This window comes from Marmota monax, unplaced genomic scaffold, assembly GCF_021218885.2.
Source record: "Marmota monax isolate L192 unplaced genomic scaffold, Marmota_monax_Labrador192_F-V1.1 WCK01_AAM20220418_F8-fsc00089, whole genome shotgun sequence".
NCBI lineage: Eukaryota > Metazoa > Chordata > Mammalia > Rodentia > Sciuridae > Marmota > Marmota monax.
In genome coordinates, this window is record NW_026694744.1 from 4,544,780 (window position 1) to 4,688,958 (window position 144,179).

The 144,179-nt window shown below is 37.5% G+C and overlaps 1 long non-coding RNA gene across 1 annotated transcript; it reads left to right on the top strand.

Moving 5' to 3' along the window:
• Positions 1 to 18,777: 18,777 nt before the first annotated feature.
• Positions 18,778 to 98,159, top strand: LOC131423399 (uncharacterized). Its single transcript, XR_009224888.1, has 2 exons — positions 18,778 to 18,911; positions 93,594 to 98,159. It is a non-coding gene; the product is annotated as an uncharacterized LOC131423399 (long non-coding RNA).
• The last annotated feature ends 46,020 nt before the right edge of the window (positions 98,160 to 144,179 follow it).

A 144,179-nucleotide genomic window follows, 5' to 3' on the forward strand; every position in this document is an offset into this window, starting at 1 on the left:
GAAGGGCATCTAGGTTGGTTCCACACTTTAGCTGTTGTGAATTGTGCTGCTATAAACATTGATGCGGCTGTGAGGGACTGGGGTTTTTGTTCCTTGAGGATGCAGTGGAGTGAAATGAAAATTAGCTGAGTTAAGACTGGCTTTGTAAGTCATTCTACAAACATTTATTAAGAATCTTCAGGTTCTCACGTGACATTTTGGGGTGACAAGGACAAATAAATGAAGAAATGGTCTCTACACACTCTCTCACACACAATTGTACACATTACATGTACACACATATAAGCACATATACCACAAATATTTGTAGCATAGGTTAGTGTTTAAAGTTAAATATGTTTAAAGTTTTTTTTTAAAACATGAAGGAGAGAGGTTTGGTCCTTCAGTGCAATAGGTAGAAGTATTAGTGTTTTCATATACATGGTGACATTTGGTTGTGAAATTGTACCCTTCATGAGCCAGTGTCAGCGCTGGGAAGTCCCCTACTCTTCTAACTTTTTTCATAAAGCTGAAGTAAAACTTCCCACATAATTTTGAAATCCCAGTGACCCTCCTTTTAAATGTGTCTGGCTCTGCTGAATCCTGACCTCTCTTTGCTATTCACCCTTGTTCTTGGCTACTCTTTTCAGAATCGGGTGGTCTTGCTACCTTCTCCATCCCAGTGTTTCCAAGTCAAGTCCCTGCTTCTAATAGACTTTGCTAAATGCTATAGGCCACGGAAGTGTGTGAGTCTCATATGTATATGTGTGTGTGTGTGTGTTGGTTACATTGCATACCAGTGGAGCTGATAACTTAAAATAGAATATTAGACCACCTTACGCTTAAAGGTCTTTCCCTCTATTCTGCACCAAGGAGCCACATGGGCCAGCCCCTTATCCCACTTCTAGCCTCTTGCTGCAGTTCTGGGCTCCTTCTCAAGGCTTTAGAGGGCTTTCTTTGTCCTCTCAAGTCTGTGGGTCCCCCAACTTTCAAATATCCTGAGTAATTTATTTTTTTTTGTCTCATCCCAAATTATCCAGGTGTTTACTCCCAGATACCTTTGCTTAGTAGCCAATAATGCCTCTTTAGTGGTGAGCCTGAGTAAAGATTGCACTATCTCTGGGTAAAATTCTAGGGTCAGACTTTAAGGTAATACTTATTTTTTTTAACTTACATTTAGAGTTGATTACTGAGTGCTATATAATACCAAGTATAATTTTCAAAAATGTTCAAAACATAGTTTCTTACATATATTTTGTAAGCACATGTTAAAGATGTGTTTAATTCCCTAGTGAGGGATACAGTAGGTTCAAGTGTTCAAGGATAAAAGAAACAGGTAAATGAGTGATTGGATATTTATGTTCATTTAAGAAGAAGAATACTGGACAAGATTGCAAATTAAGATACAAATTGGTTAATGTCCTACAAAGGAATAAGACTGTTACCTTTAGGGTTATTTCTATCCAAGAGAAATCATTTGCAACTTGTCTGCAAATTAGCATCTAACTTTGCAAAATCTTTGAGCCTGTTAAAGGATAAAATTTTTAAAGGTAAAATGATAATTTCTGAACAAATATAAAATGAACTCATTAATTATTGAGAAAATAAGTATGTGTTCCAAGAAGTCCAAAGGAGAATTCAAAGAACACAAACAGACAACCAGTAATACTGAGATGAATTTGTAAATAGATGCAAAACAGGTCAATATTCATAAAGCAATGATCAATTGTATTGCCTGGACAAATGCATTTGAACTTCCATGAATAAGCATAATATAGATTATCATCAGGTTTCTACAATGTACAGAGTTGTGGAATCATTCAAAGTCAATGAGAGGTATGGGGAGCTTGGAAGATGATGCTAGACAGTAGATCTCGAAATCTTTCTTTGCCCATTTCAGTCTTTCACTATTTTTCCTTACGGACTCTAATCAATAGTAAGGAGTGATAACCAAAGTTACTTTCCCCTAGAGCATCCATTGATCCTTAGGGAGAGCATATAAAATAATCTAGCATGACTTTGAAAGCAAATGAAATAGCCATTTTGTTTTTCCCTCAAGTTTTGGATAATTCTCCTTAGCAACAGTTGGTGCCATAAATCTTTTCCTTTTAACACAGTTGGTCACTATATTTTGCAAAGTTGGCAGAGGATATTCACTGTGTAAGAGAAAGGCTGCTGCCAGGTATGGTGGTGCACACGTGTAATCCCAGCGACTTGGGATACTGAGTCAGGAGGATCCCAAGTTTGAGGCGAGCCTCAGCAACTTAGCAAGACCCTGCCTCAAAATAAAAATAAAAAGGGCTGGGGATGTGACTCAGTAGTTAAGCTCATTTGGTTTCAATCCCCAGTACCAACATTTAAAAAATAGAAGAAGATTGTTGATGAGAACTAATGGGTGTAGCCACTCTCTCAATACCACAGCCAGAAGGGGGCACCATGTTTCCCATGGGCCCTGGCCGAAGAAGGGACCAGTCAAGGGGGTAGATTGCCTTCAACTGATTTCTATTGGTTTAATATGTGAACCGGAGGAGACTTAACCAAGGTTTGGAGTTAGCGCCATCTGGTAAACATTTTGCTTAGTTCATTGAAGTGTGGGAAGGGAGAGAATGAGTTAAAAGAAAATGACCCCTCCCCAGCACTCATTTAGAATAGTTTGTCTTAGAACAGCTCTTTTCAAATGACTGCCAGTGGCAAACTTTAGTTAGCAAGCACAATCTGAAATGCATATGTCATTATCTAATCTGGCTCTCTTGTTGGGAAATAATGAAGTAATTGAGAAAAAAGCTGGGCTTGATTTGATCGGAGACAACTGCAGATGATTGAAGTGATTTCGTTTTAGATATATATAGATTTTTGCATCTAGTATCCCCTTTCCTTTCTGGTTTCGAAGATTTTCCCCTCACCAGTGAATTTAGCACTTAATTGTTTTTCCATCAAAGAAAATGAAGCATATTATTCCACTTTTCTGTGGATGAAGTCTTTGAACTGGTTTTATTTGGTTTTTTGAATTTCTAGCTTTCTGCCATAGTAACCTCTGTAGTAAAAATGGCATGTATTTTTGTATGTATAATAAACACAGAGAGAGAGAGAGAGAGAGAGAGAGAGAGAGAGAGAGAGAGAGAGAGAGAGAGAGAGAGAGAGAGAGAGAGAGAAAAGGATAAACAGAAAGAGGGAGAGAAAGGGAGAGAAGACAGATAGCAGAAAGATAGATGCATACAACTGTGCTGGAGCCAGAAGAGTAATTTCCATCTTTTCTGAAGGACCTCTGGCTACTGGCTTAGAATTAAATGATTTTGGCCTTGCCTTATCAGGTTAAAGTAGCAGCTCATTTTCTTACAATGAGCAAACTGAAGGTAGCATGGGTATTTCATTTTCAAAAAGAACCTTATTGCTATAGAACTCAGTTCTCAAACTCAGAAAACTTGTGTTTTGGCTCAGGTTTTTATAAAACATCTTTTAATCATGAAGTTTTCTCATTTTCTAGTGGTATACTATTAAATGTTTAATAATTAGCTTTCCAGAAAACAACAACATTGAAACATAGAAACCTGATCTCTAACCATTGCCAGTTTCCCTGGTATAAATACACCATGGCTGGTTTCAAGCTACCAACATGATGCAGCTGCTGAGCTGTGAAGAGATTTGCACAACCGGCTCTCGCGAGTGGGCAGGATCTGGCTCCACCACACTGGGTGTAGTCAAGACACACTAAAGAGGATTAAGCAGACCTGGGACAGCTTCTCAACTATAAAACATTCACCAAACAATCACTCAAATCACCTCATGGGGATATCTAGTCACTTTCAAATGGAAATAACTAAAAAAAAAACCTTTGAAAATATAACAATTTCTACAAATATAAAGTACTATCATCATTACCATCTTCAGAGAGTCAAAAATTACTCAATACTTAGAAGTTTTAAAAATGACTTGGAGGGCTTTAGTTATTGCTTTTAAAAATGTGTTTTGTATCTTCTGGTCATAAAAGATTCAAACTATATGAAAAGAGCCAGCAGCCCATTTGGCTTTAAGTTCAGAACAATGAACTCATCAGAGTTATTTTTATATGCACTGTAGCTTGGCCTGGAGCCACTGGTCAAAAGAAAGCCTGAGTGTTCTGGACAGCATTTCTGCTTCAACAGCTCCAAGGCAATGCCTCCAAGACAACAGAGGTTGCCTTTGCAAGCCTCCTCTGAGGTTTTTGCATGGTTCACATTGCTTTAACTAATTACTATTTAACTTGGTTTTGTAAACACTATCAAACAGAATCCTTCTTAATAGAGATATTCTCTCTAGAATTATCTTTTTAGAAGAGCACTCTCCAACAGAAATATAATGTGAGCTATACATGGAATTTTTATTATTTTTTATTAGTTCCATTTAGTTTGCATGACAGTAGAGTCAATTTTGACATATTTATACAAACATGGACTATATCTTATTGCAATTAGGATCCAAGTCTTGTGGATATGGCGATTCACAGTGGTGTATTCATATATGTACAAAGGAAAGTTATGTCTAAATTCATTCCACTGTCTTTCCTATTCCTATTTCTCCTTCCTACCCATTGTCTAATCAACTGAACTTCTATCCCCCTCCCCTTTTGTATGTTAGCATCCACATATCAGAGAGAACATTCAATCTTTGAAATATGGTCAACAAATATATGAAAAGATATTCAACGTCTCTAACAATTAGAGAAATGCAAATTAAAACTACACTGAGATTTCACTTCAGTCCAGTCAGAATGGCAACTGTCAAGAATACAAGTCACAATAAATTGTGGCAAGGATCTTGGGAAAAGGTTCACTCATACTGGGACTGCAAATTGGTGCAACTACCCTGGGAATAATATGGAGATAACTCAGAAAACTAGGAACAGAACCACCATTTGCCCCTTTTATATCACTTCTTGGTATATATCCAAAGGCATTTTAATTTTTTAATTGGCCACCTTAAAATAAGTAAAAAGAAAAGATGAAATTAGCCTAAATATTATTTTTCGTTTAACCCAATATATCTAGAATATTATTTCAACATGTAAGCAATATAAAACACATTAGTGAAAGATCTTACCTTTTTTTTTTGTAATGACTCTTTGATATCAAGTGGCTATTTTTTACTTGATCTTTTCCTTCAGCATATCTCAATTTGGATTTGGACATTTCAAGTGCTCAGTTGCTGCCTGTGGCTGGTGGCTGCCATGTTGGATAGATCAATACTGTAACATCAATTAGCAGAAACTTTCTTGATTCCAAGAAAACCTAACATTTATAGAAACTCTTTTATTTGGACTTCAGTGGGTTTTGTTATGGGAATTTATTATGCAGGACAAACTCCCCTCTCAAATATCTTTTTTTCTTTGCCATTATCCATCATTTGGATTATTATCAGGGCAACCTAGTTTGGGTGTGTCTATTATCTATAGGATGACCAACTATGTCCAGGACTGAAGGTTATCCCAGCATGTGGGACTTCAGTGCTTAAAAAAAGGGAAAGTCTTAGGCAAACCAAGGTGAATTGGTTACCCCAAAATTGGTCACCTGAAAGTTTAAGTGCTGCTGGGAGGGTGTATGTGATACTACCATTTTGAAAGTATCTGCAGCTGTAAATCTGAAGGCTGAGACCGCTCAACCTCTCTGGGAGCCAGTCTGAATCTTCATGTTCTATCAAGCTGGATAGAAGGTTTTGGAAGATTCTCAAGGATTTTGAAGTTCCCTCTGATCTTCTGGCTACTGTCTTGGATCCTCAAATCATTTGAAACTGTTCCCTTCTATACAGTGACCTTCTAGATTTCCTTTACCCAGAGAAAGAAACCCTGTGTTTGCAGCTCCTCATAATGGACCTGGAAACTGGGAGATCCTTGTCTGTTGTATCCATCACCCAATGTGTTGATTTATCCACCTACCTGTCTTTGGTTGAGACTTATTCGCTTTTGAAAAGTGAGTTTGAATGTGTGCCCTCATAATTATACAGCCATATAATATTTATGATACTCAACCTTTTTTGAAAAAGAGTTTATAGCCACTGTCTTCAATTATTAATTGGGGTTTTAAGTTATATAATCATTCAACAAATATTTGACTAACAATCTCAATATTATTTAAATTCTCTAGGCCCTAGTTTCCTTTGTGGTCTCAGTTTCCATATTGGTAAATAGGCACAATAAATATAGCCTATCTTGTAGGGCACTATGAAGATAAAATATGCATTGGGAGTTCAAAACCAGTGTAAGTTGCTTTAAATAGGCTTGGCAGATAGCAAATGCTCAGTTCATACTATTATTATTCAGTTTTGTTTCTTTTGAACTACTTAATAAACTGCTGTAAGTAGAGTCATCATTCACTAAATATCCATCATTTGGCTAAGCCCAGCAATTTTACTTCTGACTCTGGCCTGGATTTGGTAGCCAGTTTGGAAGTCTCTTAAATGTGGTCAACACGATGCCGCCCTGTTCAGAATAATGACTGGCTGCTTCAGGTCCTTGTTTCTGGCCTGAAATCCTGCCCTGAATCATTGAGCGGTGCCATCTCTACTTGGATCCTGAGCACCACCTCAAATTATTTTCCCATGATGGTTTTTGTGAAGCGTGTGGGTTGTGGCTTTTCCAAGCCTCAGCACAGCCAGAGAATAAGAGAAAAAGCTTGCATGTGAGAAGTAAGTGGAATTGTTACCTTCCCACTGCTAATCTCCTTCCACCCCAGCCCCATTTTTTATAGCACTAGGGATTTAATCCAGTGGTATTCTATCACTGAACTATATCCCTAGCGCTTTAGATTTATTTATTATTATTTTTGAGATGGAGTCTTACTATGCTATGTTGCTAAGGTTGGCCTTGAGCTCTAGGCTCAAGTGATCCTCCATTGCAACCTTCCAGGTAGCATGGACTCTGGGCATGGCCTATCATACCTGGCTCCTCCTTTAATTTCTGTGTGTGTGTGTGTGTGTGTGTGTATTTCCAGCTAAATCTGCCTTCTTTAATGGAGACAGGAGCATTCCAGAAACTCACTTTCCCAGCTTCCCTTGTCTAGAGTATGTGACCCGTCCTGACCAGTGGGAATAAACGGATTATCCATTGAGGGATTCTGTGATAAATTTCCTCCCTCCCTTTCTGATGATATTTGCTACTTGAGGTGTAGGCTGCCTTTACAAGACCATGGTAGAGAACCAAGATAACAAGAAAGAAGATGGAATTGGATGGAAAATGAAGAATGAATATGTGAGTTATTGCTGCTTTGCTGTCATTTCCCTACTGAGTTCAACAAGTTTGGAACCTCCCACCTCCACATCTCTTATGTGAGATTTATTAATAAATCCATTGTTGAAGTCATACTTAGTTGGGTATTTAGTTTCTTCTCTGGAAAATATCTTAACTGACATAAATATGTTCTTTGATGGCCCTAAAAAGGCTTGGCCCTTAATTAGGCATAATCCCATGTTCTTTTTCCAAGACCCCTGCTGCCAAGAGCCAACAGTAATCTGTTGCCTCTAGAACTTCCATGGCACTTCCCCACAGGCAGTATGGGTTGATGATTATGGGACAAACCCAGGAGTTAGAGAAAGTGTGGGTCTTCAGCAAAATAAACTCTTGGTGTCTTATTTTCTTTATCTGTAAACTGGGGATCATAATAAAAGTATGCCTGTCTCATCGGGTTTTCTGTTAAATGAATCAATGTACAAGAAATACTTCAAATAGTGCCTGACATGTATTATGCACTGCAGGGGAGAGTCGTTTCATTTACTTGCCATTCGTTTTACATAGCCTTGTGCTATCTTTGATATATAGATACATATATACACATGTGTGCATGCACAGTATTCCTTGGTATCTTTGGATAATTGGTTCCAGGACCCTTTGCTAAAACAAATATCTGAGGATGCTCTCAAGTCCCTTATATGGCACAGTATTTGTGCACAGCCTATGCACACCCTACCATATACCTTAAATCATCTAGATGACTTATAATACCTAATACAATGTCAATGCTATATATTGCTATACTGTATTGTTTAGGGAATAATGACAAGAAAAATGTCTGTACATGTTCAGTACAGACGTAGGGTTCCCTCCCCCCAATATTGCCTATCCACAGTTTGTTGAACCCAATACAGAGGGCCAGCTGTGTATATATATATATATATATATATATATATATATATATATATATATATTTTTTTTTTTTTTTTTCTTGCTCTGTTCTTTCATGTCTCCAGGTTGTTTTTTATCACCCATGCAGACAAACTCCATTTTGTAAATGAGCACTATTTCTAGAAGCCAAAGGATATATGCTACTTCATCAAGAACTTGCTGTGCCAGAAGCACTTTGCTTTCTCAGCACCTTGGTTTCTAAATTTGAATAAGAAGGCTACTGTCTGTTTCAGTTTCCCCCAAAAAACTGACCCTGAGAAATCACAAGTTGCTTATTTGAGAGACATTCAAAGAAACACCAATAATGGAGTAGGGAAGTGAGCGTGAAAGGGAAGGCAAGATAGCTAATCCAAGAAAGGTTGCATTATCAAGCCATTTCCCACTGTGGCCAAGGGACAACATGGGCTTCGTCCCCTAGGAGACCATCACAGTACTTCAGAGTTATGCCCCCAATAGACAACCTTGCTTGACTCCCTTCATGCCACGGCTGAGGGCTGCTGGGCATGGGGATGCTTTCTTTCTCTGGCACTTCTGCCTGTGTGGGTGGGCGAGTAGGCCCAGACTCCATGGAGAATTGGCAGTCAGCTGAAAGGCAGTGCAGATTATAATGGAAAGACCCAAGGGGGCCTCTCTAGGCTCAAGTGGTGATTGATTCAACTCAGTAAATATGTTTTTATGGAGGGGACGGGAGGAGAGTGGCGAAAGCTATTCTGCTCAAGGAACTTTTCTAGCTAATCAACAGGATACAAAGACATGTAAGAAATGATCTCAGATTTTAAAGTTGCCACAACCCAACAGCAAGATAGACTTGTTAAATGAATATAATGTTAACAATATTTACAGAGGAGCACCGGCCTGCTGAGAGGCAGAGCCGCCCCCCACCCCCCGCGCCTGCCAGGTAGGCGGAACTGTGACCACCAACAGAAAAGGCCCAGTGGCCCGCGGTGGGACAGAGCTTCCAATCACTCCTGCAAGGTAGGAGGGCCTGCGACCCACCGGCAGAAGAGGAGCAGCGGCCTGCTGAGAGGCAGAGCCGCCCCCTCCCCCTGCGCCGGCAAGGTAGATGGAACTGTGACCACCCACAGAGCAGGCCCAGTGGCCTGCTGAGGGGCAGAGCCGCCCCCCACCCCCCGCGCCTGCCAGGTAGGCGGAACTGTGACCACCGACAGAAAAGGCCCAGTGGCCCGCGGAGGGGCAGAGCTTCCAATCACTCCTGCAAGGTAGGCGGGCCTGCGACCCACCGGCAGAAGAGGAGCAGCGGCCTACTGAGAGGCAGTGTCGCCCCCTCCCCCTGCGCCGGCAAGGTAGACGGAACTGTGACCACCCACAGAACAGGCCCAGTGGCCTGCTGAGGGGCAGAGCCGCCCCACACCCCCCGCGCCTGCCAGGTAGGCGTAACTGTGACCACCGACAGAAAAGGCCCAGTGGCCCGCGGCGGGACAGAGCTTCCAATCACTCCTGCAAGGTAGGCGGACCTGCGACCCACCGGCAGAAGAGGAGCAGCGGCCTGCTGAGAGGCAGAGCCGCCCCCTCCCCCCCGCGCCTGCAAGGTAGATGGAACTGTGACCACCATCAGAACAGGCCAGACCCGCAACCGACAAACAGAACAGGCCCAGTGGCCTGAGGAAGGGTAGAGCTGCCCCGCCCCCCGCGCCTGCAAGGTAGGCGGTCCTGCGACGCACTGGCAGAACAGCCCCAGAGGCCTGCAGAGGGGCAGTGCCGCTGCCTGTGCCTGCAAAGTAGGCAGAACTGCGACCACCGACAGAACAAGCCTAGCGGCCCGCAGAGGGACAGAGCCGCCGCCCGCGCCTGCAAGGTAGGCGGACCTGCTACCGACCGGCAGAGCAGGCCCAGTGGCCTGCCGGCTTGGTAGGCATATTGCCCCAATTGGAGGAGGGGCAGAGCCGCCACCCGCGCCTGCGAGGGAGACTTTGCAACTATACAAGACCAATATAAATATATAGGGGGGAAATTCAATAGCACAACAGTTTCACCAAGTAGAAAGGAATGCGAACAGTATGAAGAGACAAGGAAAGAAAGGACCACAAGCAATGCAGGTCAACTCAACGTTAGAAGAGGTAATAGCTGCAGCAGATGGAATGTCAGATAAAGAATTCAGGATATACATGCTTCAGATGATCTGGAGTCTCAAGGAAGACATCAGACAGCAAAATCAGACAATGAAAGATCACTTCGACAATGAATTACATAAACAAATCCAAGAAGCAAAAGATCAACTATACAGGGAAATAGAGGTTATAAAAAACAAACAAACAGAAATCCTAGAAATGCAGGAAGCAATAAACCAACTTAAAAACTCAATGGAGAATACTACCAGCAGAGTAGAACACTTAGAAGATAGAACATCAGACAATGAAGATAAAGTGTTTCAACTTGAAAAGAACATAGACAGCTCAGCAAGACTGTTAAGAAACCATGAGCAGAACATCCAAGAAATATGGGATAACATCAAGAGACCAAATTTAAGAGTCATTGGGATACAGGAAGGGACAGAGTTTCAAACCAAAGGAATGAGCAATCTATTCAATGAAATAATACGAGAAAACTTCCCAGACTTGAAGAATGAGACAGAATCCCAAATCCTAGAAGCCTACAGGACGCCGAATGTGCAAAATCATAAGAGACCCACACCTAGACACATTATAATGAAGATGCCCAACATACAGAATAAGGAGAGAATTTTAAAAGCTACAAGAGAAAGGAAGCAGATCACATTTAGGGGTAAGCCAATCAGGATAACAGCTGATCTTTCAACACAGACTCTGAAAGCTAGAAGATCCTGGAATAACATATTTCAAACACTGAAAGAAAATGGGTTCCAACCAAGAATTGTGTTTCCAGCGAAATTAAGCTTCAGGATGGAAGATGAAATTAAAACCTTCCACGATAAACAAAAGTTAAAAGAATTTGCAGCTAGAAAACCATCTCTTCTAAACATCCTTGGCAAAACATTACAGGAAGAGGAAATGGAAAATAACAATGAAAACCAACAGTGGGACGTAGGACAGTAAAGGGGGGAAAATAATCAAAGAGGAAAACAAACCATGTTTAGTAACAGAAATAAACAAATATGGCTGGAAGAACAACCCATATCTCAATAATAACCCTAAATGTTAATGGCTTAAACTCACCAATCAAGAGACACAGGCTAGTAGAATGGATCACAAAACAAGACCCAACAATATGCTGCCTACAGGAGACGCATTTGATAGGAAAAGACATACATAGGCTGAAGGTGAAAGGTTGGGAAAAATCATATCACTCATATGGACTTCGGAAACAAGCAGGAGTGTCCATACTCATATCAAATAAAATAGATTTCAAGCCAAAGTTAATCAAAAGGGATAAAGAGGGACACTACATACTGCTCAAGGGAACCATACACCAACAAGACATAACAATCATAAATATATATGCCCCAAACAATGGTGCAGCTATGTTCATCAAACAAACTCTTCTCAAGTTCAAGAGTCTAATAGACCACCATACAATAATCATGGGAGACTTCAACACACCTCTCTCGCCACTGGACAGATCTTCCAAACAAAAGTTGAATAAGGAAACTATAGAACTCAATAACACAATTAATAACCTAGACTTAATTGATATATATAGAATATACCACCCAACATCAAGCAGTTACACATTTTTCTCAGCAGCACATGGATCCTTCTCAAAAATAGATCATATATTATGTCACAGGGAAACTCTTAGACAATATAAAGGAGTAGAGATAATACCATGCATCCTATCTGATCATAATGGAATGGAACTGAAAATCAACGATAAAAGAAGTAAGGAAAAAGAATACATCACTTGGAGAATGAACAATAGGTTACTGAATGATCAATGGGTTATAGAAGACATCAAGGAGGAAATTAAAAAATTCTTAGAGATTAATGAAAACACTGACACAACATATCGGAATCTATGGGACACATTGAAAGCAGTTCTAAGAGGAAAATTCATTGCTTGGAGTTCATTCCTTAAAAAAAGAAAAAACCAAAAAATAAATGATCTCATACTTCATCTCAAAATCCTTGAAAAAGAAGAGCAAAACAACAGCAAAAGAAGTAGAAGGCAAGAAATAATTAAAATCAGAGCTGAAATTAATGAAATCAAAACAAAAGAAACAATTGAAAAAATTGACAAAACTAAAAGTTGGTTCTTTGAAAAAATAAACAAAATCGACAGACCCTTAGCCATGCTAGCGAAGAGAAGAAGAGAGAGAACTCAAATTACTAGCATACGGGATGAAAAAGGCAATATCACAACAGACACTTCAGATACACAGAAGATAATCAAAAATTATTTTGAATCCTTATACTCCAATAAATTAGAAGATAGTGAAGGCATCGATAAATTTCTTAAGTCATATGATCTGCCCAGATTGAGTCAGGAGGATATAGACAACCTAAACAGACCAATATCAATTGAGGAAATAGAAGAAACCATCAAAAGACTACCAACTAAGAAAAGCCCAGGACCGGATGGGTATACAGCAGAGTTTTACAAAACCTTTAAAGAGGAACTAATACCAATACTTTTCAAGCTACTTCGGGAAATAGAAAAAGAGGGAGAACTTCCAAATTCATTCTACAAGGCCAACATCACCCTGATACCTAAACCAGACAAAGACACTTCAAAGAAAGAAAACTACAGACCAATATCTCTAATGAACCTAGATGCAAAAATCCTCAATAAAATTCTGGCGAATCGGATACAAAAACATATCAAAAAAATTGTGCACCATGATCAAGTAGGATTCATCCCTGGGATGCAAGGCTGGTTCAATATACAGAAATCAATAAATGTTATTCACCACATCAATAGACTTAAAAATAAGAACCATATGATCATCTCGATAGATGCGGAAAAAGCATTTGACAAAGTACAGCATCCCTTTATGTTCAAAACTCTAGAAAAACTAGGGATAACAGGAACATACCTCAATATTGTAAAAGCAATCTATGCTAAGCCTCAGGCTAGCATCATTCTGAATGGAGAAAAACTGAAGGCATTCCCTCTAAAATCTGGAACAAGACAGGGATGCCCTCTCTCACCACTTCTGTTCAACATAGTTCTCGAAACACTGGCCAGAGCAATTAGACAGACGAAAGAAATTAAAGGCATCAAAATAGGAAAAGAAGAACTTAAATTATCACTATTTGCAGATGACATGATTCTACACCTAGCAGACCCAAAAGGGTCTACAAAGAAACTATTAGAGCTAATAAATGAATTCAGCAAAGTGGCAGGATATAAAATCAACATGCATAAATCAAAGGCATTCTTGTATATCAGCGACAAATCCTCTGAAATGGAAATGAGGACAACCACTCCATTCACAATATCTTCAAAAAAAATAAAATACTTGGGAATCAACCTAACAAAAGAGGTGAAAGACTTATACAATGAAAACTACAGAACCCTAAAGAGAGAAATAGAAGAAGATCTTAGAAGATGGAAAAATATACCCTGTTCATGGATAGGCAGAACTAACATCATCAAAATGGCGATATTACCAAAAGTTCTCTATAGGTTTAATGTAATGCCAGTCAAAATCCGAACGGCATTTCTTATAGAAAAAGAGAAAGCAATCATGAAATTCATATGGAAAAATAAAAGACCCAGAATAGCAAAAACAATGCTAAGCAGGAAGTGTGAATCAGGCGGTATAGCGATACCAGACTTCAAACTATACTACAGAGCAATAGTAACAAAAACAGCATGGTACTGGTACCAAAACAGGCGGGTGGACCAATGGTACAGAATAGAGGACACAGAAACCAATCCACAAAACTACAACTACCTTATATTTGATAAAGGGGCTAAAAGCATGCAATGGAGGAAGGATAGCATCTTCAACAAATGGTGCTGGGAAAACTGGAAATCCATATGCAACAAAATGAAACTGAATCCCTTTCTCTCGCCATGCACAAAAGTTAATTCAAAATGGATCAAGGAGCTTGATATCAAATCAGAGACATGCCGTCTGATAGAAGAAAAAGTTGGCTACGATCTGCATACTGTGGGGTCGGGCTCCAAATTCCTCAATAGGACACCCATAGCACAAAAGTTAATAACTAGAATCAACAAATGGGACTTACTCAAACTAAAAAGTTTTTTCTCAGCAAAAGAAACAATAAGAGAGGTAAATAGAGAGCCTACATCCTGGGAACAAATCTTTACTCCTCACACTTCAGATAGAGCCCTAATATCCAGAGTATACAAAGAACTCAAAAAATTAGACAATAAGAGAACAAACAACCCAATCAACAAATGGGCCAAGGACCTGAACAGACACTTCTCAGAGGAGGACATACAATCAATCAACAAGTACATGAAAAAATGCTCACCATCTCTAGAAGTCAGAGAATTGCAAATCAAAACCACCCTAAGATACCATCTCACTCCAGTTAGATTGGCAGCCATTATGAAGTCAAACAACAACAAGTGCTGGCGAGGATGTGGGGAAAAGGGTACATCTGTGCATTGCTGGTGGGACTGCAAATTGGTGCAGCCAATTTGGAAAGCAGTATGGAGATTTCTTGGAAAGCTGGGAATGGAGCCACCATTTGACCCAGCTATTCCCCTTCTCGGTCTATTCCCGAAAGACCTAAAAAGAGCATGCTACAGGGACACTGCTACATCGATGTTCATAGCAGCACAATTCACAATAGCAAGACTGTGGAACCAACCTAGATGCCCTTCAATAGATGAATGGATAAAAAAAATGTGGCATTTATACACAATGGAGTATTACTCTGCATTAAAAAATGACAAAATCATAGAATTTGCAGGGAAATGGATGGCATTAGAGAAGATTATGCTAAGTGAAGCTAGCCAATCCCTAAAAAACAAATGCCAAATGTCTTCTTTGATATAAGGAGAGTAACTAAGAACAGAGTAGGGTCGAAGAGCATGAGAAGAAGATTAACATTAAACAGGGATGAGAGGTGGGAGGGAAAGGGAGAGAGAGAGGGAAATTGCATGGAAATGGAAGGAGACCCTCAGAGTTATACAAAAGTACATACAAGAGGAAGTGAGGGGAAAGGGAAAAATAATACAAGGGGGACAAATGAATGTCAGTAGAGGGGGCAGAGAGAGAAGAGGGGAGGGGAGGGGAGGGGAGGGGAGGGGGCTAGTAGAGGATAGGAAAGGCAGCAGAACACATCAGACACTAGTATGGCAATATGTAAATCAATGGATGTGTAACTGATGTAATTCTGCAATCTGTATATGGGGTAAAAATGGGAGCTCATAACCCACTTGAATCAAAGTGTGAAATATGATATATCAAGAACTATGTAATGTTTTGAACAGCCAACAATAAAAAATTTAAAAAAAAACAATATTTACAAAGTGAGATGTGCAAGGTTACACATTTATTTTTTACCGAACAGATTGGCAAATGGTAAGATTATGGGAAAATAGATTCTCTCATGTGTGGTTGGTAAGAGGAGCAAATTGGCAATGTTTTTCAAATATGCAAATGTGTTTACCCTTTGACCTAGCAATCCAGTTTGCGAGAAATTATCCTATAGGTCTGCCTAGATAAGAAAAATTTAATGAATGTACAAGTTTATTTCTTCCAGCATTATTTCAATAATGAAATAACCCAAGTTTCTGTCAATAAAGACTGGTTAATGGGCTGGGGATGTGGCTCAAGTGGTAGCACACTTGCCTGGCATGCGTGCAGCCTGGGTTTGATCCTCAGTACCACATACAAACAAAGATGTTGTGTCCGCCAAAAATTAAAAAAAATAAATATTAAAATTCTCTCTCTCTCTTAAAAAAATAAAGACTGGTTAAATACTTGGATATACCTGCAAAATGGAGTACTATGTAGCTGCATACAAGAATGAGGGTGCTTTGCCCTGGATTTATTGTTTTAAAAATAAGCAAGATGGAAAGACAGAGTAGATGTAGTGAGACTGAGGACCTCAAGACTGAATAAGGAAAAGACATGATCCTGAAATATCAGTAAATTACAGAAACAATCTTTATTTGGGTGGCTTTGGGACAGGTTTTTACAACTTACCTCCTCCTTACATAAGTTTTTGTATATTACAAATTTGAATTATGTTGATAAGAGAAGATCTCACAGCTGGGTATGTTCCAGAGACAGCAGCATAGGCCACCACCCAGAAGGGGAAGAGGGCAAGAGAACTTCTGGTAGAGAGGGGAATTGGAATGGGGACTAATTTATTTAGGTTATGTTACCCAACAGCAAGGTAGGGAGCTCAGATGGGCAATGGTGGCATAGTGTTGTTTGTATCCTCAGGGTTTCTCTATCTTATCTAGTGCCAGTAGATATCATGGGATATGAAGAGCAGGAAGGCTGTAAATAGCTAAAAATATGCTTATTTGGGCTATATTTAAAGCAATAAGATGTGTTATAAATTTGAATTTGGCAATGCTGGGATTTGAGCTAATGTTCCTATCTCTTGTGAAGAAGTAAACAATATGGGGGCCGATATCCAGGAGCCACCTTTAACCCCTTAGTATAGAAATATGTAACACACTACATTTTATGTAAGAATAAGGGAGAAATCCCAGCTACCTGGGAGGCTGAGGCAGGAGGATTGGAAGTTCCAGGATTGCCTCAGCAACTTAGCTAGACCTGCCTCAAAATAAAAAAATAAAAAGGGCTAGGAATATTGCTTAGTGGTAGAGTGCCCCTGGGTTTAATCCCCAGCATATTGCACCACTAAATCTGACAATATCTGACAATATTGGGTGTTGGTGAGGATGTGGAGCAACTGGAATTCATATAATTCTGGTAGGATTGTAAAATGGTACAATCTCATGGGGGAATAGTTTGGCAGTTTTTAATAGAATTATTCTTGTCCCAGCTATTTTACTCCTATGTATTATCCAAAAGAAATGAAAACATGTCCACAAAAATGTCCAAATATTCACATATGAATGCTGTAAAGGCCTAGTCCCAGTGTCCCTCCCCGCTCTGGGCTCTCTGTAGGCATTTCTTTCATACCATTACCAGTATCTTATTTCCCAGTTGGGTTATGAATTTGCATACAATTCAAAATCTGATCTGTTAAATACTGTAGCTTCCAGGCATACGTTTTGAAAAGTTTCCAGAGCAGGTGGCAGTGGGGAAGAATAAAGGAGTAGAGTGCTTGCTTGGCATGTGCAAGGCCCTGGGTTCCATACCCAGCACAGCAAAAGAAACAAAAATACTCAGTGCTTAATTCATGGCCTGCTGCGTTGAATTAATCAATCACCTCCATTTCAAGTCAGTCATTAAAAATGAGTGTCAGTGCTGTTTTTATATTCTGGTAACATTGCATGTCCCTTAGGCTGTCTGTACAGGAAAGGAACATTTTCTTTGAATTATGTAAGCCTAAAGACCCATGTGCAAGATGCAGAAACCAGAAGTTTAAAGTGATTAACAATGTCTGGCTTAATACAGAATAGCCTAAATGTAAGCAAGTCACTGTGCATTATGCCCCATGATGTGTTGTATGACAATGAAGCAGAATTAGTAGTTCTTGCAAGCACCTGTTCTTAACAGGCTGCAAAGAATTCGATAGACACCACTGCATGGTCAGATTTCTGATGCCAGGACAGCAACTCTAAATTAAATTAATTAGTGGACATATAATATTCTTATTCTCCAAGATCATTAATTTGCTGGCATAAAGAGTGGGTGGTTAGGATGGCAAGAGATAGAAAAACAAATTGGAAGAAAAAGCACAGAACCAGCAAAAATATCTTTCCCAGAAGGTCTCTGGGTCCCATCTCCTAATCATTTTGTTCCATCCTCCCCACTGAATACAGAATTTCAGAAATAACGCTGGAGTTCAGTCCGTACAGCCTAGTCCAGCTTGAATTGAGAATAACTCTTTGTTCTTAAAAGACTCTGCAGTGTACCAAGAACAAGGAAACATCACAGAATTGTTTCTCCCAGGAATAGATGATTATCCGAACAGAAAATTTCCATTTCTAATTTTAAGGGTACTTTAATAATGGAAGGGATTTAACCAGCTAACCTTGGAGCATTTAAAATCCAAGTACAATGTCTATGACACGTTCATATTTTAATGATTATTTTTAAATACCCACAAGTCTTTCTACCAAGGTTGATTTTTCTTTTTCCACAATAAATAGCATTGGATTGTCACATCACACTTTATCAATTTTGCGAAAATGTGAAATAAAATTAAACCCAGAATGACTTTCTACTATTTATTGCTTCAGCATACTATTTTTATATTCAATACTGAATATGGAAAAAAATCTCCTAATGTCGATTTCTTTAAGATGCATCATGCAATCCTGCTGAAATATTCACTAATATTGATTGGATGGGGCTTTGAATTGGCACCTTAAATATTTCACTGTGTTTTAATTTTTTTAATACAAAAACACAGACCTTTCCCCTTCTAGTGTTTCCAAGTGATAGCTATGAATTAATTAGCTTGAGTCATTTTTATAAACACAAATGTTCTCTAATTTCTAAGCCAAAGAAAAGAGACTTCTCTCTCTCTCTCTCTCTCTCTCTCTCTCTCTCTCTTTTGCAAGTTACAGTCGATCATATGACTGCATGCAATTTTAGAAATTTTGGGCCCTGAATCTGATTCTCAACTTCTGGTTCCAGGATATATGACAGAGCTCCTTCCTGGTGGTTTTCAGAGATGTCAGGAAGAGTGGTAAAGCCACAGAGGACTCAAGAGATGCCCTGCTGCACCATCTTCACCTATCCTTGAGATGCAGGGTGAATGAGTGAAGACTACAGGTGAGTGAATGAGGACCACAGCAAGGGTGAATGAGTGTTGACACCAGCGTCTCTTCTGGACCTTTGATCTGGGCTGCAATGCATTTGCCTCTGTTTCAAACTCCTCTATGTGATGTGTGTTTCATGCTCCTTGGATCACCTGTCCTCAAATGACTACACCATTGCATATACCACTTTTAATAAAAAGATAGTTATAATCACAAGCACACATTAACAGCTGTGGGAACAAATACAACTGATTTGAGGTGATCCCAATTGGTGAGAGAATAATGCCAAGGGAGACAGAGAGCCAATTAGTGTACCCTGCTAGTGTGTATAAGAGAAAATGGAGGCTGGTTAAGCCCTGGAGTGGGTTAGGCAGAGTCTAACCAGAGTTTCTGATGTACTCAAGGCAGAGCTGGCTTTGAGGTAAATGGTTAAAACATTTTCTCAGTTGATTGTTTTTTTTTTTTTTTTTTGGTGATTTTACTGAAGTTAATTGATAAATAGGAATTGCATATGTACTTATAATGTACAACTTGATGCTTTGGTACATATATTCATTGTGAAATGATCACCACAATCAAGCTAATTTACATATCTATCACTTCACATAGGTACTATTTTCCTTCACCTTCCCCCTTCTTTCTTTGCTTCCTTCCTTCTTTTCTTCCATTCATTCTTTCTGTGGTAGTTACACTTGAGAAATGCCCTCTTAGCAAATTTCAGCTATACAGTATAGTATTGTTAAGTGTAGTCACCAGATTGTACAGTAGACCTCCAGGACCTGTTCATCTTGCATAACTGAAACTTTATGCCCTTTGATCAACATTTCTTCATCCTGCCTCCTCCCCCTCAACCACATTCTAATCTCTGCGTCTATGAGTTTAATCATTTCGGATTTCATAAGAAATGTTCTCAGCTGGTTTTGATGGCCTGAGTCTTATGACATTTTCTCCTCACTTGTAGACACAGTACTCATGTTTCCTTAGCTTCTTAGGGCCTTCCACTGAGTTGCGTACACTTTTAGACTCCATTCCACTGTATGGGATTTTAGGACCCGAGGATACAGAAAGAAAAAAAAAATAAGGTAAGTGAAGAAGAGTAAGTTTTTAAAATGGATTTTCTTGAAATGTATAGACTTTTTCTTGGTCATTTTTGACTATTATCTAAATACTGAGAAAAATCCTTGTGTAAGGAAGAGTTACAGTAAGCAAGAGAAGGTAGGACCATTCTTGCATGTTGGAAGTTTACATTCTAAGCAAAATGGAAATGCATGTGTCATATCTGACCTTTAGAAGTAAAAGCAAATCTAGAAACTCCTATTGGGAAACATTTAAAAGGGAAGGTATCCATTTTGAAATTCTCTTTGTGACCTACTATCTCCAGTAGCTTCCAAGATTACTGAGTTATCTTCTTAGACTATCAGGTTATATCTTACAAGGTAAAGGAGTACCAAAATTTCCTAATTTCTTCTTCAAGAAGAGAGATTTTTCATGTTAAATCCCAAGAACTTTGCCAACCTTAAATAATGATATTCATGCTTATGTGTATTGTTATTATATGTGCTTATTTCTTTTAAACCTGCCTTTTCCACCAGAGTATTACTTTTGAATCATAGTATCTTTTCTAGTTAGAGTCCACACAGCTTCAGATTGACTCCCTACTGGGTGTGAATTCAATTCTGGCTTGCATATGTTATGTAATGTGAAAAACTGGACAAGTATGTTCATTATAGGCAAAGACTTTGTACCTTTCATTTCCACAATCCCATATACACAGCACATTTACTCCAAGGCGTGTTAAGTTTTCAGACATTGTGTGATAGCTCTCCAACACAACAGAAAGTTCTCCAACTAGTGAACTTTGTCTTAATTGACTTCTGACCCTGGCACCTGTCAAAACAGGCCCAGAGGCCATCCTCTGCCCTTTATAGCCATCTTTGAAGCTCTCCTAACAATGATTGTGCTGTCTCTCCTGGAATCCTGTGTGCTTCTAACATTCTGTTTTAAGAATACAGTACTGTCTTTTAAAAGGCTGATTAGAAGGAAACAGGAAATTAGGCAGTTGAAGACAATTCCTAATCATGTTCTAAAAATAATGGGTAGTTGAAGCTGTGTTTGAAGTCTGGCCTTTTTTAAATGCACACACAATTCTTGTCTGATCACTGTCTGTTGTGATGAGTAAGCTACCTTCTGTACAAAGACATACAGGGTGGAACAGGAGCTGCAGGGCAGCCATTTTTAGTAAGAACTGTAGGGCCCATCCTGTAGGCCAAACAATGTAGCCCCAGGGAGTCACTTTTGAGCCTGTCTCAGTGGAATTGATCTTTCAAATTGCCTTCTTCCACACTGTTGTCATTATTCCAGTTTTAATTCATCCTGTTTGCTGGCAGATAGCAGATCTTGGGAGTACATGGGGTCTGGAGGTGGGGGTGAGCCTTCTCCCAAAGGTTTTTAAAGCACAGAATCATTCTTTTCTTTCCCTTTCTTTTATTATAAAATGTAGTGGTTTATGAGCTGACCAAAATAATCTGTCTACCCATGGACCCCAGGAGTAATAACAGCAGTGTGCCACCCCTAGCCTTTGGGACTATGTGCCTGGTTGGGGCCATAGGCTTATTTAAGGAAGTAGGCAGACTCTGTTGTCAGCCCTTGTGTAAAGGGGGTCATCCACTCCAGGGTCCCAGGACCATTCAGGAAGAGAAGATCCCACCTTCAGGCAAAGGCAAGAGCCATATGGGTAACATCTTTATATTAGTGACACTTCATGTGATGGGGGATAAAAGGACAACAAAATCCTGTCTCCCAGGTGTCTGGAAATTTCCATCACATTGCAATAAAAGGAAGGTACCATCAGGAAAAACAAGGAGTTAGTGCTGGTTTGGGTGAGTCTTAAAACATGCATAGAGAATGAAGGGTTTGCATGAGTAGAAAGTTATTGCCAAGTGAAGCAATTGCACATATGGCCTCTGTAATGCAGTTTCTGTACAGCTTGATTTGGTACCAGCACCACCTTTTCACCTAGTAGTTGTGACTATCCCACAGAGAAAGCCAGTGAGAAGAGACAGTTGATTTATTTAATGTCTTTCATGCCCCATCGAAGGTTCTATTCTCTAGGGGAAAAAAAAAAATGACCTGCTTGTTGTATGGAACTGTTCTGTGGAGCAGAACTCTACTTCCTTTTGACATAGCACAAAGATGATTTATTTTGAACTTTTTCCTCTTGATCCCTCCAAATATACCACAGAAACATGGGATTGCTAAGGCAGCCAGGAATAAAATGTGTGTAGTTGAAGGGGGAAAAAGCAGACTTAAAAAGGAAAAATTATGAATTATTTTCTTTTTAAAAAGTTACATGTGCACACCAATTATTCATAGATACATCAACAGTGATTTAATTTGATAATCATTTTTTTAAAAACACACTTATTGTTCTGGCTGTCTTAGCTTTCAGGGACAAATTTGGGAAACAAAAGCTAAATATTCTAATGAAACATGCCCACAAACACTGGTACAATAAAAGTCCCCAAATCACTCCAAAGAATTTATATAGCACAAGCAGTACTGAGTATTTTCAGATAAATGAGCCTTGTGTTTCTTTTTGTCACTGGAAGGAAATAATTGCCTGACATCTTTGGAGTTTGAAGATGGCTCTGAGCAATTAAATTATTTCTGACAGAACTGCTTGCGGCAACTTTCTATGGTTGAGGAGGAGCCCTCTGAATTATTGAATTGCTCATTTCCCTGCACACAGAATTTCTCACATCAACCAGTTTACCATGGGGATGCAGCATAAATAATTGCAAATATAGCACATGCCATGGAAGTTTTTAAGAAGGAATATTCTAGAAATCTGGTGCTTTGGTTTGAGGTCAATCAAGTCCACTAACTTCTCATCTCTGATTTTTGAGGGACTAGAAGCTGATGTTCATGGCATTACTTGGAATGATCCACACACAAAAGAATTTGATAAATGGTAGCTTGGCACCCACTGTCCTGAATGTTTTGGTTAAGAGGAGAAAATTGAGAGACAATGGCATAATGCACAGAGTTGGCAGTTCTGACTGGGAAGGAGAAGCAATCTTTCATTCAGCTTGTCTGCTATTCAAACCAAACATACTCATGTCACATGAGTGGGGCTGCATGGAGAATTCCTTACCCCTGTGGGCTGGGAGTGGGGGCTGTGCCAATGGCACCCACTGCTGTGGGCTGGGTTTTTTTCCAGCTCCAATAAAGGTTTACAGCAGCTGCCGCCAGATGAAGAAGATGATGCTGTTTGCAGTCTGTGTTTCCTGATGAATTCTCTGATAGCCAAGAGGGACCCTCAAAGAAGTCCTATCAATTTGACTTTTTATCAGAGCACCCAAAGCAGGCTGGCCGTAGTCATCTCTGAAACCTCTCACCCACCTCAGACCTCTCTGTTGGTTCTGTTTTGGAGAGGCCTCCCTTCTCTGAGGCCATCAGTTTCCTACCTTGCGTGGTCTTTTCGTCTCCTGGAGTTTGTTCTCATTAAGTGACGAAGGCAGGCTTTCCAATGTGGGCACTAGTACTCACATTTTGGGCATAATCATTTTTGTTGTGAGGAATTTTCCTTTTCTCTGTGGGATGTTTAGCAGCATCCCTTGCTTCTACTCACTAGATGCCAGTAAAAAATAACATTTTTTTAAACATATGTATGCCCCATGCATTATTTGGGACACATGTACACTAAAAATGATTTACTATTTATTTGAGATTCAAATTGAACTGAATGTTTATATTTTATCTGGTAATGCTTCTTGGGGACAAAAATTGGCTGTCTAGGCTTATATATATCCACTTTGAGAGATCAAAGAATTACTGTAATTGCAAAACTGCCACTTTAGCAAGATGGAGTGTGAAGATAGAAAATGGCCAATAAGCATGTGAAAAGATGCTCAGCATCATTGGTCAGTAGGGAACTACAAATTAAAACCACAGGGACATACCACCTTACACCCACTTGAATGGCTATAATCAAAGAGACAGATAATAACAAGTGTTGGTAAAGCAGTAAAGCTATTTAGAGAGCTGTCTCCAAACAAAACCTACTTTTGGCCCTCAATATACACCCCTCTGGACTAATGAAGTGATGAGAGTTTACCTTCTTGAATTGGAGGAAAAAAATACTATAAGAACAAAACATAGCTAACATCTTCAGAAAATCTCTTCCATAAATATCGCAGATTCTCATTGCTGTCTCTGTTTCAGCTTTTCATATTTCCCCACACTTCTACATTGCTAAGACAGTAATTTTTCTGAAGGAAAAATCTAATTGTGTGATCCCACTGCTTGAAAATGTTGATGGCTTCCCATAGACAGCAGTAGGGTCCAAATGACTTCCTGTAGAAGTGAAGCCCTTCTGCTTACTCCAACTCTTACTCCCAATCCATTTATTTGTTATTAACAGCTTCATTAAGATTTACTCCACCTACTAGACACTTTACTCACTAAAAATGTACAATTTAATGTACTTCATTATATTCATGGAATTGTACAGCTATTATCACAAATTAGAACACATTCATCAGCCCCAAAAGAAGCTGAGTGCCTATTAGCAGTCACTCCCCATTTTCCCCCTAAACTTCTTCCTCTATCCCGTGGCAAACAATATATGAACTTGTATAGCTGTCTTCTTTTCCTTGCCTCTATGTTGTCAAGGTTCATGCATGTTATACATGTACCAGTACTTCCTCCCTTTTTATGGGTGGATAACATTCCCTTGTATGGATGGACCACATTTTGTTTAACCTTTTATCCATTGATGGACATTTTGATTATCATTGATACTACAAGCACTTACATACAAGTTTTTGTAAAACATATGATTTCAATTCTCTTGGGTTACATCTAGGAGGAATGGAATTTCTTGGTTATTTTATTCCTCTGTTTAACTTTTTGAGTAACTATAAAATTCTTTTTCTGTAATGTCTGCACCATTATACATTCTTACCACTAGCAGTAACATCTATATTAATGCTTGCTATTGTCTGTTTGATTTTAGCCATCCTTGTAGGGGTGAAGGAGTATCTGATTATGGTTTTGATGTCCATTTTTCCCTGATAGCTGATAATGTGGTATCAACCTCATTTTATGTATTTATTCTTTGGTAGTGGATATTGAATCCAAGGTCTTGTACATGCTAGGCAAGTGCTCTACCACCTGAGCTGCTCCCCCATGCCACTAAACTCATTTTATAGATAAGGACATTGAGACATGAACATGAGATTTTCTCAAAGTCATACAAATAAAATTCAAAACTAGATGTTTTGCTCAAATTTGAAGATCTTGTTGCCATACCATAGCTTCTCTTAGGTAAACATAAGTTCATTTGTGAAACATGTTCACTGGATATTTGACAGCCTCAATATTTTTTATTGTCTAGAATGTAAACTGGCTCCTTTGATATTAGGATGTTTGAGATCTGATCCTTAATATTTAGATTCACCACTCTGGTTTAGAAAGGAGAGAAAATTGGTGTCTAAGAGTGCACCTCATCCATTTCCTTATTTCCTGGAGAGACAGAAAGTGTGGAAAGTAGCAGGCTGGTAGGAAATGTTCAGGTTTCCAAGGACAGATGTGACTTGGCCACTTTCTAGCTGTGTAACCTTGGGGGAAGCTACTGATCTCTGAACTTTCCTTCTTTTTCATTCTTTTCCTTCCTCTTTCCTTCTTCTCTTTTCTCCTTCCTTTTGAGGAGTTAAAAAAATATAGAGCCCATGTGCTCTGTGTTTTTAACAAACACCAGCACATGAGCCTCCATTTTTTCAGCATTTTTTTTTTCGTGAGGAGCAAATGATAGATAATAAATGTAAAGCACCCAGCAGAGTCTGGCTCCCAATACAAGCTGGGTAACTAGGTATCAAGAAATGTTGTCCCCTCATGAATGGAAGTTCTCTGCAGCTGTGACGGATAGGTTCAACCTTCTGTGAAAGATAATCCCAAACTAGTGAGGTCAAATCTATACCATTTTCCATATATTTTTAATTAAGTTGAATTTGAATAGATTTTAATACTTTGAGCATTTTAGTGCACCCATGCTCAGCTCAGGGGATTGCCTGGGAAATCTGAAGGCACTGTTGGGAGGTACTGCAATAAACAATATAATGTTATATTGTTAAAGGTTAGACTTTTGTCAGCCACAGGTGTGAAACTGTTCACCCCTTTATTTACTTTAATCTGGAATATATGTTCTTGAAGTGTTTACCATGGATCTTGCAGGCCTGCACTAATGGGTTACCACTTGGATTAATTATATTGTTGAGTGGCATTAGCTGAAGTAGAAATGTGCATTACCAAAATTGTTATTTTGCAATCAATGTATAAAAAATACTAACTTTAAGCCTAGAGTGAATTTATGTCATTTTAAAAGCTTGAATCCACCTTCTAATTGTAAAACAATACAATCAAGTCTTGTTAAAAGCAATAAATATTAATAGACGAGAAGACTCGTTTCAAATTGCAAAACTGCTCTAGTGATTCTAGTTTAAATGGCTTCTACAGCCAAAGACAAGGGGACACAAAGGAGTCAGGGAAAAGGGTCTATGATGGTACCAAATGTGGACCTACATTATTCTAAAATTACTTATTCATTCAGTATGAATTTATTACATCACTAAAAGCAATCCTTCAAAGATAATATTATTAAATCACAATGTTCAGGCCCTCAGTACTCCCGGGTAAGCACTAGAGCCTCTAGGTTGACTTCATTTTTCTCCTAATTGGATTGTATTGGCATCATATCATGGGAGGACTAAGAGAACAGAAGGCAAAGAAGGAGGCTGGTAAGTTTCCATCTTATATGAATTCTAATGACTTGCAAAACTAGCTCTTTAAAACTTAAGATGTGAAAGATTTTGAACAAGACTTTACTCTTCTGTTTGGATAGTCCCCAAACAGAAATCATATGAGGAGTGGCAATATTTGCAGTGATCTCATCAGTGGTAAGCAATTTAAGTTTTATTTTAGTTAGTAACTGCTTGCATCTACCAGTGACAGGAGATAGGCATTAAGAGATCATCTCATCTGGCCTGGAGGCAGGTAAAGGTCTGAATCATCCAGAACAGATGGCCCTTCTCTCCTGAAATATCTGGGGAAAATGTAGTTGAAATAGATGAGCAAGAGATCTCAAAACAGAAATTGAACTCACTTTTTACCTATCCTTTACTTTTGCCTCACTCCCAAATGGCTCTGATTTATCATTCCATCCACCTAAGAGAAAGGAAACAAGCTTTCTTTGGTTAAAAATGAAATTGTATTTTATTTAGGGTGATTTTGCATTAGGCTCTCCATTGCCAGTTTTTGTAATTGTGTTTCTTAGATGATATGTTGATGGTAATATGGCTGATCACTTGTATAACAATATCCAGTGTCTTAAATATCAGAACTATGGTATTTAATAATCATATTTAAAAATAGTTATTTAATTTAATGTGCTTTTCAGAATAAATAGAACGTCTTCATATTTTGTGCATTTAATGCTCAGCCACTCTCTAAGGAGTACCTGACCATGTAAATTGAATAAAGAAATCAAATCTCAGGAAAATTAAACGAGTTAGTAAAAGTCACATAGCTAGAACGTACCAGTACTGTCATCTAAGAATTGGCAAACTATAATCCTTATATCAAATCCAGCCTGTTACTTATTTATGCCTCTCTCTCAAACTAAGAATGGCTTTAACATTATTAAATGGTTTAATTTTTTATAGAATAATATTACGTTATCTAAAAATTATATGAAATTCATTCAGAATCCATAAATAGAGTTTTATTGGAACACACATTTTATTGGCACTTTATATTTTCCATAGTTGATTTTGTGCTATAGTGACAGAGTTTAGTAGTTGTGACAGAGACCCTGTGACCCATGAAGCCTAAAATATTTACTGTCTGGCCCTTTACAGAAAACATTTACCAACTCTCACTATAATCCAACTCTAAATTGTGCCCTTGAATATCTGAATATTCAATAATGAAAATGGAAAACAATGGTGAAAGAAAGATGGTTCATTGAAATTTGGCATTGACCTCACCACCTTGTCAAACATGGAATCAAATCCATGAGATGACTTTACTTGTATGGTTTGATCTGTTATAGTTTATATATGAGGTGTTCCCCAAAAGCTCATGTGTAAAGTAATGTAAGAAAGTTTGAAGATGAAATAATTGGGTTATGAGAGCCTTAACCTAATCAGTGCATTAATCTACTGATATGGATGAACTGCACAGTAAGTGTAGGCGGGTAGGGAGTATCTGGAGGAGGTCAGTCACTGGGGGCATGCCCTTGGGATTTATATTTTGTTCCTGGTAAGCAGCGCTCTCTCTCTCTCTCTCTCTCTCTCTCTCTCTCTCTCTCTCTCTCTCTCTCTCTCTCTCTCTCTCCTAATTGCCATGTCCTGAGCTGCTTTCCTTCACCATGTTTTTCTGCCATTATGTCCTGCCTGACTTCAGGTCCAGAGCCAGGAGTCAGCTGTCTATGGACTGAGACCTCTGAAACCATGAGTCAAACAAACTTTTCCTCCTCTAAAATTATTCTTATCTGGTCTTTTGGTCACAGTGGTGAAAGAAAGCTTAGTAAAACATGGTCTTTGGAAGCAAGAGAGTATGAGCTAAAAAGTTGTTATTGTTGATAGGGCACAGATAATCATGAGTAGTGGGAACATGAGGTTAAGGAAATAATTCTATAAAATGGACTCACTGTGCTGACCCTAACATTCTTTCTCTTTTAAAAAGCAATTTATCTTCAGCCCTGACCGGCTTAAGTCAACAAGATATGGTACATTCCTCAGCAAACTACCTGGTATCTGCATGAAAAATGCAGACCTGAAATGCAGATGATAAGAATCCAAGTTACTCTGAAGGTGAGGGGGACTTTTATCACCTTTACACAGACCAGATCCCATAATTCAGGGGGATAAGGATATTTGCCTTAAAACCTGTGAAAACAGGTTCCAGTTAGAACCAGGGAGCATGGACCAAAGTGACCTAGAGTTGTCATGGCAGTAGAGACTTGAAAGTCTGATGTCATCTTGCTGCCAGTCAAAAAAAAAAAAAAAAGTCAAGAGGTGGAAGGATGGGACTCTCTGGAAACTTTCCTGGGACTCAATAAAACTGGAGTATAGGAGAGGCACATTGTCCCTCTCCTCTTGAGAGCAACCACTCTCTCCCTTGAGAGTGTCTGCTTTTACCTTTCCCATCCCTTCTAATAAATTCATACCTATTAGAATGACATATCTGAAATCTTTCTGACTTGATCACAAGAATCAGGATTTGAAGGGGAATTGCTCATGCTGCCTCAGTTTCCTGGAAGGCTTCAGCCCTGTAACATGTCACTTTGTGTTCCTGACTTCTACAGAAATGGTTTCATTATTTAGAATATTATGTATCAGTACAAAATTGTCAATATTTCAAGAAGCATTTTGGAATTTTTAATATGCAAATGTTTCAACTATACATCTTCTTTGAGTGTTATTTTTATAGAGAAAATTAAGAATGCATAGTTTAATAATTTAATTTTGGAACTCTGCCCCAAGCATAACCCTTACCCTGCCTTTCAAAGTCTTCAGTTGGCTGTTTCTGAACTGCACACAAGCCTTTAATTTGGTTCTTGGAAATACTTTATTTGCCATGACACACATGATATATTCAGAAAATGTGACAAGAAAATGATTCTATAAAACCAAAAGTAAAGATTTATTTTTCATTACAACATGAGGAGATCCCCATCCCCCATCCCTACTGCTCCAGCTTAATGTCCTCCCTCACATCAATGCCTCATTTTACTGAGGTATAACATTTATACAAATTAACTTAGTCTATTTTTGAACTTCACATAAATGGAATCATGGAGTATGAATTCTTTTGTGCTTATCTTCTTTTGGTGAGAATATTTCTGAATTTGTCCACATTGTTGTGTATATCATTACTTTGTTCCTTTTTAAAAATTTTCTGAATAGCAATCTATTGTCAAAATATCCCAGAAAATATATCATAGTGTGTTTATCCACTCTTTTGATAAATACTTGAGAGCTGTTTCTAGTTTTTGTCTATTATAAATAAAGCTCCCACAAACATTCTACAAGACTTTTTGTGTTCATATGTTCTCATTTATCTTGGGTAAATACCTATGGGTGGGATTAGTGAATCATAGTGTGAATGTATGTTTAACTTTTTAAGAAAATGACAAGATTCTACAAAGGGGTTGCACACTTGTAAACTCTTTCCAGCAACATGAGAGTTCCAGTTATTCTACATCCTTGCTAATAGTTGATACCATCTGACTCTTTAATTCTAACCAGCTTAGTGGGTATGTAGAGGTGCCATCTCATTGTGGTTTTAATTTGCATTTTCCCTGATAGGTAAGCTACTGAGCACTTTTCAAAAGTGTTTACTGGCCAATGTTCTTTTATGAATGTTAAAATTTGCTCCCTGATTTTTTTATCAAGTCATTTCACTTTTTGTTACTGAATTATAGGAATGCTTTATCCTTCTTTGATTTTATTTGTGCATATATTTTCAGCATATGGCTTCTCTTTTTACACTCTTAATAGTGTTCTTTGAATAGCAGAAGTCTTTAATTTTGAGGAAGTCTAATTTATCAGTTTTTCCACCTATGGTTGAAGTTCTCTGTGCCCTAAGAGATCTTTACCCATCTTAAAATTACAAAGATATTCTGTACTTATTTTAGAGACTTTATACTTTTAGAATTTCTATTTAGGTCTGATGCACCTTGAATTAACTCTTTGCATGTGGTGTGAAGTAGGAATTAAAGTTCTTGTTTTTAAAAATATATGTGCATCCAATGGATCTAATATCATTTGTTGAAGAGGTATTAATATTTTTATCCCTATTACTTAGATTTAAAATTAAGACTAGAAACACTTTGCTGTCCGTGTGACTCTCTCTCTCATCACAGCACTTTCCAAGTCAGTTATCAACATGACAGGGCATCACCAATTTCTTTCATTCTGTCTTCTTACTCCCAAACTGGTTCTTCTTTTCTCTCACACATGAATTCCCAGCCCCCACCACCTATTCTCTAAACCTGGCCATGATGATCTTTCAAAGTTTATAGCAAGTGAAACGGGAAAAATTCACTGACTACATAGTGTCTGTCACTCAAGAAAATGAGCATCTTTATATGAGATGAGATTGATAGACATTAATTAGACATTAAAACATTTCTGTAGAGATTTTGTAGACTCAAATAGCTGCCTCAGATGAACCACAAAGGCTGAGAGGATGAATGAGGGAGGGTGGAATTTTGAGAACTTGTAGATCCCAAGATTATGTCTGCAGTTTGTGCTAACCACACTTTAAGAAGCCTTGCCAAACATCACATAAGCAAATCACTTGGCATCAATGCAATCATTAAGAGAAATGCAAGCTGGGCATGGTGGTGTTTGCCTGTAATTCCAGCTACCAGGGAGGCTGAGGCAGAAGATGCCAGCCTCAACTTAAGGAGACCCTATCTCAAAATAAAAGAGAGTGGGGGGGTTGACTAAGTGGCAGAGTGCTTGCCTAGTATGCACAAGGCTCTGGGTTCCACCCCAGTACTGAAAGAAAAAAAAGACAAATGCAAATATGAAACTTGCAATTGAATAACATTATGTAAGAGGGTTGACCAGATAATCCCAAAATATGCTTATGTAATTATATTTTTAAGATGAAATTAAAAATGAACAAAATTTAATGATTGCCACAGAGAATTTTGGGACATCTGAGCTTATGACCTTAGACTTCATTAGATTTACGGAAAGTAGGGAACACAGTAGTCAAAGAAGGAGAAAGGAAATATGGGAAAGCCCCAGGAGTGGTGGCAAATCAATGTTGTGGTTCACTTATTCCTTCAAAATGAGTGTGGCCAGTGGCCTGAACAGGGGGTTCCTTTGGGTGTCCAATGAATAAGGTGACACTCAAAGGCACAAGAAGCTAAAAGAGAGAAGCCAGAGGAGTGGAAAGGCAGTTCCATCTAGGTCTCTTCCCTGTTGCCACATCTTAATCCATCAGGAGGCAGAAATTTTCTTTTGGCTCTCCCAAAATTGCTTCCTGTGTGTCTGTGTCAAAGCCCAAAGAATTAACCTCACAAATCAGCCAGAATCCCTGCTTTGAACAGATTTACTTAGTTCTGACTTCTTTTGAGCACTTGTGGAATTCTGACCTCTAACCCAACTTTGTCCCCAAGAGATAGATGTGGGCCACAAATGTGAGCCATGTACACCATTTAAATTTTTCCAGGACCCATATAAAAAAGGCAAAAAAAACCCAAGTAAAATTAATGATAATATGTCTTATTTAATCCAGCATATCCAAAATGTTGTTATTTCAACATGCAATCATTATAACCATTATTAAGGGGATATTTTACATTCTTCCTTCTCATACAAAGGATTCAAAAAGTCAGTGTGAACTTTACCCTGACAGCACATCTCAATTTGGACTGGCCACATTTCAAGTATTTAATTGCTGCATGGGGCAAGTGTACAGTTATACCTGACTTCCTAGTATAGATGAAAGCTGTACTCTTTCTCTCTCACAGCCCTTCATTCCTCTCTGAGCTAGGTATAGGAAAAGAACAATGGGAAGATATTTTATATTGCCAGGGTACCAGCTATTTCTTTCTAATAACCACATTAGGGGACTTCTCATGTTAACCTCATGGAAGCATACTACTTTTCCATTCAGAGCAATAAGGAAACAATGATCCCAGAGTCCATGTTTGGCTACATCAGTGGTAAAGCCTATTAAACACTGGATCCCAGAGATCAGGCTCTTTAGAATCCAAGGGAGATAGAGACAATTAGGGGGGGAAGCTCTAACCTTAAACTAGCCAAGCTGTGGCTTGGTTCCAGTAGTGTCTTGGAGTCTTCCATATCTGTATGAGATCCTACAGACTGGGGGATGGGGCAAGAGCCACACCCTTCACCAGTTCAATATCTTGGACAGGATTTCTTGGCTTAAATTGCTTCCCATAGGTTGCCCTTGCATCCTACATATGGTATAGGATATATGGTTAAAATATAAGACACTGTGTCTTATGTATAATATTAACCTCATTTGTTGTTGTCGTTGTCTATAGATTATGTTCTTAGCTATAAATACTATTCATTATTATTGTGGCCAAGTGATTCATTTATTTTTGTACTCCAATGAGTCTTGAATAACCCTTTCACATTTTAGCTGTGCTCCATAAGGGACTTCTCATTTTTCATGCAGTGATAAGCCATCCTACTCAAGAACCCAAGGCTCCAGTGAAAACACTCTAGGGATGGAGACAGAGATAATCAGGTCTCATCTCAGGAAGACAAAAGCCATTTCATTGTTTAAGAGCTTTCCATTTTCCTCCTGGTTTCCCTGATTATATTCAATATTTTGGGTTAATGGATGCTCCTGCTAATATGCTGATCTTTTCAATCAATACATTTAGCTCCAGGCACTTGTGCAGTCAATTTTCTATGCCTACTCTTCAGTGTCCTCTGTATATAAATTGTCTGGCTACATTAGGTTAGAATCTTTCTTCCCTCATCAATATACTACCATTAGACATCAAGACACTGTTATATGAAAAAATAATTTTAACTGTGGCAGTTGAAGCAGTCACACTAAAATCTTCCAAAATTTCAGGTGTCTTTCTATTCTTATAAATCTACCTATAGGATTATTATTTGCTTTTTAAAAAAAACATAGTCTCAGTTCTGTTCCTATTCTTAGACAAGCAAGATTTTTCATCATAGTCAAGATTGACTGACCTGATTATATATCAAGCAGATGGAGGATGAAGCCTTATAAATAAATGACTAGCATGGATTTTTTCCTTAACACAACCCTTTATTTTAATGTTTGCAATTACGAGTCCTAATACAGTAGTACAATTTATAATGATCAAATTGTATTTTAGACTTCTAAATTCTAAGCCTTAAATTTTCCCAATGTAGCATAAAATGGAGCAGTGTCGTTCACACTGACTTGAATGGGAATCAGGCATTTTTGTTCTGGTGAAGAAGTTTGTGGGTTTGGAAACAGATGAGGCTATAGATCTTAGAACTACTGCTCATAGCCCTGAAGGTCTTGGATGGGTTTCTTAAATTCAGAAAAAAAAATCACTTAATCCCTTCAACTAAAATTTTCACCTCTGTAAAATGTTAACATATTCTTAACATTATATGGAATGCCTGAGGAGGGCATCTTAGAGAATATTAAAGAATTTAAATGAGAAATACTTAGAATATGCAGGTTAATATTTATTAGAATACCAGGTAGAAAGAATGGAGGTAAACCAAGAAGATTAATTGCCATCAAACATTTCTAAGTAGACACCAATGTAATGACCCCTACTTAGAAAAACATATTACACTGAACGTATTTATGAAGTTCTTAAGTCTATTTTCCCATGAAAAGCAATAAGAAATGAATAAGATGCAAAAGTAATGATCGTATGGAGATTTGTGATTTTTAAAAGGATTTGCAGAAAAACTGGGAGATATCATATTTTCTTTTTTATTTTCCTTTTATTTTAGGTCATCATATTTTAAAGGCAGATAACAATGTAGTGGAATGAGCAAGGCTGGGCCTCGTCATGTAGGAACTACAGAACTACAGATGTAGAAGGAAGATAGATAGTAATTTTTCCTCAAATTATGCATAAGGAAGAGTGGAGTCCAGTTACTTGGAGTAGGATGAGGTAGCAAAGGGAAGTCTCTGAACTCTATCTGATTAGGGACCTGATTTTTCTAGAAAGTGGGGTAATATTGAATATGCATGTGGATGCTGATCACTCTAAGGTAGATTTGGGGGGCTGTTAATGACTAACACTTGCATAGTGTTTTTCACTTTGCCAACTACAGGAAGTAGGCACTGTCTATGAATTTTATAAATGGAGCATGAACTCAGAGAAGTTAACAGTTTTAAATATCACTTGCTGGGGCTGCTTATTGCCTACCTAATATTCATTCTTCCTTTTATCTTTAGAGTCCTGATATTTTTCAGGGTGACAACCCAAGTGAAAGTGATTTTCCAGCTGCCTGTGAGCATATGACTGAGTTCTGGCCAATGAGAAAGTTATTGGGTGGCACTTACAGAAAGGCTCCTTAAAAAGAAATAGGTTAGGGCTTGGGGTATAGCTCAGTGGTGGATCATTTGCCTAGCATATGTGAGGCCTTGGGTTCCATCCCAGTACCATGCATACACACAGAGAATAGGACAGGCCTCTTTTGGCTTTCCGCCTTTTACCTTTATGTCCCCTGGAATGCAGATATGATGGCTGTAGCTGGCATAGCCCTCAAGTCTGACCATGAAAGACATCTATGAGCAGGAATGGTAGAGCAGAGATGACTGATTGCCTGGTTACTTTGTTAAATCACCACACCAGCCTAGACTCACCACCTCTGGACTTTTCAATAAACCCTGGTGCTGTCTTAAATATAGCTTACCTAATCGTAACCAATCTAGTGACATAGCTAGGATTTGTAGAGCTGGGACTTTAATTGAAGACTTCTGACTTTTGTTCTTCCCACCCTGGACATATACCCAAGCATGTCATTTAAAGAGAATACTTAAGTCAGGTGTGGTGGCATGAAAAAACAGCCTCTACCTCAGAGCAAAGCCTGTCCAAGGAAGGGACATCACCTTTGTCCTTGGAAAGACCCAGAGAGCACTCCTAGGCACATTCCCACCCTGCTAAGTTGTTTATCTACAAATAACAGGAGAGATCTGCTGCGCCAGGTGTCCCTGACTCAGTCAGGCTAGGTGGGGATCCATAGCAAACCCCTAGCAGCCACCAATCAGCATGAGACAGGGAAATACCTGGGATGCCAGATGACCCTCCCAGTAGTTTATGGTGGTTGATAACGTGTTGGGAAACCATGTAGTTCAGCATGTACACCCCTCTTGGCTTAAACCAATCAGTTCAAATGAATACCCCTTTTGTACTGACCAATCACCCTTACCCAACTTGTTCCCGCCAGTGAATGTGCTAATCATGTTTTAGAGTTGTTATTTGATTTTCCCGCGGTGTGTGATGATTTGCTAAGAGATGCTATGATGTATGTGGGGGTCTCTGCCTTCTCTAAAGAATGTATAAAACTGCCGCAAACCCTGGGCTCGGGGCCTCTTAGTGTCACCTGTTGCTGTGTGTGCACGCGGAGGACCGAGCTAGCTCGCAATAAACACCTCTTTGCTGTTGACATCTATCTTGGTCTCTGGTGGTCTTTTGGGGGTCCCGAATTCGAGCATAACAGGCACATACTTTTAATCCCAGCTGCTTGGGAGGCTGAGGCAGAAGGATCGCAATTTGAAAGCCAGCCTCGGCAATTTATCAAGGTCCTAAGAAACTTAGCAAGACCTTGTCTCAAAATAAAATATAAAAAACAAGCTGGGGATGTTACTCAGTGGTTAAATGCCCCTTGTACCCCAAAATAAAATAAAATGGAGTGCTTAAATGAGGGAACAATCAAGATTTAATACTACTCAGTTTCTTTAGTACTTTTTGGAGAGCATAGAAGTTATTGACCTTTTAAAGGTCCCATGGTACAAAATTGTTTTATATTTCAGTACTTAGCTTGAAGGTTTTAAAATGTCCAGGGTTTCTCTTATCTAGCTAAACATTTGAATAACTTTCCCTTCTTATCTGCTTGTGAGTTTTGTTAAATTTTCGGTCAGGTGGTTGCTGTGTCTGAATTGTTTGAAATATAAAAATGCAGAAGGCCTGCATGGTATCCTCAATCAGCCGACTAATGCATGACTCATGGCATTCCAGGAAAGGTGGAGCTGTACTGGCCACCAAACCCTGACCCCTGAGTCATTTCCTGCAACTGAGAGCACCATGCAGCTGCATGCATTTTCTCAAACATTCCCTGGGAGCCACATGCGAATCCTTTCTTTCTAGACATACATATGAAGTCATCCATGCCTATAATACTTGTGGTCTCTTAACCCTACTTTTGGAATGGGCTCAGGGATATCAAATTTGCAGGCTTGAGATCCTGCCAGATGGCAGTTTGCTGTTTTCAGTGGATTTGCTTAATCCTTTATTCCTTTTGTCTTTGTTTTAGCACAGGGTGTTCATTTGGATGATAAAAAGGTTCTTGGGTAGCTAATCTGAGTCACTAGGTCCAAATCAACAATCATCTCTTCCCTTCAGAATAGGAAATTCTTTTTTTTATAAAAGATTTTTTTTTTAAAAAAAAACTTCATTTAGTTATTTATTTTTATGTGGTGCTGAGGATCGAACCCAGTGCCTCACACATGCTAGGCAAGTGCTCTACCACTGAGCCACAACCTCAGCCCCAGAATAGGAAATTCTCAACTCAACCCTTTTCACTTGCCTCCAACATAGATGTGTGAGGTTAATAAGAATAGTGTCGATAATCTTGCATCATGCAGTACTTTTCTGTTTTTATTAGACTGTTTATTCCCTCTGCCATGTTCTTACAAAGTTATCCTCATATCTGTGTCATAGCCCATTAACTGAGTTCAATACACTTTCAAGAATACTCTGTGGGTGTTCCAATCCATGGTTTGGGAAAAGTCTCTTTTCCACCCATAAACCCATTGTTTCATACCAATCTGTGCCTAATAACCCATCTATAGCTCATGAAATTGAATAAGGATTACACAAGCTCCTGCCTATTGATTTCTTTTTTTAATCTCTAACTAAATAAAAGGAAAGGCTTTTATTTTCTGATGTTTTCTTTAAAAATTCATCTTTCTCTGTAAATTAAGCTCCATGCACATTATGATCAGTGCTTCATATGATAGCCATTCTGAGATATACTTCAAAGAAGTTTCAAAAGGTAAAATAAGAGCTTCTTGCTTGGCATAAAGGTGGGATTAAATAGACATTTCCAGTCATTGATAAATTACTTGCTTCCGTGAAAATTCCAATTATCTTCAGGAGTATATTTTGAATTGGAGATGTCATATTGGAGGGAGATACAAGATTCACTGGGAAGGAAATCAGGGGCTAAATTTAGTCTATCCCAGATTCCTGCCACAGGCTCCTAAATTGAGCACCTTTTCTCACCAGGTAGAGAGACTAATTTAGTTTCATAAATGATGATAATTTTCACCACATGGCTGGTGATTTTCCATGGATTTCACTTTTTTAATCAGCTAGTTAATATGTACCTTATTTTTTAAAAGTTCAGAGAACAGGAACTATTAAGCCATCTTACTTTTATCAATCAAAATAATTGGGTTGAAAATAAGATGAGCTTTCTGAACAAAACCATTCTAACGATTGCTCTATGATTTATGAAATGTGTGTGGGTCGTTGAGAATTGCCCTTTCTGGGTGATGGACTATATATTATGCTAGCTGGTCCCGAAGGGTGCACCTCTGAAAGCAAATCTGTTGCTGAAAGAACTACACTGAAATGGGGAACAAATTGTGTATTAGAAACCACTAGAATTATGAGCATCAGTCTGGAATGGAAAACATATAATTCAGAAACTTGCTTATTGGGAGGATAGACAAAGTATGAAGTCATAGGGAGGAAGGGTAGAGATGAGAATGAATCATTAATAAAAAACTTCTGAATGCTGTGTTGAACAATACTGAATCCTTTCAAAACTCAGCTTTACATTGTCCTAACCTTGAAATGGGAGAGAAAGGGGACCTGTAGGTATCTACAGAATATATAAAAAATTTACATTCATTTTTCCACAATTACTGTCTCTCTGACCATTCTCCAGATCCTTTTTTGGGGGAGGGGTACTGGGGATTGAACTCAGGGGCACTAGACCACTGAGCCACATCCCCAGCCCTATTTTGTATTTTATGTAGAGACAGGGTCTCACTGAATTGTTTAAAAGCACCTCACTTTTGCTGAGGCTGGCTTTGAACTAGTGATCTTCCTGCCTCAGCCTCCTGAGCCACTGGAATTACAGGCATGCGCTCCATGTCCTTATTATGATATCTCTTATGTCTTTTGCCATTTGGCCCCTATACCAGCTTCTATTTCACTACTGGTAGCTTGTCTTCATTTATGGAAGACTCTGACACCTTTTTCTAAAGATTTATCTTCATCTCAGAATATGTTGTCATCTTGGGTAGCTTCAACATCATAGTGGTATATACTTATACTATGTTGGGGACCACCATCTGATATTCATCCTCCTAACTTCATTTGGAGAGACCATCTCTCATCCCACTTATGGTTCTGTTATGGGAGAAGAGCTGTTTCTTACGAAGGATCCAAGGAGTTCCCAGATAGAAGGGAGAACTCAACTCAGACTGAGAAACTAATGTAACTCCATTTTTAAAAATAAATAAATAACAGCAGCTTCTACCTCAAGGCCTGTCCTAAGGAAGGGGGCATGACCCTTGTCCTTGGAAAAACCCAGAGAGCACTCCTAAGCACATGTCCACCCTGTTGAGTTGTTTTTAAATAACAGGAGAAGTCTGAGGCGCCAGGTGTCCCTGACTCAGTTGGGCTAGGTGAGGACCCATAGCAACCCCCCTAGCAACCTCCAATCAGCATGAGACAGGGAAAATACCTGGAATGCCAGATGACCCCCAAGTAGTTTATGGTGGTTGATAACATGTTGGGAAACCATGTAGTTTAGCACATTCACCCCTTGTGGACTAAACCAATCAGTTCAAAGGAATCCCTCTCTTGTACTAATCAATCACCCCTACCCAAATTGTTCCCGCCATTGAATGTGCTAATCAATGTTAAGAGTTGTTGTTTGATTTTCCCACAGTATAGAATGATTTGCTGTGTGATGTTGTGATGCATAGAGTATCCCCCCAAAACCTATAAAATCTCACTGAACAAAGGACTGGGACTCACTCCCTGTGTTGGGACTGGTTGTGAGTCCAGGCTCAAGCTTGCAATGAAGACTCTTGTGTGATTGCATCCGATTCAGCTCCTGGAGGTCTATTGGGGTCCCATGAATCTGGCATAACAATACCAGTGGAGCTCATGGCATATGTGACAGAAAAGAATTTTAGCATGCTCTGGTAAGAGGCATAAATAGAGGCTTATTTAGGAAAGCAGATAAACAATAAAGGGAGAATGAGGGTGATCTCAAGAGAGGCCTTTGGGGGTAAAACAATGAATACCCATTCAAGGGAAAATGTAGGCCATCTCAAGATTGAGGGATGCAGTTTTAGGGTTCCTGGGCTCTTCTTTTAAAGAAAACTTGGTGAGGGGTGAATATGGGGAGGCATGTAGGACTGATGTCAGTGCAGTGTTCTCAAGATGGATTCTGGTGGTCTGGTCACTCTCAGGATCCTCAGGCTGACATGGTCTTCATTATCTGATCAATACATAGTGTCACAAATCCCTCTAAATTATAGGTTCCTTAAAATAGCCTATCTTTTTTGCTTAATCTAATTATTGGGGATTAACAGTACTCAGGTAGACTTGTAGATTTGAAGATTTCTCAGGAATTTGGGAGTAATAGGCTTGGAGGAGAGACTGGTTGTGAGAGTGAAAGGCCAGGAAAAGTATGCGGAACTTCTGAATTAAAATCTTTTTTTCCCTATCATTCTTTTAGATTTCCTTTCTGCCTATTTTTGATTCTTTTTATCCTATTTCATTTCCTTGTGGTTACTGTGACTTGCAACAATTTTACATTTCTTTGTATGTCATTTGATTTTCTGCCTTCCTCACGAGAGAGAGTGCAGTAAGCATCATGGAAGAGGAAACCATATTTTTTTCTACCATTTTATCACCATAACCAATTATAGTACCTGTTGATTAAATAAACATATCCTTCATCCACAAAGCATGCTGTTACTATAGCTAAGTCTTGACAATCCAGACTGATTGGATGATAATGATATAATAATATATAATATTGATAATGATATTAATGATATACTTTTTAGCTTATTTATTTATATCAATATGGATGGGCTCAATTCTTATTTTGTTCAATGGATTATACTTCTTTATTTCAATTGTTTATTTATTTTTGCAGTGCTAGGGATGGGACTTAGGGCCTCACACATGCTAAGCAAACACTTTACAACTCATCATTTATTTTGATGCTCATGAGGCTTTGGGTTTGATACCTAGCACTGAGAAAGAAGGGAAGGAAGGTAGGAAGTTGGGAGGGAGGGAGAGAGAAAGAAAAGAAGAAAGAAAGAAAAAGGAAGGGAAGGGAAGGGAAAGAAGGAAAGGAAAAGAAAAGAAAGTTAGTTTAATTTTATCCCAATAAACTTATTGTTATAACCATTCAAGTTCATTCAGTCAGTGACAAATGAAGCCCTGGTGGTCATTTAAAAATTTCATCTTCTAACACTTAAGGGAAAGATCATGACATCTTAGGTCTGTGCTACATACACAATCATATTTTGTGAAAATGCATCAGATATTTTTTTTTAAAGTTGTTTAAACTCAGAATGCAGCAGAAATCAATCTCCCTTTTCTATTTTCTTCATATTTCCCCTCCTTTTTGAGGACTTGGGGCCTTGTCAATTTTCTCATCTATGTAAGCCTGCAGGATATGAATTAGTTCCTGAAACATCAGTGTGCCCTTCACTCAAGGTCTTCCATCTTGCTTAGCTGTTTTTATTGAAGTCCTTCTTGCTCATAAATTAGAGATTTTTAAGATCTATGCAGAAGTTCACATGGAAAAGAACTGAGGCCTCAGATCATCAGCCATGTGAATGAGTCACCCTTGAAAACCAAACAGGTAGCAACCTGCTCTGGGTCAGTGTATTGACTCTGTGTGTTTCTGATGCTTTGACATCTTTGGGCCTGGCTGACCTTGGAGGGTCTAATTCTTGGATATGGTAAAGGAGTCCCTGCAAGTGCGCCTTTCATGTGCAAACGAAATAATCTGAAGCCCCATCCCAGGCACCTCCTATATTGAGGTCTTTTACTCCTGGGGCTGTGGCATGATATGGCCCCTTCTCTTTGGAAGTGTAAAATATGACCTTTACAATGGAATCATCTCCTGATCTGTTGGCCTTACCATACCTGAATAATAATAAGATCTGCATTTTTAAAAATTTTGAGTTGTCAGTGGACCTTTAATTAATTAATTAATTTATATGAAGCACTGAGAATTGAACCCAGTGCCTCACACATGCCAGGCAAGTGCTCGACCACTGAGCTAGAACCCCAGCCCAAGATATGCATTTTGATACAGCATGCCAACTAGAATGAGTTCAGGTAAGCATGACCTAGTTGAAGGTGAACTAATCAAGTTCCTTAGGAACATAAAGAGTCATTTACTTTGAGTAGTGAAGGCTTATTGCAAAACTACAGAAATCTATGGAAATCATCATTTCATTATGCTTTGTACTTAGTAGTTAACTTTGTATGATAAGGACATGCTTTTCCTCTCCCCTCTTCCCTCTCCCCATTTACTTATTTATTTATATCAATACGTGCTCAATTCTTATTTTGTTGAATCCTTTATTTTAATTGTTTACTTATTTATTTTTGTAGTGCTAGATAAGGAACATAGGGCCTCACACATGCTAGGCAAGGACTCTAACACTGAGCTATAGCCCCAGTCTCTCATCATTCATTTTGAAACTCACATTTTCCTGGTTTTCTCAGTAGGCACACCCTCAAGCTGGCTTCTGTGTCTTTTTGACATGTCAGGGAGAATTTGCATGTTAATATCGTACGGTAAAATTATTATTAATTGTCTCAAGTATGACAATGGTATTAAGGTTAGATAGGAGAATGTATTTAGGTGTGAAATGTTATGATATTTGCAACTTACTCTTTTTTTGAAACTTACTCTTAAATGGGTCAGCAATAACAAAAAGCAATGCTTTGCATATTTTGCATGTATTCTTATATATCCACTTGTGTATATTTTAGAGAGTGAGCAAATAAGGCAAAATGTCAAAATGAACAAATTTAGGTTGGGGGTGTACAGATTTTTATTGTGTTATTCTTTCTGTTTTCTTTTATGCCTAAAATGTTTTACAATAGAATTTTAGGAAAAATAACATAAACAAAAATAACTTAAAAAGCAGCTGATCCATATTTTGTAAAATCTGATAGGTATGTAACATAGACCTAAGATGTAATAGTCTTTCTCTCAGGTTCAGGATACAAAAAGATGAATTTTTTAATGACCATTTCTAGGCGTCAACTTAAATCTGGGCTCTGCAATTCAAATAAATGGAAAGTTTGTCCAAAAAGTTCCTGAAAACAGTGACTTCATTGAAGTGTATAAATGTTGTTGCTCAGATTTTCACTTTTTTACTTGTTCTTATGAACAGTTATTTTATAATTCAACCCATCGAAGTCACCATATGTTTTAGATTAGTAATGACCCATAAAGGAAGTTTAATATGTAGAGTTTATGGAAATTCCCATTCCAATGAAAACCCAACCTAAAGGGAATGAAGAAGCAATGCAAAACTTATTTTTTCTATTTAGAATTTCTTCTATCCAAATTTTCAGCATATTTTTAAATATATGACTTTGCTTATACATTTATGATCATTGAAGTTTGACTGGTATGGAGTTGATGTGGAATTTAAGAAAACTGATTGATGGACCACCCAGATAGGAACCTGTGGTAGCTTTAAAATATGCACACAAATTCTTTAAAACTCTTCTCCATGAAGTAGAGACACATTCCCTGCCCCTTCAGTGTGGGCTAGACTTAGTGACTCACTTCTACCTCATAGAATATGGTAGCAGGGCTGTCGTAGGACTTCTGAGATCATATGGATTTCAGTATGGTGACTTTATTCTTGTCTCTTTTGTGTTTTAGCTGACATGTCATTCAGAGACACTAAAATAGTCCTGTGGAGAGTTCTACTTGGTGAGGAACTGATAACTCTCCAACAATTGTGTGAGTCAGCCATCTTGAAAATAAATCTACCAGCCCCAGCCTTTAGATGATTATACTCTCACCCGACATCTTGACTGCATTCTCATGAAAGATCCTGAGCCAGAATCACTCTGCTAGCTGTTCCTGAATTCCTGAACCCCAGACAGTGAGAGACTAAAATGTTTATTACGCTGACCTCCAATATTTCAGGGTGATTTGTTCAAAGGAAATAGAAAACTAATACAGGTCCTCATGGTATCATTATTTGAATCCAGTCATCATGCTCTAGAGTCTGGGAATTTTCTTCCTCTCATCCCCAATAGGGATTCATACAGAAAAAGGGACTACAGAGACTACCCCAAACTCTGTTGGTCTTAGTAGATGCAATATTTGATTCTTCACTTCTTCCCTGTAGAGTCTGAAGGGCTTTTGCTTGAAGTCATTTGCCATGTGAGGGGAGGAGTACTATTTAGCTAGTGAGTTTTCTAGTGGCAGAAAGTCCCTTAGGAACTGGGTAAACCCAGAATCTCCAACCCGCTTAGTCAAGGATTGCATTTAATCTTGCAACAATCCAGGGATGTAGGTACTTGTTGCCTGACTTTAAAGCTGAGGAAATTGAAATATTATGCTTTAGGGATGCATACAAATGTGGGGAAATATTGAAAGCTTTGGAGATTTTTCCATTAATATCCAGTGATTTCTGAATCATAAAAGAGAGGAGGAAAGCAAGGCCTTAAAAGAAAGCAGATACAATAATGTACTGAGGTATAGGGAGAAAGGTACTCTCTCCTTGCTCCCAAATGACACAATTACTTCATGAAAGCCCCTTTGAAAAACCTAATCAAGTGGACATGGTCCTCAATCTCTAGTTCCCCTGGGGTCTTGCGAACCCAGCTAGACCACTCCTAAATAATGGGCCTCCACATTGCTACTTTCCTTTGAACTTTTGCCTCCTTTGAACAAAGCAGCAGAGTCCTGAAGGGCAAAAGTGGCTGATGTTTGTGTTTTCAAAGACACTCAGGAGCCAGTGAATGGAAAGGAGAGAGATGTTTGTAGCTTTATGTTGTATCAGGAATTTGATAAGCACTACCTGGGGACATTATTATATACACTGTTGAACCTGAACAGATACCCCACACATACTCTCAGTATTACCACAGAATATTCTGGCAAAGAGAGGAAAGCACCAGTAATCTGAAGCCAAACAGATCCTTGTTGCTCCATTAGACCTGGTTCTGCTACTACCTGGCTGTGTCTGTTCATTCTGGATCTTGGTCTCTGTATCCACAAATGTAGATGCAGTGTTCTCCCATGTCATTTTTAGTTCATTCTTCCATGATTCCCCTAAGTAAGCTCTGAGTGGCTCCAATTCCATGAAGTAACTGGATCTCCCTTGTTTTCATGGGGCATGTATGCAAGTTGTGTTCTTCTTGGTGGACATCTACAATTATTCTTGGTTAGCAATGGGTTTGAGAACATGAATTCTTTAGTGATAAAAGATTGAATATACCATGTTTTCCTTTGTTCTTCCTGGGAATAACCAGAGGAAAATGATGCATAGCTGCCTATGAATAATTCTCTTCTGATTAATGTTGCAGTAGATTTCCTAGTCATTGAAAAAACATGGTCAAGTCCATAATGGGGGAAAAATAATTCTGAGTAGGGCATTTTAAAAATAAAATTTTGAAAAACCTTAGCAACAAGGTACCCAGCTTGAAGCAGCCTGAGCACTAACAGAGTATTAGAAAAGGGGATATTTTTATGGTTTTGGTGTATGTGGCTCAGTTATTGAATGAGAAGTCAATATAGTCTTATGGGATATTTCACCTTTTAATTTCCTCTCTGGTGTTCTTCTCCAAAGTTAAAAAATAATCATTTAAGGTGAACAAATTTTGATGGTTTTCCCCCAGAAATTCCTAATGTGTGCTTTCAATTTGGCTTTCCATATTCCCAGTAAAAAATGACAGAAATACTGAGCTAGGCATCTGCAGTTATTTAAAATTCACAATGCCTAGAACTTTCTATGCTGAGAGAAATGTACTATGTCTATGCTGTCTAATACAGTACAGACTAGTAATTATGCATGTACAGCTACATACTTGAAATGGGTAGCCTAAGAACTGATTTTTACTTTTATTTAATTTTAATTAATACACATGTCTTGTGGTTATGGCATTAGATAGTGTCAGCCTCAAGTCTTGATGTCCTTTCACTTTAACAAGTTGTTTATCATTCATATTTTGTATAATATCTTTTTTTATTTTTATGTGGGGCTGAGAATCGAACCCAGTGCCTCATGCATGCTAGGCGAGGATGCTACCACTTGAGCCACATCCCCAGCACCTCATTCATATTTTTGAAGCATGTACTTTGTACAACCTGAATAAGTTCATGTCTTTGCTCCTATCCTTACTAACTATGTGACATCGGTCAAGTGAATTGACCACTGTAGGTCTGATACTGTATGTGCAAATGGGATGGGATGGTGTAGAGCCTAGCTCATATCTGTCCCTATAGGTGATCTCACAGAGAAGAGCTGGGAACCTTGTTGCTTAGGTTACTACCCCCAAAGAGCTGTGATTTTTCTTTTTAATCTTTGGTCCCTGGGGCTATGGCGTTCCCTTCTAAAGAAGGTAGCAAGAAGGAGGAAAGAGTCTGGGCTTCCTGACCCTAGGGGCTTAAGAAGCAGCCCCAAGGCTAGGCTGGCAGCTGGGATGAGCTGCAGATTACCACCAAGAAGAGTTTAAATCATTTTTCCTATGGCTCCTCAGTCCCTGTTCCTGGGGTCTCTGACCTAGTGCCTGCAGTGTGTGTCCATCTTGGATCAGGATGGCAAGGTGTTGCAAGGATAAACAAGACCTACACTGTTGCATGCCCCTTACGTAATATTGCAGTTCATTCTTACAAGAACCCTTGTGTGGTATGCTTTTCACTCAGTGTGTTGATAGGAGCCTGAAGTTCAGTGAGTTTAAGCCAGTCCCACCATTGCCCACCAGCTGAACTAGTATCAAGACAGGACCTGCCCATTTCCAGATATGTGCACTAAACCACAGCAGGACTCACCCTAGATTCTGATTTGCACTTCTTCCAAGTACCCTAGGTGATCCCACAATTTTTATCTGATTTGTAAACCATGCTTTGAGAAACATGGCCAGAATTCCCCTTGTTCTGAAAGAAACTCCAGAGTAGAGTTGACTTATATCAGAGGTTCTCAACTGGTGGTGATTTTGCCCCCCCCCCCAGGGCATTTGGCAATGTTTGGAGACATTTCTCATTGTCACAACTTGTAGGGAGGTCGTTGCCAGCATCTAGTGGGTAAGAGACCTGAGATACTGAGGAACCTTCCACCTTCATCTACAAATACTTATGTCTATAGTCCTAAGGTTGAGAAATGCTACCATAAGTTAAACAGAACCAGAACTTCCAGTGTCTCTGAGAAAGGAGACTACAGCCTGAATGTAAAGTTAAAAAATACCAATTTCATTTCTTGACTTGCTTTCAAGCAGCTGAGGTTCCAGTGATTTGAAGAAATTGAGGCAGAGTTTCAACCTTATCAGACCCTGTACTCTCTTAAAAATAAAAATTTTCTAACAGCTCCTTTTCAGTCCTGAAATGAAATTCATAGATAATAAAACCTATCTATACAATTTTGAAAACCAATATAATGTTATGACTGTAATATATCAAGGGGAAATGGATGGTTTGTAATAAATAAAATGCATTTTAATTTGTACAAAGCTTCACAAGAAGGTACAGTCCCCAGATGCCTGTGCATATTTGTGAGATGACCAAGAAAGCAACAGCTACAAAAGCCAATAGGTGTGTATCATGATTTTCCAGAACAGTAAGCAACTTGTGTTAGGTTCCATACAAGGCAAAACACAATCTTCTGACTTATACAGTAGTTGATTTCTAGAAAAATTCAACGTTTATTAAAACTGCTAAAATACTTTTGTAATTATTTATAAAATGCTATCAGCACCTATCTTCAGATAATCTTGAGCATATTTTTGCACCCAATGAATATCTAGCAGGATATTCAGAGGCCCTGCAGGATGGGGAGGATCCTTCATTGTCTTGGGCTTTATGAGCCACAAGGAATGCCTAAAATCCCCAGATGTAGATCATTAATTTCTAAAGTACCCCCCTCTACTCCACCTTAAAACACATAAGAAAATATTCTACATTCTACGTGGTGGTGTACCATCTCTTCAGAAATACCAGTTTCAGAAATTTTAGAGAGTTGCTTTTGACTCTGAACCATTTTTTCCTTATATGCTAATTTTAATACTTCACCTCCACTTCTGATCCCTGTTTACCTCCAGGATAAAATCCTATATTTATGGAAAGTTAAATAGAATGCATACCTTAAAAAATGACTATACCATCATGCATGTATATGTCAGAATATACTCTACTGTCATGTATATCTAAAAACAACAAATAAAAAAAAGAAAAGAAAAAAATAACCATAGCATACCATCAATGCCAATCATCTCTACTGGATGGCTTCAACATCCCACTCTGATGGGCATGTGGTACCTGGAATGATTCCTTTTTACCCCATATGCTAAATCTTTCTAATGACGTTGGTACAAAATAATCTCATGGCATTTAGTGGACAGTAAACCATGATGGAAAATGGTATGTTGGTAGCTTCTATGCAGAAGTCCCTTCTATGTCAAACCCCTGCCTCATGAAGTCCAATTTTAAATTCTCTGAATGTTTCTCAGTTTACTCACAATGGCTAAAATTATGAGAAGTTTCCTCTTTCATTTCTACTGTTTCTATTCACATCTCTTTTGCTGGTGAGTTCTACACCCTGCCTTCTTGGGGGCCCAGGGCAGCATAGGAATCTCTGCCATGTACCTTTATCTGGGTTGCCTAGATGGAATCTATGAGATTCCACTGACTAAGCTAGGGACTGAAAGCTAGATTTCCGACTTGAAGGGAACATTGGATTGGGGACAAGTGTTAAGTTCTGCTTCTGATATGTTGTTTGAAGTCTTTGTGGAATTACTAAGAATGAGTGGATTCAGTTTATCCTCAGAATCTTTTTTTTTCCACATCTTGGACTATGAGATCACTTTGTTGGATTGAATTTCATACATTAAAGTTCTGAATTATTCCTCTATCATGTGAATTTGAGAACAAACAGTGAACAAAGACACAGGACAATAGCTTCTTTAAAAGCTGGATTTCTCCACCTTTCTACTTCCACTTACCCTGAGGATAGAAAAGTAAAAAAGTGTTGGAGAGAACCTATCCATCTTCTTCCTGATTTTCCCACAGAGGACAGTAAGGCAGGGCTGAGCAGCATTTTCATCCTTCATGGAATTCCAAGGTGGACACCATCTGTGAAGAGTCTCTATGTTGGCTGAACTTACTTGGATATTTTAGCCACTCACTTGGGTATAATCTAACACATGACGTCATAGATAGCCGTCTGGATGAATCAGTCCCAGCTGTTGGACCCTCTGCTCTGTGTAGGGGTTCAAGCCTCCCCATCTGTTCCTGGGGCCTCTCCACTTATCCCTTCTCTGCTTGAGCCTCCAGTCATGACAGATGGCTCTTTCTCTGGATTACGGATAATATTTCTCTGATCAGTGTCTCAGCTCCAATTTGTGTTTGACATTTTAAACTACCCCCCATCACTGCCATCACCTAAGGCATTTATACAGATTAATTTATACTACATATACATATGTATGGGTGTGCATGCATATAATGATCAGTAAACACACACACACACACACACACAAACTTCATTTTTTAAAAATGCTCACATATAACAATCCAGGCTTATAAAGAGTATTAATACAGCACTCTTGAACTTGGCTTCTCTACAATCCCTGGGGGGTAAAAAAAAATGAAAGGGCATCTGACAAATTGAGGATCATCTCCAAAACCCCTCTCCACCATACTTATGGGTATTTGAAACCATGAAAGTTAAAATCTACCAGTCCCAAGGGTCTAATTCTATATTCTGCTACTCTGGTCAGACAGCTTCATTTTTGGCTCTGAGAACCACATCTCTATAATTATAAAACTCAAGTTCAGATGATGTGGGGATTTTCAGGAAGGGCTGACAAAGATCATCAGCAGAGAGACTATGTTTGGAAGCTGTATTCCCTAAGCCAGAGTATATTCTCACCAGCAAACCACAGAACAAGCTTCTAAACAGTCTATTTTACCACAAGTGCTAGTACTGTCATTTTCACAGGTGAAAGGATGGAATTGACACACATGTTTCACTTCCTCCAGGGAAGATTTCAAGGCAATGGTAGTTTACATTTATTATTTTGTGGTAATTATTACAATCTCCCCACCCAGTAGTGATGGTAGTGGTTTAATACCTGACCTCTAAAATAGTCTACTTTATTTCCATTAGCAATCTTTATGTTTCATGTATGTGATAAAATAGTGCTCTATTTCAGTGATGGTCGTTAAGAAGCAAACAGATTGATATGCATAAAACAAATGCAAGATATTTTAAGATTGATTTCTTTGGTTTAAGGCAATAACAGTTGCAAGCGCTAGGCTTGTGAGGCATGAGGGTCCCTGGGAAGGTTTTCCTGAGTCTGCCTGTATTCTTCTTCTATTAAGCCAGGCAGCTTGGGCAGAGCCAGTCTCATCTACAACATTCCATTTTCTTCAATCTATGGAGTCAATGTTCAAGGGAAAAATTGTTTTGTTATAAACCTTTGTTATGAAAGTTCTCAGCATATATTATCTTAAAAACCAGACTAACAATGACCTACAAACCTCCCTTTTTGAGAGCCATACTTCCAGATTGCAGCATTGTTGAGGGATGACATTTCTGTTTTCTTCTTTCATCTATTAAGTATCCTGCTGCTCCTAGTGATAGAATACAAAAGGTCAACCCTGTTCAGGTGAACATGTGATACTCTGCAAGAAAATGGTCAAAGAAAAGAACCAAGTGATCTTTCTTTCATCTCTGGTTAGTGTCTAGCACTTTTTCTAGTAAGAAATAGATTCAGTAAGAAATAGACTTTTTGGTCAGGCACAGTGGACGATGCTCAGAATCCAAGTGACTTGGGAGGCTCAGCCTCAACAATTCAGCAAGACTTTGTCTCCAAAAAAAGGGGGAGGGTTGTGCTGAGGATGTAGTTCAGTGGTAGAGCACTTGTCTAGTATTATAATTTTTTTATTCAATCCTTTTTACCACACACACACATGCACACACACACACACACAAAGGCTTTGATTAAAAAAATACTAATGGGGGCTGGGTTGTGGCTCAGTGGTAAAGGAGTTGTCTTACATGGGTGAGGCACTGGATTTGATCCTCAGCACCACATAAAAATAAATAAAGATATTGTGTGTCCATCTACAACTACAAAATATTTTTAAATTTTTAAAAAATACTAATAGGGAGGGAAAGAGGAGGTACTGGGAAATAAAATTGAGCAAATTATATTATTATATTGTATGCATTCACAAATATGAACAATAAATTCAACTATTATGTATAATTATAATGCAACAATCAAAATTCTGGAGAAAAAATTGGAAAATACTAACACTTTTAGGTGGGATGCTTGTATTATGGTAATTGCTTCAAACTGGCAATGAATACATAAGGGTGTATGTATGCTGATGGAAAAGGTCCAGTACCATTGGAGCAACTGTTGACCAAGAATAGAGAAGAAATAGCCTAAGAAGCAACTTTTACGGGTATTGTATGAGGACCAATAGAGTCTAGAGACTAAAGTTTCTTGAGTAATCACTATAAACTCAGAGTTTGAATCTTGAGCATATTGAAAGCTTTCACCCTCCACCCTCATCTTGTTGCCAGATATGGAAACATTTAGAAAATGAAGAAAGATGTTTCTAAGCCATATTAATTTGTTTTTTGGCTGGATTTAGCGCTTGATGCGTTTCTTAACATATTGGGAGCCGCATTGGGCATATTTGATAGCTTTAAATACCAAGAGTTTCTTCAAATTTTTGAGCCAATTCATTTTTTCTATAATCTTGACCTTATAAGATTGATATCTGGGCCAATATGATCAAAGATTTTGTAATAATATTTGGTTGATGTCACCTTTTCACACACCCTCAAAATAATGAACTGCACAAAACTGTAATATTTCTTCCTCCATTAGGTCAGGGGTGGGTGAAACTTTGAAGCTGCTATCACTTTTTCCAAATGGTTTCCCTCATTCTTACTCCTAATTAATCTACAGTATTATGTAGCAACCAAATAAATAGTCTCCTAAATGAAACATCCTCTCTTGGCTGATCCAGAAAACTCTGCTGACTCATTTGCAGTTGGGCTTGAAGAGTTTTGCAGGCATATAGTACCAAAGAAGCCACACTTTCTCTGAGCAATGCCTCTGCTTCCCTAACCTTAACAAACAGGGGACATTCAGAAGAGTATTGTTTAGGGTTTTTCGTGTTTGGACAATTGAGAAGGTTTAATATGGCTTTGGGAACCATTTCTAAAGAAACTATTCTCTAAGTTAAATATTCAATTGCTGTGTGTGTGTGTGTGTGTGTTATCCCCTGTTCCTCCCTGGAATTCCTTTAAATGTATGTAAAATAGCTTTTGCACTCTGGGCCTGGGTTCGTAAGAACTGGGTGGTAGCCATTTTGGTTGCTGTCTCCTCATTAGGTGTTTCATTCAGACCTGACTCACTGGAAGGGGTGATACTAAAGCAGCTCAGCTAGGTGCAAGCATAGCTGGAGGATAAGAGTCCCAGCATCCAACAATACAGCAGAAAACAGCAGTGGCAGCGATAACATTATGACATTCCAAACTACACATACATAAGGAGTCCAAATAATAACAATAAAATTGAGCTCAGTTTAAAAGAGGAATCTTCTGATGAAATCTTGCTAAGTTGAAAATGGAACATAAATGTCTCCAACTACATTCAATGGAAATAACATCTTCTTTATAATTACCTTTACTGTTTCTCCTTCTCCTTCTTTTTGGTACTGGGGATTAAATCAGGGACAGTTTACCACCAAGATACATCTCCAGGAGTTTTTTTATTTTTTATCTCAAGAAAGGGTTTCCCTAAATTGCCAAGGCTGGTCTCAAACTTGTGATCCTCCTGCCTCAGCCTTCTGATTCACTAAGATTACATGTACCCAGAATTCTCCCGGCTTTATTGTTCATTCTTAACATATTTTTGACTGACATAAAGCCAGGTGTTTGGTTGGACCTGACCTAGTTTGTGACAATATTTTGTACTTGATTGATTACCTACTTTATTCAAATGCTGTGAATCTCCCCAATGTCTGTGTACCTACATGTTTGCACAAGTGGGTAGTCATTTGAAATCATTCCCAGTAAAGTAAATCAAATTCAGCATATTGCCGGTGGTCTTTCCCTCCATTTCCTTGATGGGAAATTTCACCCTTTGGAAGACATGTCTTTCAAGAGCTTAGTGGTTGAGTTTTACTTTGGGTTCCTGGAGATTCTAGCTTGTGGAAAGCGTATGCAGAAATGTGTAGTGAGGACTTGCCCCAGATGTTAATTCTAACTGAAATTGATTCATTCCAAGTACTGGGGTTGGAAGAAAGAAGAGTAAGGGGCTTCACAATTAAAAAGTTTTCAAAGGGTGGATCAGTATTCTTTGCTAGCAATGGAATGCAGTACAGGCCAATTCCCAAGATAATTTTTTGACTGTGAGATCTGTTACTTAAGCTGGTTCCAATTGGTTAGAAAAGGCTCCCATTAGGGGCTGGAGTTGTTTCTCAGTGGTGGAGCACTTGCCTAGCACATGGGAGGCATTGGTTTCAATCCTCAGCACCACATATAAAAAAAGAGTAAATAAAATAAAGATATTGTGTCCATTTACAAATAAAAATATATATATTTTTTAAAAAGGCTGCCAATGGGGTAAAAGTTGAGAAGGACTGGAATTTTGGGAGGAAGTTATTCAAGTGAAAATCAGTGTGGATTTCATGGTATGGTAACTCCAACTCCAACCAAGGAAAGTTCATATTTGAGGGTGATCCATTGCAGATAGCTGTTCAACCTCAAAGCACTGGTGGGAAAATAGACAGAAGTTGTACCTTAGCCCAATTACATTGTGCTACTTAACAATTATAGGAAATCTAAGATAATTAAAATTACTCTTTCTTACATGGCTTTATGGGGCTTGATAATTTATAGTTAAAAAGATGATTCTTCTGGGTGTGGTTGCACATGCCTATAACCCCAGCAGCTTGGGAGGCTGAGGCAGGAGGATCATGAGTTCAAAGCCAGCCTCAGCAACTTAGTGAGGCCCTAAGCAACTCAGTGAGACCCTGTCTATAAGTAAAATCTAAAAAGGGCTGGGGAGGTGGCTCCATGGTTAAGTGCCCCTGGGTTTAATCTCTGGTACCAAAAAGAAAATAAAATATGGTTCTGATGTTCAGCCAGATTTAATACTAATGCATTATTAGTCATATTTCCATGGAAGCACTGCATTCAAATTGGGAACGCTGGTTCAAGGGAAAAATGTAGAACTTGGAAAGAGTCCAGAGAAAAGCAAGCAAAGTCATTCAAAGATAGGATAGTGGAATTCTAGAAAAAAAAAAAAAAGGCAAATGCAATGAAAAACAGAATACCGAGGCAGAAATCAGACTTTAAATATGCAAACTGTTGTGATATGGGTGGTAGCTGACAGTTGTTCTCGGGGTTCATCCTGAATGAGAAAAGTCGGAGTGAGCAAAAATGGGAGCAACTGGTACTTAAAACAGGTGTGCAGGCAAAAGGTCCCGACAAGGTCTGTGAGCTGTTGGGAAGAAAAGGTGGAGATGATGGTGTCTGTGTAGATGTTTTAAGGGTTTAATTTGCATTGATTTCAAAAGACAGAAATTAGACAAGGCAGAATGCTATTGCTTCATGTATGTTCAGATTACTCAGGGCTGACCCTTAATCTATATCTACCAGTGGACCACAAGCAAGGACACACTTGGAGAATTTATATTCACACAGAGTTCCCATCTTGTGCCTGGTGATTGTTGGCATTTTGTGCACAGGAGGATGAAGATTAGGGAGGCAGAGGTGTTTTGTGGAAAAAATTGCAGAGTTTGTGCAATTCTCAAACTCCCTAGCAATTGGCCATGATGGAGGTTCATTGCCATTGGTCCACTAAATGTGAACTGAGCCTGGAATTAGATCACAGTGTGTTAGAACTGGAAGGGAGCTTGGGGACACTCTAGTGCTTTCTCAAGTGAGTCTGGAAACAGGGTGTGGATGTTAATGAGTATTCCACTAAAAAAAAAGGAATTTCTTGGTCATATACATTTCTGGGCTAAAAAGTTAAATAGAGCAATTTATTGCAAGGATTCTTAGAGGCTTGATTCTTTCCAACAGGTCATGGTAATATGCCTGTGCAGTGGTTCAGTTCATCGGATCATTTTTCCATGGAATATGTTTTGACAAAAGAGATAATCTGGAGCAAGTGTCTTTGCCTTTTAAGAATAGCATCTGGCTGGGCATGGTGGTACATGTCTGTAATCCCAGCAATTCAGAAGGCTGAAGCAATGGGATTGTAAATTCGAGGCAAACTTCAGCCACTTAGCGAAGACTTAAGCAACTTTGCAAGATCCTATCTCAAAATAAAAAAGGGGGGCTGGGGATGTTGCTCAGTGGTTAAGCACCCCTGGGTTCAATCCCCAGTACCGAATAGAAAAGGAATAGCATTTGGTTCAGAGAGGAAGAGTAGTTTGATGTCACATAGAGATTTGATAACATGTAAAGGCATAGACATAAGACTAACAATTTTTTTTTTTAGAGAGAGAGTGAGAGACAGAGAGAGAGAGAGAGAGAGAGAGAGAGAGAGAATTTTTTAACATTTATTTTTTTAGTTTTTTGGCGGGCACAACATCTTTGTTTGTATGTGGTGCTGAGGATCGAACCCGGGTCACACTCATGCCAGGCGAGCGCGCTACCGCTTGAGCCACATCCCCAGCCCATAAGACTAACAAATTTTAAAGAGTGCCTATTCAATATTCTACTCTGGTACAAATATACCCATGTTAGCCAAATGGTTACTATATCCAGCACTTATTTGGAACAAATCACTATGATGGTTCTTATACATCATTGATGACCAAAGCTAAGAGGCTCAATTGCAAAGATCACATCACCATGAATACATAACATGATATTGACCAAGAAAAAGAATGTGGTTGGAACTGATCTTGAAACCATCATCCTTGGAAACAGTCTTGGGTTAACTTTTTAACATGCTTTGTAGTATACTATAGTAGAGTTCTGCATAGGGGGTTCTGAACTTTCTCTAGAGACTTTCTTTATGGATCCATGCTTTATGAATGCCATTCTAGGATTCTAATATGCTATTTATATGAACATATACATCTTCTTCAAGTATGGAATAGAGGGTAGAAAAAGATAATGCATCCAAGATAATTCTGGGAGGCAAGTAAGTTGCTACCAATTAGGTTGTTTCTGATAAATTGATTATTTATACCTTATTTATCCAACCAAACCCAACGAAAACAACTCTCTGTGCTATTTCCCCCTATAGAATAGAAAGTATTAATCTATGGATCTGAATAGGGGCTATAGATCATTATTCAAGTGTAAATTCTCTCCTGTAATCTGCATCTTGGCCATTTTAGACACAATGTAATTAATTTAATTTTGGATAAAAGATTCAGAGTGGTAAAAGGAACTGGAACCAAGTAATTGCTGTTTTTCCAAAAATTATGTCAGAGTGTTTTAGAGCTTTGTTGTGTAGTTCTCCTTGTGCCATGGCAGGAGGCTGACTCCTGCTGTCTGCAGCGTGGGTTGCGGAGGCAGCATATTCTGCTAGTAGATTTTCGCTGTTTTTTCTGTGGAGATGAATAGGCTATTTGAAGTGAAAGGCGGCCTGGTAGTTCCTATTGGAATGAAAGGATCATAAATCCGTTCATGCCAAACTGTGAACACAGACAATGCACTGAAGGCAATTTTTATTTGGTAATTACTGTCTTTGTTCAGAAGCTTTGCCAATGCTAACTGACTGAAAAGTCCCCAGAACAAATAGTGAAAGGACACAGGTCCTTCATTAGCCTAAACTGCATTTGAATTGATCTTGCCTTTTGTGACATTTTGTTTTTCTTTTTAAACAAAGAGTTAATGTGCTTTTTAATTTGTGTATTTAAATTCTAAGGGGAGGGGAAAAATCCCTATCTCCTATCTTCCTAAAAGTGCCTAGAGGGGGCCTTCTAAATGAGACCGACAGAGTGTGCGGTTTGAGGGCTTTGCATTTATGGCTGCTCCCTGAAAGGGCAAGAGTCAGCAAACAAGCCAAAAGCCTGGACAATCTCCTAAACACTGGAGGAATGAATGAGTACATTAAAATAGCTCCCAGGGAGCACGTAAAAATACAATGCCCAGATTAGCAAATATCTTTTCTTTAGGGGCATCTTGAAACTCTATTATCATGGACATTGACATATTTGGCCCTTGCTAGCAACTGTATGGTTTTTCAGGATGTTAATGCTAACTTCTTTATGAAAAGGGGGGAAAGAAAAAGAAAAGAACCCAATGATATAGAGAAAAACAGAAAAAAAGAGAGAAAAGATCATTTTACCTGTAACCTTACATGGAAGTCATTAAGTTTAAAGGTGAAAACCCAACCTTTTCTGTCTTGCTTGCAGATCCATTTCTCAATTCACATAACATTTGTCAAACACCTTGTATGTGGCCAAATTCACTTCTAAATGATCTTTTTGGACTTGCTAATGGTCTAATTGTACTAAGAGCTGTTTATCGTGTGGTTCCGTTGGCCTAGAAATATTGGAACATAAAGATCTTCAGTGAAACAAGATTCATTTCAACTGCTGTTAATTGATACCTGCTAATTGTGGCAATCATAGGAGGTAGAAGATTAATAAGTCATAGTCCTTCAATTAAAGAAATTGGTAATTAACCAATATCAGTGAACACTTGTGATTCAAATATTTATTGTCCAAATACAAATTGGACAGGGAAGCAAAAGTCAACATAACATTTTAAAAGTATATTAAGTTATGCACTACCTAAAAAAAGTTTTTTCCTCACTCAAATATTATGTCAGTGTCTTTGCTGCTCACTATTTAAAAATGAAGATCTTCAATGAAAAACTATTAAATTCAGCTAGTGCTAATTGAAACCTACTTTATGGCAGTCATTGGTGATAGCAGATAAATAAGTCACATCCTTTCCATCAAAGAGTTCATAGTCTAGCAAAGGAGCTTGTAAGTAACTATGTCATTGAGTGTGAATGTTGTAAAATCTAATGATGCAACACAAATAGTTTTTAAACTGAAATTGTAAAGCTTGCTAATGTAAAGGAGTTCACAAAGCTGCTGATGCTGGAGATTGGCTCAAACCTCTGGCAGTGTCAAAAGAAGAATCGGGTACACTTAACTTTGGAGGACAAAATGACCAAGAACATTGTCAAAATATGGGGCTCCAAAACAATTTGAATATCAAGAGATCTGGAGAGGCTTTTGAGGAAATTGATGAAACCTTCAAATGTTTTTGTAAAGATGACCTTATATATTGATTGCTGTATGTATATAGGTGACTCTATGATCAGTGTGATTCTGCAATCTGTACAATCAGAAAATGAGAAATTATACTCCAATTGATTCAAATGTATGAATTGCCAAGATCATTGTAATGTCATGTGTAGCTAATAAAAAAAGATGACCTTATATATGGGCTGTGCATGCAAGTCAACTGTGAATAAAGGATCACATGAAACTAAAATAGTTTTGCTAGAACAATTGTTCCAAAAGAAAATTCAACACTGTGTCTTTGTTGTTCATTTAAGAATTAACATATATGGCAATTATATTCTAAATTTCAGTGTATAAGAAAATATATACTTATTTTCCTACTTTTTAATACAAATTCATGTCCTTTTCAGAATGAAATCCTACACTCAAATTGGCTTCCTGCCTTCGACCTTGGATTTGATCCTTGCTCTAAGGCTGCATTGTCCCATGATTCATGTTGGGCCTAGGTCACTGCCATGTTCACCAGGTCATGCAGGGCCTCAAGGAATGCAGGCTAAGTCATTCCTCTCTTGTTGGGAGAATTGACGAGACAGGGAATGAGTGGCATGTTTGATGATAATTCTGGAAAGGCTTCCACAGGGGCAAGCGTTTGTATTCACTCCAGTTCTTTTTTCCACTTTTGAAAGGCCTAGATCCTGAGTGATGGCAATCTGAGATCTGAAAGGGGATTATGCAAGGCTGCTACTTTGGTGATGATATTGACTTGGACAATCACTTCTGTGCTGTGTTTGGTTCCTCAAAATGAAGTGGGGAAATGAATAATGTAGTCTTGGGCTCTAGTGAGCAGGAGGAGAGCAGGTGTTCTTTCACACAGGTCCTAGCTATTTAGAGTTTTTCATTTCACACAGGTCCTAGCTATTTAGAGTTGGGAAAATTGACCCAGAGATATCACATTGCTCTTCTAAGAGCTTTTAGATTTCCATCTCATTCCTGCTGCTAACTCTCTAGATGTTCTATTCCAACTGCTACAATGCTGTTAAAGATTCATGGTTTTAAGGTACATTCATCCTATTGCCCAAATATTTCCAGCTTCTTTTGTGTCCATCACAGTACAGAGTAATATTACAAGGTCCAAAAAGGTATGGGAAATGTATGTTACTTTACAGAAGTCTCTTAGACTAAGGGAAATATGATTCATATCAGACAATCAAGTTTCTAAAAATCACCAGATCATCCACCTCTGCAGTGCCACTCATCATAGGGTGACAGTTCCCCAGCCTCCTTTTCTAGAGACTTCTCCAAACTCTCTGAACCTCACTCACTCCTCCATGCCTCTTCTCTCACTTGTGGCCTTTTCCTTTTTGGAGTGTTTCTTCTTAAAAGAAGTTCCCTGTTTTTTCTAACATAAACCAGCCTAGTCTTTCCTTCCTCCTGAGTTCTGTATTTCTACTCCTTGTCTTGTTTAACAAAAACTTGAGAACAGAATGCATCTTGCCAGGTGGAGGAAAAGCAGAAAAGGTTGTGAAGGCCCACTTATCTTCACAGAACCTAATGTTTATATGCTCTGAATATCTTGTCCTTGTTAGAAACTCTTAGGACAATTCTGTTACTCCTTTCTAAAACTATTGTTCCCAAGACATTGAAAGTTTTCCTAAAGCTTCTCTTTAAAACAGGCCCAGCAAATATTTTCTGTAAAGGACCAGATAATAAGTTCTTTGTTGCAACTACTAAAATCTGTCACTGAAGCATGAAAGCTGCTATAGGCAATATGTAAACAAATGGTGGCTGTATTCCAATACAACTTTATTTGTAACCAACTGGTGACTTCTGTTCTAGAACAGTGCTTATAAGTCTTCTGTGCATCAGTATTACCTGCAGAGATTTTTAAAATCCTAATGCCCAGGTTACACCCCAGGTGAATTAAATTAGGATTTCTGGGAGTGGGACCTGATTATCACTATTTAACAATTCCTTGGGTGACTCCAATGTGTGGCCAAGTTTGCAAACTCCTGCTCTAAAACCACTCAGGAACAAACCACCTGGAAACTGATCTTGGATCCCAGCCTGGAGCATCAGGACCCATATGGTCCTGAGTCAGTTATTGACCCTGGGGATAGCCAAGTGGGGCTTCTTGTGAGTAGCTCCATCACTTTACCCCAGCATGCACCACAGATGCGATCATTATTCCATATGAATTTTGACTTGAAAGTTTGGGAAGCATTAACTTAGAAAATAAGCAGCTGCAAATGCAAACACTGTGCTAAGTGCTTATAGAGAGTTCTTGGGCTATACTGATAATGGAAGTTTTAGGATGACCTAGATTTATTTTAGCATTCACTCTCTTCTAAACTTCTAGAATATTAATGCATTCAACTGACACTTTTTCTTGGTTGTATAGTCTACATTGAAAACTGTGATTTTAACAGGATTGTCTCTTTCTCAGGAGATGAAGATAAACTGTATTTTCTGTAATCCATCAAAAATCCATTCCTTAGTCCATAGCTGTGCTTTTAAAATCTTTAAGAGCATGACTGAATTTTCTAGTGGAGAACTGGATTAGACAAACAATCCCCTATTTTAATTAGAACACAGGTTGAAACAGATTAAAATGCTGTTTCAAGTCATTCCAAAGCCAAATTGTCTGTGACCATTTAACTTGAAGGACAACACTTTGCAAAGACAATCCCTCCATGGAGAGGGCCCCATTGTCCCTGATTTATTGCTTCCTGATTGTCATTTAAGAAAGCTTTGCAGCTGGTCACCAGCCAGAAATGAATCAACTGCTTTTCCTTTCCTTGAGAAGCTTTGGTCCATTATACACTTTCAGTTGTCTTCAAAAGTAGACCTAATAATATACTCAGATTTCAATGCCAGCAGAGATACTTTGTTCACTTTTGAGCTAGAATTATGAGCATCAAGGATATAATAAACTCAAGTGTATATCCCTTGGTCCATGCAGCACATGTTGGCTCGGAAACTTGGGGTTGAGTCTTTATAAAGCCAGCTCATTGCCTCATGCATGCCTTGGTATTAGCTCACTCCACACCCTTCTTAGGCTTGACTTGTTTGGTTCCAAAAAGGTTATATGAGTTTATGACAGCAGACTCAAGCACTGTTAAGGATCCTTGGAGAATAGATCCAAAAGGATCTTTGGAGACTTTTGCATGAAGGTGATGATTTGAGGTGGTCCTTTTCAGATTTTCAGTACTTTTTGAGGCAGCTCTAGGAGAACAATAAAGTATTTGAGGGTTGCCAGGGCCTCAGTCATGTGTGCAAAAAAATTCATATCATAAGATTAATGTTATCTCTTCTGTCAAAGTTAAGCTTGTAGTCTGAGTTTCCTAATATGTAATAAAAATGTTTGCTGTAATCTAATATCTAAATTCATAGTGTGTAGTTAGGCGAAGCTATTTTATCATGTGGTTGAAAGACAGCTATTTTGAGTGCCCCCCACAATATATCTCCCTTTGTCCTCAGTCTTCCAATCACAGTGCATATAGTGTAGTAGGTGATCTAATCATAACTATAACCCTTCCACTTGCCCTCCCCAATTCTAAATAGATTGTAACCCCAAATTCCTCCTATCAAAGCACAGGGCAGTGTTGCTTTAGGGATAAAAGCCTGGGCAGGTTTCCTACCTGGTGTGCTTGCTTGTCAGATTTTATTGGTAGCACACCCTTCTGGAGAAGTGAAGTGTGCCTTGCTGAGTAATTTTTGCAGCATCCTAATATTTCTAACAATGTTACCTTCAGAAAACATTTTTTAAAATGGGGGAGATGATCTGATGGAGATTGGGAAGGGGGATAAAATCCATCCTTTTTAGCACCCCCTCCCCTGCTTGGCACAGTTATTGAGTCTTTTAGATTCTTAACTGGAATGATCTTGTGTAGGCTTAGAATTTGGCCAGGGGCTTTTCAGCACCTAACTCTTCCCCTGAGTGAAGTGTTGACTAGTAATGAGTATAGGAAAAACATATGCTACAGAGGGAAATAGGTTCTATTATTGTCTTTGCTCAGACTTTTCTGGAAGATTTACTTTCTGTTCTTTACTTAGTAAAGGCCCATCTTTCCCACTAACTTCTGTCTTCACCATAAAATGTTCCATAACTGCCTGGGGCCTCAGTAATTAGCCTGCTTCAGACCTTCAGATTTGTTCCTTAAATGAAAACAGCTGCTCAACTTAGAGACGAAATGAAGACTCTGGCGTGTGTATGCTGGTTTTTCCTCCTGGGCTAATCCCTGAGGCAGCTTCATGAAACTCCCAGGACTCCAAAAATAAAAAATAAAATAAAATATAAAAAAAACCAGAAAAGCCCCAAACACCAAACCCAAATAAGAAATCACTGCCCTCTACCATTTTTCTGGCATGTAGCACAATGTACCTTCTCTGATGTTTTATCTATTTATTTTCTATATTACAGAAGTAATATATATTATTATCAACATTTGGAAGATATGATAAAGAAGGAAGGAAAATCACTGTCATTCCCAGACACTGAGATAAACACCAGTAACATTAATCTATGAATTTGTATGGGTATCTGGGCTTATATTGTACATTTTGATTTAAAGCTAGCCTTTTATTTCAATCTAACACTTTTTCAATTTAACATGTTGGTATGAATAAATTTTGTTTGGATATCAATTATTTTTATCCAAGGTCATTATTCATTTTAATAGCTTTATTGAGATATAATTGGTATATAGTAAACCACACATATTTAAAGGATACATTTTAATAGATTTTAGCATTTGTATATACTCACAGAAGGAACCTTGCAATCAAGATAAAGAACATGCCCATCACCCCTAAAAGTGTCTCTTTGTGATTCCACTTTCCCCACTTCTCGTCCCCACCCCCATCTCTACTTCTACACTGCCATCCTAGCCAAACACTAATTTGCTTTGTCAGTACAGATTGGTTTGCACTAGCCTGGCACAGGGGCACACCTCTGTAACCCCAATTACTTGGGATGCTGAGGCAGGAGGATTGCAAGTTTGAGGCCACTCTTAGAACTTAGTGTGACCATGTCTCAAAATCAAAATTGAAAAAAAGTCTGGGGATATAGCTGAGTGTTAGAGGCCCCCTGGATTCAATTCCAAATGCTGAAAAAAAATTAGTTTGCACTAAAAGATTCTATAAATGTAATCATATACTATATATACTTTTTGTCTGCATTCTTTCACTCACTTAATTTGAGGTTCATATTGTTGCCTATATCAACAGTATATTCAATTTTTAAAAAATTTCTGAATAGCATTCTACTAGATGGATATACCACAATTTGTTTATCTACTCACAGATGAACTGATGTTTGTACTGTTTCCTTGGATCTATTTTAAAGAAATCTGCTGTGAACATTTGTGTAAGTCCACATGCTTTCTTTTTCCTTGGGTCCATGATAATCGTAATGATGGCATAATATTCCATTGCACAAGTACCCTAGTAAAATTTGTCCCTTATTTTGCTGTTAGATTGACTATTGATTTAGGTTCTCTGAAAATAAGGACTTATACAAAGATTTGTGCACAGGCAATTTATTTGAGAGATGGTCCAAGAAAGCAGAAGAGAGGGATAGGGAGATTGAGATGGAGAAAGGAAGAAAACCAAAAAGATGTGTTGGTGAACTACCAATCACTGTGGACAACTGGAGCTCAATCCCATGGGGTCCCTCTGAGGAATATGTAGAATTATTCTCAAAAAGGTCTTGGTGGAAAATGGGAGAGGTTGTGTCAGTCATTCCCCATATCCTTCTCCAACTGGTGGAGTGTAGTTCCCAACATTTTCTTTCCTTCTCTCTTCTCCCATCCCCTCTCCTCTCCCCTCCTCTCCCCTCCCCTCCCCTCCCCTCCCCTCTCCTCTCCTTCCATGGTACTTGGGCTTGAACCCTGGAGCACTTTACCACTGAGCTATATATCTCCAACCCTTTTCATTTTTATTTTGAGTCAGGGTCTCGATAAGTTGCTGAGGCTGACCTTGAACTTGTGATCCTCTTGCCTCAGCCTTCCTATCCTGTGGGATTATAGGCAATGTACCACCATGCCCAGTCCCTGGGGGATATTAACAATTCCACTGTTTTCTGCTGTTTGGCACAAGAAGAATGTTTTTTTTTTTAATGACATCTGCAAAAGGCTTGAAGCAGAAAAGCCTTGAGTCACCAAAGTGAGCCCATGGTGAGAGGTTGGGACCATACACGGAACTGTCTACTACAGGTATTCTAAGAGTAAGTGGTGTGGAGCATACATGTATCTGCTTCACTAGATTCCTGTCCTACTATATAATCAAACATTTTGATGCTTTTATGTATATGTTATATTGTGTCCATGGAAGTGGAGTTGCTAGATTAAACGGTATATGCATTTAAATGGTTCCAATGCTGTTCACCACATTATTCTTTGGAAAGGCCTCAGTTTCTCTCTTACAGGTTGTATATGAGGGCTCCTTTTTTTGCTCCTTTCCAAATACTGGGCATTTTCATTAAAGAAGCAGAGATTTTATTAATGGTCAAAATAGTTTACCATTTTATGTTCAACCTATTATTAACTCCTATAAATCAAGAGACTGCACCTTGTTCATTAGACACTGGGTTCAGAAATGAGTGTATTTAAAGTAACCATAAAGATTTGTTCAAGATCATAGACTTTGAGGCCTCCAGAAAATAGCCCATGGATAGACTGTGCAATACTGTAGTTCCCAAGTCATTAAGTCCACCCCTCCTGGTGTGACTTCTGGATTTGCCAGGTAACTTGCAGTTTGCTGTTGACCAGCATCTCATGCCACCTTTTCCGTGCTTGTTTGATGTTGGGTCCATGCTTGCTCTGTACCTGACATCTGTCCTCTACATCTCTGACATCATTCCTCATACTTCATCTAACAGCTCATCTTAGGAGCTTTCCATGGAGTCAGGACATATGGAACTTTTTGACCCTGTATAATCCTAGGATTTAACAAATGGCTCTGACTGTCGATTTTATATAAATATAGTGTGGCTTTAGAGGCTGCTCCAAGAACCTAAACATTAATTAGAACTTATGAAGAAGAGTTTTTTTTTTTTTTTGAACACACATAATGAGAAACACTAGCTGACATTTCATTTGGGGCCTGAAGTATGATTGCACATCTCAGGCCATGGCCCAAATGTCTGTCCCAGAGCTTCTGACTTTTTTTTATCCTGGGATTTCACCTGTTGGGCTGGCTTTGCCTGTAGCCCTGCCCTTGGCTCTCTTCTCCCTGACAGCTGTGCTCCAGCAGGTGGTGTCAGCCAACCCCATCACCAGCTGTCTGCACTGACATTTGATCACTTGAAGCTCTTCATTTGCTTCCATGAGCACATTTGCCCTCCATCAGCTTAGCTCCCAACAGTTGTTTGCAAATCTGTGGCACACACGCTCAGCTTCCCAGCGCCGACCGCAATCATTCCTGCTTCAACACCCACAGATGGCTGTATTTCAGGCCATTTGGCTTGAGAGAAAGAGTATGGAGATAATTTGTGGAAAGAGGATAGAAACACCCAAATCTGAAAGCCTCTGAAGAGACTGGACAGCATTATTGTTTGAGAGAATTGATCATCCTGATCATCAGAGACTGACTCAGTGGGAATTCTTAACATTTCATTTTCTAAGTAATCTCTACTTAATGAACAACAATTTTATAATTTCAAACTGTGATTTTTTTGGTGGGGGAACCCATCATATAGACTATGGTGACAGGCTATGGACCATGATATGGGCTACCAAGAGCAATCAAAATTGTCCATGAAGATATGTGTACCCAGCAAATATGGGCCCTGTTGTGAAGAAGGGATGTGAACAAAAGAGGTATAGGGAAATAGGGAAAGTTGACTTCCCCCCGAAATACTTATTAGTCATAACAATTTAAAGAATAATTTTTTTTGTATATGGCCATATAAAAATCTATAGTTGTTTATTAAATTAGCAATGCCCAACAAGAAAATATAATGGAGCCTACAAAAGGATGATCAATTCCTCACACACTCTGCATATATAGAATTATTGAATAAAGTGTGACAAATATCCTTCTGAAATAACAGAAGATTTCAAAAATAAGAATGTGAGGGCTGGGGTTGTGGCTCAGCGGTAGAGTGCTCACCTACCATGTGTGAGACCCTGGGTTTAATCCTCAGCACCACACAAAAATAAACAAAATGTGTTCAACTACAACTAAAATATATTTTTTTTAAAAAACAAGAATGTGAAATCCATGAATACCAGAAAGAAAAATCCCCAAGCCAATAAAAATGGCACAAAGAATATTCATAGCAAGAAGAAACCTAAATAATCAAAATAATATGAACATCATTAGTAATCATGGAAATTCACATTTAAAAAACAGCAAGAAGGTTTAAAACCAACAGATTAACAAGAATTTAAATATTTGACAATATAACTAGTGGTAAAGATTTAGAAAAGAAAGTGGAAATCTCATTAACTTTTCATGGAAGCAATGTTTTCCCACACTACTTGTTGTACAGAATAAAGTTCTTTTATTCTTTGTCCTGAGAAGTTATTATAAGCTAAGCTATACCCCATTTCCAGTTTTAAATAGAGCATGCATTTTTCCAATATAATTTTTTAAAACTGAGACAAGTTTTTACATTCATCCTTCATATATCTCCTAAGAAACTACTCCTAAACTATATTTATTTCTATGATGAAAAGCTTTTTATCTTACCTAATTCATCTTGTCCAAATGGACCCTTTTCATAATCCTTTTTGCTTTAGCATTAATATTATTGCTATCATTTAAAAGTAATCAGTTTTTTAATTTTTTTTAGTTGTAGATAGACACAACATCTTTGTTTTATTTATTTATTTAATGTGGTGCTGAGGATCAAACCCAGTGCCTCACACATGTGAGGCAAGCACTCTACCACAGAGCTACAACTCCAGGTCCTAAAGTAATCAGCTTTTTGACTAATGCTTTTACAAAATATAAAATCACAAGTTTGGATATCATAATTTCTAAATAGCATGCTCAAGTTCTGAATTTATGTAATCACAAACCAGTAAATCATGGCTCATGGACCAGATTCTAAATTCATGGCCAAAGAACAAATTGAAACTATCTCTTAAAATTAAGCTAACTTTTAAAAAATATGCTTATCTTATACTTTAAAAACCTCTTTCTAGAAATCTGTCCTAAATATATGCTGGTTTGAAATAGAAGAAAACAAACTAGAAAATTTTAATAGGGGAAAGGATGATTAAAATACAGCCATATGGTGGCACATTATATAGCTGTTGAAAAGAACAAACAATATTTATATCCATTCAGTTGGAAGGAAGTTACAAATACGGGTTCACATTATTCAAACGTGCATATGGTTGAAAAGAATAGAACACAAATCTAGAAATGTGTGTTTTCATGCGTACATGTGTGGATAGATACATGTCTTAAATTGTTAGTGGTGTTTACTTCTGTTGATAGGATTGGTGGGGAACTTGTAACTTGCATATTTGATTTTGTAACTTTTTGTTGAGAACCTTTCCCAGTGGAAAAATTACTTCAGTTGTCACTGGGAACCCAGTTGACACAATTGCTGTAATTACCATTTTACTCTTTGGTATGTGGCCAATGACAGACAATAGCATGTGAGGATCTGCTCAAGGCTGGAGTAGAAACCCAAGGGTCTGCTCAAGGCTGGAGTAGAAACCCCACACTTCTGGGAGAGCAGAAGTCTGCAAACACATGGCCACAATGGGTAAGAAGTAGCCTCAGCCTGTCAGGGCCTCCCCAGAATTTAGCATAAGACACATTATTTTGGGCCCTGATCAAGTTTCTGGCTCTGTTCTGGGGCCTGTAGAGACAAGACACAGAGTATCAGATAAGTTTATACAGGATAGGCTATCTTTATAAGGACAAAACAAAACAAGTAAAGTCTTTTTATTATTACCACACATTACAGGACCAAGAACCAAAATAGAAGACATGATTCCATTAAAATCAGAAAGGAAACAAGGATCCTTGCTACCATCATGTTAGTTAATATAACTCTAAAACAGACATCAGGTCACTGGTATTGGAAATTAGAAAGCAGAGCATTATTTGGAGATGATAGAATTGTCTGTTGAGAAACTTCAAGATAATTAAAAAGTGATTACCTTTAAGAGAGTTCAGTCAAATGATTTAAAAGAAATTTACAAAAGTAATCAGTTTTCCTTCTCCCCTCAAAGCAACCAATCAAAAGACATATGAAGTATTAAGGGACAACCTTCCACCTCAGAATATCTAGATACACTTACTTTGAAAAATGAATCTATGTTAGGAAAACTAAAAACTATTATTGAAAAAGTTAAAGAAAAATATGAATACATGAATATATAATCAAGAAATAAGAACACTGAATATTATAGAGATATTTTTTTTCCAATTTAGCATACTCATTTAATACACCTGCAAGAGTAATTGAGCTACTCTACCAGATATTAATGCATAGTTTAAAAATTATGTGAATGGACCCTGATTCAATATTTGTTTTAGAAATAGATTTCACTGTTCTACTTTTTGTGTATATGTGAACACAAACACACAAAGTCACATTTTAAAAATCTACAGAAATGAGAACATCATGATACTAACATGAAAATGGATATATTCACCAATGGAAAAGCTGATTATAGAAAAAGAGATTTTATATATATATATATATATATATATATATATATATATTACATAATAAATATATTATTATGTAATATATATATAAAATACATAATAAAGGAAGGTTCATAAGCCAATGAGCCAATGGTCAAAAAATAATTCATCAAAAAGCTGAAAATAAGGGAAAATACTACAAAATGGAATGGAGCAAATTATGTTATATGAATAAATCACAATGAACCCTGCTATTATGTATGACTATAATGCATTAATAAAAACATAAAGAGGGCCAGGCATGGTGGTGCATATCTGTAATACCAGCAGCTCGGGAAGCTGAGGCAGGAGGATTGCAAATTCAAAGCCAGCCTCAGGAACTTAGCAAGGCCCTAAGCAACTCAGTGAGACTGTTTCAAAATAAAAATAATAATAATAAAAAGGGCTGGGGATGTGACTCACTGGTTAGGTACCCCTGGGTTTAATCCTTCATATAAATAAATTAATAAATAAAAAATAAAAATAAAGTTGAAAATCATTGACTATATGAAGGAAATGTTATATTTAGATTGCACATCATGCAGAGAATAAAGATGGCTTTTAAATACCAGGTATAAATAAATATAAAAGCAAAAAATGGTGGGTAAATGTTGTTAAACCTAGAAAATATTTTAGAATTAAAATCTCATTTGCCAGAGCAACAAAAATTGAAAAATATCTAAGTATAAATTCACACAAGGTACACAAAACCTTTTATGGAGAAAAATTTTAAAAGTAATAAAGGGTATATCAGCTTGAATATATGCAGAAATATAGCAGATTCATGAAAGGATAGATAAGATTGGGAAGATAATGTTCTCAAATTAATCTATGAATACAATGGAATTAAAATAAAAATCTCAACGGGATTTTTGATTAAATATGATCAGTTAACCCTACTATTCATGTAAGAGCAGAAGAGACCATAATAGCTAAGACACATGAAACTTGTCTTACCAAACATGAAGACTTATTTTAAAAATACAGTAAATTAGACAACTTGCTATTTGTGCAAAGTTGGACAATACAGATCCAGACATGAGACCTGATGCATGGCAGAGAAGACTCTCCAAATCAGTGGTGAAAGTATGAACTATTCAACAAATGAGTCTGGGAAAATTAGCCTTCTGGAAAGAAAACTCACTATCTTATACCTTCCAAAGATAAATTCTAGACAGACTAAAGATCTAAATGTCAAAAGAAATTATGAAAACTTCTGGAAGAAAGGAAAGGAGAATGTAATCTTAAATCTTCCATAGGCAAGTACAAGAGAACAAAGCCCTTAATTAGGGAAAAGACCAATTCAACTACACTATAATTAGAAACATAAAAAGAACAAAAAGAATCTTAAACTGAATTAAAAAGATGATACATAGACAGAAATAAGGTATTTCTAATGCATGTTATCAACAAATGTTAATATCTAAAATTACATAAAAATGTTTATAACTCAAAAGAATCAATATCCCAAATGGTAAAAAATATATGAAAAAGCAAATTCACAGATGAGGAAATCTGAATCCCAAATAAATGAAAAGTTGCTCTATTTTTCTAGTTTTTAGGAAATATAAACCAAACAGGGGCATGCCATTTCATAGCCTATAGAATGGCCAAATTAAGGAACTTCCATACATTATTGGCATAGGTATAAATTGATACATCATGCTGGAATGGAATTTCTCATTCTAAATTTGTAGATCTGTCATATAGAAAAGTTCTCTGACATTTGCACAAGGAAACACACAAGATTAATTTTTTGTAGCATTGTTTATAATAGTGAAAAAATGAAAGTATATTAAATGTTCATCAGAGGAAGAATAGGTAAATAGATTGTTCTGTATTCAGTAATGTGATGTTATAGTCACTCAAAAGAGAGCTCTAGTACAACTTAGGAAGCACTCATCAAAACAACCAATGAAAAGGTAAGCTACTGAATGATGCCATTGTAAAAATCCATAGTCTTATTGTGGATACATACATTTATAGTAATTGCATAGAATATGGATAAGATTGGTGCAAGATAGGGGTCATCTCTACAGCAAGAGGAAGGATATAAATTTAAAAAAAGTACCTAGGGAATGTCAAAGTGTTGACATCTAATATATCTGGGTATTAGGCACATGAGTGACTATTATATCACTTGCAATATTAATACCTATTGGAATATAATAAAAGTAGGGGGATTGCTGCTTGTGCTTTATAAACTTCTTTCATCTGGGGGAGGGTTTATAGTAGGAGTCTTATATCCCCTGGAACATCTTCTATTATCTTTGCTCCATAGCAATAGCTAATTCTTGACTTCTTAGTCTATGATATGGACAAATAATACTTTCTCACTCTTATAGAGAAAAACAAATTTAAAAGACATCTAGAGCTGGGTGTGGTGGTACATGCCTATAATCCCAGAGACTCCAGAGGCTGAGACAGGAGGATTGCAAGTTTGAGGCCAGTCTTAGTAATTTAGCAGGCCCTAAGCAACTTGGTAAGATCCTGTCTCAAAATAAAAATAAAAAGGGCAGGAGATGTAGCTCAATGGTAAAGTGCCCCAGGATTCAATCCCCAGTACTGAATAAAACAAATCAAAACCCTTTGCTATTCTTATTTACCATAATATAAAACCTAAGCTAACAATTGTGTATTTATTGTGCAAACACAATTTCAAATATATGTGCCTTTCTCTTATCTCCCCTCAGCTTTGAATAAACTGTAGGCTTCAAAGATGGCCCTGGATAGAAATTCTGGGGCCAGCAATGCATGCAGCTTTCCAAACACCAAGGGGGCATTAGTGATTAGGAAGCTCTGGAGTTGTCCTTCTCCTTCAATGGCCAAAATCATATCTGGAGAACAAGGAACCCAAAAATGTCTATGGAACACAGCTATTTCTTTAGTTCCACATATCTTGTGAACATAAAACATCATGGACATGGCTAACGCAAAGCTTCCATCTGGCATTTTTGGTATTATATAAAAATGTTATGTCAGCAGCAGATGGTAGAGCTAAGTGTTAGGAGATTTTACTTATACCCAATTATCAGGTTTGCAAATCTGAACATTAAACAGTTCACAGGTCTGTGGAAATGCATGAGGTGCTAGAGTGTCTCCTGTGGAGCTGCTTCACAAAGTAGTTGTTCTCTTGTCTGATGAGACCAAAGAAGCTTCTAGACCTGTCTTCTTCTAGTTGTAGTGGAATTTGCAGCCCAGAATTCTCCCTCTCAACAAACTTCTTGTTCTAGTTCATCTCCCTTCCCTATTCACCATGCATGAGGATAGCTTCTAATAAGATTTCTTACTTCTGAAATATTTGTTTCAATATACTTGCACTGGATTGGCAATTTTTCAGAAGAAGTAGCATTACTGATGAAAACAAAACAAAACCATCATTTCTTGTGTAAGAACATTCTCTCTAAGGGATCTTTGGGAACTAGCACTTTTGGTCTGGGACTTGACTAAGAGTCTACTAAGCCAGTTGAGGGGGTCTAGGCTGGAGAAAGAGGGAGGAAGGGGAGACAAGGGAAGTAAAAGAATTCAAGGTAATGGAATTTCCTGGCAATGCACAGAACACGTGGGAGATGTGCTGCTGATGTCTTTGTGAAATGACAAAATGTAAGCTTGTATGTACAATTAATGATGTGGAGTACTTGGTAAGATAACCTGTGGCCTTAGAGACTTTGCTTCAGGTCATGTTCTGGAGCCTTCTGAGACTAGCTTTGCAATTTGGAGCATATCACTTCACTGAGATTGAACTTCTTCCTGATATACTGGAGGTAATGACTGCATCATAGAAAAGTGATGAGGTTGAGGTGAAACAGTGAGATATGGAAATTCAAAGCTGAGGGGAGGTAAAGGGAAAGCACTTTATATATTTGCATGATACTTTGTAAACAATATCATGCAAATTCATTAATTTATGAATGTTTCCCCTCAAAATCTTTCCAAAATTTTGTTAAACAGTAAGCTGCCTTTTGAATGTTATATTTATTTTTGAATTCAAAACAAAGTTCTTTTTGGATGTTGTGAGAAGACATATGGTCACAAACATGTACAGCTTCAATCATTCATTCATCTTCTCAGTGACATATATTAAAGGTTGATTTGAAAAACAAATACATATATTTGAAAAAAAGATATATATGTGTGTGCATTGTTATATATATAAACAATGAAACACACACATATATACCTTTTTTTCCTTGCCCTCCCCCAAATTTGAAGCAAATTATAAATATCCATAAGGTGCAATAAGATAATAAATACACATATCATTTTATGGAAGGGGAGAAATAATTAAGGATGGAAGAAATGAGTCCGGTTCCCCCTGTGGACTCTATCATGTCCCACACTTCTTTGATAGCTAGTGGACACAGCTTAATTTGAGCTCTCAGAGCTTGTTAGTGTGCTTTTTGTATAACTTGACCAAAATGTCTCACAGGAGCAACTTAGAGGAGAGAAAATTTGTTTTGACTTATAGTTCCAGAGGATCAGTCCATGTCAGCCAAGTCTATTGCTCTGGGCCCAAGATGAGGCAGAACATCACACCAGAAGGGTATGGTGGAGGAGTGCTGATTCATTTATGGTGTTCAAGAAGCAGAGAGAGGGAAGGGGCCACAGAGAAGATGAGCCCTACCAGGCTATTCCCCCAGTGACCTACCCCTCCAGCCATATCCCACTATTATGGTTTAGATATGAGGTGTCCCCCAAAAGCTCATATATGAGATAATACAAGAATATTCAGAGGTGAAATAATTGGCTTATGAGAGCCTTAACTTAATTAGTGCATTAATATACTTGAATGGATTAACTGAGTGGTAAATGCAGGCAGGTGGAGTGTGGATAGTGGCCATAGGTCACTGGGGATGTGCCTTTGGGCCTTTTATTTTGTCCTTGTTGAGGGAGCTCTCTGCTTCCTGATGTCCATGTCCTGAGCTACTTTCCTCCACCACGTTATTCCACTATGATGTTTTAGGTCACCTTGGACTGACTAGGTGTTAATTGTAAATAGGTTACAGTTATTACAATCTAACCATTTCACCTGGAAACATTCCTGTATTAACACAGGAGCTTTTGGGGGGACACCTCGTAGTAAAGCTAATACAAAGATAGAAACACAATCCCTCAATGATTTTCTTTAAGAAAAACTGGCAATGCAAAATGTTTAATTGCTATATCCCAAGTTTAAACACAGACAACTTATTCAAATTTGTATTTTAAAACTGAATTCAACAAAGTATTTGTGAAAGCTGAATCTAACTCATGATTCTCAAATTTGCAATCTCAAAGTGTGGATGGTTGGGAATGGTGGTAGCATAGATGCTGAGGTCCACTCTATAAAAAGTCCTAAGAGTATATAAAGGCCTAATATGCATGGAGAAGTAGTTTCATTTTAAAAAATTTAGTAGATGTAATTCCTTTGACTTTCTTTTAAGTTCTTCTCAAATTTCCAAAGTTTTGACAATGAAAGGTGATAAAACTATTTTTTTTCAAAAGTATAATTATGTTTTAAGGAATAATCTGTTTGGCATGGAATGTAGTTCAGTGGTAGAGCATTTGCCTAGCATGTGAAAGATTCTGGGCTCAATTCATAGCATTACAAAAAATAAAATACAAATTAAAAAAGAATAATCTGCTTAAATATTACTTCCTCTACACCCCCAACCCCTAGTTAGGATCAACCACTTCTGACACTATTTATTGAAGAGACTATCCTTTCTCCATGTGTATTCCTGGCACCCTTATCATAGAATGATTTACCAAATATGTGCAGTTTATATTTGGACTCTCTATTCTGTCTTCTTTATATATATATATATTGAAGTCAATATCTCAAAGAAATGTCTTCCTTTCCATGTTCACTATAACATTATTCATAATACCAAGATAAGTATCTGTCAATGGATAAATGATAATGAAAATATGGTATATATACACTCACAACACACAATAGAATATTGACTACAAAATATTAGGGAATCCTCTTCATTTTGTGACAATGTGAATGAATATGGAGGACATATGGAAAGTAACATAAGTAGAGACAAATACTGCATGTTTTCATTTATATGTGAAATCTAAAAATAGAACTCATAGAAACAGATAATAGATTGGTAGGAATGGGAGGTAGGGAGAATGGGGAAATACTGGCTAAAGGGTACAAATTTTAAGTTATAATATGGATAAATTCTGGGAATTTAATGTACAACTTGGTGACTATAGTTTATAATATAATCTTTACTTTCAATTTGCCAAGTGAATCTTAAGGGCCCTCAGCACATATACATACCTTCCAGACACAAATGGTTAACTGTGGTGACAGATGTGTTAATTAATTTGACTGTGGTAATCATTTCACATTGTGTGTGTGTGTGTGTGTATAATCATTGTATACCTTGAATTTATATAGTTTTTTCTTGTTAATTATACTTCCTTAAAGCTAGGGGGAATTTTGAATTACTTCAAAATAAAAGCATAGCCTTGACTGAAAAAAATCACCAGTGTAGTAGGTAGGTAGGTAACTGTTAGATTTTTAGATGCCATGCACAGGTTGGATTCCCAGGCCTAATGAAGGTATCCTAAAGCCAAAAGTGGGAAAGATCACCATGTTGAGCCTGACTAGAGTTGGGTGGGTTGAGGTCACCATATCAATGACATATTACAAATTCCAATTTGATTTGGACATACCTCTCTGACAAGGTAATGGTTTAGAACAGGCTTCTTCAACCTTGGCACTATTGACATTTGGGACCAGCACATTCCTTATGGTGATCACTATCCTGTGCATTGTATCCACTCCCTCTTGCCCAGCCAGGCATGGCTACCAAAAATGTCTCCAGACATTGTAAAATGTCTCCTGGGGTGCAAAAACACATCTGGTTGAGAACAATCGATTTAGAAGAAAATGGTCATGAATGAACTTAACCATTGCATTGTGCATTTTGAAAATGGAGACACTATTTTTCCATGTGTTTCTTGTAAAGCTTTTCTGTTTGTATTTCTGTGCCAGAAAAAGGAAATGAGAAGAATGCCTTTAAGAATCTCGTATTCTCTCATATCCTTCCTGGTTTTTATTCACACCTGCTAGGTTCCTCTCCCCCCGCTCTTCCTATTGAAAAATAAGCAATGTCTTATTGAATTGATTTAGGCTTGCAGTTTATTTTTCTACTGCACTAACTCAATAGATGTATCCTTTTCCACAACAACAAACTAAAAATACTTTTGGACAGGTGGTTTGTACTCAGTGGACTTCATTTTATAAAGCATTCCAAAGGATTTCATTTTACAAAGCATTAAAAAGACTTTTCTTTTTGAGCATTCTATAAAGGTACATTCAATCCTCTTTCACAAAAAGGACTATTGGGCTGAAGTTCCAGGAATTCTGTTTCCTTGAGGATTTTCAGTGGCTTGGAGGAAAAACTGACCTTCTGTGAGCCTAAATTCACCTGGGAGCTATAAGCTTAATTAATGTTTGTAAAACATTTTTGAGGTGAAAAACACAATTAGTTCAAATCACTGCTATGAAGTGTTGTTTTCCAAACCTCATTCACACATTAGCATCTATCTTAACTAGTCCTGAGGGAGACAGAAATGACTAGAGGTTCCAATTGGTGACAGAGATGATGATGGAGGTCCTTATGGGACTTCAGGTGCCAGGGAAGGGTGGCGCTTGACAGCTTTGGTTGTGTGCATGCTGTATATAGTACTGCTTTGCAGAGCAGCCTCCAGTGACTAATTATTTATGTAGGTAAATAATGAAAAAAAAAATACTTCTATGTGTTTATGTCCCAGATGTTGCTAAAACAAGAAATCAATACTGGCTCATATTCAGGGAGAGAACCATGAAACAGAATTAGTCAGTTGGTGGGGGAACATCTGCTCAAAGATTTAGACAGTAAAGGGATGATTGGTCAGAGGCCATAGAGCTTCTTTCCCAGACTCATGAATAGAAAGGCACAGAGTGGACATTTATTTTATTGATCTGGATTGTGGCAGGGGTACCATGTTTCTACTTAGACATGCTTGAGGAGCTTATAATTTGTAAACAGAAAGGCAAACCAAAGCTGAATTGAGTTATCCCTTTATTTGAGCTAGCATGATTTGATGAGCAGACTGTGATCCAGAATTTGGCCCTCACTCTAGCTTCTGTAGCATGGCATCCTTGTGTCATGCATAACCCATATGATCAAGTGCTGGGCCTTGGTAGACCAGGGCCAGCAGGATGGATCTGTATCTCTTTACATTGTCTCAGAAGGAATCTGGAAGCTGCTGGAATACTCCTACCAAGGACCTCCACCCAACTTTTGGCATCTTGTTCTTCTTTCCCTCTTCAGTTAGTCACAAATTGCTATTCCCTTGTCCCAACCACCTTCAAACTGCCTAATCTTTAACTAATGGCATTAATCACAAGAGGAAAGCTTGATTTAACTTCTAAATATTTGTAGTTATTTACATTCTAAAATTGAACATTTTATCTTTTACTATTTTAGGGGAAACGTTGAAAATATGTATGCTTCTTAGGAATTTAAGCTCAGAAATAAGCTTGAAGTCATATAATTCAAAATGTATTCCTGTGTTGGTAAGAAACAAATGATTTTGCTATAAAGACTATGGCTTTAGTATAACAGCTGTTTTAAATAATTTTAAATATGAGAGTGCCCACCAGATAGTGTGATTTGCTGTACTATTAATTCGAATAAATTTGGTGCAGATGCCCAAATTGGGTCACTTTGCTTTCTTTCAAAGACTTCCCATTGTATTTCAAATGAAAGCCAAGTTTCTCCTCATGGCACACAAGGTCTTCCAAAACCTAGCCTTTGGCTACCCTTGGGGCACTCTCACTCTTGCATACTATGCTCCAGCCACATTGCCTTTCTCTGTCTTCTGATCCCAGTGCTTACATTTGCTCTCCCTAGAATGCTTACAGCTCTGTCTTGGCATTCAGTTTTAGCGCTCCTTAGAGACAACTTACCTGACCACCCAAACTAAAGAAGTCCTTTGCCTAATTACTATTACCTTACTTTATGACATTTTTCATAGCACTTGATACTCTCCAATTAATGTCTTCATTTGTATGTTTTCTATTATATGTAGGGTGACCATATAAAGTATCATCCAAACTAAGACAGCTTTGAAAGTGAGAGCTATTAATAATTATTCTTGGACAATAAGATGGGACTGACCCAAGGACACGAGGATGTAGAGATCATTGGAGTCATACCAATGAGCATAACCCACTAGAAAGTGTAAACTTCCTTAGGACATGAACTTTGGCTTTTTTGCTGTTTGTCCCCAGAGCATGGAATTCTACAGAATCCAATAGACTCTTATTGTTAAATGAATGAATGACATGTACTTTCATAGATTTGTGCATTTCATTTCCCCCATAACTTTTGAATTTTCTCACATATAAAAGATGTGTAAATATATTTATAGCATTCGTTAAAGAGAAAGAAATCAAAGAATTATATAAACCTCATGTTCCCTATATAATAAGCACAAATATGGAGAATAACTGATAAAAAAATAGAAAATGGAAAGTATTCATATTTTTAAGGGGTGATATAATGGCTGGCTTTTGATTTCTTTTACCCCTCTGAAAACATTTGTAATTGTTTTCAATAAAAAGGAAAATATAAGCTAGTGGTGTTGACACATGCTTATAATCCTAGTGACTTGGGAGGATGAGATAGGGGGTTGGCAAGTTTGAGACCAGCCTCAACAACTTGGCAAGATCCCCAGCAACAACCCTGTCTCAAAATAAAAAGTCAAAAGGGCTGGAGATGTAGCTCAGGAGTAAAGTGCCCCTGGGTTAGATCCCCAGTACCCCACCCCCCAAAAGGAAAGCATGGAAAAAATTAAAGGATGTTTCCTTAGTATACCTGACCCTAAGCATCATCTCCAGTTTTGATTTGTGTCTATGTTTTGTGAATTCCAAAGTTGTTTAAACTCATCTGTCTGGAGTCATGGTACCTTGCCACAATCCATGTCTGTAAAAAGGATGTCTACTTCCTCCCTTTGACCCATGACTGAGTTCTAATAAAAGTTACTCATGAACATCTGGTGGTAGAACCTAAATTGCATTCACTTTGTATTTGAAGAAGCTCAGGGAATGGAGTTTTTAGCTTTCTTACTATCACACACTAGAAGAAAGAATGTTTGTTAAATGAGCCAATCCACCATCAACCAAACTATCAAGAGCATTCATTTACTTTAACAAATACTTATTGAGTACCTGCTGCGTGCATGACCTACTGGTAAGGGCATTGTGTCAAAAGATTTTTTTTTAAATTTTTAAATTCGTTTTAATTAGTTATACATGACAATAGAATGCATTTATGTACTTTGATATAATTTCTCATTTCTCTGAGTGTACATGTTGCAGAATCATATTGGTCATGCAGTCACATATTACATACAGTAATAATGTCTGTTTCATTCTACTATCCTCACAAAACCTCCCCCCTCCCTTCCCTTCACTTCCTTCTACCTTGTGCATGCGTGGCAAACACTCTACCAACTGAACTATATCCCCAGTCCCTCCAGCCAATTTTATTTTTTATTTTGAGACAGTGTCTCACTAAGTTGCTGAGGCTGACTTTGAACTTGCCATCCTCTTGCCTCAGCCTCTCAAGCTGCTGGGATTATAGGCATGGGCCACTGTGCCTGGCCTTGAGATATATTGACTTAAACAATCACAAGAGCATTTGATTTATTGTTTTTCAATTGGTCTCAGTCTTTCAATAAAGACAATAGGATAGTGAAAAGAGCACTTATAACTGCATCTAGACATTGTATGACCTTGATTAACCTCTCTGTACTCATGGCTCACCTCCATGAGGTGTTGGGCTAATTGATCACCAAATACTTATCAGTCTGTCATTTTCTATGTCTAAATAGTGTTATTTAAATAATAGTTTAATAACTGAATTAGTAATTCAATAAGAGCTATTCAACTATACATTAAACATAATCTGCAACATATTTCACTTGTTTTTTCCAACATAATCATCTAGTATCTATTCATATCAAGAGGGTGACAATACAAATGTTTTATCCATAAGATGTGTATCAATATTCCTCTTCCTTGGCTTTTTTTATCCTTTAATTAACAATTGTATCTATAGCCTAATTTTCTTTATATATAATCACATTTTGCATAAAATATGTCTCTATTGATGGCTCCTAGATTTTAAAATATTTTATAAAAATGAGCTTCAGATTCCTGGTGCGAACATCATTATGTAGAAATCAAATAGAAAAAGAAATGAATAGAATAAAATATGACTGCAAATAACATTGAATAGTCATCAGATATTAAAATTCATTTAATAAAATAATAGAGAACAAAAAATTCTGTTTTTTTTTTCATTCCTATGGACACCAATGTTGATAGAGACACCATTGTCTTTAAGCTGGGGATCTGGAACATCTTTGCCTTTTCTCAGATTATCTAAAAAATCTGAGGATAAATAACATAGTTGAGGACACATGTGTTTTCCCTTGATACCTGCAAAATGACATAGTCAATACTGTAGCTAGTGAAACATCATCTCTATCCTGAAAAAATGCAAAAATCTGTGGTCATTACTATGGTTAGGGCGATCATCATCTTTTATCTGGATATCTGCAAAGTCCCTTAGTAAGTAATATAGTTAAGTACACATCATCTTTGACTTGGACAACTAAAATATCCCAAGACCACTAGTATGATAAGGGACAGATTGACTCTTACCTGGATATATGTGAAATTCCAAGGTTAGCACTGTAGGTACAGACACCATCATCTTCTGCTAGGATACCTGTAAAAATCCTATGGTCACTAGTGTTTTAGACACCTGAATATTTGCACATTTCCAAGGAAAGTACCTTAGAGACACTTCCAGAATGTAAAAGGATTTCTACAAAATTTCCCTAGTAAAAATGTTGATTAGTCAACATAATTAATATCACTTACAGGGACATTTCAAATAAATATGGTCATTTTGTTAGCTTAAGAATTCTAGTATTGCTCACCTGAATACATGCAAAATCTCATGAGCTCTAATGTTGATAAATGCATTATCTTGAGCTTGGATGCAAGCAAAATCTTGCCTTTCATATTATAGAAAGGTTTGCAATAATCTCTCAATTGGAATCTATGAAAGCCCAGAGACAAAAATGTGTTTAAAGATAAATCCACAACATGGGATACCTAAAAATCTTATAGGTGCTAATAACTTAAAAGGAACCATAAAAGCTCCCTAGATACCAGCAAAAACCCAGGGTCAACATTAGACAACACCATCAATGCTTGAATAGATTTCTGCAAAAAATAGCAATTAAGAGGTTATGGTTCAATCAAATAGTGGTATCTAATTTGGATTTTGCTGGTGTTCAGTTAAAAGATGATGTGTGCTTTAACCACAGTGATTAATGCACCACTGTCTCTCAATTGGATCCTATAAAAAATGGTTAAAAAGGTGTTAGAACACCTGCAAAATTCCATGGTCACTTGATCATTATGAGGCTCATCAAATCTAGCTGAAACAATCAGACATTCAAGTCAATAAACTACTTATAAGCCACATTCTGGTCTTGATAACTGAAAAAAAGGGAAAGTCAGTAAACAGGTGTGAACAAAATGATAACTTACCCAGATACCTGCATATCCTTCAGTCACTAATAAGTTAAAACACACATTATTATCTAATCTCTAAAACAGAAAGGGCCATTGCTTACGCATATTCATTGGGACATGCTGTTTAAGGCCCACATTACATACCCTGAGACAAATAAAATCCCTGTTAATAATTATCACAAAGTTCAAAAAGTTCTCTTGACTTGAATCTGAGAAAACATTGCAATAAATGTGTCCATTGACATTTTTCCAACATGGACAATGACAAATGAACTTTTTCACTTCCATCATTGTAGGACTTATCAACTCTACCTGAAAACTTGCAGTAATCTAAGGTTGATGTCATGGTTAAAAACAGCAACTTTTCTCAACTGCACACATGCAAAATTATTATGGATAATATAATGACTTGGAACACATAATGACCTACCTCTGTATATGAAGATGAGAAGTCCTAGGCTGTCAATTAATCACATATGTGCTTACATGAATCAGATCATTAAATCATTTTGGGATCCATCTATACCACCTAAATACTTACACAAAACCATAGACAATGCCTTGTAAGAGAACTCTTCCTGTGAGAGGAAACCTGCAAAAATTCCATAGTGCATAATCCCAGTGATGGATTCTATGACAATTACCTGGAATGAACACTTTTTGCTCACTCTGATGTCTTGACATGTCTATGAAAAAAAATAGTGGAAACAGTGTTTGATACCTGTCAAATTCTAAATACATATCTACAAATTTCACAGGACCTTCCATCAATTCAAGACAATTCATTTACCCTACCTGGATATTTGAGAACTAATAGGGATAAGACACAGATGAAAATGATTACAGTCTTTAGATTATTCCTGCAAAAATATGGGTTTAAGCACAGAGCAAGCTGTACCAAAATACTTATCCCTTCTATAAGCTATGACCAACTTGAAGAGACCCTTCAACTCTATCTGGAAATGTGGATGAACTGGAGGTGAACAGTATTGTCTGGAGCATCCTCCCTGTCTCAAGTGTGCACATGAAAAATAGTGCATGCCTACCTCTAGCCTGGAGATTCAATTCCAATGAAAATGGACCAAGATAAAATTTGTCTCTCAGCATTCTCTGGTTCAATGTGAATTTCATCTACTGGATAAACTAGGTATATAATCGTGGTCACTAGAATTCCAAAAAAAAAAAAAAAAAAGTCATAATTTCTTAGCTGAGCAAGTGCAGCACAAGCTTGGTGACAAGAAGGGTCCAGGACACCCTTATCACTTACCTATGTATCTGAAGATCAGATGTCCCGTGCTGTGATTTAGATCCCATTAATACTTACTACCTAGATTCCAACAATGGACCACTAGACAACCTTTCTTCAGCTCACTGTGATGTCTTGACCCTTCTGGGAATGAACCAGCCAGCCATGGCATGTTAGCACATCTCCTGGTTCCTAGACACCTGCAAAATCCTGAGGCCATTGAATCCTTAGTGGCTCCAGCAACACTATCTGGAGCCACAAAGACTTGCACTGATCAAACCTTTTAGGAGAGCTCCTACCTTCTCGAGAGGTCACCTGCAAAAATGCCATGCTCAGTATGGCAGCAAGACACATGTCGAACCTGATGTGGAGCCACAGTTTTGGCTGCACAACTATGAGCATTAAATAAACAGCATCTGTTGGCAACTGCACAAGAAAAACTGATGCCAAATAGCTATGTTGAGAAGGCACTCATGTTGTCAACCCATACCTCTGCCAAAAAGAAGGCGGAAGTGTCACTGCCCTGAACATTCATCAAATGATTACCTGAAAAATAGAAGGTCAATTTTTTTGGTATTTATTTTTTAGTTGTAGTTGAATACAATACCTTTATTTTATTTATTTATTTTTATGTGGTGCTGAGGATTGAACCCAGGGCCCCACATGTGCTAGGCGAGTGCTCTACCACTGAGCCACAACCCAGCCCCCACTTCTGCTATTTTTGGACCCATTACCTGAATACTTACAGAACCCTGAGGTCAAACTCTACTAAGCAATTCCTTTCTCTCTTAAATGAATACTTGTAAAAGTCTCATGGTAAATATGTGGTTATGGATAATATGATACATTAGCTGGATACCTACACATCCATTTATCTCTATGAATGACAAATGCACAATGTCTCTAACTAAGAACATAGTAACATCTCATGCTCATTAGTATTGTTAGAGACAAATTAAATTCTTCCCTGTAAACCAACCAAAAAACAAGGTTAGTATAAGTTTTCAATGCCATCACTCCTAAATATCTGAAAAGAATGTCTTTAATGTATCAATGTCATATCACTTCTTACCTGTACCACTGGCAATGTCCTTATCTGACACCTGAAAAAAAAGAGAAAAAAAATAGTAATTTAAGCATCAGGGACAACACCATCATCGTCACTGATCTAGATTTGAGATCAGATGATCTGTTGTGTGAAAGACACACATTATCACTTACATGGATACTAACATAGTCTAAGGTTAACAACCATTGCTAGGTTTGCCATGATCTCTCTTTTTTTAAAAATTAATTGTTGATGGACCTTTATTTTATTTATTTATATGTGGTGCTGAGAGTCGAACCCAGTGCCCTCATGCATGTTAGGTAAGCACACCACCACTGAGCCATAACCCCAGCCTCTGCCACAATATCTTGACAGAAATTTGAAAAACAAGTTTTGAAATGTGCATTAGAGACAACTTTTTTAACCATAATACCTGCAGAAAAACCTTGGACACTTATCATTATGGGACATATAAACTCTACATAGGAGTACTCTACCTGTATTACTCCAAAGTCCACACCACTGTCAGATAAGACCATTATTTCTTGACTGGACAGCTGCAAGAATCCCATGGTTGCCACTATGGAAGGAAACACCACAATAATCCTGTAGATGTGGCAATCCCTCTATATCAACAGAGTAAAAACATAAATTTTCCCCAAAATATTAAAAGTAAGAACATTAATAAGAATTCTATCATTTCTTACCTTGAAACCTGTAAAACCAACAAACAATAGTTAAGAATATTGTCATCCCTTGCCTTCTTATATGAAGATGAAAGGTTTTGTGCTGTGATTTAAATTTATATAACTTATCTAGACCCCCTTTAATGACCATTGTTAAGTTCACCATGAAAGGAACCTGAAAAACACAATGTGAAAAATGTGTTAAGTACTTATTTTATAATACCCAATCACATGAAAATATCCTTGATTATTTTGTGCAACTTATCGATACTCCTGGATACTAGCAGAGTTGCAGAGTCAAACCCTGGTAAAAACACCTTTTTCTCTTGAATAAATGCTTGTAGATATCCCACGGACAATAACATGATTTGGACAATGTAAAAATTTACCTGGATTCTTGGAGATCCTTCAGTTACCACTAGTTTTGAAAATATATTACCACTGAAAAAGAATGCATAATCATAGTCTCATGATTACTACTATTGGTGAGGCAAAATCTTTCCCCCAAACAGTTTACTCTAAGAATTATGACTATGACCTAGATGTCTAAAATTCAGATGGCTTTGGTATATAAATGTCACTTGATTTCTCACCTGTATATTAGCAAAGCACTTATTTCCATACCTATTTTTTAAAGCCTTTTAACCACAAGATTAGAGGCACCATCATCACTTAACTAGACATCTGAAATCTGAAGTTGACTATTGTATTAATTTTCATGCCATTTATTACCTGTCTACCAGCAAAGTTCATGCTTATTACCTTTGTTAATTTCTTCATCTTCCATTGAATGGAACCTGCAAGACACACAGTGGTAACTATAGTTAAAGGCATCTTTTTCTGGCTAGATCATTTAACTTCTCATGATCACTAGAAAATCATCAACTTTACCTGGATACCTGCAGAATATCAAGGTCAAAGCCATAGACACATCATAATTCTCTGTCTGGGTACCTATAGAAACACATGGTTAATACTAAGTTGAGTAACATCATGATAATATACTTAGAAACTTAGATTCCTCAGTCTTTATCAGGATTCAAAAAACATCTCTGAACTAGTAAACATTAAGGGCTTATTCTTAATCATATTTGTAGGGGAAACCCTACTTACCCGAATATCTGCCCAAAAAAGACCCCATAAACATTAAGGGTGCCATAATTACTTACATAGATTTCTGAAAGTCAGAAGGTCTATTGTGTGGTAAAACCCACATCACACATCATTTACCTGGATATCAGAGAAGTTCCAGATTAAGCATTATCAGTGGTTACCCATTATCTTGGAACCTGAAAAAAAAACACATCCTACAGATGTGTTTTAGAATACAACTTTTCTCCCGGGACATCTGAAAATAACTTTTGCCATTTACATTTCTTTTAGACCCATCAAATACCTGGATACTGGAAGCATTTTAAGGTCAACACCACTACTAGAGACACTATCATCTCTTCACTGCATATCTACTAAAATCTCATGGTCAACACTGTAATGAGGAAGGTTATGATCTCTTACCTGACACATATGCAAATATCTCATTAATTCATAAGGTTAAACACACATTTTCTCTAAACCAGAAAACTGGTAAAACTATATTTCATGATTATTTGTATTTGTAGACCTGGTATAATGTTTCATCTGAATATCTGCAAAAAAAAAAAAAAACCATGAGGAGAACACATTATGATACCATCACTACTTACCTAGATTTCTGAGAATCAGATGGTCTGTACTATGTTTAAGGTCCACATCAACATTGAACTGGATTCCATGAAAAGCCTATTAAAAACAACCACTATGAACTTCACCATTCTTTCTTGATCAAAGCCTTCAAAAATATGTAATGGGAACAAATCTTCTACATGGACCTTGAAAAATGCCATATTCACTACAATTGTTAGGGGAGCCATGAATTCTACCTGGATTCTTTAATTATAGATCAACATCATAGTCAGAGGCACCGTTATCTCTCGACTGCAACCTGAAAAAACACATGGTAGCAACCTTGATTAGGGATACATGTTCTTCCATCTGGATCACTGCTAATTACAACCTTCCATTCACTATAGTCTTTCCAGCAAACTCTAAGTCTACCTGGATACTTAGAGAACTCCAAGGTCAATATATTAGTTTTAGATACCATCATATATTCACTGGACATCCCATGGTCACTACTATGGTGAGGAACTCTGTGATACTTTACCTATCTGTATACTTGCTACTGTCTTTGTCACTATTAAATTTTAAGACTAATTCCCTCTAGCCATGTGTGGTGACACATGTCTATAGTCCCAGCAGCTTGGGAGGCTGAGGCAGGAGGATCACAAGTCCAAAGCCAGCCTCAGCAAATTAATGAAGTCCTAAGCAATTTAGCAAGAGCCTGCCTCAAAGTAAAAAAATAAAATAAAATAAAAAGGGGCTGGGGATATAGCTCAGTGGTTACACATGCCTGAGTTCAATCCCTGGTACCCTTCCCTGCCAAAAAAAGGACTGTGGGGAACCACTCTGAATAATTCACACCTTCCATCCAGGAGCAGAGAGGCTTTGACCATCACTACATCTTGTAGTGACCTGAACATTGATCTGGTCCAGGAAGTTTGAGGGCATGTCTTCAGACATAGGCTTGTTGCCCCATGGCCCCTTGGGTCAAATTATACTCACCTTTCCTTTGTAACCCTGTCCCTTCTGACCTTTTTTGGATGGAACTTTCTAATAAGGGTCCCCCCAACAAAAGCCCACTTCCAAACGTGCTTGCTCTCTCGCCAGCCTTTCGTGACTTTCTCTTGCTCTCCCATTTGGGGAGCCTGAGGCCAAGAGCAGAGAAGCTGTCCTGAAGCTTGTTTAAAGGTAAGTGTGTGTCTGTGTTTTATTTGGTGTCCCTGCAAATTCACACGAGCGACCTTAAATTCAGCTGCCCACATGGGTTGGGGGCAGCAAAGTACTAATTCCCTTTGAAGTATAAGACAGTAAAATCTGACAGTTATTACTTTTGTTAGAAACACTCATTTCTTACTTGAATCCCTGTAAAAGCATATGGTTATGATAAGAGCTCAGGACAGCATCATCAATTTTCTAGATATCTAAAAATCATATGGTCACTAATGTATTTATGGTCCACATCATTACTTACCTGGAAATCAGCAGAGTCTCATCTCTATTATTGTTGTTAGTTTTACCATCATCTACTAAGATCTGAAAAATTCCATGGTCAGTACAATTGTTTGTGACATCATAATAACTTATCTGACACTTCCAAAATCTCATGATGTCCACTTAGTTGAAGCCCACATTATTTTCCTGTTACCTGTCAAATCCTTTGTTTATCTTTGCACTTAATTTCACCTTGTCTTCTTTAAAACCTACAACAAACAAAAAAACATGATAACAACCATAATTATGAACACATTATCTTATGGAACACCTAAAAATCCCATGGGCATGACCAAGGTTTAAGTCATCATTATTACATATATACTTTCAAAGACCCATATCTAATTTAGGTTTACCAACAGTTGATAACTGGATACACGAAATGATCAAAATGGTGATTTCTGACATATCATCTTTTATCTGGATGCTTACACAAGTCCATAGTGTCTACCAAGTCTAGAAAAACAACTTATCGTGGAGACCTACAAATTACACAGATAAATGCCCTTGTAAAGACACATCATCTCTAACTGGGCTAATTGTAAACTACTTTGTTACTACCATTGCTAGTTACACATCATTTATTAATTGGATCCCACAGAATCCCATGGTCACCACATTTTTAGGGACACCATTATCTCTTACCTGGATACTCATAAAATCTCTTGTTTACTACTGTGGTTACCATTGTCTCTTCATTTCTTACCTGCAAGATCCCATCAACACTTTAGGGGTTAAGGTAGGTATCATCTCCTTACCAGATTCCTGAAAATCTCATGGTAACTTTCATGGTTATGTTCAACATAATACCTGGAAAACCACAAAATGCCACGTTAACTGATATGGTAACTACTTGTCTACTTGAGAAATTTAATCTGAGTACTGTAACTAGGGTTACCAACATCTCTGACCTGGTTATCTATAAAATACTATGGTCACTTTCATGGGTTTAGGTTTATCATCATTTCTTAACTAATATAACTTCAATATCCCATATTTAATAACTGAGCAGAAACACCTTTATTCTTACCCAGATATTTATAGAAACCAATGTATGTTACCATAATTTGGGACAACATCATCTCTTCCCTGAATTCCTTTAAAATACTTTGGTCACTACAATGATGAGAGGTACTATCATTTCTTACCTTAATACCTGCCAAATCCAATGGTTACCAAATCTCCTGGATAGTCATTCAAGATTCTTCATGCTCTGACTTCTTCCACCTCACCAGCCTCAGCCCCTGTCTTTACCCTTACCTTATATAATGTGAACATTCTAAGCATATGAACTTCTCTAAACATTCCTTTGTTTCTTGGTTACATGAATTGGAGTGCTCAAGCCTGTCCTTAAATCTAATAAGAACTGATTATTGGTATTTCTTTGCAAATCAGTGTTCAGTGACCTTGAAATTGTCCAGAATGAGAGTATTAACATTACAGAAGTTGACAAATGTTACACAACAGGGCATTTATTTTAGAAGAGTCAGTTATTTAGTTTTTGGAGTCAGAACAAAGACATCCCCCCTTCTTCAAATGATGATTCTTTTAAAATTTTTTTAATTAGTTCTTTTTAGTTATACATGATAGTAGAATGTATTTTGACATATCATATATACATGGAATATAAGTTCCCATTTTGGTGGTTGTACAAAATGTGTAGTTACACTGGTCATGTATTCATACATGAACATAAGAAAAGTTATGTCCAATTCATTCTACTGTCTTTCCTATTCCCTTCCCCTTTGTCTAATCCAATGAACTTCTATTCTTCCAAATACCCCTCTTATTGTGTGTTAGCATTCACATATCAGAGAGAACATTAGGCCTTTTGGTTTTTTCCTGTTATCTGGGGGCTGGTTTATTTCACTTAACATGATAATCTCCAGTTCCATTCATTTACTGGCAATTGACATAATTTCATTCTTCTTTATAGCTGAGTAATATTTCATTGTATATATGTACCACACTTTCTTTATCCATTTATCTGTTAAAGGGCAGCATTTACTGGGATATGCTGTTGAATTAAGAAATACGTGAACAAGGAAAAGCACTATTGAATAGTGGCAACTCAATCTTTTGATTTCTCATAAATTTGATGTAACTTTTGTGGATAAAAGAATGTGAGCTTGCTCAACATATGCCTAAAATATATTACTTTTATAAATTATTATACTTAATGAAAAATGGTTAAGTACATTACAAATTAGTTAATATAATATTAATGCTAACTAGGGCTTTATACAATCTCAACAGGTCCACAGTTTAAAAATTTGCTGAAAAAATAATTATTAAATAATTACTATTATATAATTACTGAATATATTTAAATAATAGAATATATTAATAGATCTAGCAAAAAGATACTGACATAAAATCACTGAATTATGTGTATGACACACACACACACACATTTGCTGAAGCAAATCTTTTACTTACCATATAAATTTCTTATTGTGTTTTTCTGTGGTGACTTAAACTTCTATCAGTAATCACAATTAGATTACTTAGATTCTCAACTACTAATTCTAAAATGTCAGAGAAGTGGCACCCTGTATCCCTTCTTTTTAGATCTGTAGTGTGGGATCCAATTTTATGACAATTCTTGAAGAACAAAGGAACATGTGACTACAATCTGATGACTGTTCCCTTTAGATTACCCTGAAACTTAGCAGAAGCAGACACAATAATTAAGGCTATTTTTCATATTCCACGTGGTTTCTTATTAATATTTCTTTATTTCTCTTTGCAACTCCACTTTTCTTCCATCTTCCTGGATAACAGAAAACAATGACCTCTCAGTATCCATGGGGGAAACTTTAGTAGTCTTATAGCTTCTCTTCAGACAGGATTTAGATGAGTTCTAAAATTAATTCCACATTTTACATGTCTGTGCTCTTAAATGTTATGTCTGGATATATTAGAAGTACTATATAATATTATATAATGTGATATATCGTGTAATATATGGTGTATATGTGTGGGTGTATATATACATATCATGAGTACCAATAGCAATTTTTTTATGTAATATGTTTGGAAATCCTGAGAGTGATACAAAAGTTACTATTTTGGTATTTAAAAACAATCAAGAATCACACACACATGCATACACACACAAAACACACTGCCACTTCTATATTATTTTTATTAGGAATGAAAACTGCAGGGCTTGGGATGTGGCTCAGTGGTAATAGTGATCCTATGTTCAATCCCCAATGCTGAAAAAGAAAGAAATACACAGTTATCTCTGGGAGTGGAATAGTGAGTGACTTTTATGTTCCTCTATAGACATTTTGAAGCTTATAAATTTTTACAAGGCACATAGTTAAGTTATTAATAGGAAGGGGTAAAACTATCTTTAACGTATCATCCTGTTCTCTTCTTGGCTGCTTTATTTGACAGGAACAAGGTTGTATGGTGAGGTTGCTATAAGTATTAAGTGAGAGAACATCTGTAAACCACATCTGCAGCTCCATAGCTCAAAAAATACTGTTTCTTATCCCTCTACCAAGTTTGTTTCTAAAGTTTATCTGTACCCTCAATTTGGAGTTACCTTGTGATATTACTAATTTTACTTGTAAAACTTACACACTAGAAAGACTAATTTTGTAAGGGTGTCTAACTCTTAGGACCCTAGCACCTGTAGGCCTCTCGTAAAACAGCTGATACTATGAATCACTGACCTTTAAGTTTTGTGAGGCAAGATATAAAAATGATGCATCATATTAAAAATAGTCCAGAAATAAAGTTTATCTTTGTAAGGTAAAAGTTTATAAAGATATGAGAATGAGATCATTAGGATTCTGGTATATAGCCTAGGAGGTAGACCAGGGTGGCTAATTTCTTAGATTATAACAGGGTTTCTTCACCTTAGCCCTATAGACACTTTAGATTAGATTATTTTTCAGTACTCAGGATTGAACTCAGGGCCTTACATATGCAAGGCCTGAGCTCTACCACTGACTTACAGCTCCAGCTACAGATAAATTTATTCCCTCTTGTGAATAATCCTTTATGTTTTCATGCATTGGAGGAAGTTTAGCAGCATCCCTGGCAGAGACGTGCAAGACACCAGTAACAGTCTACTCTCCAGTTATGACAACTAGAAATGTCTCAGATTTTTCCAAATGTCATTCAGGGATAAAATTGCCACCAATTGAGAACCACTGGATTACAGGAAGAAGAAAATTGAAAATAACGATGTTCTTTTATTTTCTCTATATCATCTCACCAGTAAGACTACTAATGGTAATGTAGAGATGGATCACAACAAAACTGGCATAATATAGAAAGATATAATTATAGATTTAGATACATGAATAAAAAGTTGTAATTCTTGTCTTTAGTCCACTGCCCACTTGTCTTAGGACAGAGTCTTATTAATTAGTAGGTCTCATGGGTTGTAACTTATAACACATTTCTAATTCATATGCAAGGAACCAAAAACTCATAAAGTGAGTGGAGGTCAACTTTTAATAAGACAGAAAGCATGTTCTGGAATGATCATACTTAAGAACTAACAAGTAGCTGGGCATGGTGGTGCATGCCTATAATCCCAGTGACTTGGGAGGCTGAGGCAGGACAATTACTAGTTCAAAGCCAGCCTTAGCAATTTAGCAAGGCCCTAAGCAACTTAGTAAGACCCTGTCTCAAAATATAAATAAGTAAATAAAAATGGCGGGGAATGTGGCTTCTTGGTAAAGAGTCCAGGATTCAATCCCTGGTACCCCAAACAAACAACAACAACAACAACAAAACCTAACAGCTGCAATGCTCAAATTTTGCAAGAAACTCATTCTGCCACTGAAAAAGCCATTGGGATTAGTCAAAGTGGAAAAAAATCTGATTCAAATCATAAAGTAGAATTTCACTAAAAGATCTCTTTCTTTTGAGAATTGTACTTAATTAGGCCAACACCTCAGTAAAATACTGTATTTGTAGAATGTAGTTTTAGCTGAAAAGTTGGTTTTATGAAGGAGTCAGTGAGTGTTGGCAGTAATCAATATGCATGATTCTCATGGGCCATAGGCTAATTACACTTGGATTTCAGCACCCCTGCCTGTAGTCATATACGTCATGCCTCCTGATTATCTTAGACATGTAAAAAGCTTTTAAATTATCGTTCTTGTTCTCACAACAAGAAGAAGCCAAACAAACTGAAAATGAACCACTTTTCTTAAATCAACCATAGATTGAGGTCACAGTGCAAATTGCCATCCTGAAAACTAGGGAGGCATCTAAGTATAGAGAATAAGTAGTTTAGAGAAGAATATAGACAAGAGCAGAGACCTCTGGAGACAGTAAATGGAGAGAACAATTAAACGGTGATTGATGAATTGCTAAAAGCTGAGTTTAAACTAACTTGATAGTTAAAACTAGTGGTAGCCCAATTTTAGAGAGGCCCCTCACACTTTGGGGGTTTTATCTCCAGGAGCCCCACCAGGGGTGAATATCTTCTCTGCTTTAAAAAGTGAGAAAAGAGAAGTAATCATTTTGAAATAAGCCCAGAGTGTTCTATTCTCTGTAACAAGATTTAACCTCAAGGTAAACTATTTTACAAGAACCTATCTTACCAAAAGGAAGGGCAAGTAGACAATGCTAGTCTCCCTCTAGCCTTCCTGTATCACATAATAGGGGGAAAGGCTGAGAAGTTCTGTTGGTCACAGCTCAAGTCCACTAAAAAAATCCCAATATTTAATTCTAAGATTATAAAATGCTTCCCCTCCTCAAAATCTTAGCACCACACCATCAGAACTCCAGTATAATAGTGGATTACAACTATTTAAGAAGGAGTTCTTAGGAAAATTTAAAAACAACATAGAAGCAGGGAATATGTGGAAACCAAAGAAAAATGGAATCTTTGGCACATATCGTTGTAATGAACATTAAATACAGACTAGCTTTTAGCCATAGTAACATAAAACCTTATGCTGAAAGCCTATTGCTTCTGTTCTGATTGTAACAGTGGTACATTTTATGCTTTGAATATAGTCCTTGCTGCTCTGCCTCTGAGATTTATTTTTTAAAAGAATATATTTCTTTCTCTTCCTCTTGTCACAGAAGAAGAGAGGTCTCCAAAGAAGGGTCTGAGGAGTTCCCAGAAGAGAAATAACGAGGTGCTGCAAGAAGTCAAATATGAGCTCAGAAGTGGGTGGGCAAGGCAAATGTAATTCTGCAGAAGAATGTGCTTCCAAAGGTGAGCAAGCACACCTGGGTGGGCAGTCTGCCAATATTCATCCCTAATGAGGTACTGCCCCTCAATCCCAATAGGAAGCACTTGGGGGTGGGTACAATCTATGCAATTGACTAATTTTATAATTTTATAATTAAGGTGGGCAAAAGAGAAGGGCTACAATTGAATCCAATTAAGGCTGAATACTAGATTTTGAAAATGAACCACCAGACTTTGTATTTCTCTCACAGAAGAGAGGGAAAAGAATTTCAGCTTGAGCCAGACAAAGGCATAGGCACGTTTATTTAGGAAGGCAGACACACATTCAAGGGAGAATGTGGGCTATCTGGAGAGTGAGAAGCAGCCCTGACTTGGGCTGGGGGTCCAATATTTATAGGACTGTTTCAGGGGCTGGTCTAGAGGTGGATTCAGGCTGGAGCTGCAAAATTTTGCACCAGTTTTCCCTGACCTTGCATATTTCCCTCGTTTTACAAGGGCATTGGCCAGCTATTGGGTTGCTCAAGATTTATAACTATGCTTTCTACATCTAAATGACTTGTGGGTGTTTTCTTTAAGATTCAGTATTTCTCTCTTTGTCCTAAATCCCTATCTTGCTCTCTCCCTCTTCCTCCCTAATATTGCCCCCTTCCTAATCTCAGGGAGAAAAGGATTACCTTTCTTCCTTATCCTAGGCAGAGTTATCTGTCTTTGAGCACAAACCCACCACAGGAAAGAAGTGATTCAGATTTGGGGGATGACACCAGAAGATCTCAGAAATGACCATCTCCCAAATTAACAAGTAAATTACAACTCCAACAGAGAACATGTGGAATGTAACCTTTGATTCACCTCTTTATAAATCCCTGTTCCCCCAGAAGGGCAGAATCACAGCCTCTGAGTCAGGAGTGACACCAAAAATGAAATAAATGTCAGCAATAGTATAGTGGATGAAAGGAAGTTGTAATTGAGAATGCTCTGTTATAAGGTAACTGTGCTACTAATGAAGCAGTATAATGTTATTTGGAAGTGGACTTAAACTTGACCTGGTGGCACATGCCTATAATTCCACTACTTGGGAGGCTGAGGGAGTAGGATTGTAAGTTCAAGGGCAACCTTGTGAACTTAGGAAGACCTTTTCTCAAAATTAAAAAAAAAATGGGGGTATAACTCAGTGGTTGAGCACTCCTGGGGTTCAATCCTCATTACCATCCCCCCCACACACAAAGTAGATTTAGATAGTTATGAATGTATATTGAAAACTCTAGGGAAAGCACTAAAAATATTTTAAAAATATAATTTAACATGCTAAGTAAAGAAAAAAAATGGATTCATATAAAATTTTCAGTCAAAACCAAAGAAGGGAGGAAAAAAAGAGGGAAGATATAAAAAAAAAACCCCAAAAATTATAATGAATAGAACACACAAACACAATAAAATTAATCAAACTTTATCAACAGTCACTTTAAATTTGAATTGTCTAAATACATCAATTGAAAGGTAAAGGCTTTCAGAGTATATCTAAAAAGACCCAACTATATCATTTCTAAATTCACTTTATATATAAAAACATACATTTAAGGTGAAGGGATGGAGAAAGATATACCTTAATGATACAAATGAAATGATAACTGAAGTACCAATTTCAGACAAAAAAGATTTCAGAAAATGATTAGGGATAAAGAATGGTCAATTCTCCAAGAAGACATTACAGTCCTTAACATGTACGCACCTTAACAACAGATTATCAAAATAATGTAAAGCAAAACTGATTGAACAGAAAGAAGAAAAAGAACTCCATTATTATAGTTGGAAACTTTAACACTCTTTTATTAGTAATTGGCAGATCCAGCTGGCAGAAAATCAGTGAGGACAGTTGAACTGGAGAACACCATCAATCAATTGGATATAAGTGACATTTATCAAATACTTCATCCAACCAAGCAGAATAGAAATTCTTCTCAAGCTTGCATGGAACATTTGCCAAGATAGACCACTTTCTAGGTCATAAACCATATCCTAACAAATTTAAAAGAAAATAAATCATACAAAGCTTGCTTCCAGACCACAATGAAATTAAACTAGAAATCAATAGCAGAAACATAGCTAGAAAATGCCAAAACATTTAGATGTTAAACATACTTCTAAATAACCCATGCATCAAAAAACTCTGAAGAGAAATTAAACATTTTAAAAAATATCTTGAAGTGAAATGAAAATATAACCCATCAAAATTTTTGGATACAGCAAAATGCAGTGCTTATAGGGAAATTTATAGCACTGAATGTGTATTATTAGAAAAGAAGAAAAACCTAAACAGTAATCTAAGCTTTCACCTTAGGAAACTAGAGAAATAAAAGCAATACAAGCCTATTGCTAGCAAAAGAAAAGAAATAATAAGAACTGCTGGGTGCAGTAGCTCATGCCTGTAACCCCAGTGACTCAGGAGGCTGAGGCAGAAAGATCTCAAGTTCAAGGCCATCCTTAGCAACTTAGCCAGACCCTAAGCAACTTAGCAAGATCCTGTCTCAAATTTAAAAAAAAAAAATATATGATTGGGGATCTAGTTCAGTGGTAAAGTGCTCCTTGGTTCAATACCCCCTGCCAAAAAAGGTAGTAAAAACTACAGGAGAAATCAATGGAATTGAGAATAGGAAAACAATAAAGAATATCAACAAAATTAGAAACTGTCTCTTTGAAAAGATTAATAAAATTGATAAATCTATAACCAGGCTAATCAAGACAAAAAGAGGAAAGATGCAAATTACTAATATCAGAAATGAAAGAGACACCATCACAATAGATCTCATGAAAATTAAAAAGATAATAAAGAAATACTATGAATAACTCTATGCCCACAAATTTGGTAACTTAGATGAAATGGACCAATTCCCGGAAAGAAGCAACTTGGTAAGATGCTATCTTAAGATGAAAATAAAAATGGCCAGGGATGTACCCCAGTGATAGAACAGCATTTCTGGGATCCATCCCCAGTAGCAAAAAAATAAATAGATTAATAAATTAATTAAAAGAGAAATGGATCATTTAATTGCCAGAAACTGTAAACAATCAAGATGATACTAATAGGTAAGTGGATAAACAAAATTCAATGCATTCATACAATGGAATATCATTTGGCAGTGAAAAAATTAAAAGCTATCAAAACGTGAAAAAGCATGGAGGAACCTTACAGGTGTATTCTTAAGTGAAGACGTTGTATGAAAAATCTACCTAGTATGCAATCCCAACTATATGATTTTCTGGAAAAGGCACACTTTTAGATACAGTTGGGCTAGGGTTATAGTTCAGTGGTAGAATACTTACCTAATATGCACAAGGCCCTGGGTTCAATTTCTGGCATTGGAAAAGAAAATTCTGAAGATATGAAAAAAGGTCAGTGGTCACCAGGGTATTAGGATGAGATTGGTTTGGAGAAAAGATATAAATAGATGAAGCACAGAGAAATTTTAGGGTAGTGAAACTATTTCATTTGATACTATTATAGTAGATAATAGTATCAAATGGATAATAGTATCAAATGCCAAAATCCATAGAACTGTATAACACAGTGAACCTTAATATAAACTATAGTCTTTATTTAATAATAATGAACAATATTGATTCATTAATTGTAGCAAGTGTACCACACTAATACAAGATGTTAATACCATGTACTAATACCACCCAAGATGTTAATATTGAGGGAAAATGTGTAGGGGAATAGGGATATATGGGAACTATTTGTACTATTGGTTCAATTTTCTTTTGTAAAACTAAAACTTCTAAAAAATTTTATTAATCAAAAATACTTTCAGCTTCATATACCTTCTAAACCTACCTTGAATAACAGGACTCAAAGCTACCAGCTTAGTGTTTCCTCTTGGTATATAGTATTCTTTTACCAACCTTCCTTATCACCCTGAGATCACAGGAAGGGAAGCCTAAGTGTTCTTTTTCACCTACTGCATGACAGGTAGCTGTGCTTATTTTTTGGCCTTCAGTATTGGCTACCAATATTCCTTCCAGCACTGACTGCAGACATTGTTTATCAATTATAACCCTCTCTCACTAAGCCTGGGAAGTCTTGAGGCTGTACCACTATAATTCTTAATTAGTTGGGGCTTAGCACAATAAACAAGTACCATTTTCTATGTCTGAACTAGGTATTTATAATTAATTCCACAATAGAGATGTAATTGCCTCAGGTTTCTTCTTGGATCTTCATCTATTTCTTAGAGCAAATTGTCAATATTTGTTCTTATGAAAAATGATTTTGAAAGTACTATTTTGCTTCTAAAATGCCTCATAAAAATGGAATGTTTCTGAGTAATAATTAACATTTTCCTTCTTGCATACTGGTTTTCAAAACTCTCAAACACAGAAAGTTTTCTCCCAGGTTTATGGAATAGAGTGGAGGTCAGCAAACTGACTGATAATAAATATTTTTGTTTTTGCAATCTTGTGTCACTATTACTTAATTCTGCCTTTGTATCATGAAAACCACAGCCAATGTGTAAACAAATGAGCAGTATTGGTCCTTAACAACACTCTAATGTAACCTGCTCTGTAGCATATCATTTATTCACTTCCTTGTCTTTCTTGTCTCAGTTCCCCTACGAGTGCTTTGTGGGATCACTTCCTAAATAAACAGCTTATGTTAGTATCTGATGTCTTGGGGTCAGCATCTCGGGTAATTCAAGTTTAAGGTAGATGCCAATGAAGAAGTGCTCATAGAAAACTTTTTATATATTTATATGGTAAATGTAGTCAACAATAAGGCTGGTGGCAAGAGACCTTGTGAATATAAAATGAGAAGATAGATGTAAGGGTGTCACGGAAAATTATGGCACTGGAAAGAGACAAGTAGCACTTGAGTTGTAGAAGACAAAGGTTTATTTAGCACTGATGCAGGCTCAGTGGAGTTTTTTCCAAAGGCTGAGCAAAGTCATTTGTTTTTACTATTTTTTATACAGAACAGACTTCAGGGTTCACGACTTTCTTATGCAAGTAACTTTCATGTTTCTCCCTTTCTCCAGGCAGGTCTGGTTCCTGCCATAGCTGTTGAGCAAGCATGATTACAGAAGCAGAAACTAGCAGGTTGCAGCTATTAACAGATAAAAAGATAGGGGGCTGGGGATATAGTTGGTAGAGTGTTTGCCTTACATGCACAAGGCCCTGGGTTAAATCCCCAGCACCACGAAAGAAACATCTTCAGAAGAAGTTGCCTCTTCAAGAGTACTGGAAAAAGATAAAGCACTACAAATATGAGAGCATTAATATTATAGTAATCATTAGAGTCTGAGCCAGGAAAATGGTCTGTAAAACAATGACAACTCAGCCTGGAATCGTGGCTTATGACTGTCATCTCAGCAACTCAGTAGGCAGAGGCAGGAGATCATAAGTTCAAGTTCAGCCTCAGCAACTTAGAAAGACCCTGTCATAAAATTAAAAAAATTTAAAAAAATGACTGGTGATGTAGCTCAGTGGTAGAGCACCCCTGGTTAAAACCCCTGGTACCACAATAAACAAACAAAAATGCTATAAGCGTGAAGGCAAGTAGTAGTATGAATAATATAAAATAGTAGATATCTGAAATCTGGGGCTAGAAATGTGATAGGATACTTGCCTAACATGCACAAATTCTTGCTTCAAACACAAGTATTGTAAAAAAAGAAAAGAAAAATAAATTACAGCATTAACATTATGTGAAATTTAAGCTGTATTTTTCACATATTATTATGGATTTCCCCCAAAACTGCAGTAAAGTTTATAGAGTAACATAATATCCATATATGCAATAGCTGGAATGAAAAACATGATAATATTTTTCAGTATTTATTTTAGACCTCTTTTAAAAAATAAGCAAAACATTATAGAAACAGTTGAATTTTCTTTTGCAATCTTACTTAACCTGTCCTAATTTACTCCCTCTTTTCTCAAAGGCAATTAACTGATGTATATTCTTCATGTTCATGCTTTTATGATTTCACTCCATATGTATATTTCGTGGTGCTGGGGATTTAACCCAGGGCCTTGTGCAATATAAATTATAATTTTTGTGATTTTAAGATTTACATAATACAATCATGCTGTATAAAGCATTCTGTAACTTGCAATGGTCACTCATGGAGACCCATCCATGCTGATACATATTCACTGGGTACATTCACTCATCTTTGGGGAGATTCTCCATTTACTCTGGAAGGAGTTGTCTTAGGACAACTTTAATAACATAAATCAGTAGTTCTCAAAACTGGGAATTATTTTGACCCCCATGACAACTGGAAAAGTCTGGAGCCATTTGGCTTGGGGGTGGGGGTTGCCACTAGCATCTAGTGAATAGAGGTCAGGAATGCTATTAAACATCCTACAGTACCAAGGAGAGTGCCCTCAGCAAAGAATCTTTTGGACCAAAATTTTAATAGTGCCAAGTTAGAGAAATCACAGTATAGAGGAAAGCCACATACTCTACATTCTTGAAGAATTCCTGAATGTGGGAGAAGTAACCTGAAGTAGCTAAAATATAAACCAAGTGAGATAGCACATGTTCTGACTGATGGATCATCAGAACTGTGCCTTTATTGCATTAAAAAAAATTTCTTCTTGTATATAAATTTTGGACTCCTTTATGGCTAATCATATTGTTTATCTTGGGGAATTGTGTATATATGCATGTGTATTTTGTGAGTGTGTGCCTGTGTATGTGTGTGAATACATAGACACACATGTGGTTATAAATATCATGCTGGGAGAAGGGAATCACAGATTTAATATTCTCCATTCTTCATGCTAATGGAAAAATGAGACTTAAACTAGACTTCATGTAACAAAAAGTACTCATGTTTTAAGATACCATATATTATGTTAAAAGGTAAGTTTTTAAATGATAAATAACTTCAGGATTCTCCTATGCAAAAATAAATGTATGTTAAAGGATTTTTTTTGACTCATTAATGAGGAAGATACTAAGGTTCAATTCAAAGGAGAATCTAAAGAACAGACACAGTTACAGATGAAGAATATTGAAATGAATCTGCAAAGTGAGATCACTGAGTTTTTCACAGTTTACTGAACCTTGTGTTAGCTTTCCATTTCTGTAACAAAATATTTGAGAAAAATTAACTTAAAGTGAAAAGATTTATTTTCCATCATAGTTTAAGTCCATGGTCACTTGGTTCTGTTGTTTCTGGGACTATGGTGAGGTAGAACATCATGGTGGGGAGGGTATGCTAGAGCAAAGGTGCTCACCTCATGGTGCCCAGGAAGCAAAGAGAGTAAGAGGAAGAGACCAGGGACAAAACATACCCTGAAAGAGCATGCACCCAGTGGTCCACCTCTTCCAACTAAGCCCTGCCTCCTGAAGTTTCCACCACCTCCCGATAGCACCATAGGTTGGAGACCAAACCTTTAGCAAATGGCTTCTGGGGGACATTTCACATCCAAACCATAATAAGCCTCTACCCCTCCAACTTGATGTCTATAAACAACAAGTGTTTTGCATAACTACCAGTTATAAATCATTTATAAAATTGTAAAATAGTTGCCATACAAGCAAGTAACACAGAGGGGTGTCCTCTACTCTTGACAATGCATAGTTTCCAATTGAAGCACTTTTCCACTGCAATGGAGTAATATTAAGACTGTATGAGCCAAATTTTGGAAAATATACTGCCTGATATTGTGATTACCCTGTTGAAGCTATGAAGCCCAGATCAATTCTTTGAGGAGGTTTAGGATTTCCATAATCCCCCAAAGGAACAGATACACCTCTTTGTAATTCATTCTGAAAAAGGAAATTACAGGGCAGGAAAACAAAGTGAAGCTAAGTTGAGAGGGTTTGAAGAACTTTCTCTAAGTTGGGAAACATTGGAACATCAACTCCAAGGTAGGGAGATACCTAGAGTTGCCTGCTTCCTTTTCTTTCACCTCCCTGTCCCACGGTGGAATGCTGGGAATGAGGCAGGAGTGAATATTTTGTTTGGACTTGTCAGCTCTAAAGGTATAGGAAAGGCAGCAGAATACAACAGACACTAGTATGGCAATATGTAAATCAATGGATGTGTAACTGATGTGATTCTGCAATCTGTATATGGGGTAAAAATGGGAGCTCATAACCCACTTGAATCAAATTGTGAAATATGATATATCAAGAACTATGTAATGTTTTGAACAGTCAACAATAAAAAATTTAAAAAAAAAAAGAATACAACATACACTAGTATGGCAATATGTAAAACAGTGGATGTGTAATCGATGTGATTCTGCAGTCTGTATACGGGTAAAAATGGGAGTTCATAACCCACTTGAATCAAATGTGTGAAATATGATATGTCAAGAACTATGTAATGTTTTGGACAACCAATAATAAAAATTTTAAAAAAAGAAAAAAAAAATAAAGGTATCTACTGATTCTCTTGGCTGTTATAAATTATTCTCTTTTTCAATTTCCTTTTCCTTGAGCCTTCAAGATATGGTTAAGAAAATGATCTTATTACATTTTAGTGCACTTAGGACTAGATGCAAATCTTAACACAATTTGAATCTTACTGAGTTTTTATTTAATCAGATACAAAATGAGAGGTTAAACCAGATGATCCTTAAGGACACATTTAGCTAAAAAATTCTTTGATTTTTGTAAAGAAATTGTTATCCAGAGTTTTTCTTTTCTTTTTTTCTTTTTTGGTACTGAGGATTGAACTCAAGGGCACTTGCCCACTGAGCAACTTCCTCAGCCCTTTTTCTATATTTTATTTAGAGACAGGATTTTGATGAGTTGTTAAGTGCCTTGCTAAGTTGTTAAGACTGACTTTGAATTCACCATACTCCTGCCTCAGCCTCCTGAGCCACTGAGATTATAGGCATGCACCACTGTGCCTGGCTGTCCAAAGTTTTTCTAATTTTGCATATGGCAGAGGAACAAATATAACAACATGGAAAAGAACAGGCATGAAACAGAACAGGACCTATTAATTTTTCTCTTAGAAATTATTGACTAATCATCATGGCTTTTTATTTTGAATGATTTCTGAGATGTCTTCAAATTTTGCCTTTTTTGTTTTCTTTTCATCCATAATCTTTTCACATACTAAAAGCTAAATAAATAAATAGCTAAATAAATTAAAATTAAAATAATAAAAAGAACACATTTTATATCTATCAAAACTATTAAAAATCGAAGAGAGGTTGGCCTGATGGCACATGCCTGGAATCCCAGCTATTCAGAAGGCTGAGGAAGGAGGATTGCAAGTTCAAAGCCAGCATGGACAACTAAGCCAAAATAAAATTGCTTTTGAAAAGGGGCCTTAGGGTGTAGCTCAGGGGTAAAGAGCACTGCCTAGCATGTACAAGGACCTGGGTTCAATCCCCTGTACCACCAAAATGACCAACAAAAGAAAATCAAAGAGAAGTTAAATCTCTCTCTTTTTTTAAAGTTGTATTTGAAGATTGATTTCATTGTAAAAATTACTGTGATCTCAAATAGGGGATACAATGTATAATTCAGCCAAGGTTCAAAATGATATACAAGCTTAATATGTTTTTTCTGTTGTTAATTTCATTTTGTATTTTCTTTTTTTAGTTTTATTTATTTTATTTTTTTAAAATACACGACAGTGGAATGCATTACAGTTCTTATTACACATATAGAGTACAATTTTCATATCTTTGTATATAGAGTATGTTTATGCCAATTCATGCCTTTATACATGTACTTTGTTTTTTTAAAAATTTTGTGCATTACAATTCTTATTACACCTATATACCACAATTTTTCATCTCTGGTTGTATATAAAGTATATTGACACCAATTCGTGTCTTCATACATGTACTTTGGATAATGATGTTCATCACATTCCACCATCCTTGCTAATCCCCTGCCCCTCTCTTTCCCTCCCACCCCTCTGCCTTATCTAGAATTCATCTATTCCTCCCATGCTCCCCCTCCGTACCCCACTATGAGTCAACCTCTTTACATCAGGGAAAATATTGGACATTTGTTTTTTGGGATTGGCTAACTTCACTTAGCATTATGTTCTACAACACCATCCATTTACCTGCAAATGCCATGATTTTATTCTCTTTTAATGCTGAGTAAAATTCCATTGTGTATATATGCCACATTTTTTTATCCATTTATCTACTGAAGGGCATCTAGGTTGACTCCACAGTTTAGCTATTGTGAAATGAACTGCTATAAACATTGATATGGCTGTGTCCCTGTAGTATGCTGTTTTTAAGTCCTTTGAGTATAGTCCAAGGAGACAGATAGCTGGGTCAAATGGTGTTTCCATTCCCAGATTTCCAAGGAATCTCCATACTGCTTTCCATATTTGCTGTACCAATTTGCAGTCCCATCAGCAAAGTCAAATCTCATGCTGGTAAAGCCGTAGGGAAATAGCAACACATATTCATGCTGATATGTGTAGAAGAAAGTCACATACCACATACTCTACATTCTTGAAATCCTTTTTGAAGACCTTTTCTTTTGTTCTAAAGATCAATCTCAAGGAGGGCTAAGATTGTGGCTCAGTGGAAGAGCGCTCGCCTAGTATGTGCGAGGCCCTGGGTTCGATCCTCAGCCCACCACATAAAAATAAATGAAATAGACATGTTGTGTCCAACTACAACTAAAAATAAATATTAAAAAAAAAGATTGATCCCAGAGATACCTTACCACCGAGCTACATTCCTAGCCCTTTTGAACTTTTTTTTTTTTTTATCTTAAAACAGGGTCTCCGTAGGTTGCTCAGGGCCTTGCTAAATTACTAGGGCTAGCCTCAAACTTGTAATCCTCCTGCCTCAGCCTCCCAAGTCATTGGGATTAAAGGTGAGTGCCACTAAAACCAGTTAGAAGACATGTTGATGCATTTATGAAGTATCAAAAACATGTTTTGACACAGTAAATCCTCTATTACAAATTTATAGTATAGGATTATTGTATTTCTCCAATCCTAAAAGTTTCCCTTTTAAGGTAGAATATCAATTTAATAACAATTTTTAGAGAGGAAAAAGCAAATATTACCATCTTTATACTAAAATGTAACCTGATATATATTAAACAAAGAAAAATGTGCATCTTGGAATAGAAGAAATATGAAAATTTAGGAGGGGAAAAATACATATGTATAAAGACATTTACAGCAGAGTTATTTATAATTTCAAAAGTAGCACTGGTGTCTAATAATATGGAAATGATTAAATAAATTATACATGTAATATATAAATATAATGGATGTAATACAGGCATTAAATTTATAACAAAAAATGTGAGATCAAGGGAAAGTTTTTCTAAAATAATGCTAGAAAATGAATAAATGTATAAAATATGTATTCATTGATCAACTTAAAAGAAATTTCCATATAGATAATAATTTAAAAGAACTCCAAAAAATGAAAACCATTATGTTGCTGAGATAGTGGAATTCCATATATATTTTTAAATGTACTTTTAAATGCCCTTCATATGCTTAAATCACTTCAATTACAAATAAACTTCCTATAACCATTCGTATCTCTTATTTTTTTGGTATATATCTAAGATATACATCATGATGTTTTGCTATACATATACATATTGAAGGGATTACTATAGTCAAGCAAATTAATGTATCCATGGTCTCACATAGTTTTTTTTCCTTTCCCTCCCTCTCTTTTTCTAACAAAAGTACCTAAAATTTACTCTGAGCAAAGTTCCCTATACCACACAGTATTAACTATAGTCCTTATTAGACCTCTGGACTTATTCATGCTACATCACTGTAACTTTGTATCCTTTAACCCACATCTTTCCAGTTCCCCTCCTCCAAAAAGACAATTTATTCTTTGAGTTTTTTCTTGGGATTGGTTTTCTCCCCAACAAGTAATTTAACATTTAGCTGGGCATCCCGGAAGAAGCCACAGTGCAATTTTCGGTAATGACACGTAATGTGTTTACACAATCACTTCCCTTTTCTTTCATGAATAAAGAGTATAATTAGGTAGCCATTGAGGGCCACAGGCAATAAAGCAATCACTCTTGTCTCTACCCAAGAGTCCTGCCCAAACCTGCAGAAACTAAATACTTTTGAGAGAGGAAAGAGGCTGGCGAGGTTAGAGTATCCTGGTTACTGGCAACAACCAGCATCTTTGGGATTCTGCTACTTCTCTTTCTTCACATGGTACTACGTGTTCTGCCAGAATTATAATTTAACTCTAGGAATTAATTGGTCTTTTCAGTTTAAAACAATGGCAACCTCTCTCATTAAATTATAGCATTAAATAATAGGGATGCATCAATCACTTATTTTACATATATGTAGGATTTGCCCATGAGAACTCAAACTATGAAAACCTAATACTAAGCGGATGAATTATCTGTATTTCAGAAGTCACTCTACCAGGAGGGCCAAGAGTTGCCTCCACCAGCTCCCTGTTATCTCTACTTTCTCATTTTTTGCTCCATAAGCCCAAACTATCACCAGATATCCAAGGATTTCCCAGAGAGGGGGAATCTCAATTTAGGACAAGTGGGGTCCTTGGCATATGTAATGGTAAAGAATTGCAGAATGCACCAGAGGAACAAAAAAAAATTATTTAGAAAAGCAGAGACACAAGCCTGAAATAGTGGTATATGCCTGTAATTCCAGCGACCCAGAAGACTAAGTCAGAAGGATCACAAGTTCAAGGCCAGCCTCAGATTTAGTGAGACCTTCATCAACTTTGCAAGACCCTGTCTCAAAGTAAAATATTTTTTAAAAAATCTGGGTGCAATGGTGTACATTTGTAATCTCAATGGCTTGGGAGGCCGAGGCAGAAGGATTGCAAGTTCAAAGCCAGTCTCAGCAATTTAGTGAGCTATCTCAAAAAAAAAAAAAGAAAAAGGGAAGAGCCGGGCCTGGTGGTGTATATCTGTAATCCCAGCAACTCAGGAGGCTGAGGTAGGAGGATCAAGAGTTCAAAGCCAGCCTCAGCAACTTAGTGAGTCACTTAGCAACTTAGTAAGAAACTGTCTCTACATAAAATACATAAAAGGGCTAGGAATGTGGCTCAGTGGTTAAGCGCCTCTGGGTTCAATCCTTAGTACCCCCCCTCCCCCGCAAAAAAAAAAAAAGCCTGGGAATGCAGCTTAGTGTTTAAACACCCCTGGGTTCAATCCCTGGTAAAACAAACAAACAAAAACAAAACAACAACTAAAATAGGGCGGGGGATGTAGCTCAATGGTAAGCACCCCTGGGTTCAATCTCTAGTATCAAAAAGAGAAAAAAAGAAAGAGAGAGAGAAAGAGGGAAACTTTAGGGGTAAAGCAAGGAATACATTTGCAAGGCAGAATGTGGATCATCTCTACAGGGAGAAACAGCAAGTCCTGGTGTGCAGTGTTAATATTTATAGAGGGATGGTTGCCAGGGTTTGGATTATAGATGGAGCCAGGGCAGAGTTACACAATTTCATGTCAGTTTTCCCTGCTGTTGCACATTGCCCTCAGGTTACTTTTTTGTAGGCAAGGACAGGGGTCAAGGGCACTGGCCAAGAGTGCAGGCTGGGTTGTTCAGGGGTTGTAACACTCATGGGTGTTTGCTGCATGTTGATGGCTCATAGATGCTTCTCTTTTGAGAATCAATCTATCCTTCTCTGTATCCCCAAATTGCTCTCTCAAAACCAGCTTCTGCTCCAACCACATCATGGAAATGGCTGTTGCCATATATTGATAACATTTGGATCTTTCCCTTTGAAAAACTATTTTTAAACTTTTTATTTTGAAATTATCTGAAACATAAATGTACAAAAACAGTACAAAGAACTCCCATATATCTTTTATGCAGCCCAACAGTTATTGTTTTTCCACATTTGTGCTCATCTTGGACTATGTGTACTCTATTACACATGTATGCACGCTCTTGCACATGCAAAAAACCTTTTACCAGAAGTACTTTTGAAACTTCTACTAACAATGTCATTCTCTAACATAACCCCAGTGCATTAAAATTTGGAACACATAATATTATATGATATGTAGTCCTAATTCAAATTTTACCAAGTTTCCAAAACTTTTTTTCTGCCCCCAGGGATTAAACCCAGCCCTTTTGATTTTTATTTTGGAACAGGGTCTGCTAAGTTACGGAGACTGGCTTCAAACTTGGGATCCTCCTGCCTCAGTCTTCCAAGTGACTGGGATTAAGGCATAGGCCACCACACCTCATTTCTATAATTTTAAAAAATTGAATCAAATTAATTTTTAAAAGTGTTTTAAAATAAAGTAAGTCAAAATTCAAATTAATTTTAACATTTGCTTTAAACCATATTTACAGTGGCTGTTCAGACTTCCTAATTTAGTTGATTTTTATTGTTTATTTTTATACACCAGGATTTCTACTGTGTATTTCTGGTTTTTGTTTTGTTTTGTTCTGTTTTGCAGCTCTGGGGATTGAACCCAGGGCCCAGCACATGCTAGACAAGCTCTCTATCATGTATTTCTGCTTCTGACGTCTTTATTTGATTAATTTTCAGACACTGATAGTACAATTGTAAGCGAATTTTTTCACAGCTCATATAGGTGAGAATTATTTCTGTGGCTTTCATATCTGACTTGATGCAGAATCATTGAGTCACACACAGCGTTCCTCTTCAAAATATTATGTATGCTGTCTTGTGAATCTACTCTGTGACACTTAGGCAAAGCCTTATTAAATAACTTTGCAGTTAATTTTCCCCTTTTCTCTTTCCTTCTGAAAATCTGTGGCATTCTTTACCTTTGAAATTTAAAATGTTAGTTTTCCACAATCAAGTATTGGACCATTTTTTATTAATTTTGCTGTAATCATAGAAAGGTCTTTCATTTGACCATGAAATGTTTTTCTTCTTATTTGTTTATTTTTGTACCAGAGATTGAACCCAGGGGAGCTGAACCACTGAGCCACATGCCCAGCTCTTTTTATTTTTATTTTGAGATAGGGTCTTACTAAGTTGCTAAGACTGGCTTTGAACTGTGATCCTCCTGCCTCAGCTTCCTGAGTCACTGGGATTACAGGTGTGTGCCCTCCCACCCCGACCTGATCCTTTCCTCAGCTGCAGAAAACTTTATTCTTCAAATATTTGCTTCACTTTCATTAGTTCTGGAGTTTTCTTTTAAACATGTATGTAGTTTTTGGGCCTTGTATCTGCTTTTCTTAGGCTGCTACTATATAGACTTTAATAAAAATGTATTCTACTTTGAGTTCAAAACTTCCTAATACAGTTCATTGCCTGATAAAAACTACGATGCCTCATAAACTGTTAATAATGAGAGCTGTAGCCATCTTTCCCTCACTTCTAACACACAGCCAACATGATAGGGAGGCCATTTGTGAGACTAATTCTATGGTTGAACTGGTTGGAGACTGAGGTTGCTCATGAAACTTTTGTTCAGATATTGAACTTTCAGTTACCTGTCATACATACAACCATTGGGTCACCCACTGCCTCAGTCACATCAGAGCAGCAGGGTGAGTTTGCCCAGGTGCACAGGAGGATTACATGTTGACTCATGCAACCCACGTGTGCCAGTCATTACAGTTCCTGGATGTTCATGCAGTGCCCAGATGTGGAATGTGCATAGTCGTGTGCATGTAGGTGCTGGAACTGGTGTGGTATGCAGGATGACCATGTGCCTGTATTCTACAGTCTGAGAAGGCCAGAGGTGCAAATGAGCTGTGGGAGTAGAACCTAAATTGTGTTTTTTAATAGCAATGTATCTACCTGAACCAAACCCCATCCAGGATCACATATTGCAATTTACTGTCATTTTTTAGTTACTTTCAATCTGGAACAGTTTTTCAGTCTGACCTTTGTGCTTTTGAAATGGAGGGGAGTGTTTTTGCAGTGCTGGGGATGGAACCCAGACCCTCATGAATGCTAGGCAGTGTCTACCACTGAGCTACTTCCCCAACCCTGGCATTGGCATTTTTGAAGAAGATAGGACACTTGTTTTGTAACATGTCACTCTTTTGATGGTTTTCTGATATTTTCTCATAGTTACATGAGGTTATGAATTTGTGAGAGAACTTTATAAGTGATGATGTTTGCATCCTTATCAGTGTATTGTATCAGAAGGCACACAGGTGTGACACATACCTCTATCTCTAACTATTTATGAGGCTAAGGAAGGAGGATTGCAAGTTGAAGGCCAGCTTCAGCAATTTAGCAAGACCAAGTCCCCAAATGAAAAATAAAAGGATTGGTGATGTAACTCAGTGGTAAAAGCATTCCTGGGTTCAATTCTGTCTACCACCACTAAAAACAAAAAAAGGCACACCACATAATTTTGGTGTTGACTAATCATTTGGTTAAGGTGGTGTTATCTACGTTTCTCAACTATAAAGGTACATTTTCCCTCACTGCAATTAATAAGGAGACACTTTAATAAGGCTATAAGTCTTGTTCACCCTAGATATTCCCTGGGAGCTTTTGTTACAACACATCAAGAACCAACCTCTTTAGCTGTGCATGGTGGTACATGCCTGTAATTCCAGTGACTGGGGAGGGTGAGGCAGGAGGATCACAACTTAGAGGCCAAACTCAGCAATTTAGACCTTGCTTCAAAATAAAGAATAAAAAAGTACAGCCCCCAAAGTTCTCTGTGTAATTTTATGTAGTTTTTCTGTGTCACTTCCAAGAGGCAGAGGTCCTAACTGAAGTCTTCCCTTGGGCTGCATGGACCAGGCTACATGGACTATGTCTTTTCACCATTTCTTCCTCCAACTCTTAGTGGCCTCCCTTTTTACTCAATGCAGTTAGTTATTCACCCTAGGTCTCATAAATCAGCACTTTGGGGAACATAGTGGATGCATCCAGAGAGGGTCTGTTGACCTTCAGGGATAAGATCTTAGAACTTTCTGAGGAGTAAAAGTGCCTGGACCCTGCTCAGAGAGCTTCATATAAGATCATGATGTCAGAGAACTACAGGAACCTGGTCTCCCTAGGAATATGTCCTTTTGACTTGAATATTGTCTCCATGTTGGTGCAAGGAAGGGAGCCCTGAACTATGGATGGCCATATTGAAATATCAAGAAAACCAAATGGATTGCAATGTACCAAATATGTGAATATAGACACCTCCTCACAAATGTCTTTGAGAGCCCCCCTTGTATACTTTACTGTGTGATCCAAACCTTCCATCATTTCAAAACTGCCTGACACAAAGTGTTCACAGCTATGACTAAATTCTTTATGTGACTTGCAATGAAGCCCATGGAGGTACTTGCATGGCCATAGAAAATCACTCTTTCCTGCAGTTTGTATAGCTGTGTATACCTGGTCCCTTCCTCTCTCGGAACTAGGTGAATTAAGATGCAAACCACAAAAAACATTAGTGTTAAACATTTCAAAGGCAGTATCCTCTAATGTCCTCCATACATCTCACTTTTGTGGCTCATTTTCCACCTGCTCCAGTCTCCATAGTAAGGGACTCATCTCACTCATTCTGTTCATGGAGGTGACCTTTATCAATGTTGGCAAATACTGATTCAGCCATAGAACAGGTAATTTCAGGCTGCTGTTTGCCTGCGTCTCGCAGACAAATTACTCAGGCTCAGTGCTAAAGAACCCATGGAAACTGCTTCTTGGAGCCTGCTCCTATCAGAACATACACCGAGCCCGGAGAGGCCGAATTCCGGCTCCCGGAACTGCTCTGGCCCAGGGCTAAAGAACCCGCGGAAACTGCTTCTCTGTCTGGATCCTGCTGAATACTGTGGAGGTAAATACCAACCGAGCCTTCATAGGCAGTGGCAACAGGATTGAGACGGGGCTTGTGAGGGCCGGTCAGGACTCACCCGTTGCTTTGGTCACCCAGCAAAGGGAAGGAAATGCTGCCATTCGCATGGGATACCAACATGGCAGAGATCTGATGTCATCAGAAAGCAGCGGAGGAGAGAACTTCAGCGATACCAGCGGCAACAGAAACAGTTGGTCTCCTGGTAAAGAAAGTGAGTCACAAACACCAGAGTCTCTCTCACTTTGTCATCAAGCCAGAGGGGCAGAGCAGAGCCGCCGCCCGCGCCTGGAACAGGCCCAGCAGCCCGCCAGCGTGGCAGTCACGTCACCCCAATTGGAGTAGGGGCAGAGCAGAGCCACCACCCGCACCCGCAAGGTAGGCAGACCTGCGACAGACCGGCAGAACAGGCCCAGTGGTCCGCGGGCATGGTAGGAGGGGCAGAGCAGAGCCGCTGCCCGTGCCTGCAAGGTAGGCAAACCTGCAACCGACCAGCGGATCAGGCCCAGCGGCCTGCCGGCGTGGTACACACATCACCCCAATGGGAGTAGGGGCAGAGCAGAGCCTTCGCCCGTGCCCGAAAGGTAGGCAGACCTGCGACCGACCAGCGGATCAGGCCCAGTGGCCTGCCGGTGTGGCAGACACGTCACCCCATTTGGAGTAGGGGCAGAGCAGAGCCGCCGCCCGCACCCGGAACAGGCCCAGCGACTTGCCGGCGTGGTAGTCACGACACCCCAATTGGAGTAGGGGCAGAGCAGAGCCGCCACCTGCGCCCGCAAGGTAGGCAGACCTGCGACCGACCAGTGGAACAGGCCCAGCGGCCTGCCATCACGGCAGACACATCACTCCATTTGGAGTAGGGGCAGAGCAGAGCCGCCGCCCATGCCCGAAAGGTAGGCAGACCTGCAACCGACCAGCGGAACAGGCCCAGAGGTCCGCGGGTGTGGTAAACACATCACACCAATTGGAGGAGGGGCAGAGCAGAGCCGCCGCCCACGCCTGCAAGGTAGGCAGACCTGCAACCGACCAGCGGATCAGGCCCAGCGGCCTGCCGGCGTGGTACACACGTCACCCCAATTGGAGTAGGGGCAGAGCAGAGCCACCGCCCGCGCCTGGAACAGGCCCAGCGACCCGCCGGCGTGGTAGACACATCACCCCAATTGGAGTAAGGGCAGAGCAGAGCCGCCGCCAGCGCTTGCAAGGTAGGCAGACCTGCGACCGACCTGCAGAACAGGCCCAGGGGTCCACGGGCGTGGTAGACACATCACACCAATTGGAGGAGGGGCAGAGCAGAGCCGCCACCCGCGCTTGCAAGGCAGGCAGACCTGCGACCGACTGGCAGAACAGGTCCAGCGGCCCATCAGCGTGGTAGACAGATCACCCCAATTGGAGGAGGAGCACAGCCGCCGCCCGACCCTGCAAGGGAGAATTTTCAACTATACAAGAGCAATATAAATATATAGGGGGAAAATTTCAAAAACACAACAGTTTCACCAAGCAGAAAGAAACGTGAGCAGTATGAAACGACAAGGAAAGAAAGGACCACAAGCAATGCAGGTCAACTCAACTTTAGAAGAGGTAACAGCTGCAGCAGATGGAATGTCAGATAAAGAATTCAGGATTTACATGCTTCAGATGATCTGGAGTCTCAAGGAAGACATTAGACAGCAAAATCAGACAATGAAAGATCACTTCTACAATGAATTACATAAACAAATCCAGGAAGCAAAAGATCAACAATACAGGGAGATAGAGGTTATAAAAAACAAACAAACAGAAATCCTAGAAATGCAGGAAGCAATAAACCAACTTAAAAACTCAATGGAGAATACTACCAGCAGAGTAGAACACTTAGAAGATAGAACATCAGACAATGAAGATAAAGTATTTCAACTTGAAAAGAACATAGACAGCTCAGCAAGACTGTTAAGAAACCATGAGCAGAACATCCAAGAAATATGGGATAACATCAAGAGACCAAATTTAAGAGTCATTGGGATACAGGAAGGTATAGAGGTCCAAACCAAAGGAATGAGCAATCTATTCAATGAAATAATACGAGAAAACTTCCCAGACTTGAAGAATGAGACAGAATCCCAAATCCTAGAAGCCTACAGGACGCCAAATGTGCAAAATCATAAGATATCCACACCTAGACACATTATAATGAAGATGCCCAACATACAGAATAAGGAGAGAATTTTAAAAGCTACAAGAGAAAGGAAGCAGATTACATTTAGGGGTAAACCAATCAGGATAACAGCTGATCTTTCAACACAGACTCTGAAAGCTAGAAGATCCTGGAATAACATATTTCAAACATTGAAAGAAAAGGGGTTCCAACCAAGAATGGTGTATCCAGCGAAAATAAGCTTCAGGATGGAAGATGAAATTAAAACCTTCCATGATAAACAAAAGTTAAAAGAATTTGCAGCTAGAAAACCATCTCTTCAAAACATCCTCGGCAAAACATTACAGGAAGAGGAAATGGAAAATAACAATGAAAACCAACAGTGGGAGGTAGGACAGTAAAGGAGGGAAAATAATCAAAGAGGAAAACAAACCATGTTTAGTAACATAAATAAACAAATATGGCTGGAAGAACAACCCATATCTCAATAATAACCCTAAATGTTAATGGCTTAAACTCACCAATTAAGAGACACAGGCTAGTAGAATGGATCACAAAACAAGACCCAACAATATGCTGCCTACAGGAGACGCATTTGATAGGAAAAGACATACATAGGCTGAAGGTGAAAGGTTGGGAAAAATCATATCACTCATATGGACTTCGGAAACAAGCAGGAGTGTCCATACTCATATCAAATAAAATAGATTTCAAGCCAAAGTTAATCAAAAGGGATAAATAGGGACACTACATACTGCTCAAGGGAACCATACACCAACAAGACATAACAATCATAAATATATATGCCCCAAACAATGGTGCAGCTATGTTCATCAAACAAACTCTTCTCAAGTTCAAGAGTCTAATAGACCACCATACAATAATCATGGGAGACTTCAACACACCTCTCTCACCACTGGACAGATCTTCCAAACAAAAGTTGAATAAGGAAACTATAGAACTCAATAACACAATTAATAACCTAGACTTAATTGACATATATATATATATATATATATAATATACCACCCAACATCAAGCAGTTACACATTTTTCTCAGCAGCACATGGATCCTTCTCAAAAATAGATCATATATTATGTCACAGGGCAACTCTTAGACAATATAAAGGAGTAGACATAATATCATGCATCTTATCTGATCATAATGGAATGAAACTGAAAATCAATGATAAAAGAAGGAAGGAAAAAGCATGCATCACTTGAAGAATGAACAATAGGTTACTGAATGATCAATGAGTTATAGAAGACATCAAGGAGGAAATTAAAAAATTCTTAGAGATAAATGAAAACACAGACACAACATATCGGAATCTATGGGACACATTGAAAGCAGTTCTAAGAGGAAAATTCATTGCTTGGAGTTCATTCCTTAAAAAAAGAAAAAACCAACAAATAAATGATCTCATACTTCATCTCAAAATCCTAGAAAAAGAAGAGCAAAACAACAGCAAAAGAAGTAGAAGGCAAGAAATAATTAAAATCAGAGCTGAAATTAATGAAATCGAAACAAAAGAAACAATTGAAAAAACTGACAAAACTAAAAGTTGGTTCTTTGAAAAAATAAATAAAATCGACAGACCCTTAGCCATGCTAACGAAGAGAAGAAGAGAGAGAACTCAAATTACTAGCATACGGGATGAAAAAGGCAATATCACAACAGACACTTCAGAAATACAGAAGATAATCAGAAATTATTTTGAATCCTTATACTCCAATAAATTAGAAGATAGTGAAGGCATCGATAAATTTCTTAAGTCATATGATCTGCCAAGATTGAGTCAGGAGGATATAGACAACCTAAACAGACCAATATCAATTGAGGAAATAGAAGAAACCATCAAAAGATTCCCAACTAAGAAAAGCCCAGGACCGGATGGGTATACAGTAGAGTTTTACAAAACCTTTAAAGAGGAACTAATACCAATACTTTTCAAGCTACTTCAGGAAATAGAAAAAGAGGGAGAACTTCCAAATTCATTCTACGAGGCCAACATCACCCTGATTCCTAAACCAGACAAAGACACTTCAAAGAAAGAAAACTACAGACCAATATCTCTAATGAACCTAGATGCAAAAATCCTCAATAAAATTCTGGCGAATCGGATACAAAAACATATCAAAAAAATTGTGCACCATGATCAAGTAGGATTCATCCCTGGGATGCAAGGCTGGTTCAATATACGGAAATCAATAAATGTTATTCACCACATCAATAGACTTAAAAATAAGAACCATATGATCATCTCGATAGATGCGGAAAAAGCATTCGACAAAGTACAGCATCCCTTTATGTTCAAAACTCTAGAAAAACTAGGGATAACAGGAACATACCTCAATATTGTAAAAGCAATCTATGCTAAGCCTCAGGCTAGCATCATTCTGAATGGAGAAAAACTGAAGGCATTCCCTCTAAAATCTGGAACAAGACAGGGATGCCCTCTCTCACCACTTCTGTTCAACATAGTTCTCGAAACACTGGCCAGAGCAATTAGACAGACGAAAGAAATTAAAGGCATAAAAATAGGAAAAGAAGAACTTAAATTATCACTATTTGCAGAAGACATGATTCTATACCTAGCAGACCCAAAAGGGTCTACAAAGAAACTATTAGAGCTAATAAATGATTTCAGCAAAGTGGCAGGATATAAAATCAACACGCATAAATCAAAGGCATTCCTGTATATCAGCGACAAATCCTCTGAAATGGAAATGAGGACAACCACTCCATTCACAATATCCTCAAAAAAAAAAATAAAATACTTGGGAATCAACCTAACAAAAGAGGTGAAAGACTTATACAATGAAAACTACAGAACCCTAAAGAGAGAAATAGAAGAAGATCTTAGAAGATGGAAAAATATACCCTGTTCATGGATAGGCAGAACTAACATCATCAAAATGGCAATATTACCAAAAGTTCTCTATAGGTTTAATACAATGCCAATCAAAATCCCAATGGCCTTTCTTGTAGAAATACAGAAAGCAATCATGAAATTCATATGGAAAAATAAAAGACCCAGAATAGCAAAAACAATGCTAAGCAGGAAGTGTGAATCAGGCGGTATAGCGATACCAGACTTCAAACTATACTACAGAGCAATAGTAACAAAAACAGCATGGTACTGGTACCAAAACAGGCGGGTGGATCAATGGTACAGAATAGAGGACACAGAAACCAATCCACAAAACTACAACTACCTTATATTTGATAAAGGGGCTAAAAGCATGCAATGGAGGAAGGATAGCATCTTCAACAAATGGTGCTGGGAAAACTGGAAATCCATATGCAACAAAATGAAACTGAATCCCTTTCTCTCACCATGCACAAAAGTTAATTCAAAATGGATCAAGGAGCTTGATATCAAATCAGAGACACGGCATCTGATAGAAGAAAAAGTTGGCTACGATCTACATACTGTGGGGTCGGGCTCCAAACTCCTCAATAGGACACCCATAGCACAAGAGTTAATAACTAGAATCAACAAATGGGACTTACTCAAACTAAAAAGTTTTTTCTCAGCAAAAGAAACAATAAGAGAGGTAAATAGGGAGCCTACATCCTGGGAACAAATCTTTACTCCTCACACTTCAGATAGAGCCCTAATATCCAGAGTATACAAAGAACTCAAAAAATTAGACAATAAGATAACAAATAACCCAATCAACAAATGGGCCAAGGACCTGAACAGACACTTCTCAGAGGAGGACATACAATCAATCAACAAGTACATGAAAAAATGCTCACCATCTCTAGCAGTCAGAGAAATGCAAATCAAAACCACCCTAAGATACCATCTCACTCCAGTAAGATTGGCAGCCATTATGAAGTCAAACAACAACAAGTGCTGGCGAGGATGTGGGGAAAAGGGTACACTTGTACATTGCTGGTGGGACTACAAATTGGTGCAGCCAATTTGGAAAGCAGTATGGAGATTTCTTGGAAAGCTGGGAATGGAACCACCATTTGACCCAGCTATTCCCCTTCTCGGTCTATTCCCTAAAGACCTAAAAAGAGCATGCTACAGGGACACTGCTACATCGATGTTCATAGCAGCACAATTCACAATAGCTAGACTGTGGAACCAACCTAGATGCCCTTCAATAGATGAATGGATAAAAAAAAATGTGGCATTTATACACAATGGAGTATTACTCTGCATTAAAAAATGACAAAATCATAGAATTTGCAGGGAAATGGATGGCATTAGAGAAGATTATGCTAAGTGAAGCTAGCCAATCCCTAAAAAACAAATGCCAAATGTCTTCTTTGATATAAGAAGAGTAACTAAGAACAGAGTAGGGACGAAGAGCATGAGAAGAAGATTAACATTAAACTGTGATGAGAGGTGGGAGGGAAAGGGAGAGAGAAGGGAAATTGCATGGAAATGGAAGGAGACCCTCAGGTTTATACAAAATTATATACAAGAGGAAGTGAGGGGAAAGGGAAAAATAATACAAGGGGGAGAAATGAATGACAGTAGAGGGGGTAGAGAGAGAAGAGGGGAGGGGAGGGGAGGGGGGATAGTAGAGGATAGGAAAGGCAGCAGAATACAACAGACACTAGTATGGCAATATGTAAATCAATGGATGTGTAACTGATGTGATTCTGCAATCTGTATACGGGGTAAAAATGGGAGTTCATAACCCACTTGAATCAAAGTGTGAAATATGATATGTCAAGAACTATGTAATGTTTTGAACAACAAACAATAAAAATTAGAAAAACAAACAAAAAAACCCCAAAATATATAATGAACTCTTGAAACTCAGCTATAAGAAAACAAAACAAAAAATAATTAGGGGCTGGGGTTGTGGCTCAGTGGCAGAGCACTTGTCTTGCACACATGAGGCACTGAGTTTGATCCTCAGCACCACATAAAATAAACAAATAAATAAGTAAAATAAAGGTACTGTGTCCATGTTCAACTAAAAGAAAAATTTTTAAATAATAATTAAACATGGCCAAAATACCTGAATAAACATCTCACCCAAGAAATTAATATAATTTACATTTAGCCATATCAGATACCCAACACCACATAAATTTTTAAAATGACAGTCTCATACACACCTATTAGGATGGGAAAAAAATCCAAAACACTGACAACCCCAAGTGCTGACAAGGATGGAGCAACAGGAACTCCTATTCATTGCTGGTTGGAAAGCAAAATTATATGGTCACTTTGGAAGACAGTTTAACATTTCTTACAAAACTAAAAACACTCATACTATATGCTCCAATAACCATACTCAGGAACTGAAAATTAAGGTCTACACAAAACCTGCACATAGGTGTTTATAGCAACTTTATTCATGGTTGCCCAAACTTGGCAGCAACCATAATGACCTTCAGTAGCTGAATAGATGAACTGTGGTGTATCCAGATAATGGAATATTATTTGGTGCTAAGAAGAAATTAACTGTCAAGTCATAAAAAGACATGGAGGGAACTTCAATGCATATTCTCAAGTAGAAGAAGCCAATCTGAAAAAGACACATAGTGTGTGATTCCAACTACATGACATATTGGAAAAGGCAAAATTATGGAGACATCAAGAAGGTCAGTGGTTGCTAGGGGTGAGGGGAAGGGACAAATTGAATAGGTGGAGCACAGAGAATTTTAAGGCAGTGAAACTACTCTGTATCCACCATTAGGATAAAATTTCTCCAAACCCATAGAACACACAAAACCAAGAATGAATCCTAATATAAACTATGGATTTGGGTGATAACTATGTGTCAGTGTAGGTTCATCGGTTGTAATAAATTTTCTGTCCTGATGTGAGATGTTGATAGTAGGGAAGACTGGTAGGCAAAGGAGCACTCTCCATAATTGTCATTCAGTTTTACTGTGAACATAGAACTGCTCTAAAAAATTTAGTCTACTTTTTAAAAGTAAACAAAAAATGTAAAGCAAACAAATAAATAAAGCAATTACCAAGTAAAAAAAAATGTTGGCAAATACCATTTAGGAGCACAAGATCAGTGGAAGATCTTCCATCTCCTGCTATATGGGGCCCAGACCCTATGGGCTTTGAGGGCAGCTCCGTGGTTGGTTACCATCACTTTCTGTATGAGTGGCTTGTCTTGTGGTACCTTTGAGGTCTTCATTAACACATAGAAAAGAAAAACATTTGTGACCATGAGGTATAGGATATCAGCACCTCTAAGAACCAAGATGTAAGGAATGATACTCTCTTAGAGCCTTTGAAGTTAGTGTGGCCCTATCACTACCTTGATATTGGTCTCTTCACACAAAACATATACTTAAGATCTTGGACTTGAATCTTTCAAAACTATGAGGAAATAATTTCCACTATTTTTCTCATTAAATTGTAGTGTTTTTCTTTTTCAGCAACAAGAAATCAGACTTTCTTGCAACTTAAAAAAAATAAAAACTATGGAGGAGATAGTTAAGTGGTAGAACATCCCTGAGTTTGATCCCCAGTTCTGTAAAAACAAACAAACAAACAATAACAACAACAACAACAACAAAACCAACCTCTTCTGCTTCACTCACACCTTGCTCTTTTGACATTCCCTTTCTCAGCTGGCAATATCCCCATCCACTCAGAATCTCTAGCTAGAAATGACTTGAGCTGTTTCTTCATACACTCAGGTGGCCAGGAAGTACTACTGATTATCAGAAATGTGTCCAAATCAGGCACCTGTACTTCAACAGCCTCCTAACCAACCTCTGCACTTCCAATGTATTCTCTGTGTTCTGAGCCATCCTTCATCCTCTGCCCCCTAGAATTTTTTCCCTAATCCTGATGAGGTTACTCATTGCCCTGCTTAAATTCTATTATCTATTTGTTGACTTCACTTTTTATACAGAAAATAAATATTTGGGTCCTATAGAATACTATCCCAAACTCTGTTATTTGGCCCCAATCTACCTCCTCAGTCTCCTATTCTGTATTCCTTGCATTTTTCCTGAACTCCAGTCAAAATGAATTCACCATTCCTCATACATTTCAAGCACATTGTGAACCTTATGTCTTGTATTTTTGTTTGTTGCTTGCTTGTTTCCCTAACTTGGGATGCTCTCCATTTGCATTCTCAGTCTTTCCAGATTTCTACGAGATGCAGTCTTGTCATTGAAGATTTTCCTAGCCCTATCCTCACACCAGTTAGTTGCCATCTGCCCAGGCCTAATAAGCTCCTAAATTATCAAGACTTTTTCTCACTCCATGTTGTGCCCCCAACACCTAGGCAATTCATAATGTAGGTGTGAAGGGTTTGCTGAAATAAACTGACAAAAAATTAAATTGGAGAAAAGGCATACAAATTTAACAACATGTAAAAAGGGGAAAAAAACAATGGGGTGGGCATCACACATGACCCATTCACTTCACATTCTTCACAGACTTTCTATGGTGGGGGGAGAATGCAGAAAACAGAAAATTTTGAGGGCTTATAAATGATTATTATGGGAATGAATGTGCTTAACCACTGAGTTACAACCCTAACCATTTTTATGTTTTATTTTGAGACAGGGTCTTGCTAAGTTGCTTAGGGCCTTGCTAAGTTGCTGAGGCTGGCTTTGAACCTGATCCTCCTGCCTAAGCCTCCTGAATTACTGAGATTACAGGAGTGTGCCACCAGCTATGATAAATCTCTTGCTCTGCTACTCATACCTGATACATTCTTAAAGTTGTTTCCTGCAGTGTAATGAAGAAACTGGAAGATCTGTGTATAAGTCTCCTCTGTTCCTGGAGACCACCTGAGCCTCCATGCAGTGACATAAATACTGGAGATTCCCAAATAAAAAACAGTCTTTTATTGGGAAAACTTCTACATATTCACACTGGAAGACTCATCATTATATGCAGAGGCAGGCACATTCTTGAGAATGCTCAATTCTCAGTCTTATATTATTACTGCAGTCCTAGATCAGAGGCCGTTCTTTGGGGGACAATAGGTCAGGTCTGGCCACTAGTCCACCAAACCAAATGTAAAATGCAATAGTGGAAAGTAGGAACAGAGGTTTTGTTAGTGTAGCTGTATAAGGAAGACAAAGGAACCAATGTTCTTAAATCTGTCTTTAGGGGTACTGACATGAGCTTACAGATTATAGAGACAAGGGGACCAGAAGTATGCATAGTCACGCAGCCTTGCTCAAATTATGGACTGGTAGATGATTATCTCAGGACTGGTCAGGTGATAAGAAAGTTGCTGTTGCCTGGGGAGAGGGGTAATTTTGATCCATCACAAGATGCGTATCAATCAAATCTGTTGTTCTTGGAATCCAAGGTGACTCAGAGAAAGGGACACAAATGCAAAATGCAAGAAGAGATGTCAAGCTTTTTTATCCTGTATTTAGTCACCTATTGAACATTTGCAGGCCAAAGTTCTTGTTATTATACTGCATGTTCAAAAAAGTGACTGGTTCCTTGTAAATGTCTCAAAGGGCCTTAACTGAAACAAACAAAACTTTGAAAGTCTAAAAGTCATTTAAGGGGAGTAAGAGCTCTGCCCCACCATAAGTATAGGTTCTTGCCTCTAAAAGTGTCTGTTTAAGAGCTAACAGTCAGCCAAGAGAATGTATCCTATAAGATTTAGTTTGCTTTGAGTATTCTTCCCTTGGAAGTAGATGATAGCTTTTAAGATGTATGAGTCTTGCCAAGTTGAATGAAACTTAGTTCCCATTCTAAAAGACGAAATGAGATTTTTCTATAAGAATAAGAGGGGGATATTGGAGATATTTATTAAATATAATGAGAAAAATTGTCTGAAACCTATTTGTAGTTGTAAAACAGAATTAAAATATAATCTACATCAAAATCTTTTTATTGGTCATAATGATGATGTCCAACTTTTACACAGAATATATTCTCAGTTCACACCAGATATGGAGGTGCCTGCTTGTAATACCAGCAACTTGGGAGGCTGAGGAACACGGAATCCAAGCTCAAGGCCAGGCTGGCCAATTTAGTGAGAGCCTATCTCCAAAGAAAAATAAGTCTCAAAGTCAAATTTAAAAGGGTGCTGGGGATATAGCTTAGTAATAGAGTACTATTGGGTACCACTAAATATAAATAAATAGATAGATAAATATGCTGTGTGTATATACATATATATTCTCAGTTTTATCTTTACAGTGTATTATAATATCCAAGAGAAATGCTCTCAAATTCAAATGTGCATACAAATCACTGAGAAAGTTGTTAAAATGTAAATTCTTATTTACTAAGCCTGCACCCAGGATTCTACATTTCTAAGAAAACAGCTACTATCCAGGCATGGTGGTGCACAACTGTAATATCAGTGGCTCTAGAGGCTGACAGGAGGATATCAAGTTGGAGACCAGTTTCAGCAGTTTAGTGAGGCCCTAATCAATTTAGTGAGACCCTGTGTCAAAATTTAAAGGATGGCGGGTATAGCTCACTTCAATGGTAAAGCACCTCTGGGTTTCATCCTGAGTACCAAAAATAAAAAAGCAAGCTGCTACTGCTGCTAGTCTGAGGACCACACTTTGAGCAGCCAGGACCTTAATCAGAGATTCCCAACATTAGGTTCATCCAAAGAGTGCTCTAAAAAGGTGCACCTATTCAGAATTTCCAAGGAAGAGGGTCCAGCTGTCTGTATTCCTAAATAATCCCTTTTCCAGATGATTCTTAAGCTACCAGAACAATATTAGCTCATGAATGGTAAGGGGCTCAGGACATGCTGTCTCCTCAAAATGGCACCTTGGCACTTGAAATAACAACAGAAACAAGAAGGTCTCTGTCATAAGCAAGCTATGCCATTAACATAGACCAAACATGTTTGTGTCTTTCCATAATTTCAGAATTTATTGAATAACAATTCACAGGCTACAGCACTTTCATCAGCAGAATTTTACTGAATACTTGTGGGTCACCTGGTAATTGTAAGCTGGACAATCATCAATTCTTTTATTCCAATCTTCATTTCTAATATCTATGATACTTAAGTTATACATGACACACAATTATACATCCAGGATACATACAGGGTTAAGGTAGTGACAGAGGTTCAGGAAGCTGAAATTAGAGCAAGGTCAGAGAGCAGAAACAAATGCAAAGAGTCACTGTAGGTGGTCAGTTACAGTTAGAGACCAAAGAACTTGTTCATGGCACAGATCTGAAAGTAGGAATTTATTCTAGGCCATAGTCTGGATGGACCGCAGTTTCCCAGTGTCAACTTGGAGTGTCAGCTTGAGAGGTTAACTTGTAGTGGGACTTGAATGGTGATAATAGGCAGGATAAAATTCACTCTGCTGAACCCTGAGAACATCATTTGTTGTTTTGATGACTTTCTGGGCAAGGCCCCTAATGAGTGACCATGTGACAGGGTCAGGTTATCACTGTGTCCATTGGAGGGGGTAGCGCTTCTCCTTCTATGGGTCTCAACTGAGGGAGTTGCATCATTTGGTGGTCTGGTGTATTTGATAAGCTCATGGGCCTGATATGAGTTTGATATACCCATGTATCCTGGTGCTTCTGATTAATTTGGTAAGTTCACAGGTGGTCATTCTTATTATCATAATTTATCAGTTTATACCTTATGAACATCACCAGATGATGATGTTCACTTGTACACACAAGATGTAGAGTTATCTCACCTCAGTACTTAACACAAAATGGAGTAGCTTATGGCAAACTACTGCTTTTTAAATTAAGTAACAATGGCTTGGGCATAGCCTGAAAAGTGCTCTTCTCTACATCATGGTGTAACTCAAAGCAGAACTCACCCTGGCAGGGCAAGATGGACATGCCTGTAGTCCCAGCTACTCGGGAAGATGAGGCAGGAAGATCATAAAGTTTGAGGCTGACTTGGGCAGCTTAGTGAGACTCTGTATCAAAATATAATTTTAAAAAAGGCTAAGGATGTAGATCAGTGGTATGGCACTTACCTAGCACGTTCAAGATCCTGTGTTCAGTCTCCAGTACTGCAAAACAAAAAACAAAACCAATGAAAAAAACACTTATGAACTCAGAATGTACATTTCAACATGAGTCACAAGTAATATGTGTAGTTTATATGTTAATTTTAAGAAACATTATTCTCAAATCCATTCTATGCTCAAGGTTTTTCATTTTTCCTATGGAGTGTTTCAAAATCAACCAGAATCATAAATCCAAGGTTACTGAGTGTGTATGTTTGTGTATGTGTTTATAGGAGTAGTTATTTTGACAGCTGTCACCTGAGGCCCTCAAGGGGTAATTTTATTTAGGATTACCTTGGCAGAGTATAGATTTTGAGAATAAAACCTTGAGGACATGAACTGAAAGAAAAGAGTAAAACAAGGAAATAGTTAAAATTTTTTGTGCATGACATAAACAAAATAGGAGCAGAGCTAAGATGAGAGAGGGGGAAGAGATGGAAGTCAGAGTCCTTTCATTAATAGATGGATACACAATATTCAGTTTTAGTGATTGATGTATATTTATCATATATAGCATTCCAAATGTTCATTTAGTAAATTGTGCTACCACACACAAATGTTTGTGTAAGTGGTATTTGTGAGGAAATTGAGTCAATCAAATTTTGAAATTCAAGTCAGTTCTACTATTTTCTTTTCTTTCTTTCTTTCTTTTTTGCGGGGGGGGGGGAGTGCTAGGAATTGAACACAGAGCTTTGTCTACACCCCAGCCCTGAAGTCTGTTTTAGATCTGTTGTAAAGGGTGGAGTTATCTCAGCTGATGTCAGAATTACATTGGCTACTGGTATCTAAGAAATCCTCTGTAGTCATATATAAAACAGACTTGTATTTATTCATAGTAGTTTCAATATGTTAATACCCAGATTGTTCTCAGCTCAAATAACTTGGCTAAAGTGCTAGAAATATGATGAGAAATAGTTGAAGATGTTCTGAATGTTTTGAAATATTTTGAGGAAATTTCTAGCAAAGCTCAAGTTGTATCCTAAGCAGTAAACTAGAACTTATGTCATTAAAACATTGACTGCATCTATGACTTAGCAGACAGGGAAAATTGTCATTACCAAAATTGCTTAATTCACTGAACTAATTTAGTTATTAGAATTAACCTCTGTCATTGCTAAAACATTAACTAGAATAGTGTACCTTTTGCCTTCCATGTTCAGGAAAAACAATGGATGTTATAACTAACAAAATAATTATCAGAGATTTATTCCTGAAAACATATTTCAGGTGACATTAATAAGCCAGTATGGAGTATTTTCCAAATCCTAAATAATGAAAATATATTATGGCTCTTAGGGGGAAAATAGTCCTTTAAGAAGTAGAGTATTAATCTTTGCCAGTTAAGGTAAAACTATACTATAACACATAACCCCCACACTTCAGTGATTTAAAAATGTCAAAAAGGGGTATTCCTGATAGGTGAATGACATTCCTCCAAGTGATAATTCTGGCAACCGAGCTTCTTTCATCTTATGGCTCCACCATTTTCAACATATGACTTCCAAGGTCACAGGTTAATAGGAGAGAGTATGGAGGATGGAGCTTAGAGGGTTTTAATGGGTCAAGCCTAGAAGTCATTTTACTTCTGTCAGTATTTTATTACAGTCACATGATCACACCTAATTGTAAGAGCTGCTGAGAAATAGTTTGGTCCCAGGAGAAAAAGGAGAGGGGTTAGTTCAACAGCTAGCTAGTCTATGCCAGGAAGGTCTGATCTTCTGTGTCTCCTTTATCAATTTCTGGAGACTTGCTCAGTGAAGAGTTATGGTCATCATTATGAACCCACAAATGAAGGCTTTGCTGTCAAAGCAAAAACCTTATTGAATTAATGCATAGTGCTTACTAAAGCATGAAACCAAAGATTGAAAACAAAGATTTTTTAAGTTCATCCTGAGTTGGGTAAAAATTAAATTAAATAGAAAAATACCTGTTTCTTGAGTCTTTAAACTACTTCAAATTTTGCTGTCATTATCATTTGAAGAACTGTCATTTTGAATCATCCAGAAGAGTTGACTTGCACCTTGGATACTAAGATATGCTATGTGCATAAATAGTTGTTGCCTCAATGCTTGACAAAGGCGATCAAAAATCCACTCAGGTGGAGACAATTAAATGTGATTGCCATTTAGTGACTCAGCTGCGGGTGGGAAATCACAAGACCAAGGAGAGAAGAGATTGTGTAGGAGTGGAGTTAAGCAATTAAACCTAGAAAGTAGTTACTTAGTCTCAGAGCAATAAATTTTGAGTTTTTTTGGGTAGGTGTAGAACCAGAGTTTTTTGGGAAAATAGAAGGATCTAGAAAAGCAGGACTTATATAGCAGTAGCCACATGAAGTGAGAAAGGGGGGAAAAGTGAAACTGTTTCTTATGTTATGGATATGTTATGAATTTCTAAAGCTGCAAAGAGCTTGGTGCTGTGGTGCACACCTGTAATCCCAGAGATTCAGGAGGCTGAGGCAGGAGGATTGCAATTCTGAGGCCATTTTAGTCAGATGCAGTCTCTAAATAAAGAATAAGAGGGGCTGGGGATATAACTCAGTGGTGGAGCCCTCCTGGATTCAATTCCCTATAGCAAATAAATGAATAAAGCTGCAAACACCTTTTTATTTACAATGAAGGAGGTCTGGAAATCTCATGGGCTATATAGAAATGAAAGGAAACATCTGGAAAATCATGTTATTTCCTGTTATAGTGTCATCTCCAGATGTCTTGGTGTGAGGTGAGTTAATAAGGCAGTCCCTTCTGAAAGAGGAAGCACACGACAACAGCTGCCAGTACTGAGCACACAACATGGGTCAGGTACTGTAGGAGGTACTTTCAGATGTTATGCCTATTTCACATGATGATTGCTTCCAGAAAAAGCTTGTTTAATTGTATTTCTTTTTATTTTTTCTGATTGTGCTAAATGAATAAAATATATCAAGTTCCAATAAAAAGTAGTGATTTTGGAGAGATGGTCCCCTTTCTCTCAGAATATGATGGGAGATAATTGGTGAAATATATATACATACATATATATATACAAACATATACATATATACATATAAATTATGAATATAAAAATTAGAATTGCTTGGAAATATGAAAATGGGTCTATTTTGATTAAGCAGTTTTTTTTATTCCTGAGAGTTATTTTCTAAAGTACTCATTAGTAACTAAAACATATTATAAAGAAAGTTATTGCCCAGCCTATCTATTTATTCATTTTAGGCTACATACTCAGTTTACAAGAGAATAAAAGCATGCCAATGCTTGTCTTTAGTTTGGGAAGCAAAAATATGGTGCTACTCAAATGTTGGCACCACGTCGAGAGCTTTAAGAATGCCGGTAATCCCAGTGATTGGAGAGGCTGAGGCAGGAGGATCAGACATTTGAAGCTAGCCTCAGCAACTTAGAGAGACCCTGGCTCAAAATAAAACGAATTAAAGGGCTAGAGATGTAGCTCAGTGGTAAAGTGCCTCTGGGTTCACTCTCCAGTACTGAGGAGTGGGGGGAAGACAATGATACCCCAAGGACTGGTGCTTTGACATGTTGAGAGGGCTTAGCAACCGTCTCAGATTCAAGGTCCCTGTGACCTTCTCTTGTTTCTCCCCCTTCCAGTACAGGGAGAGTTTTTTCTGCAAATTTTTCTTATCTACCTGACTGGATCTGCCAAAAGAGGAACACAATTGCCTTCAGTCTTCTCACTGAAATTTCATTAACTGAAGAAGATTAAATTCATATTGCAGGAAGGAAGAATGAAAGTCAAATATCACATCTAGAGCCCTAGGGAACTTTGTCCCAGACCATTGTCTATTTTTCTGTGCCCATTTATCTGCCCTAAAAATAATTTACTATCTTTCAAAAATTGACTATATACTCACGTCCCTCTCCCCTATGAAGAGGATATTTAAGCTCTAACCATCTGACTTTTCCTTTGAGACTCATACTTTGTGTATGACTCTTGTGCTCTGATTTTTCCCTGTGCACATCAATAAATTTCTAGACCTTTTCTTCCTACTTAAATCTGTCTCTTGTCAATTCATTGCAGTAAATCTTCAGTGGGTGAAGGGAAGCTTTTCCTTTGTCTTCTACAGGAGCATAGCAGAGAGGAGGATTAACTTGATCTAAGGATGATAGAGTGTAAAAATTTGGAGCTAAAATTTGAAGGATGAATAGAAGTTTTCCAGACACAGAGATCAGAGAAGTCATTTTGGTGAATAGTATGTGGGAAAGTCCAAAAGACACAGGGTAGAAGATGGTATTTTGAGGACATTACTCTTAATGGGTACATAATGGGAAAATGTAGGGAGAGATGAGCACAAGCCATATCACAGATGTGTTTATTCCATACTATAAAGTTAGGTTTTATTTCATAGGCAATGGAGAGCTGCTGAAGAATTTTGAGCAAGATAAGATCTGAGAAAATAGGAATACCATTTGTTGAAATAATCAAATGCCCTGCATTCTTTTATATCATGCTTTATTTTCAAAGGAAGAAGAAAAATCCCTTTAAAAATTATGCTTCGTGTATGAATACATAACAAAAATCCCACCATTATGTACAACTATGATGCACCAATAAAAATGTGGGAAAATTGTCTCATATAGAAACAAAGGAGAGCAGAATGAATCTGTTTCCATATTAGTTAATTATGTTGATTCAAAATATGACAATCATATAGGAACAAATCTGATAAAATCCCAGAAATGTTCATGTATCCATCCATGTTCCACATAGACCCGATTGTACTTGGAGAACTGACAGGCTCCAAGGGTAGCTGGGGTAATTACCTGTCTCTGCCATCTCCCTGCCATAGAGTTCAGGACCCTTACTCTATTTATCTCTTCTTCATTTATCTTTTACTTCTTTTACCACTACTAAACTCTTTCCTGATATTTCCTGTTTTAAATCCTAAGAAAGAAATCTGAATGACCTGACTAATATTAAATGAGCTAATATATCATTCTGGAACTGAGGAATTGGACCCTGCTATCAGATAATCTCTGCCATTAACCAGCCATATGATGTAGAAGTCACCGGTATTACTAGGAGAGGATAGGTTATGCTGAAATAAGACATAGCCTCTACTCTTTGTGGCTTCTATGACCAAAGTTTATTTATATCTTACACTGCATGCACATTGCAGGGCAGCTGGGAGCTTTCCATGTCTCCTCAGTCTGAGATCCAGGCTGATAAAGCAGCTACCATCAGTTGCCATGGCAGAAGGGAAAAGAGAGCTCTGGAGGGTCCTAGAGCTTTGATTACTGCTCAGCTTGAAAATGACACCCAGCATTTCCACTAATATATCATCAACCAGAATTGATGAATATAGTGTCACCCAAATACAAGGTGCAAGGCTAGTATGTTCCCTGACAGTGGAGGACTAGAAATATTTGGTGAACCATATTCTGAATTCCATAGTACTTTATCTAATCTCTCTAATCTTAGGTTTCTTTGTCTGAAAAATGTGGATACAAGTAGCCCCTGCACTACAGAGAGACGTTTTGAATATTAATTAAGGTGATGCTTGTAAGACACTTAGGATGATGCCCGGCAGTGGTTAGCTCTTCATCACTGATCAGTGATACTACTCTATGTTAGAAAAAAAGAACAAAGAATTTTTAACAATTATGCATAGGATGAGTTACAATAAGGAGAATTGAGTAGTTCTTCCCATATTCCTTCAGAATTTCATTTATAGAACTGACAAGTGATGCCAGATCTTATTTTTCACAGATATAAGTTCTAGATCTTCAATTTAGATTTTTATTTGTTCAGGTACTATGCTTGCCTAAGCAAAGACATCAAGGTTTAAACCAATGAGGCATGTGGGGTACAAACTACAATACATGAGAAGAACATTAAACCAGTAAGCCTCCCACTGAACCAGTACAGGAAGCAGAAGCAAGAACATTTATCTATTCTCTGATAAAACTGTTAAAACATCTACCTGAGAGTCATGAACATGTCCAGAGAATTCTAACAGGGTTTTTAATCCTTGGTTCCAAGGAAAGAGCATTTTAATGTGTGCAAAGATTTTCTTTTACTAGATGGTAAAGTGGTCACTCAGATCCCTAAGTTTTAGGAACCTGACTTTGAAGATTATCAGAAAACCCTCATTATGAATGATCCAAGTAGTTCCTGCTTCAGATATAAATACAGAAGAGTGGAGAGAACAATTAAGGATGGTCTTGCCTCTCAGGAGGGCTCAAGTACTGTTTCAGTTACTTTCAGAGAGGCAGAAAAATGGAAAACATGTTTAAGGATGGCATTGTCTATAAATTGCAGTCACCTTCATTCTCAAGCTGAACAGTGGGGAAAAAAAGCACACCTACAGCATTTGCTGACAATTATCATGCAATTTATCTATCTTAACTTTCTGGCTGCCATGTAAATCCCCTTTGCAATCCAACATACAGATTTGTCATACATCATGCAGGTGAGACCATGAAGTTAATAAATCATAATGGTAAATTTTTTTCTGTCATTTTAACATGTTTAAAAATAATGAATGTATTAGCTGAGCACAATGGTGCATGCCTGTAAATCTAGTGACTTGGGAGGCTGAGACAGGAGGATCACAAGTTCCAGCCCAGCCTCAGCAAGTTAGGGAGACCTCATCTCAAAATTAACAACAACAACAAAAAAAACCAAAAAGGTTTGGGGATGGTAATATAGCTCAGTGGTAGAGTGCTTGCCTAGAGTGATTGAGGACCTGGATTCAATCTCTAGTGCTGAAAAAGAAAAAGAATATATTACTTTTTTAGTTTATCTAAGTCTAGAATTTTAAAAATGAAATCAGTATGAGAAAAAAAAATCACATTTAAATTGGAAGTGGGAAGATTAGAGTGTGAAAGGAAATTATGCTCTTGACAGAAATGAGCCCTGGTCTATCCTCCAGCTGTCCCTTTAATGGCAGGACACAGGCATGCAACACTCAGGCAAACCCTGCAAACCAAATGTTATTCTACATTTGGATATTTTTCAAAGGCAATTCCTGTCTGCTGGAGACAAACCCCTGCCATATAACTAACTGAAAATACATATTTAATTATAGCAAAGCTAAATCTTATGCCTATTATTTACCAGAGTTTTCAAACATTTGGAAATATGACATTGACAAAGAGCTCATGCTGAGGTATTTTTCCCTTCTTTTCTCCAACCTCAACGTAAACTCTTGTTCCTGATGATGAATTTGTTTCAAAGGGTTCAGATCCTGGAATAATCCAATTTTTGTTGTGTGTTTGTGTGTTTATTTAAATGAATTAAAATTGATGGAAGAAAATGGATTAAGGTTGCTGATAGAATGATCTAAATGAATTTTTAAATCTCAAGCATGTTGCAAAGAGAATAGAGAAACTCTTGGATGCTCCTAAGCAGGATTGACAGTTTTTCCTAAACTATCTACCTTTTTATTACTTTGGAATTTTTATAAGTCACCTTTGAACTATTGTATGATGGACAGGTTATGGAAAAAGCCAGACTGTTGCATGTAGAGGTGAATTCACCCCTTCTTTAGTAGGGAAAGCATAAATGAAACTTTCTCCTTGTACCTGAGTGACGTGAGGTTTGATTTACCTGTTATCCTTAGCAAATCTATTCCTTCTGCCTTCTTGCTCTGAACCTTTTTCCTGAAAATGCGTCCTTTTCATTTGTCCCCAGAAATAACACCTTTTAACCCTCGTATTTCCAGGATTAAAAAATTAATTTTTTTTGTTAGTTTAGTAAGAAAATAACGAAGCAGTACGTAGGTACAGAGGTCTAGGAAAGATCACAGTGTTTGGAGACCAGACATCCAGATCCTCATGCAGTCCAAGGACAAGACTCTTATTTATTTATGAGCTCTCTCTCTCTCTCTCTCTCCCTCCCTCCCTCCCTCCCCACCCTATCTCTCTCTCTTTCCTTCTTTTCTCTCTCACTGTCATACAAACTCACACAAGCTTACAACAAAAAAGCACACAAAATTGAATTCAGATTGCAGTAGTAGAAAACTAAAATTATAAAAAAAAACCAGAAGCCAAATATGCAACATGAAAATTAATACAATCAGTATCAATAAACATAAAATTTAATGTAGAAACAATATAAGCAAGAGCACTACAAATAATCCTTCTTATTTTGTAGAAGCAAAAATTCTCTTAATGCTGAAATCTAAACTTCTTATTCAGAGAACTTTGACCAATACAATACATAATGACTTAAAGCCATTTTACAAAATCAAGGATGTTATTGCTAAATGGTTATTTAACTTGAGTATAGACCAAAAATATACTCTGAATCATTCTGGGATCCACAGATCTCAAGTCTATGGTTAGAATTCATGGGATCCATGGGCTTGGATGGAAACAATACTACAACTTTTCATCAACAACCTTTAACTGACATTTAGCATTTCCTTTCACCCTGAATGAAGCCTGCACAAAGTTTTAGCAATACCTGTAATTTTGCCACCAATAAAAATCAGATTTTTAAAATGACAATATAGTTGTTGTAGATATATTGAAATTTTGTATGTTCTCATTACTATTTAGAAACTATGACTGCTATTAGACTCAGGAGACTTTTGCTTATAATGCTTTAATTAAGAAGCATACATAGGCTGGTGATGTAACTCAGTGTTAGTTACTTACCTACTAGTGTGCATTAGGACCTGAGTTCAATCACAAAGCAAAGAAGTTGAGATGTTAAAAAGTGCAATTAAATCATTCTTTTTTTTTTAAAAGAAGCATGCATAACATATATTGCTATATTAAAGTTATATAGTGTTTTAATAACTGAATTTTATTTTTTGTAAGTGGTTTTCTTTTTATTTATGCATTTAAACATTTAATTCTGAGAAGGGTCCAATGGGATTCACCAAACTACCAGTGGACTATATGACAAAGAAAAAGATCAGAGGCTTGCTTCAAGGTAGAACTTGAAGAAGGATATTTTGGATAGAAAGTAAGAGGTTAACCAACCTAACATGGTACAAAAATTTCTAATTATTTAATTAAATATGAATATAGAGTTAGAAAACCTAGATGGGGAATAATGTAGCAATGCTTCCTAAATTATATACCTCTTTCTGCTCAGAATCCCCAGAATCCAGAGTATCTGCTAAAGTTATGAAGAGTAATCCATGAGTAAAATTCCAGGGGCCTTATACCTCACTTTGAAAATTGTACCCTATTCACTGAATGACTAAAAATAAAATATGTATTAGACTTGGCTTGTATGGTCATGGCATTTACCATTTTTATCTGAAATCATTTCTTTCTGAGTCAAGATCTCCAGGGGCCACCAATCTGCTGCATTATAGGAAAATAACCCCAGGGTGGACTAGATCCTGACTGTATCAATTATATTGTGATAGTATCTATTATGCCATCCATGGCTTCTTATTTTATCTCTCATCTTCTCAAGTATTCTTGAGCTGGATACCACCACCATTTTGGAAGGGTTAGGGTTAGGATTAGGCCTTTTCTCTTTGAGTCTCCTAAGATGGTTCCACCCCAACATCTGCTGGAGCCATGTTTCCAACTTCATTCTGTTATCACAGAACATTTTTCCAATGTCAAATATTCTTTGCTTTTAAAGCATTTTAATCCTAACTCTTTACCCTATTGAAGGGTGCAGGAAATATTTGAGTTCCAAGTTCCTTTTCATTGAACTATAATATACACAAGAAAAATTTGCAACTTATCTGTATATATTTAAATTGCGTTTGGTGGGGGGATTGAACTCAGGAGCACTTAACCACTGAGGTACATTTTTTTACTTTTGATTTTGAGACAGGGTCTTGCTAAATTGCTTAGGGCCTTGCTAAGCTGCTGGAGCTGACTTTGAATTTGCAATCCTTCTGCCCCAGTCTCCTGAGTCTCTTGGATTACAGGTGTACACCACCACACCTGTTGCTTGATAAAATTGAATAAAATGAACAGACTTATGTAAATGACACTCAGAGAAAATGACCCTTTCCTATCACTATGCTCCCATCCCCACCCACCAAGTTTAGCCACAAGGCTGTCTTCTAATAGCACAGATAGATTTTTCCTGGATTTTCACACATTATAAAACTGAAATCATAAGGTATTGCATTTGTGTCTGGTTCCCTTCACTCAACACTACATTTCTGAGATTCAGGTTACTGGAAATTTTTTAACTCAAAAGTTCAGATCTTGTTTATCCATTCTGAGGTTTAGTGTATGGTATGGGGTGAAGAACAAAAATATTTCTTTTAGAAAAGTTGACTCTCAGGAGACCTATGAATCCAAACTTCAGAGTTTAGATAACACTATTTTTTACTTGTTCTGTGTTTTCTTTTTCTTAGAAATTGAGCTCGGGGTATAATTCTGTTTCCTGTCAAGTCTTGCAGTTGAATACAGTAAGGCTGTAGGCTTGACTATGAATGTCTTGCAGAGAAATTGTCTCTGAACTCTTAAAAGCAATTATACTTGGAAGTTACTCTTTACTGTCATTCAACCTAACCAGAACATTATCTACACATTTAAAGTAAACCAGAACATGTAAAATATATTACTTGTTTAAAATTCTTTTTCATTGCTGCTTTTCTGTATTACATGTTTTACATGCAGATGAGCAGAGTCAACGTGGTCCTAGGGGAGGAATGTTGGCCCAGGAATAAATGACAAAGTTTTTGTTCTGACTATAGGTTTATGTAGCTGGTTGCACCACTTCCTGAGCCTCAGTTGCTCTCATCCCTCAAGGTCACCTGAGAATCAGAATGAGGTGTTTTATGAGAAAGTCTTCAGTAACTAGCATGTGACACAGATGCAAGCTACCCCATATCAGTCCTTCCTCACTTCACACTTGCTTGTCTCATTTCTTTTATCTGTCTACTGCTATTTTTCCATGACTTTCTTTCTACCTGATTGCCCATTTTTCTGTCTAATCTGTTTTTTGAGATCTAGCTCAATGGTGGTATTTCCACATTCAGTCTGCTGTATTTGTGCTCACTCTTACTCTCTCCTTTGAACTCCTGTTGTTCCCATAGTCAATGTTCCACTCTTTTGTTGGTTATTTCCAATTTGTTTTGTTTTCTCAAATATTTTCCATGAAAATAAAGGTATCATTTTTTGGAGATTCTAGTATCTTAATAATGACAGGACAGGCTTTTCATGTGTAATGATGTTTGCTTATGGTTTGTTTTAAAAGAAGGGACAAAATCAGTGGTGTACTGATCAATGCCCTGGTTTATAGCATTTGCTGATCCCCATAGTGTCAATGTTCCCACTATTAACATGATGTCAATCAACTAATAAAATTCATAAACATTTAACAATCAGTTTTTGTGGACCACTGTGAGCTAGCTCCAGCACTCCTCTATACTATACCTCATAAATACAAAGAACCTTTCAGAGAAGTATTGTAAGCTTCTTCCTGATTCATTAAATGATCCATATTTGGGCAAAAAGTCATTCTGTTCCTTCCTAGTCGCCCATGGGTGAATGCTGAACGTGTTTCAAGAAATAAGTTTACATGGACAGATGCTAGAAGCCAATGCCTCATTTTCCTGAAGCATCTGACTTTGTTTGTCAAGCATGGCAAACACCATAAAGCAATAAATGTGTATCTTGTGTGGCTTGGTGTCAACTAAGTTAAAAATGCTACTCTTCTAACCCCAGAGCTACGCTGCAGTTTTAATTTTGAATGCAAAAATGCCCCACAGTGAAAATTTATCCCCAAATTGTTGAAGCTGTGAGTAGAAGGCTATCAATTGGTGAGATATGGGCTTTGAAATCTAGATCAATCAAGGCTCCTGAGTAACATAGGAGGATGCCAGGACACCAAGGTGGCTTCATAAAAGGAAAGATAAACAACACAACCAAATACCTTATATATTCCTTAAATGTTTTGAGAGATTATGTTCTAAAGCCTCAACAAAATGCTTAAAATCTTACAATAATCATCTGTCTAGCAGAAAAAAATATTCTCTTAAACAATCATGTGAAGTTTATTTTTAAGCAATCCATGTCTATGTTAAGAAAAGTTAGTTCAGCGAGGTCAAAAGAAGGTTCTCAAAGCCTCAAATAGGATTCATCCAAGTTGTAATAAATTTGAACTCTTTCATAGCCTCTTGTCAGCTCTGTGGAGGTTTATTATCTCTAATTCACAGGGAAAGAGTGAAGTGAAAGGCACATAAACAACCATACCAATAGCCATATTAAGAATAACTGAATTCTGCCAGTAGCTAGTTGGGCCCTAAATTTTTCTTTTCTAACCCAGACAGAGCCCGGAACTGACCTACATACCAATCATTTATTTTCTTTATTTTCCTGAGTTAAAAATGAACTCACTGTACAAAAATGGCTAGTTTCCACAGGAAAAAGAAAATCAAGGGAATGATACAAATGGTTTGCATTCACAGGACCTCTGTAAACAATGAAAAGCTATTCTTTGAGACTTTGGAAATCAAAATATAGTAAAGTATGGAGGCATTGTTGGTGAAAGTTACAGGGATTTGAGAGCTACAAGTGGACTTAGGAAGTACCTGGTTCAGTTGGTTTTGTAGGGAGACCTGGATTTGATACCTAGCCTTAGAATTGTGTAAAACAGGGTAGGTGGGCCTCTTGATTACTTAATCACTCATATCTCACTGCCTAGAATTTTATACCTGCTTTGAACATTACATAATATAATGAATGAAAAATGCATTAAAAAACATGCCTAGTAAAGACCAGTGTCTCCTTAACTTTGTGCAACTCACAGGTAAGGAAACTACATCCTGAGATGTGAAGAGTTGGGTCCAAGGTAACACACCTAGCTGATTCCTAGTACAGGATATCTCAGTCCTCTGAACTTCTGTTTTTAAGATGAATTTCCACTCACAATAAAAATTATCAGCCTTTCTTTCTACCCTCATAGATAGATCCCTGAAGAAGAGGAGAGACTTACTTGATTAGAGATACTGGGGGATGAATTTTGTGGACTTAGTTCAGCCCCCTTTTTGTTTCCTTTTGTTTCCTGTCTAGGGATGAGTGATATCCAGGGAAGGGCCCAATTCTGCCTTCTCTAGAGTTTGGAGCTTTTGATCATTCTCTCCTGTCCTCCCTACTGGAATCTGATGGGAATAAAGCAATGATTTTGGATAAGTGTGTTTGCTTTATAGACTCAAACTCTCCCTTGAGTATTAGCACTATGGTTTTGATATTGCTTGAATACATCCTTCACAGGTTCACATGCTGGAAGGTGGGTTCTCAGGATGATGATGTTGAGAGATGGTGGGACCTTTAAGAGGTGGGGCCTAGTGGAAAGTGATTAAGGCACTAGGGGCATCACTCTTACAAGGAATTAATGTCTTTTTTGTGGGACCCCAGTTAGTTCCAGTGAGAGCAGTTTGTTATAAAAAGAGAAAGCCTATGATGAGGAATGATATTGGTCAAATTATATTGTTAGACTGTGAGTGTATAAATGGAATAATGAATCCCACCATTTTATACAACTATAATTCACCAACAAAAAATGGAGAAAAAAGAAAGAACCTGGCCTCTGGATCTTTCTGGCTTTCTATCTGAGCATGGGATCTCTTCTATCTACACTCTTGCCTTTGTTATGCCATTCCTCCCTGAAGCCCTCACCAGAGGCCAAATAGATAGGGCCACCTGATCTTGGACTTTCAACCTCCAAATTTTTGAGCTAAATAATTTCTTTTCTGATACAGTACCTAGCCTCAGGGATTTAGATCTGTAAGAGAAAAACTGACTATGACCACATATCCTGATTTATCTGTAATCAATTTTTAAATCTACCTTCCTCCTAGTTCTTATTTTTATGTTGGTTTTAGTCCTGGATGGGATTAAAAGTTTGTGAGTAATCATCAGCCCAATACTCACAGCTCCTCCATAAGCGACTTTAAACTTGTTTTGTGTGCTGGGATTGGTTTGTGTTCTCCCTATATCCAGCAAGTTTAGGAAACATGCGTCTTCCTCATTGACTACTAGTGAATGGAAATATCTCTGTGTAAAGAAATTCCAATGCTAAGACTTCTTGTGTTATATCCTAGGATTTTTTTCCTTGTGTCCCTAAAAAGAGAAATGCTTTCTGGATTTAAGATCAGCTCTTTGAAATGTAGTTATGTTGTATACTGCTGATGTTTGATAGTAGCCACCATAATATTTGCCAAAGGACAAATGCTTCTATCCGTAGTCTCAGGAGAACTACCTACAAGTCCAAACAGTAGCTGTCTGATCCTGACCAAATAAATACCTCTGTAAACTTTCTAAAATGACAGATCGCTCTTCTATCCAAGATATGATGTAAATATACTTCACTATCCAATTATAATAATCAAAAGTGAGCTGTTAAGTCTCATACTGTATAATAAAGAATTTAACCTTCTCTCCCCCCCAAAAAAAAGACCAGCTCTTAGTTAGGGTTGGGTTTTGTATGCTATTTAGTCCTGGGTTTTGTGCTTCCTTGAGCATATAAAAAATGCAGACCTCAAAAGATTGGTATATGGAGTTACCCTATGACCCAGCAATTCCATTCCACAGTATATATGCAAGAAAAATGAAAACATGTCCACATGAACATTTTTGCATGAATGTTCCTAGGCAGAATTGTTTGAAAAGCTCCAAAGCGAAAGAAACCCAGATTTCCATTAACTGATGAATTCTTAAATAAGATATGTTATCTGTACAATGGATAATTATTTATAAAAAGGAATGAAGCCTTGCAGCTTGCAGCCAGTCCAGTTCCACTGAGATAAACTGAACTCTGATTCACCTCTAGTTTACCTGTGAGCAACAAGAAAATGCCTGTTGTTGCATGCCACTGAAATTTTTTTTCATGCCACTGAAATTTTGAAATCATTTGTTATGAAGCAAGAATGGACTGATACTTCCAAAATATTTAACTGATACTAGGAAAATAAAACAGGAAAGCCAATGGTGTTAGGATTTAAGCTTAAAATGATCATCAGGGGTTCTGGCATGGCATGACCTTGAGCAAGCCACATGCTTTTCTATGTGTCAGTCTCTTCATCTGGATATTAAAGAAGTTGAACTGGATGGTGTCCAAGGTTCCCTTTACTTCTAAAGGGCAAGTGAGTAAGCTGTGAATTCAGATAGAAAAACTTCATTAAGGACATTGGAGAACACCTGATTCTTTAGTGTTCTAGTAATTGGAAGTTTCAAATTAATCATTGCCCATCTTAATATATATCTATTTGCTATGTAACAAAAGACCACAGACTTAGTGGCTTAAAATGTGCATTTATTAGTTGGGCACAGTGGCACATATCTGTAATTCCAGCCACTTGGGAGTCTGAGGCAGAAGGATCACAGGATGGAGGCTAGCTTCAGTAACTTGATGAGTCCCTGTCTCAAAAGAAAATATAAGTCAGGCATAGTGCTTCATACCTGTAATACCAGTGACTTGGGGGGCTAAGGCAGGAGGATCACAAGTTCAAGGTTAGCTTGGGCAACTTAATCCTCAATACCTCAAAAAATATGCATTTATTGGGTGGGGGTGCAACTCAGTTATAGAGCACTTGCCTTAGCATGCATAAGTCCCTGTAAAAAAAAAAAGCAGAACATACACACATACATATATGTATAGTTGTATGTATATACATATATACACATGTATATGTACATCTACACACATACATTTACTCTGTTTCTGTGGGTCAAGAGTCTCGGTATTATTTAACTGGGTCCTCTGCTTTAGAGTCTCCAGATGGTGGCTATGGGCTAATAAATATTCTGGGTCATATAATTTTGATTATCAAACCAACTGAATTTTGGGGACTCAAAAACACATTCGAAACAGGATAAATGAGAGACACAACAACAACAACAACAACAACAACAAAAAATTAAACTCTTTAGGAAAAAAGACTGCTTGGGAGGCTGTGGCAGGATGATCACTTGAGCCCAGGAGTTCAAGGCCAGCCTGGGCAACATAGCAAGACCCCATCTCAAAAAAAAGAAAGAAACAAAAGGGAATCATAACATAAATTGAAATGACAGCATGGTTATTTGTCTTAGACCTTAACACTCCCAGTTCCCATTAGACAGGTAATATGTCTTTGGTGGGGGTCAATCACTTTGCTAAATTAAGAAAACAAACTTTGCTTGCTCTCAAGTCAGCTATACCCCATTTCAACTTGCTGACACAGTGAATGTGGTAGGTATTTTCCAATATGGCCCCCATGATGACCACATCATAGTATTCAACCTTTGTGTAATCTCTGGTTATACATGGTTAGATTTATCACCTAGCTTCTAATGAGTAGAATATGGCAGAAAAGACAGGATGTAATTTTAGAGATTAGGGAATAAAAGCCTCTAGTTTCCATCTTGGGAATTCTGATAGTCTGAATTTTGTCTCCTCCAAAAAAAAAAAAAAAAAGATATATTAAAATTCTAACTTATAGTACCTCAGAAAGTGGCCTTAGAAATAGAATCATTGCCAACATAATTAGTTAGGATGAGGCCATGCTAAAAATCATCAACAAAAAAATCCTAACAAATCAAATTCAATAACACACTAATGGGATTATATACCATGGCCAAGTGGGATTTATTCTAGGAATGAAAGGGTGTTTAAAATACGAAAACCACTAATGTAATATTCACTACATTAACAGAATAAAGGACAAAAGCCACAGTATCATCTCAATTTGTGCAGAAAAACCATTTGACAAGGTTTAACACACTTTCATGCTAAAAATACTCAACAAACTAGTAACAGAAGGAAGATACCTCATTATGATAAAGGCCAAATATGAACAGCTTCCAGCTGATATAATATACAATGGTGAAAGAGTCAAAGCTAAGGATGTCCTCTCCTGTCACTTCTGTTCAATATGGCATTAGAATTTCTAGCCAGAGCAATTGGATAAGAAAAAGAAATGAATAACACAAATTTTATAGTAAGAAATAAAATAATCTCTGTTAACAGATTGTATAATATGTAGAAAACTTAAAGATTAAACATAACACACACAGAGAGACACAACACACATACACACACACACACACACACCTGTTACAGACTAATAAAACAATTCAGCAAAGTTGCAGAATACTAAATTAACACATAAAAATTAGCTGCCTTTTTGGACACTATCAATAAACAATCTGAAAAGGAAATTCAGAAAAAATTTACTTAACAATGACATCAAATGATGTCAAAAAGAATAAAATACTTAAGGATAGGCAGATGACTCCTGTCCTGGTCAGCATCCTGATTGCAACCTCATGAGTACCCTTGAGCCAGATCCCCTCATCCAGGGAGCTCTTGAATTTCTTACCAATGGAAATTGTGAGATAATACATGTATGCTGACTTAAATTGCTAAGATTTCAGGTATTTTTAAAAAAATGTAGCAACAGATAACTAATGGGGAACGATAGCATTAATATTCTGAATGAAACAAGGACCTTTAAACACAACTATGGAGATACATCCATTGTTATTCAACTCTGGCTGTTCTTTTACAGTTTGGGGAAAAAGAAATAGTTCATTGTTTAAATGCTTTTTAAATATACATACACATGATTGTTTTTATAGTGAGTGGTGAGAATGTCATAATCAGATATCAGACTAGGAAACATACAGGATTAAATGGAATCACATAGGAATATGGCCATTGATGCTTTAAGGACCAGAACATTACACACTATTTTGAATAACTGAAAACGTGTTGATCTTTTGTGCCCTAGCAGTACTTCCATTTTACATTCTTGATATACAGATTATATGTTCCTCACTGGCATGGCATGCCCCAAATCATAGAACATTGCCTCCACTCATCATGATTTTGGAACATTCTATTTCACTACAATTACAGTTTTCAGGAATGACAGCTGCTGAATAATTATAGGAAAATTGCTCTAGTTATTCATAGAATTTACATGTTCCAGAACCTGATATTTATTGAGATTATAACCCCATGTTTTAAAGATGGATAGACTGTGGCTAAAGATCAAAATTTAAAATATATAAATGTATTGTAAGAGAGGGACTGAGGTTGTGGCTCAGTGGTAGAGCGCTTGCCTGGCATGCGTGAGGCACTGGGTTTGATCCCTGGCACCACATACAAATAAAATAAAGGTATTGTGTCCATCTACAACTAAAAATATATTTTTAAAAAGTTTATAAAAAAAGATTTCCTGTGGATTCCTTAACCATCTTAATATTTTCTGAATGACCTAATTATCTATTCAACTAATTTTTGGTTTGTTTTATTCACATACAATTGCAATTTTTTAAAATACAGAATTTATATATCTCCTTAGAATTAAAGGTTGGAATACATGATAAATAATTTTGGAAGTCCATTTTATCTTCAAGAATGTAAGTATATATAAGACAAGTGCCTCATGGAGTGGATATGAGGAATCTTAGCATTTATGTAGAGCCCTGTGATTAGCTGGGGCATGGCCCTCTGGGAAGGTGTCAGTACTCTCCTAAATAGTCATAATGAAAAGCAAATAGATGGTTTAAATGTCAGCTATTCTTTTAAGAATGGAGTTATATACATACACTAACAGTCTCCCTTCTATTAATAGGACACATGCCTTAGAGGCCAACAGAACAAGATCTCAAATGGAGATGCAATGGAGAAAGGAAGAAGTACACCTGCTACTTTGTTCATTGTTTAAGTGCTTTTTAAATATACATACACATGATTCATTGTGTGAATCATGTGACAAAATCCTTTGACAGAGGATTTAATGTAGAGATTCAGTTAGGTATTAGAGATCTGGAAAGAAAAGGAGGGAACACTGAGGCAATGGGGGTAGTCACTACTATTGGAAACAACAGCCACATTCAGGCCTGTAGGAACAAATTAAAGAACTGGAGTTAGCAGAATCTGAAATGTACGAGAAGTCTGCAGAACTGGGGCCTGGATCACTGAGGAGGCAGCTGTTACCTTTACAGGGATTAAGAATAATACTGGGAATGGAAATTTATTGCCAGGACAAATAAATATGGCTGATAATAACTAAAGGAAACTGACCACACTAGCAAGCAAATGAAGAGTTTATCCTCCATCTAGTGCCTCCTACTGGCAGACTAAACAGGAAACCAGATGGCAAAGGGGCAATGAGATTTGAAGAGTTTCAGCCCCGCATCAGCTGAGAGAGTTCAATATTCAATCTAAAAAGGTAATACATAAAGAGGGGGCTATAGTTCAAGTGGCCCTAGGAGCAAAGGGCAGTAAGATGAACACAGCTAACAAGAGAGTATCAGGGATCAATGGAACAGATTCTCACAAAAATATATTTAAACCAAGGTTGGATGCATGAGGGAAGGAGAAAGCAAAAAGAACCAAGGAAAGTAGAGTCATTTGGCTCAGAACTCAAAGTTGGAAATGGATGAGGCTCAATTTTAGCCATCATTCGGTGGAATTTTTTAGAAGAGAACAGGGTAAGTCCTCACCTATTTACACAAACCATTAAGAAAAAGTTCTCAAATTTATGTTAAATTCAGAAAATAATTTAGAAAACTTTAACTTATTAACATCCAGTAATGTTCGAATCCAGTTATTAAAATGGTGTGGAAAATGGTTGAAGGTTTTCTGATTTGTCATTCTGTGAAACAAAAAGTTGATGTTCACTTAACTCTTGGATTTAAGCAAATGGGGGTAGATGAGTGGAACTAGAATTGTCATAAAAATTATTACACTTGTATTTATATTGTAATACACTTCTTTGCTTTTTTATTTGTTCGTTTTAGATATATATGATAGCAGAGTGT